General features: G+C 48.2%; 1 protein-coding gene across 1 annotated transcript; it reads right to left on the reverse strand.

Annotated features, from left to right (window-relative positions):
• Nucleotides 1–1,722: 1,722 nt before the first annotated feature.
• Hlcs (holocarboxylase synthetase) lies at nucleotides 1,723–116,494 on the reverse strand. Its single transcript, XM_036203457.1, has 7 exons — nucleotides 116,381–116,494; nucleotides 113,124–113,395; nucleotides 14,751–14,818; nucleotides 12,044–12,204; nucleotides 6,049–6,163; nucleotides 4,402–4,615; nucleotides 1,723–3,422 (listed from the first exon to the last, which is right to left on the reverse strand). The coding sequence occupies exons 1-7, from the start codon at nucleotides 116,492–116,494 to the stop codon at nucleotides 3,251–3,253; spliced, it is 1,116 nt and encodes a 371-aa protein (XP_036059350.1). The 3' UTR covers nucleotides 1,723–3,250.
• Between the last annotated feature and the right edge of the window lie 27,685 nt (nucleotides 116,495–144,179).

Below are 144,179 nucleotides of genomic sequence, written 5' to 3' on the forward strand. Positions count from 1 at the left end.
TGGCAGCCTGTGGGTTATCTACAGCACATGACTCATGTTGATCCCAAACTTAGGCATGGCGTATGATGTTAACTATCTCAGGACAAAAGTATCTTTAATGAAAGTTGAGCAGTTTTCACAAAAGAAAAATCCTAAAAGAACAGTTGAGGAGTGGTGACTTGAAATCTTCCTCTCTTTTGGCTGGAAAGATTTGTCTGTTTTGAGATGCTCTACTTTAGTCAGATTTCCTTCCTGCCAAAAATACACAAAAACTCACAAAGCACCAGGTTCCTAAATTCTTACACAAGATCATGCTTAAATACTAAATAAAAATAGTGTAATCAAAAGCTACTGACTGTTTTAAATAATGACATGAGATTAAAAAAAGAATGAGCCTGAATCATAGTGAAAAATCTTAAAAGTTTATTTTGGTAGACTTGCTTTATAGGCATTGGTTTACAGTAATTCTTTTCAGAGATGATTCTTTGAAAAGCTAAAAAAATAAAAAATAGCAAAGGTTTACATTTTTGTTTATTTCAAAGATGCATAGTGATGAACCAGGAATGAGGATGTCCCATTTCTGCCAGGTCGGGAAAGCAAAGCTCCTAAGATGTCCCTCTTGGCATTCTGGAAGCACCCTGTGAGATAGGCCAGGGGACTACCACACAGTGTGCTAGGTGTAGGGGAACCCCCAGAGTCTGTGGTCCCTCACTGGGTGTGTATCTGACCAAGCTGCAAACAGGACATTGCTTCCACATTGGGTCATGTCATCATGCACAGTGAGATCCACAGGACACACATCTGCCCCTTCCAGCCCTCCCTGCCAGGGCTCCCTCACTGCTCTAGCTGGGTCATATGAAACCCAGTTTTTGCCATGTGTACCTTCCGACACAGGGCTTGGGGGTGTGTGGGATATGTAAGCAGCTTTACATCAGGAGTAACCTGCTCTAAAGCATATGCAGATTCTGAGTTGGGTGAGGAGACAGCAAAGTTTCCCTTAAGACTTTGTAAGGTTCCTTGCATCTCAGGCTGCTAAGTCTGCAGACACCCTTGCCTGGAGCAGGTTCTGCGGCTGCCTCCCCACCTCTATCAACAGAATGTTCTCTACGATGTGGACTTTGAAGTCTTTGGTTCATGTGAGGCAAAACCAGGATAATGGGAAGCATCTGCTTCAAGGCAACTTTCTCTCTCTCAAGAAAAGTGGGTGTCACGTTTGCATACTCTAGAACACCCCGGAACAGTGTAACTACTCAGAGGCCGCCATGGCCAGAACATCTCCGTCTGCTCTGGCATGACCACACTTCATTAGTTTTAACTTAGAGAAAGGAAATTAAATGATAACATTTTTTCCCAAAGTAGAACTACCCAGAATAGGCTTTCAGTTTAAAACAAAACAGCATGTTTTTCATTAAATAATCCCCCAAAGAAATTTAAAATGTAATGATGTCTGTCCTGAGAGATGGCGAGACTTGTATTACAAAGTCTGAGAGACGAAGCTTGCACCATCAGCCTGGAGATCTTCGTTCTCGAAGACATTTCACAGACGCCCTCTCAAGGGTCGGTCCATTTTGTAATTTCGGGGTGGTGTAGGGTTTTACTTAAACTTGCATGAATTAAAAAAAAAAAAAAAGACCTGAACTAAAATTACACACACACACACACACACACACACACACACACACACACACAAATCTTTTTTTGAGAAAATTTTTTAGTTGAAGTCTTATTTGCAAAAAAAAAAAAAAAAAAGTTACTTTTTAAAGTTCTTTTAAAGTTACATGCCCTCAAACATAAGTCAGGTTGGATTTACCATGTTATTTCTTGCTTCAAGTGGGGTTGTCTGTGCTAGGTTGAAGGCGGATGGGTTTTGTACTGAAAACCTCAGGTTTCTGGCCTGACTACATGCGGCCTGGATAAAGATGGTGCTCATTTACGATGAGGGGTCAGGTTCAAAGCTTTCACTCTGCTGCTTCTTCCCACCGACTGCAGTGTGGTGGGCAGGAAGCGGGAGAGCAGGCAGGAACTGGTTCTTTAGGCTGGGTAGTAATGGGTACAGTTCACAAACTCCACAGAGACGGGAGGTACATGGGAAGCACACGTACATCTGGAAACAAACCTAGAAAGGCTTCCTTTCCTTTGTTCTTCCATGGAGACGTTTAGCGCATCACAGTTTGAACATCTATTTTAAAGTCATGTGTGAGCACTTGGGCACATGTGCACACACACACACACACACACACACACACACACACACACACACCCTCCAAACTTCATCAATATCTCTTTCTTTCATGACAATATAAGGAAATGAGGCAGAAAATCTCGACTTGCAATACAGTGCCGCCACCCACTCCATCCCGCAGGAGGACAGCCCTGTGGGAATGCTCCACATTCTAACAGCCGGCAGCTGGTTTAATAGTTCCAAGAATCATCCCTCATGTGGGCAGAACAGTGAGCCTTTATCTCCAACCTGGGCTAAGCATCAGCCCCCAAAGAAGGTGCCATCTTGGCTTAAAAGCCTAAAACTTGGCACACCTGACCCTGGGAAGGAGTGCTCATTGCATAAGAGCAAAGTGAGAAACCTACCTGCCCCCCCAAGGCCACTGCAACCACACGGGGGGTGACTGCAGCCATGCGGTGTCACTGCAGCCACTGTTCAGTCCCGTGTTCCTGGACTACCACAGCACAGAAACTTCAGGTAGCCCGCCTTGATTAAGAAAAACAACAACTCCCCAGAAACAAATCAGAGAACAACCCAAGGTCTAGGCACCGCCGTGTGTTCTGGGAGAACCCCTCTGGAGGCTCACAGGCAGTGACGGTGGACCACTAACTCAGCATTCACCTGAGCTCAGCGCATTTGTTGTAACAGCCTTCACTACCTGGGAAGTACCTGCACTGCCTCTTCGCTATTTCCAGCTCTCTGCCCCTCATGTTCTCCTAGTAAGCGTAAGTGCAAGCCCATGTGGGAAAGATCACTTTGACACTGTGCAAGGCAAACCGAACTCCTAAGCTAAATTGAGTCTTCACCTGTCCGTCCTCACCAGATGCATCTTCAAACACCAAATACAGGCGCAGACATAAAAAGACAAAATAAAAACCCAAACCTGGGGGTGGGGTGGGGTAGGGGGCGGAGGCAGGGAACCAATAACCTGAAGAGCTAGCAAGTGACAGGGAGAAGACGCTGGCCTACAGCTCTGCATTCATTCCTCAGGCCCTAGGCAGGCAACGGCGGCGACAGCCAGGGCAGAGCCAAGCTGACTGGGGACGTGCACTAAGGTCGCTTGGGCAGGATGAGGTTTCTCAGCATGTCAAAGGAGTTGCCGTCTGGATGCACAGTCACAACCTCACCATCCTTCCGATGGACCTGCAGGAATCCGGAATCATCAAGGCCCACAATAGACACCTGTGGCCCCTCAGTGCTGCCCAGGCGGACTTGCTGACCACTGAAAATGGAGCACACCAACACCGGGGTCACAGGAGGCGACAGAAGGCTGGAACACAGGCCGAGTGACTATTCATTACAAGAGACGAGGGTCTCGGGGACAGGCTGTGGCTTATTAGAGCAAGCTCTGACTTTCTCTGTCCCTGTGAAATGTCTTAATACCTACTCAAGCAGCCACAGTGGCGGGGGCTGGGACCTCCACATACCACATCACACTAATTCTGACCCTATTGCTGATGATGTGGGAAAAGGAGGGACAAGAGAGGGCAATGGGGACCCGCGAATACGACCAAATTATATTGTAGGCATGCATGAAAGGTCAAAACAAAAACCCACCTTTTTTCAAATCAATGTATGCTAATTAAAATAAAGAAAGGAAAAGAAAAGAAAAACAGTATATAGGGACAGGCAAGAGCGGCCCAGCAGGTGAGGGACTTGCAGCATAGGCCTGGAGACGTGTGTGGGTTCAATGCTTGGAACCCAGTAAAGGTGGGAGGGGAGAACTACACAGTGCTGCCCACCTTCTCCTAAGTCTGAGGACACTGGCGTTATGGAAGGGTAGAGGCTTGTGTTACACGCTTGTGGCCCCCACACCTGAGCTGCAGGAGGATACCAGGAGCATTTGTTAGCACGTGGGGGCTGGCCTCAGCCCTAGAGCATAGATTCAGAAGATCCTAGGTACAGGCGAAGCTGCCATGGGTGCATGTGGAATCTCATTTTAAGGTCTAGAAGGTTCTACCACTTAGATGTATCTGACCACTCCTCACAGTTCACACTAAACTGCTCCGAGATGTTCTCGGTGCTGTGTCCTTCCCAGTGCCTCCTCCAGGATGCTGGTCCCTCTCACTCCTGACAAGGCTGAGTCAAGGGGCTTTTCCATCACAGAGTTAAAAATTAACCACCCAGGCTGATGCTCAGCCCTTCACGCTGGGAAACTGAAGCACTAACTTCAGGGAATTTAAACGAGAGAGGACACTGACCTGTGCAGCCAGTATTTATAATAGAGAGGAAGGACGCCATTGGGCCCTTGGTCCTGAAACCTGTCAATCAGTTTCTCCAGCACAGTCACCGCCTTGGCTATGAGAAAATCAGCTCGTAAGGGCTTCAGGCCTGTCTCGTGCTCCTTATTGTGCTCTTCGATGAGGTCGTTGATGCATATGGTAGGGTTACTGTTAGTCACATTAAATCCACAGCCTGGGCAGAAACAAACAAACAAAAGCAGCTTGACATTATTAGTGGTCCCCACCCTTCCTGACGCTGCAACCTTTTAATACAGCCCCTCATGGTGTGGTGACCCCCAACCATAAGATTATTCTGTTGCTACTTCATAACTGTAATTTGCTACTGTATGAATCATAATGTAAATATCGGATATGCAGGATGTCTGCTATGTGACCTTCCAAAGGTCATGACCCACAAATTGAGAAACTGCTGCTCTAGATAATGATGCAAATTCTCCCAGCATTCACACAATTAAAAGTCTGAGGGAGAATGAGATCAATTACTATCAACTTGGATTTGTCTGTCTAGAAGACAGACTATTCTGTTGTTCACCCTGAAACTTGCCCCTCTTGACTCTCCAGCCTCCAAAAGCTGTAAGAACGTAACTAAGCTACACATCCTGCCTCAACTTCCCCCTGACACCATCCTTCAGCCACTCGAAGCAATCCTCTGGCCTCAGCACCAGTGGCTGCTGTTTGGAATCTGCATATAGGACAATGGCTCATTTAAATATGGGGTGTGGAGCTTTAGAAGTATGAAGCAGCTTGCCTAGAAAAACACGGCCAGTTGGTAGCAGAGTTGGAAACGTGAGCCTGTGTTCTTTGGCACCCTCGACATGATCACATTTCTGTCTGTTGCTGATTTTTGAGTGGCAAGTGAGCGCTACTGGGAATTAGGAAGGTGGGTGGTGGGATGATCAGGGTCCTCAGACCTCCAGAAACTGCTGTGGAACCACCTCCTGCATGTGCTGGGGTGAAGCAGGCAGGGGCTCTGCCCCATTGCGACTCCCTGATTGTTTTGTTTTTGTTTTTGAAGGTTAAAAGGTAATTTCTCTTCTCGGCTAAGAATGCAAGGCGGCAGCAGGGTGTCTGAGCTTCACTCCTGTAGCTGTAATGAATGCCCCAACAGAAAGCAGAGACTAGGGCTGCCCATACTGGGCTGGGCTTTCCTGCATCGATGAACATCCTCAAGACAATTCCCCACCAACCCGAGACAGACATCCCTCATCCAGACTCTCTCCAGCCGGTTCTACCCTGCATCAGGTTGACAATTAAGCTAACCACCATAGACATCAATCACTGCTTATTATAAAATGTAATCATTGTAAAATATTTGTCTCCAGCGTCTCAAGTCCCGTGTGAAGCAGAACCATGGAAAGCCATCTGTGAGGTGTGATACCAATTTGGCAGTTTCCACGGCCCCAGACCGGGAACTGCTAAGCCCTGGAAGTGTTCTCAACTCGTCTGGTCCTCTCTGCATCCACGTCACACACTCTATAACCTAAGACTGAAAACATCATCTCACAATGACATCTGCTCTCTCAGGTACAGGCATGCATAAGACATTTTAATTTTTGTTGTTTTGTTAATATAACAAATGCTGGAGGAAGAGCTTTAAGAACTCACCGATAAGGATATAAAACGTTTCTCCCATAAGTGTTGAATTAACCAGAACTCCACCAATCTTCATGAGGTCACTGTAATAAATATCATTGGGCCACTTCACACGCAAGTTGACCTCCTAGAAGGAAATCTGCATGTTAATTAAGCAATAAACCACAGGGTAGCAAACAATGGGATGAAAGAGGAACAGAACACTCATGAGGGACCCGGTCCTTTCTCCTGCCTTAGACAGTTGACCACTTTGTGGGCATAATACAGTACTTTTCAAATGTATTTTATGTGCATGGCTGGTTTGCCTGCATGTGTGTCTGTGCACTATGCATGCCATGAAGGCCAGAAGAAGGTGCCAGAGCTCCCCAAGACTGGGGTTACACATAGTTGTGAGCTGCCATGTGGGTGCTGGGAATCAAACCCAGGTCCCTTGGAAGAGCAGCCATTGCTCTTAATCACTGAGCCATCTCTCCACCCCCAGGGAACCCAGTATTCAAGGCCCTGCTGGAGCTAGAATGTAAAATGCTGACAGAGCACACTCCATCCACTCAGCACCCTCCCCTGTTACCATCACTGTCTCTCACTGTCAAAACATCTTTGCACAACCCGAGGCTCAAGTAGAAGGATCGCAAATTTGAGGCCTGGTAGGAAAACATAACTTGTTCAAGGCCGGCCTGGGCAACTTAGGGAGACTCTTTTTCAAAGTGAAACTTGAAAAGGTGAGCTGGTGGTGTTAGCTCAGTGTAGCGCAGTGGCCTGGTAAGGATGCCTGGGCTCAGTCTCCAGTACTATAAACAACCAAAACAAACGCCCCAAACAGAACAACCAAAAGAGGAGAGATGCCTTCTAAATTTAATACATGAATATCTCAGCATCAGGAGGCAGGTGTGGGGGAGGGAGAGAACAATGTCCTCAGAGTTCTTTGCCCTTTAGAAGCCGTGACAGAGAAAGACGGCTCTGAATTGACAGGTAGGAGGTGTGGAGTGGACTGCCATAGAGCAGCAGGGGGTCCAGCTCACTAAGCCCTTAGAGCGGTAGTTCTCAACCTGTGGGTCGGGACCCCTTTGTAGCAGGGCTCACTTAAGATTGTCTTGCATATCAGATGTTTACATTATGATTCATAACAGTAGCAAGATCACAGTTACAGTGAAAACAATGATGGGGGGTTCACCGTGACAGGAGGAACTGTGTTAAAGGGTCACAGCATTAGGAAGAGTGAGAACCACCGGCTTAGAGAGCACCTTGTCAACAGGGGACTTGGGTACAGCAATGGATCTGTCCTATGGCCAGAGACTCCACTGTGAAGGGTATGGTAGGTATGCTGGGATCTGTCTGTGCCCTGGTCAATGCAGAATGGACAACGGTGGGCACCTCCTGGTTCGAGGCCTCCCAGACCTCAACTTGACCCCTGGAAACACAGACTGGACTAGAGCAAGAGCCTGACTCCTAGATCTTGTCCGGTAGCTGCGCTGGGTCATGGGTGGGCAAATGAAATTCTTATGGAGCCGTGAAGCTGGAAGGAGACACAGCTAACTAAAAGCCGGGAACAAGAGACTGGTTGCCCGGTCTGTGGGACTGGCGATACTCCACACACTCTGTGGCCGAGGCACAGTACCAAGCCTTTCCTAGCCCCCTGTGCCCTGTGCTGGTCTGCATCTCTCTCCCATTTAGATTTACAGGGCTCCGGAGCTGACACCTCACGGCGGCGGCGGCGGCGGCTGGGGACTCAGGCCCACAGCTTTCCAGCACCCAGCCTAGGTGCTTAGAGCGATGCCATGTGACCTGCTGTTGCCACCAAATCCCTTCTTCTCCTTCCAGACTCTCGTGGTACTGCGCTTTGGAAGCCCCAACACAAGCGTCCAAATTGAGACTAAAGAGCAGCCACAGAAAAGACCAGAGTGCTGCTGAGGCCGGGGTGCTCACAAGGGTCTTCACTATTCTTGTCTGGAGCCCAGGTCCTCAGTGCTGAGCATCTGGCAACCCCAGGAGACAAGGGGGCAGCCTGGCTGAGCACTGGTGTTCAGACAGTGAGGCTGGGGTGCTGTTCCCCATCTTCTCACACGCAGGACAGCCCCAAATGACCAAGACGGCAGCATCACTAAGGCTGACAGACCAGTCCCCAAAACCTGCAAGATGGATCTTTGCTCTTCATGCTCCCAAGGCCTGCTCTCTCTCCTCTTGTGCTCCCCCTCCTCCCCCTGTGCTCCCCCTCCTCCCCCTGTGCTCACCCTCCTCCCCCTGTGCTCTTATGCTCACCCTCCTCCCCCTGTGCTCTTGTGCTCACCCTCCTCCCCTCTGTGCTCCCCATTATGGCCGTGGCAATGAGATCAAGTCCCCATCACCCACATGGCTTGGGCCAGGATTCTCTCCAGTGGCAGTGGCTTCCTTCTGAGCTGACCCTGTGCTCCAGCCCTGGCCTGACTTTCAGTTTCTGTTTGTGTTCAGGAAGGTTCTCCGTCAGGCAAAGGAGAACATCTGCCCCACTGTGAAGAATGACCCGAGGAACTGCTTTCCTCTTCCCCCATGGCCTGCTGACTGAATGATTTTGAAACAGGGCTTCATGTAGCCCAGGCTGTCCTCCAATTCTGTATGTAGCCAAGGATGACTCTGAAGTTCTGAACCTCCTGCCTGCACCTCCCAAGGGCTGGATCACAGGTGTGAGCAACCACACTCTGTTTATGTGCCAGCGTGGGGAATGGAACCCAGGGTCGCGTGCATGCTGGGCAAGCCTCTACCAACTGAGTTACATTCCATGTTTGGTCATTTATTCCAACAATCCCTGTGACTTCTTATATGTAAAGTTCGACGGCCCACACAGACCCAAGTAAAACAAATTCTGTCTTCAAACTTCTGGGAACTCATGGGTGAGGGAACAGGGTACACAAGACTCTCTCTCAATGAAACCTAAGTCTGTGCTTTTGCCTAGAGGAAGGAATGTTGGGAAAGGAACTTTAGCTCCCAGGGAAGGAGGAAGGACTGTACTACCACACCGAGGGAAGAAGTGGGGGCGGGGGTGAGGAGGGCTCTGGGAGTCTGGCCAAGGGCAGGGAGAGAAGCCACAGAGAGAGGAGGCAGGCAGCCTGGGACTGGGAGGAGGGCACATCCCAGTGACACCGAGTTAGTGTGCAGGAATCGATCCTGGTTTGTATGCTGACAGTGACACCCAACTAAGGACAGGCTGTCACCCCTTCAAAGGCCAGAGAGAGAGGGAACTCAACCATGCAGTAGCTGTTCTATGTAGGTCAACTCAGCTACATCAAACTCCAGTCACGGAGGTCAGGTAAGCCCAGAGAAACAAACAACTTATGTCCTTTCTCGTGTGTGGCCCCAGCTGCGGATCTTCAGTTTTGTGAGTTTAACTTGAAGCACCGTCGGATGCCAGGAACTTATAAAGTGGGGGAGGCGGGAGGGGGTACAGGAAAGGCAAGGACGGCAGAACCAGGAAAATTAGGAGCCACACCATGGGGGAGGTCTAAGCAGTGAGGGAGAAGGGCTTTGGGAGTGCAAAGCACGGGGTGGGGCGGGGTGGAGAATTAACCCAAATAAAGGGACTATGAAAAGACATGTGGCCCCCTCCCTAGGAGTTACTGCTCAGGGAGGCTCCCAAGGCTCCCAAAACAACAGGGGCTATTTGCCACTTACCCTTGGCGGCTAACTGAATAGGAAGACCCTAGTGGTCTTACTAAATGGTCATGTTGTCAGACTGCCACGTAACTATTTATGTTTATACCCATAGATCTGTGCTGTTCTCAACCTTGATCAGAGACATTTCTTTCTGTAGAAGGCAGTGGTTAATGTAATACAGAACTCACAACTGACCAAAACACTAAGAATCAGTGACCCCAAGTGTTTAGCCCTGAATAGACATCTATGAGAAATCCCTACTTCTCTAGGCTCAGGAAACATCAAGTAAGATGGAGCAGGAAGAATCCCAGAGCCAGAGGATGAGGAGGACTTCCGTGAAACGCTGTCTCCTGCGGTCACCTGTGAAAGACCTGTGCAAGGTTGAACCAGAAAAAATTCCAGTATGGATGGGGACAGGAATCACGGAACCCTAACCCTAGTTGGGAAGCTCTTACAGTTACGGATGCTGGAGGAGGGAGACTCACTTTCCTTTGGGGCCGTGGCCACGGGTGGGTTGTCTGTCCTCGAGTGAACTTAGTGTATTATTTTAAAAAGTAAGAAAATGAAGCTGAGAGGAATGTGTTAGGAGAAGGTGGGGCGACTTGGAGGCATGAGGTAGGGGGAATGGACATGATTAAAATACATTGCACAAAGGTAAAATAAAATAACTGCGCTCCAAATAGAACTTGTCTCACACAGGTAAGGGTGAGGCTGACAACCTTGGAATAGTCAGATCACCAGTGGCAACTGTCCCCAACAACCTGTCACCACGGAGTGAGCTTCCTCTCCCCTCCCAGTCTATGGCCCTGCGCCCCGACACCACCTCTGCACACAGCAGGGGCGCCAAGAAGGCACCAAGTGAACCAGTGAGGCAGCAAGGTAGAAGTCAAAGCCGTGACCAAGGGACTCAGTCTCACGTTGTGTTCTAGACTCAGAGTTTGACTTGCTGAAGACGGACTATCTTCCCGCAAGGGTTAAATGTCCTGGGCCTACTACAAAGGGTTACATTCTCGGCACCTCCTATGAGATCAAGGGCACAGCTCAGGTGCCTGGAAGGTCTGTGACGCTCTGATGGGCCCAGAACTCATCACACAGTCATGATGTGGGGTGCCTGGTAATGGACACCCCTGCTGGTCAGTGACCTCACCTTGTGAGGTGAAGGTGGACCTCAGAATCGGCAGCATCAGTGGGACAGCAAAGACACTGGCCACATGGGAGGAAACAGGGAGATGCAGAAGGTTCAGACACACCAAGAGCTGTGTTTCTCAAATCTCACTTAAGGAACCAACATAGCCTTTAAAAACAAACAAAAAATCCTTGATCTAAGAGCTGACGGTGGGAGCGAGGCCAGGAGCATCTCCTCTTCACGGCCACATGAAGCTGTCACAGCCATGCTTCAGGTGCACATGGAAGTGGAGACAGGCATGGAAGAAAGGCTCTGGCGCCGATTTCATCATTCTCTCTCTCGTCTCTTAACAAGACACCACAGCAGTCTGAAGAGGAGTGTCACCCATAGACGGACGGATCTGAAAAACTGGTTCCCAGTTGGTGGTGCTGTCTGTGGAGGCTTTAGGTTGGGCAGGCTTGCTGGAGGGTGTCTGTCGCTAGGAGCTTTGAGGTAAAGAGCCTTGCCTACTTCCTGTTTGCCCTCTCTACTTCCTGCTTGTGGCTGAGGAGATGAGCTCCCAGCTTCCTCTTCCTGCTGCTATGCCAGCCATGGCAGCCATGCCTCCCTGCCACGATGAACTCTCATCTCCCTGAAACCGGAAACCAGAACAAACACTTTCTTCCGGAAGTCACCTTGCTCACAGTGTTCTAACAACAAGGCTGGCACCAGGAGTGGGGTTGGAGTCGGGCAGTGACAGGATGTCAGCACACCTGTCCTTGCAGTGCGGGAAGACAGCACCAAACGAACCTGGCCTTGAACTCCATCAACCACAGACAAAGAGCAGCTCTGCTGAGTGGAGATGAGGAGGGTAGGGGGAGGTGGGAGAAGTAATTTAGGTCCACAAAACAGCCTTTTTCTAAAACAAAAACAAACAAACAAACAAACAAACAAACAAAACAAAACAAAACAAAAAAACCTGATACAACGTTTTCATTAAAAGAAGAAAAGCGTGTTCTTACTGGGACCCTGAGAAACCAGATAAACAGCCGTGAGGGATTCTGGGAAATGTTCTGTGGAAGCAATCACCCACAGCAACACTGGAAATGCAGGCATGTCAGCCAAATGCTCTATCCCCAGACCAGGGCCGGGGCCAGAACTATGCACTCTAAATGGTGACAGGCTTTGTGACAAACCAAACACCCAAGTGCTGCCACAAATGCAAAAGGCCACGCTGGAGGCTTCCCGGGAGGCGGAGGACAAAGAAGCTGCCCTTACCTCATACTCTGGGATGGACCGCACCGCCTCCACGACAGCCAGGGACATCAAATGCTGGACGAATGGAATCCTCTGTCCCAGCTGTGACCTCAGGGGAATGGAGACCAGCAGAGTGAAGAGGGCACACCCCACAGGACTCAGCCAGGCATTCGGGCCCCTTCCTGGAAGATAAACCAAACCCCCTGAGAACACTGTTCACCGTGCGGACAAGCCCAGACAACAGTGTCTCAACGCCACACACCTGACGTCTGTCCTACCTGAGTCTATTCGTCTTAGTGACACACCTTGATATGCTGGGCTTAACTCAACACAAGAAGGATGCTTTGGGGTCTGGGCAGAAAACTCATTTGGTAAATAAAGTTCTTGCCATACAGGAGTGAGGACCTGAGTTTAGTCTCCAGTGTTTGTATAAAAACTTGGGTCTAGGGGCCTGTTGGTTTGGACTTACAATACCAGTGTTGCAGAGATAGATAAGAAGGGGCTCCCTGGCCAGGACAGTCTAGCCGAATCTGCAAGTCCCACCGTCTCAAAAAATAAGGTGCCTAGCCCCCAAGGAACAACACTGAAGGTGGCCCCCTGGTTCTCACATGCACAGACCTGTACACTTATCTGCACCTACATGTGCACCCCTTACCACAAAGCTGCTGCTGAGACACAGCATAACTCCCTGCCTCTGTTTTCTACTCCGGACAGTCAATGTCTTATAGCGTCTGAAGGCTGTGCTAAAGATGGTCATGTGGATGAAAATAGCAAGTAGGGGAACCAGACAAGCTACTGACCCACAGAACCTTCTGGAAATGCCTTCTGAAGAGTGATCCTTCCTGCAGTACTGGCTGTGTGGCCCAAGTACACCCAAGCCCAGAGGTGTGCCTTAGAAACAGTGGTGTTATTTTAGGTTTCAAACTGCCTTAGTTCTAGGGTTGAATCTGGAGCTTTGTGCATGTCAGGCAAGTCCCAGCCTAAGCTACAGGCTCTTACCCAAATATTTAAAGTTGTTTTAAAAATCAGTCCCTGGGCGCTGGAGAGACAGCTCAGTCTGTAAAGTACTTAGGCACAAGCCTGAGAACCAGAGTTCGAATCCACAGCATCCATATAAAAGGCCAGGCATGGGGCAGGGCAGATGGTTTTGTGAATCAAGGGATTGCCACACAAGCAGGAAGCTTGGGATACAGACAAAGGGGAAACCTGGTGCTGGCTAGCTAGACTAGCTAGAAATGGAGAACTCCAGGGTCACTGAGAGACCCCGCTGCAATAAACAAACTGAAGAGTGACCGAGGTTCGTTCACACACACACACACACACACACACACACACACACACACACAGAGAGAGAGAGAGAGAGAGAGAGAGAGAAAGAGAGAGAGACAGAGACAGAGACAGACAGACAGACAGACAGACATGGTGGTCTCCTCGTCTGTAACCCAAGTATTGTAGAGATGCAGGCAGGCAGGTGGATTCTTGGGGACTTGGGAGCCAGCTAGTCTAGCCTATAGGTGAGGTCCAGGTTCGGTGAGAGGAACACACTTGACATTGACCTCTTGTCTGTACACGAGTGCATACATACTTTCATATATGTGCATGCACACACACAAATGCACATGCATGTATCACATAACCCCCCCCACACACACACACACACACACACGATACCTGACAGCAACTCTCTAAGCTGCTACTTGTTTTTTAAAATTGAAGTTAGGAAAAGAATATAATCAAAATGAGAGGTATAGTTTAATCAAAATTCTTTTGAGTATCTTTTTAAGTAATCTATCATCTCTGGTGGGTGTTGAGTGGTGTGTACCTGTAAGCCCTGCACTTGGGAGGCTGCATCAGGAAGTTTGGGAGCTGAAAGTCAGCCTGAACTACATGGCTAGCTATCATGATTATATATATTGTCAAATCTCACAACTATTACACAATATATTTTCTTCATCTTATGTTCAAAGGAGTGGAAAGCAGCAGACTCCCATCTCTTTGCCCTGAGTGAGGAGGGGATGTGGGTGGGCCTGGTGTTGGCCTGAGGAAACATGACCCACGTTCCCGTAAAGCCTCCTCTGTGCCTCCTGCAGACACAGGCAGGCTCTCTGCCCTTGTGGATCCCACCATGGCTCTGGGAGGGCGCTGATTCTTGATCTTCAAGCAGAAGGTGGTAGGAACCCAGACTGGCTCCTTATTCTCGAGCAGCGCTGGGTACCAGCTGGTGGGGGCGGTGAGTGGGAGGCCTCTGGATGCTATGCTTTTTACAGATTCCAACAGACCCTTACTGAGGACCTGGAGGAGACTGAATGTCTCAGAACTCCGTGTCCATCACAGCCTGCAGGATATGCAGGGAACGCAGGTGACCAGGTGTGACAGCCACCAAATGCAAACACTGCATGATTAACAAAGAGTGGACTGGGAGAACACGTGTGTTCTACTAGGGTCCAATCTGTCCTTGTCCATCTCCCTTTCCCCTGCCCCATTTCAGAGGAGGGGGTGGCTATTAAAATGGAAAGACTCTAACTCAAGACAGCTCAGGGTTCATCACACACTGAGCTCTCCAGCACACACTGAGCTCTCCAGCACACACTGAGCTCTCCAGCACACACTGAGCTCTCCTGCACACACTGAGCTCTCCAGCACACACTGAGCTCTCCTGCACACACTGAGCTCTCCAGCACACACTGAGCTCTCCAGCCAGGAGACTCACAGATTTTTGATGACTGACCTTTGCCCTGGGTCTGCCGAACAGCAATGGCGATTAAACCCATTTCCTGTGGCATCTCAAACATCAACCTGCAAATGGTGGGAAAAACTGGTCAGTTAGAACGGACACACAGAGGAGGGTAAACAGCTGGGACAGGAGAGGGAAGCGTGTGCCTGTACATGGTGGCCAGGAAGGGCCAACCGTCGCAGAGCTGTAATTGGGAGGGGTACTGCTTCCCTTCACAGCCTGGTGGGACCGGGGACAGGGGTGAAGAGAATGCCACCGAAGAGCAAGAGAGGGGGGCAGGGTGACCTGCCTGGCAGGTGCTCAGTTTGGCTGCATCAGGGCACAGTTCTTGGATGACTTTATCAAGCTGTTTCCCTTACGTCATATCTACCTTGAAGTGACAACAGCCATTCCTGACATTTGTTTCTACTTACAGTGAGTTTCTGCTCAAACCTGCACCCGTTTCTGATTACTCAGAAAACCAATATGCCAGCAGTAAAGCATTTAAGAGATGCCCCATCCCCCCGAGAACCAATTATGCTTTAATTGTAGTAAATAAATCGACACCTTCTGAGAATTCCCGAGAACCCTGATCTACGTGGGCCTCAGTTCTGCTTTTAAAACAGTTTCATTGAAAAGAATACAAACTTCTCGGGAGTTAAGTACCAAGTGTACTTATGCACACCTCTACCCGACCAGCCAACATTAGGTTCAAAAAAGAAAGAAAGTGGAAAATGCTCACACCCAACCAAGGCCCTCACTCCATCTCCTCCATGTTACTTTCTCTGCATTTTCTTCCCATATTGAGACCTTCCCAGCTGCTGCTGATCTGGCACTGAGCAGACACAGTTCAGAGTGGGGTATTATCGGCCAAAGACACACATCTTCTCCTGTCAGTGCAGTGGGGCAGTCTCTTTCAATTTTGTTGTTGTTGTTGTTTGTTTTTTGAGACAGGGTTTCTCTGTGTAGCTTTGTGCCTTTCCTGGAACTCGCTTTGGAGACCACCAGGCTGGCCTCGAACTCACAGAGATCTGCCTGCCTCTGCCTCCCGAGTGCTGGGATTAAAGGCGTGCACCACCAATGCCCAGCTCTTTCAATTTTATCTATCATCTATGTATCTATCTATTATCATCAATCTATCTCTGTTATCTATAATCTGTCTATCTACCTACCTATCATCTATCTACCTATCTATCAATCATCTACCTACCTATTATCATGAATCTATCTCTATTTTCTATCTATCATCTATCTATTTACCATCCATCCATCCATCCATCCATCCATCCATCCATCCATCCATCCATCCTCCATCATCTGTGGGAGGAGAGAGGCTAAACAAGGCAGAGGGTGTGTCCTGTATTTAAAAATCATATGTCAGTCTGAAGTGTTCCTCTACACTCTTGCAAGACTGAACCCCGTAAAGCAGTGCTTCTCAACCTGTGAATGACCCTTTCACAGGGTCATGTAAGACCACTGGATAACACAGACATTTACATCATGATTCGTGACAGTAAATTATGCCCCATAGAAATAGCAATGAAAATAATTGTATGGTGGGCATCACTGTGAGGACCTGTATTGAAGGACCGCAGTACTAGGAAGGTTGAGAACCTCTGCTGTACAGTAAGTCTGCGTCCTGAGAAGCTCTCCACCCTCTCCTGCAGGCTAAAGGAGCCCCTAGGAGAAGAAAACTGCTTAAAAACCAACACACACCCCCTACCTCCTGCCTCTCCAAGGTGGGCAGTACCCGCCTGGGGGAGAAGCCTAAGGATTCTTTGCTTGTAAAGGGGCCATCAGGTGGGCAGGGTCTGGCCGGTGCGACAGTGGGGTCTTCCTCATAAGCTTCAAGAGCACAACACAGCACTTGGAGGAAAACCAACTTGTGCGTAAGCACATGAACACACCCCCACAGTACTCCTCTGGGACACTATGAACAACCCACGGAGGTAGAATACGCCTCTCCACCCCGGGCACCAGGAATGAACTGTCCTCCGCCTGTGCTGGACAAACGGCAATCCTAAGAAGTGTTCTTTGTCCTGTGGCAAGTTAACATGATCTCGGAGGAATTTCTGCTTTCTAGAAGGTCCCATCCCTGATGCCCAGAATCCTGGGGCGAATAAGGGACAAGGAGGAGGATGCGATTTAGTACTGTGAGCAGACCGCAGAAGCTCCATAGATGGCAGGTAATCTAGAATGTTCTTTAAACATGTGGACAGTAGACATTCAAGGGCTACACACAGCCAGCAATGGAAAGGAGTGGGGACTAGGGCTGCAGGAGTACTAGCAGTTCAGAAGCCAAACGCAGACGTCTAGAACAAAGAGAACGATTAAGGGAACACATGCACTAAACTGCTTGAGGCTTGGCAGCACTTAACAGGACCGATTGATGAGCAGAGCGAGCCTGTGCTGCTGAGGCCAGAGGAAATTCTGTGAGGGAGACAACAGAGGAAGGAGCTAATGCCTGTGTGAGACAACTGGAGGCAGCCAGATTTATTTGTGCTATCCGAGATAACTCTGGGGGCCAAGCCGCACGGCTCATGGTCAACAAAGGAGCTTTTATGAACTTCATCAATGCTGCATTTCTGAAAATGAAGTTGCTGTAGTCTGCTTAGAGAAAAAGAACCATGGATGCATTCCGTTCTTCCTCAATGCCCTTGAAGACAGAAAGACGTCTACAGGAGTGAGGGTTGCATAATCTTTACCTACCAGCCCCACTGCTGTATTTTATTTTGTGGCTGGCAAAGCTGTGGGCTAAAAGCTTTGGGCTATGTGCCCTCACTGCTGTACCAAAGGGGACACCGAGGAAAAGCTCCGTTTGTGTGGAGGTCTGTAAATCCCCACTCTGAATGCCCAGGTCACAGAAGGTGTCACGGTACCCAGGGGTGCCCTGCCAAGACTGTCCCAACTTTCACATGGTCAATATGATAAAGTTTTGATACAAATACAGATCCAGAAGACAGGCCAGGAGGAACCCGTGAAAACAGTGAGTGAGCAAAAATTTAAACTGGGATCTCTGCATCCTCTGCGGAGATCTGAAACAGCCACATTCACCAGTTAGAAGAGCAACAAATCGGAAAAGAGGAAGTTAGCAGAACAGAACAATGGGACAATCGAGCATCGTTAAATGATAGCTCTGACACACAGAACCACGGAAGATGTGCTGGCCATGGAATGCACACTGGACAGCAAGATTTAAAGGTAACATATGCATCTGTATGTGCACTTATTCAACCTGTGGAAAATTCAAAGGAAAGGGGGCGGACTTGGCAACTATAATAGGATGATTTTTTTATCATTCTCTTTTAAATCTCTCCCTTAAGATAATTAGCTTTTAATTTTAAAATTGTTTTAAAATTCGCTTGTGAAAAACATGCTATTTTACATTAGGCCAATTTGCAGTTATTCAAAACAATTTCTAGGATTAAGACATAAAGGTCTGCTTTAAAAGTAAAGATGACCCGGACACAGTGGCACATATTTTTAATCCCAGTGCTTGGGAGGCAGAGGCAGGTGGATCTCTGAGTTTAAGGTTAGCCTGGTCGACAGAGAGAAAGGAGAGACAGACAGATAGAGAGACAGACAGACAGACAGACAGACAGACAGAGACAGAGTGAGTTCCAGGACAGCCAGGGCTACACAGGGAAACCCGGTCTCAATAAACAGACAGACAGACAAGACAGACAAATAAATGTAAAGCCTTCTGTTATTCCAGTGCAGGAGTCTAGCGGACACTAATGACAGTGAGCAGGCACTCCTGCTTTATTTTTTCTCATACCTTCTGACTTAGTAAGTATATTCTGTGCTTCTCAAATCGAACCCTAAGAGGTACTCAGGCAAAAAACATTAGAGTCATAACTATTTTCCTTTGTTTCTATTTATACTTCCTGTTGAGATATAACCTATATCCAATGAAGAACACAAATCTTTTTTTAATTCATAAAATGAACATTTAAGGCTTTCCTTTAAAAAAATCAACTTACTGGTGCGATGCTACGGCACAGAGGGAAGGATTACAGAGTGGTTGGCGATCCTGCTGGGACAAACACGTGAGAGTTCAGTGTCCACTCACATGCAGTTCTTTCCTCTTCAGCATGAGGTACAGGAGCAAAAAGTGTGTCTACAAACTCCTCCGGTTTGTCCTTTATCCCTTCGTCCAGTGTGGCCATTCTGTCTGTCTGATCGTTTAACCTCAATTGTGACTTCACTTCCTTCCAATCATTGCTCCTTTTATATTTTCTTAAAGTTGCTTGCCAGGGTTTTGGCCTGACTTAGTTATTTTTTATTGCTGTGGTAAGACACCGTGACCAAAGTAACTTACAAAAGGAGGGTGTAATCGGGCTCACGGTTTCAGCGGGTCAGTGCCCATGACGGTGGAGAGAAGGAACTGGGACCTCACACCCTGCTCCACAACCACAATCAGGACGCAGTGGGAAGAGTCTTGTGAGATCCCAAAGCCCTCCGCCAGTGACACGTCTCCACTCCTAACCCTTCCCACACTGGAGACCAAGTGTTCAAACAGACGAGCCTATGGGCTGTTCTCATTCCAACCACCCCAGACTGAGACAGGTCACAGGCTACTCTCCATCCCTGCTAGCTAGCCTGTCCCTCAAACTGTAAAAATGCCAAGCCAAACCCTCAGTTGTCTCTGGTTGAGTCTCACGACCTCTTCTGCACACGGCAGGCACATGCCCGCTTCCTCCCTTCTCCCTCTCCCTTAGAGAAAGCTGCCGCTCTGGACCCCCGCCCCCCCCCCCCCCACCTCTCTCTAGTCTACTGGCCGCAGGCTGGGCATACTCAGCACATTCCCAGAGTCTCTCTCCTGTCAGGTGCTGCACTCCACGGCTGCTTCATCCTTAAGGAGTTTTCACGCCTTGACCACAGTGTGGTGAATGGCTGGAGTTGCAACTACTGGGTAAAGTAGGATGCGGTCAGAGAGCAAGCGCTTCTGTGACTGTGAGATATGGCCGAATTCCCTGCCCACTGCTGTACCAACTAGCGAGGACACTCTCTCCTCCACACCCTCACTGGTGGTGAATAACACGAATGTGTGCACAGTTATTACCTGTGCATGTCTTCTGCCCATCTAGAGAGTTCCCTCTAGGCTTGGGAAGTTATCTATGCTATCTACTGTAAATATTTTCTTCTGGTTTATTATTTATCTTTTGATTTAGCTTATAGTCTACCAAAATATTTTATTTTTAAGTGTGTGTGTGTGTGTGTGTGTGTATGTGTGTGTATGTGTGTGTATGTGTGTGTATGTGTGTGTATATGTGTGTGTGTATGTGTGTATGTGTGTGTATGTGTGTGTATGTGTGTGTATGTGTGTATGTGTGTGTGTATGTGTGTATGTGTGTGTGTGTGTGTGTGTGTGTGTGTGTGTAATACATTAATCAGCCTCTTCCCCGTTTTGCCCTCTTATTTTTACGGCGTGGCTACAGAATCTTTTCCCATCCCCAAGTCATGCGGGAATTCATGTGCTCTTGTGCTTGGACACATCCATGTCTAACCAGATTCCTGGCCTGTTTAAAGTTCATTCCTGTGTAGAGTTGAAGTTTGGGTACAGGTCTGGCTTTATAGATTCCCAACGCCTGTCAGTTTGTCTCAGAACCATGTGTAGGCAGCCTGCCATCGACAGACATCCTCCCTTTGCAGGGAGGTCTGAGCCCCTTCTTCCTCTCAGCCTGTCCAATGCGCTTGGTTGTTTGGAAGGGAATCCTTACCCGTTGGAGTCTCCCCCTCCAGTGCTGACATCACACTGTTTTAGTTATCAAGCATGTTTCAAGGTCTGGCAAGCCCAGTCCTCCTCACTGGTCTTTTTTGGGCATTATTTTCCCCATTCCTTTTCAGATATTGAGGGTTTTTGTTTGTTTCGTATAAATGTACTTTCTAAATTAACTTGAGAACTGAATGTTGCCCAAGTTGCCCTGTGAGCAAGGAGTATTTTGCTGTTCAAATACATTTCTTCAGCATTCTATCATGTTCTCTGTTATTGTAAATACATGTCATACTATCAGTTTACTGTTATTATGTATATTAAAATAAGCTGTTTTCTATGGGCTGGTTTGATATCCTGCCCCCTTACTGAATTCCTTCATTGCTTAAGGTAGAGAATTATCACTTCTCTAAGATTTCACATGCAAGCTATCATTTTACCTGCAGACACATAGTTTTACTTATAGGGTCTGTGACCTCAATATGGCAGGTTTCCAACAGCTAACATGCACCAGCAGCAAACACAGTGATGTCATCACACTCGCTGAGATTTCTCTAAGATCTCAGACACAATGAACTACCGAGCCATGGAGAAGGAGCAGCTTCAACTATGACTAAAGAATGGGTTCTGTAGACCTTCAACATAGTCTTCAAGGTTCTGGATGGTGACAGTTCTAGGGAAACTTGTACTGAGCCATCCCTGAAATGTCCCCAAAACTGTCCCAGCAGTCAGTATCACGTGGCCATATTTTATAGCTGAGGAAGTGGAGGTCTGGGGGTCAGAGGCATCACAGGCCAAGGCTGGCCCGGCTCACTGCAGAAGACCTGTTGTTTTGTTTTGGGGGGGTCTTGCTCTGTAGCCCAGGCTGGCCTTGGATTTGAGGTCCCCCTACTTCAGCCTCCCAAGTCCAGTTTCATCAGTAAGACATAAAAACAGAAATATCATTAGTCTCTTAAAATGCATCTGCGTAAGTTTACAGTCTTGGGGAGTTAGAAGTTTTTTTCTGGAAAGTTCTGTACACTTGTTCCTAAACTTGAGAAAAGAATCTTTTATTTAAAAAAAAAAAACTGAAATAAAATCTTAAAATCTCAAAAATTAAATGCTACCGAATTTGCAATGACGTTCACTTTCTTTGTCCTATGTGTCGGGAAGTTATTTTCCTGCTTTGTACAAATTCTGTTTTGTTTTTGGTTTTTGTTTGCTTGTTTGTTTTTCCTTTGTTTCTCCTCCCTCCTCCCTTAACTTTAAAGACAGGGACTCACATGTAGCCCAGGCTGGCTTCAGATCTCCGTGTAGCTGAGGATGACCTTAACTTCCGATCCTCCTGAGTCCCGGGGTTACAGGCAGGTAGGACCACACTTGAGTTATGTTACTGTGAATCAAACCCGGGGCTTCCTGGTGCTAGGCAACCATCTACTGAGCGACTTCCCAGGAAACAAATTCTTTTTCTTTTTTTTTCCCAATTTGTTTTTGGTATTGCTGGGGACTGAATCCATGGCCTTGAGCATAATAGGTAAGGCCTCTCCCATGGAAGCTCTGTTTCAAACATGCCAAATTTTTCCTCACCAAATTTACATAAAAAAATAAAATAATGAGTTTCCTTAGCTACGGAGCCAAGGAGTTTCTGAGGCACCTGGGTGGTCAAAGCAAGTTTCATGGAATGAGTTTCTTCTAGAAAGGGAAGCCCCACCCTCCCACTCAGGCCCCGGTCCAGTCCTTTTTCCACCTCAAGTCCATCTCCGCTTCAGGGTGATCACTGGGAAGGATTTCCGACCCTGCCAGCTGGCCTCAAAAGCCAGAGCATCTTCTACCAGCACTGCCCTCAACATCACCCTTCCTCCTTTCCTCTCAGGCTCCACTCTGCCAGGAGCAAGCGGCACAGAGTGGGTGTGACGGGGAAGCTTAACACCAGCTAGCTTCTAGCTCTGCGGGACAAGGGGCCTCTTTCTTCAAGGCAGGGCTCTGCTCCATGACATGCTGGGTTGGAGGCCCCAGGAACCAAGCCTGGTTCTGAATCCAAGACTGGAACAGATACTCATTCAATGGTTATTTTCCATCCCCTCTGGGCCAATTCCACTTTCTACCCATCTCTCCACCTCTACAAGGCTGACTTCTGCTGGGTTTGACGGTGGTAGGACATTCACTGCATTTCCTCACTGATCTCTTCTGCTGTCAGAGCAGAGCTTAACCGCTGGCCCTGAGAGGTTTCCTAGGTACACCACATCATCTACCCGGTGCACCTTGAGCATCCCATCTCTTTTATTCTTAAGTCTCCAACTGATTTCCTGTGTCCCCAGGATGGTGTCAAGGTGAAGAGGCAAGGACTTCAGAGATGCTCCTGCCCCCTCCATCTTTTAAATATGTATTTTGTGTGTGCATGCATAAGTGTGGAAGTCAGAGGACAACTTCCGAGAGTTGGTTTACTCACCCATAACATGGGTACCAGGGACTGAACCCAGGTCAACAGGCTTTTTTGGCAATCACCTTTACCTACTAGGTGCTCTCATCAGCCCAGGGCTGCTTTCCTCCAGGGTGTCAGAGTTAGGCCTCAGCAATCTTACCAGCTCCCATCCAGCTGGGAAATACTGGCAAATCCCCCCTTGTCTCTTCAGACCCAGGTGTCAGAGTGTCATTCTGGGACATTTCTAGAGGCATCTCCATCCTAGGTCATTCCTATCAGCCTGCTTTTCTGTCTGCAAGGTTTTCCTTCAGGCAAGCTAGGTCCTGGGTCCACCTGTGACTCTGACTGCAGCATTGGGGGTTTGGACAGTCCAGTGTGGGCTGGAGGTACTGAGCACAGCACAGTGTGGGCTGGAGGTACTGAGCACAGCACAGTGTGGGCTGGAGGTACTGAGCACAGTGCAGTGTGGGCTGGAGGTACTGAGCACAGTCCAGTGTGGGCTGGAGGTACTGAGCACACAGTGCAGTGTGGGCTGGAGGTACTGAGCACAGTCCAGTGTGGGCTGGAGGTACTGAGCACAGTCCAGTGTGGGCTGGAGGTACTGAGCACAGTCCAGTGTGGGCTGGAGGTACTGAGCACAGTGCAGTGTGGGCTGGAGGTACTGAGCACAGTGCAGTGTGGGCTGGAGGTACTGAGCACAGTGCAGTGTGGGCTGGAGGTACTGAGCACAGTGCAGTGTGGGCTGGAGGTACTGAGCACAGCCTAGTGTGGGCTGGAGGTACTGAGCACAGTGCAGTGTGGGCTGGAGGTACTGAGCACAGTGCAGTGTGGGCTGGAGGTACTGAGCACAGTGCAGTGTGGGCTGGAGGTACTGAGCACAGTGCAGTGTGGGCTGGAGGTACTGAGCACAGGCAGTGTGGGCTGGAGGTACTGAGCACAGTGCAGTGTGGGCTGGAGGTACTGAGCACAGTGCAGTGTGGGCTGGAGGTACTGAGCACAGGCAGTGTGGGCTGGAGGTACTGAGCACAGTGCAGTGTGGGCTGGAGGTACTGAGCACAGTGCAGTGTGGGCTGGAGGTACTGAGCACAGTGCAGTGTGGGCTGGAGGTACTGAGCACAGCCCACTATAGTCAGACAAGCTGCCTTCTCTACTCTTCAAAAGGGGAGGAGAGTCCACACAGCCGGGTTCCGGAAACAGCTTCCTCCTCTGGTCTTTTCCTGCCCTTAAAAAATAAAGTGTGTCTCCTTGTCCACTTTTGAGACATAACTGCCTTTTTATTTTGCTGGACATCTTAGAATTGACCCTCCATCTGTGTGTTCAAATGCTTTTCTATTTAAAATCACTCTCTCTTTTTTAAAATGTAAAAAACACAGTGCCATACTGCGAAAGGTGTCAGGAAACATACTCAAATAAGGAAGGGCTCCAAAGACGGCCCTGCCAACAAAATGCCAGTAAAATCTGAAACCTGGGTTCAGACACACTGGGAATGTTCCAGAACTTAAGACCTAAAGAGCGTCTGTGTTCCAGTAAATCAGCTTCCCTGTGAATGCCATCAAAACCCAAGTTTTAATGAGAGAGGGAATATCAGAGGAAGGGGCGGAGGGGGAAGGTTTGGACCATTGAAACTTAATTTAAAAACTATTATGAGAAGATTGATTTCCCCTCCCCCAATCAAATGCATAAGTTCTTCCTTACATTTTGCTTCATTTTCTTCCCCACCCCCTAAAAAATGGGGGAAAGGAAGGAAGGTAGGTTTCCTCAACACATGAAACAATGACTCTGTGTGTGTGTGTGTGTGTGTGTGTGCGTGTGTGCGTGTGTGTGCGTGTGTGCGTGTGCGTGTGTGTGTGCGTGTGCGCGTGTGTGTGTGTGTGTGTGCGTGCGTGTGTGTGTGTGTGCGTGCGTGTGTGTGTGTATATGTGTGTGTGTGTGTGTGTGTGTGTGTGTGTGTGTGTGTGTGTGTGTGTGTGCGTGTGTATGCGAACGTGTGCATGTATGTGCCTGCCTGTGTGCAGGCCAAAGACTCTGGGTGTCTTCCCCAATTACTGCCCCATCTTACTCTTTGAGACAGACTTGTCCACTGACCCAGGAGCTCAATATGCAGCTAGGTTGGTCAGCCATGGTGCCTCTGGGAGCTGCCTGGTTTCACCTCCTGAGTATCAGGGTACCAGGCATGTGTGGTCACTTGTGGCTTTCCTACCTAAGTGGTGGGAATCAGAACTCAGGCTCCTCTCTGTGACACAGGAAGTACTCTGCACACTGAGCATCTCCCGGCCCGGAGATGCACATTTTTAAAATTACCAACATTAATTACAGGATTTTTTATGAATTGTAATGACCTGCTAGCCGCATTTAAGAACCCGATGAAACCAGAAACAAAGTGGGTTCTCATTGAATAATCATCACCACCGAATGATGATATAAAGTCACACAGGCCATTTGAAGAGGGACGGTGATGTGTCAGTGTCCAGATGGTGACAGCTCCTTTTAGTGAGAATGGCCAGGGCTCCTGTAGTTAACGGCTTGTGCACAGAGTGCTGTCTGTGGCCCTCTGCAGAGGTAGGGCTGATCAGGGCCAGGCAACACAGGAGAAACTGACAGTGCAGCCTAGGGCTCTTGAATAGGTGTGTACCGTGTTGCTGTGTGGACCCTACCATTCACTTTAGGAGCTTGGGAAGTTTGATTCTGGAAGGTTCCCGAAGCACCAGGAACCTGCAGGGAGGGCCTGGTCTTTTGGCCAGAGATGGGCTCTGAGACACACACTTGTCCCCCACCCCCATAGTGATGGGCTGCTGGCTTGGGCATCCTTGTGGGAATGCTTTACTGAGGGCACCCATGGAGTCTCTTCCTATGGTGTTCTTGTTGATAAAATCCTGAGCAGAGTATGTGGCACACTTAGGTCCCTAGCCACAGCTGCTCTTGCCTCTGGCTTTCCTCTTGTTGACTTGACAAAAGACTCCCACCGTTCCTCTCCTGGAAAAGGAGGCACTCTCACAGAGTCTCACACAGGCCACTAGACTCAAAGCCCTCTTTCTGCATGTCTGAGGAGCTTCCAGTTCAAGGCTGTTCTGGAAAAGAAGCCTTGTATGCCCTTCTCCCTAATGTGGCTCAGAACAGATCAAAGACCCATGGAGACACCCATAAGGCCAGCAAATGTATCAACAGCAAGGCTCAATAAGACTGACTACATGTGGAAAAAGTGCCGCTGACCTGTGCCAATGGCCGGGTTGGAAACAGCCCATGAGGGTCAAGGATTCCTAAGGATTCCTGGGGAAACACTCTCCCTGGGACACATTCTCCAGAGACAGTCTTCTGTAGATACACGCCTAGTGACAAGTTCTTTCATGTGAATGCTCTCCTGTGGGGAGACGCTCTCCTGTGGGGAGACGCTCTCCTGAGAACACACTGAAGCCCAGATTTTATTCCCCCCTCGCCCCTCCCATCCCCGTTTGGCTCAACTTAGAAGTTTATTCCATTCATCTCCCTCAAATTCTAGAACACTCTTGTGCCACTGCTTCCCTCAAAAGAGGCACTTCCTAAGGATGACATTTTTGCCTCCCTGAAACCATGCCATGCTGGATCCTCTTTGTTCCCAGGCAAGGTGCCTGGTGAGACAGTCGTGATGAAAAGCACCCCTGAGGAAGCTACTCATCTGGCAGGGAGGAGTGGGCGCGCCCACCTTCCACACAGGATGGGCTTCTGCTCACACACAGAGGCACAGCACAGAAACACCTTTTGTCAAGGGAGAGGGACTCCCTGGAGGGACTTGGGTGCTGACATACCCAGGGACCTACTGTTCCATGCCAGCCCACCGAATGACCCTCATGAAGCTGGAAACCGTAAACGGAGCTTAGCATTCTAAGGAGACCGAGACCGCAGGGTGTGCTTTTCACAAAATGAAACTGCCTGGAACTTCTCATAAGGCTTTTTACGATAAGCATTAAAACGCAAAGAGGAAGATTAAAAGTTCCTGCCACAGACTAGGCCTGTGGGGAGAGAGAGGAGGGCTGGTGGGCAGGGGTGGGAAGGGGTAGGAAGGGGCGGGCAGGAGGCTGTGCGCAGCATTACAGTTGGATATTATTATATAAAATGAGTGTGTTATTAAAAGGATCCTAAAGTTATAAAAACTCAAAGGAACATTTAGTGACGATGAATAACTTCTTTGGTAAAGATGAATAACTCATATTTCCTACAGGCTGCAGGGGAGGGGGGTGGTTACCTGGCTGAGCTCTTTAATTGCTAATCGCTGAGTTTTGTTGTTTTTGTAAGACACTCTGTTTAGGGGTGGGGAGTCAGAATGCAGTGTTAGCCTAGGAACACTCTGGTAGGCTGGAAAGCAGCCCTCTGCCTAGCAACTGAGTACCTTGATTATCCTAATAAAAAACGGCAACAAAAATACCCATCTCCAGTAGCTCCCTGAGCCATGAGACATAACACGACCCTCCCTGCAGTACAGGGACTGAACCTAGGGAATCACACAGAGGTAAGTGTTTTCCTGATGAGCTACAAACACAGCCCAGTTATCTTAAAAACACACATCACTGCATCCAGGCCACAGTAAGAGTGAACTCAGTATGCCGGACACCATCCCGTGTAGCTCAGGCTAGCCTCGGACTCATTTTGTAGCTGAGGATGACCTTGAATTTCTGATCCTCCTGTTTCCATTCCCCAAGTGCTGGGATTACAGGTATTTACACCACTTTATGTGGTCTGGTGCTAGGGAAGGAACCCAGAGCATCTGCATGCCAGGCAAGCACTGGTCCAGCTGAGCTACATCCTCATCCCTTGCCCGCCTTTCTTCTGTCTGTGCTCACGGAAGACCACAGAAGACAGCCCATAGGCTCCGTTCCGATCTGCTGAGACACCAGCAATGAGGGGCCCTTCTGCTGTACCTCTATTTTAACACAAGGCCCATGGAGAACCTGTGTTCCGACAGCAGGAGACAGAATAATTTTGGAATACTCCACATTGCAAAACCCCATGAAGTCAGCAGTTGTCCGTTCCCCACCGTTGTCTACCCATGTTGAATTAGTACTGACCTGAGTCTTGATTCTTTTCAGAGTGGAGGAGCCAGGTGTTGGTGTCCTTTGTAAACAGAACTAAATGAGAAATGGAGGTGTGCTGCCACTGGGGGCTCGTGCTTACAGGTTAGATGGGACTTATCAAAATCTTCTGGAGCATGAATCATAAACAACAACAACAACAAATTAGCATAAACAGGCTTGCTCCCAAACAAAATGCACAATCCTGTTATGCCTCATGTAACCCCCGCAATACTCTAAAGAATATAAAAAATTCAAACAACACCAAGAGGCAACAGTCACAGAAGGAACTCCACCCACTAACGTCTCGGATCAACAACTGCTGAGCCTCTGGCTGTGTACACGCACTGGAGGCCAGAGACCCTCTCCCCAGCACCTAGGCAGCCTGGCAGCCTCACAGCACATCTAGAATTCCCGGCACCCCCCAACCTGTGACTTCCAGAGCAGTGGCTCTCAGCATTTGTGAGAAGCAGCCTAGCAGACTGCCAAATTCCTGCTGGGTCGGCCAAGAGGTAGGAACCAAAAATGAAAACCACGAAGGGTTTGTTTTTGAAAAGCGATACATCAAACCCAGAAAGGGCTCTGTTGTGTGTCTCTTCCCGTGTGGGGCCAGAGAGAAGAAAATGGCTCAACCCCCTGGGAGGAAGGCGCTTGGCCTCACCTGTGACTTCTCTTCTACGGTGCAGACTTTTCTCACCCCATTAAATGTAACCCGCCCTAGGTGGGATTTTACCATGTGAGAGAAATGGAGAGTGATGGGAAAATGGCCAGCAGGAGAGGCTGGCTGGGCAGCCCTCAGGAGCCACACAATGGGTGCCACAGGGCCATGCGGAGCGTGGCTGTTCCCAGGGGTCCGTTCGTTCGATGGACACACAGGGCTGTTTCTGTGGCTTTGTATATAACTTTGCTGTGTCAACCCACTGTCACCAAGAGCTGAATACAGAAAAGGAAGAACAGGAGAGATTAAGAAAGATAATAAGGCGGGTCAGAATTCACACTGTGCCGTCTGTGCAGAGAGGAAGCAGGAGCCTAAAATAACGTCCAGGTGGATGGCAAGCATGAGACAGGGTAGGGGCACCTGCAAGGGGGAATGCCACTTGCCACCTTGCTTGGAAGAAAAGCAAAGGCAATCTTAGTCCCCAAACCCTCCCAATAACTAGCCACCAACAGCAAAACCCATGAGGGGACCGGGGTAAAAGACACCTGGGGAGCAGGGGTGAGGTGGGGTGGGGTGGGGTGGGGATATTCCACAAGCCCTGGAGTAAGCCCTGGAGTAAGCCCAGGGGACAGGCAGCCTTTTCTTCTGTCACAGCGGGAAATCAGGCTTTGGCTTCTGTGTGAGGACTGACAGCTGCCACCTGCTTATCAACTGTCCACCACAGCAGCAGTGGGGCCACAGGAACCATGGACATTTGACTGTTCGGTCGGGAGACTCGGCCTAATGCGGAGCAGGAGAGGATGGTCATGCACAGATTTCATTTCAGCAGTCCTGTGTGAGGGACTACTGGTGATTTCGCCGAGTAAGTCACTCAGCCAGAGCTGCACAGCTGTAGGAGGCATGCCCACTGACCACAACAAACAACGGCTTCCAAGCAATGAAGCCGCCCCACACCACCTCCTGGTCCAGGGGCTGGGAACAGGACAAGGAAGCTGCAGGGAAAGGCTGGGCAGCCAGGGCTGTTTCTGCCATTTGTCATACCGGGGTTGGGGGTTGGGTCAGGGGACTGGGCGGGACTCAAGAGATCTAGAAGATGCTACCTAGACACGACTCTGCTGGGCCGCCCCTCCTCCACCCCTTAGCCTGGCTCACTCTTAGTGCCTCACTCTTACCAGGAGGGTGCCGCTCCTGCATAGGGCTGCTGTGGGGTTTGCTGGGCATGGCTGCTTTGAAGCCACGGCCATGGTGGTCTGCTCAGGAGAACCAGCTACCCATATGGCACACAGCTCTGCTCTGCTGGCCTTGCTGGAGCAACTGTCCCCAAGGGGCCACCTCTGAGGTCCTTGGAACACATGTGGAGAACTGAAAAGAACATGGGTCATATGCCTGCCCCTCCCGGGCTCTGGGGGTGGTTACAGGGAACAAATGCCCTTTTTGCCCTGGAGGCTGGTATTCTAGTGTGTGTGTTCTGGGGGGTGGGGGCAGATAAACGGGCTAATTAGAGGAAACGAAAGCAGAGTAAGAGGGCTAGCAAAGAACCGGGGGTGGGTGGGAGGGCCCAGAGGTGGCATGAAGGGCCAGGAAGGCTGCTCTGACAGACCTTTCTCTGAGAGCAGGACAAAGTATAAGCAAGTGTCTGAAGGTCTCTAAGAGCAAGGCCAGAGGCCCAGGGTAGGCTTTAGAGAAACACAGTGGCCACAGAGGCTGAAGCCCACCTTTGGAGGCCACAGGAGCAACGGTTAGGGGTGCTTAGGGACAGAGCCAGGGGGTTAAGGGTCACAATTAGGACTTTGGGTTGTATGAAGAATAAAATGAGACACAAAACTGAGCCAGGTGTGGTTTTATGTGTGTTCTTTGCACTTGGGAGGCTAAGGCTGGCAATTTCAAGTTTGAGGCTAGCCTGGGCTATACAGTCCATCTGTAACTCACATTTTAAATGAGTTCACCTGAGTATGATGGACTTGGGTCAACCAGCTAAGAGGTTGTGTAGTGGGGCTGATGAGAGGAGGCTGTGTGGATAGCAGAGCTGGCTGATGAGGGAATGGATGCACGGACATGTTTTGAAAGTGGAACCAGTATAATTTGATGGTGTATTTGGTTCCTGAGAGACAGATGGAGTCACAGATGGGCACAATGGTCCTAGATGAGGTAAATGTAAGACACCCATCACACAGCCCTGGGGATTCCCACAGCAGCCTGGAGGGAAGGGAGGGGCCCAGGTAAAGACCTAATAATCTTTACACAGCGTCCGCCGTAACCTCCACCGAGATGAAAGACAGACAGACACATGTTCTTTTAATACTCCACATGCTCTATGGAACTCAGAGGTGGCCCCACCAGAATGGTTCTCCACAAACTTGAAATGCGCTTCATGTAGATGGTGCTTAGAGCCCCGGGACACGGGACAGGGGTTGAGCAGGGAGTGTAGCGCTTTTGGTGAACCCCACTGTCACTCACGACCACACCCTGTCACCACATATGAGCTGCAAAGACAAGGGTTCAAAGGAGTCTCCTTCCTGCCGAGACTGAGGCCTGGTGCTCGAGCATTTGGGACAGAGGGCAGAAGGACAAGGGGACAGTGAGGACCCTTTTGTCAGACTCAGGCCCAATGGCACACACATCCTCCAAAACACTGAAGACCTTTGACATAAGTGACTTGTTGTTTGGACATGTCTTCCCGAAGTTCATGAGTTAGAAGCTCATGTTGATGGCACTAAGAAGGAGGACCTAAGAAGTAATTAGGATGAGATGAGGATGGGCCTCCATGACGGCATCAGTGCTAGGAGACTCAAACGACGTGCGTGGTGGGTCATGCTGTGTGACACCGTCTACCATGTTAGCATAGCAAGAAGGCCTTATGGAATGCAAGACCGCGACCATGGACTCCTCAGCCTCCAGAACTATAACCAAATATGCCTCTGTTCTCTGTAAGCTGTGGAGTCACAGGCAATCTGCCAGAGCAACAGAAAATGTTCTGAGACCCTAAACAGATCTCTGTTTCTGCGCCACACACTTTGCCTAAAGTAGTATATGGACTTCATGGATACTGGATGAGTAACGTATACTTCCAACTGAAATTTGAGATTTTGGAGCCATGCTTAATCTACAGCTCAGCAAATATGGAAAAGGATTATTCCCTGAACAACAAGTGTCTGAAGGTCTCTCGGAGAAAGCCAGACAGCCCGCCACAGGTGTAAACTGTTACTGCTGGGCCATGTCTGTCTCCCTTCTGGACACACCGCGAGCAGCATTCCGCTGTTCAGTCCTCTCCAGGACCGGGGACGACGCCTCCGTGCAGAGCAATGCCCAATAAATCTACATAAATGTCAAATGAATGAGTGGATAAATACCCATTAAAAATTAACTGGACAGTTAATTTGGATTACTCCCTGGGAAAAAAAGGAAAACAGTAAAACTAGAAAAAACATCCTTTTAATTTAAAAGGTTAATTAAGGACAAGGTTAAAAAAATATTTTGGCGGCTTAAGTAAACCAAACCCAAGTGGGGTTCAAAATAGCCACAGTCTGTAACCCCAAAACCTGCCCATTATTTTCGGTGAGGCAGAGAAATCGGCAAGTTGTTGGGCCGTTCATGATCCCAGCATGATTGCAACTTTAAGACTAGACAGTTGACATTGGGGAGCGGCTCACGTGGCACCAAAACTCAGATATGAGAGTCCTAAATAAAAGGTCAAGTAACTGAACTCAGTAGTGCACTTCTGGCTAACAAGGAATAGTACACCTTCTGTAATGAGCAGTTTATCCTAGAAACGCAAAGAGAGCTTAACATCAGAAAACTATGGCAATGAACTACATCCCGGGCGTGTGACCTGATCTCGGCACAGATACACAAAGCGCCTCTTCACTGGCTCTTGGTCAGTAGTCCAGATCACGATAAAACTCAGTAGAAGAAAGGGTGCTTTGGGGAGCACTCATGTGTCCCATAAAGAATGAAGGGTCTTCTTTTCTTCTTATTTTTTTTCTCACTAAACAAGATCCACTTGACTCATGTATTTCATCTACAGCTCATGTTTTTTAGCTTGTCAGAAACATTTCCTTCTATGATGTTAGCTCTACATTTCAGTTTATGGTTCACTTGAAATTAATTTTTTTTTTTTTTTTACATAGTAACAAGTAAAGTTTCTCATGCCTATACAGTTACTCAGTCATCAGAGCGCCCACTGAAACAGCATTCTTCCCCATCCAACAACACGGCCCCTTTCCTCAAAATTCAACCATGAGTCTATTTTTGCTATTGCTACCCTGTTCCATACTGTCTGACCTACAAGGTCAAGTTAACTTTTAAGATGTCTCTTGGGTAGATAAAGATTAGCTGTCTATGTTGAAATACAGTTTATATATCCAACTAGCAAATATACACCAGACCTGAAGTCAGTGGAGAGACCCGTGACATAGACTTGAAAGCTAGAGATGGGGCTCAAAGCAGGGACTGGGTGTTCCTTGAGGGACACAGGCTCTGAGCGGGACGGGAAGAGGAAGGGCTCTCCTGGGCATGTGCACTGAAGTGGGCGTGGATGCATTTGGTCTATGTGATGGTTTATACTGCCTGCCTGGGCTGAGGTCCTGGAGCGTGGGCTGAGCACTGCGTTCCCTGCTCTGCCCCAGCACCGCATGTACACCATGCTTCCCTGCTCTGCCCTGGCACCACATGCACACCATGCCTCCCTGCTCTGCCCTGGCACCGCATGCACACCATGCCTCCCTGCCTCCCTGCTCTGCCCCGGCATAGCATGCACACCATGCCTCTCTGCTCTGCCCAGGCACCGCATGCACACCATGCCTCCCTGCTCTGCCCAGGCACCGCATGCACACCATGCCTCCCTGCTCTGCCCCGGCACCGCATGCACACCATGCCTCCCTGCTCTGCCCTGGCACCACATGCACACCATGCCTCCCTGCTCTACCCAGGCACCTCATGCACACCATGCCTCCCTGCCTCCCTGCTCTGCCCAGGCACCGCATGCACACCATGCCTCCCTGCTCTACCCAGGCACTGCATGCACACCATGCCTCCCTGCTTCAGGCTCTGGCTGCTGAGAATTCCCTGTCGTGATGGACTAAGTCCCTGAACTGTGAGCCACAGTAAACGCTTCCTCTCTTGAACTGCACAACACAGAGTGATAAACAGTCAGCTTGGTTCCAAGTGGAGTCCCAGCCCAGTGTTGTGGCTACACTTGTGATCCCAACCCTCAGTAGGCTGCCGAAGGAAAATAACAGGTTCAAGGTCATCTAGGGCTCTACAGTGAGATCTGGTCTTAAGAATAAACAGGGACTCAGTATAGTGCTGGCCATGAAAGCACACGGGCATGATTTTAGTATCCTGTACCCACATCAAGAAGCTAGGCATGGAAGCGGGTTTGTGATCTCAGTGTTGGGGACATGGCAACCGGGGGCTTTGATGGGACTTGCTGGGCCAGCCTAGCCTAACTTTGCAAGTTCCAGGCCAGTGAGAGCCCTGTCTCAATAAACAAGGTGGATAGGACTGGAAAAAAGACTCAAGGCCAGCCTCTGGCCACACACACACACACACACACACACACACACACATATACAGTGACAGACTATGTAAAGTGTAGCCCCCAGTGATTTCTCTAGTCTCTGAGCAGCTTGGTTCTGGTCACTAGCCATGCCAACACCATCCAGTACAGCTTTAACCAGGATCTGCCATATTTCCAAAGGCCAAAGATTCCCTCAGATCAGAGTCTCACATTCAGCCTGGAAGTTCAGGAAGCCAATCTAGTTTTCTAAGCCTCAGTTCTCCCTTTTGGGATTGCAGTTACACAGGGCTGTTTATGAACAACTAATATGCAAAAATGCAAAAGAGACCCAGGCTTCCTGAGGAGAGGCCCCGTGTCTCTTCCTCTTGGCTGGAGGGGTCTACCTAATTCACCTCCGCTGATTTCCCCATGAGACACACAGAACATGGGCTAGGTCAATCTGAGCTCAAAAAGCCCGGCAGGCAGGGGTCAGCATGCTCTGTCATCATATCATCATATCATCCTGCAGGATGGCCGCCCCCTGCTGACTGAGGCAGTTCAGTGGGAGCAGATGTGGCCACCTAAAGCAGCCCCTGTGGAAATGGGCACCCTTACAAGACACACCAGGCAGCCCACAGTACACAATCCTCAGTACACAATCCTCAGTACACAGGAGAGCCACAAAGAGAGACAGGCATCTGTACAATAGGCAGACACTCGGGCCAAGTTTTCTAAGACAATGGGAAGACATCAAATCTAGACCTTTCAGAGGCCTCCCTCCCTGCTGGCAACATTCTCAGCATCTGATGAGATGGGGCTGTATTGACCCCTTGCATGCCAAGGAGGGTGCTAGAATTACTTCCTTGCCAGAGATGGAAACTAAGACCCACGGAAGTGGCAGAGTTGGGACCCGACTCCCAATCACCTGACTGGGATTCCCCAGTCCATCTCTCTGTGGACAATCTGCTTCCCCACAAGTGGGAGCCCTTGGCTGCACATTCCCATGCTGCCCCCATTGCCTTGAGACAATTTAACTTGCAGAACTTCAAAGTGCAATCCATTGCGACACCATGCCAGTCTGGGGCAGGAAGTTTCGCATGGACTGCAATTCTTTTCCTTTCAGGTGTGTATTCTACCCACATTCTATCTAGTTTGGTGGTGGAGCCAGCCCTGGGGTGACAAAGCTGTGGCAGATTCGTCATCAAGCGTCATGGCTGCTGCGATGGCCAAGTCTTCAATGACATCCTTTGCTCTAGTGGAAGCTCCGTCACCACCAAACCTATGAGATACGTCCTGCAGATGTCGTGCTACACAGGAAGCTGTGCTTGTCTGGACGGATTTACAGAAGAGAAAGACAGATTGGAAAAGCACCGGCTAACCAGAGGTGCTCTTCCAATAACCCCCTTCTTACACACTCCCACCCCAACACCCAGTGCACAACAGGGTCGGCAGTGACTCTTCAACCCACCACTGTTGACTGAAAATCAACCGTGGCAGCTGTCTGCCCTGGGAAATCAGGTTCACACAGGAAATGAGCTCCCAGCTTAATTCACCTGTGCCACTTTCTGTGCTCCTACAAAGAAGGGTCTATGGTGACCAGGAAGCAGAGAGGAAGAACTTGTCTCATAACTCAGTTTTAATAGAGAGGAAAGTAACTGGAGGGCCAATGAGATGTCTCAGCCAGTGATCAACTTTCACCCCTGGAATGGACCTTAAAGATGGAGGATGCTGGCCAGGCATGACAGCACATAATCCCAGCACTCCCGAGGTAAATGCAGGGGGATGGCAGAGCAAGTTCCAGGACAGCCAGGGCTACGCAGAGAAACCCTGTACTGAGAAAAACAAGAAGATGGAAGAAGAGAATTGACTCTACCTTGTCTTGCAAGGATCACACCACCCTGTGTCACCAGACCAGGGCTAGGTGCTGAGTCAGCATCAGTTAGTCTGCTCATTGTTACTATGGCTCTATGCTGTAGACTATTATTTTAAGGTGTGTTACTTTTGTTTATGTTGCATTTGTTTAACTCTGTGAAGCTGTGTTACTGTGCCTGTGTAAAACACCTGATGGTCTGATAAAGAGCTGAATGGCCAACAGTGACGCAGGAGCGAGAACTAGGCAGGGCTGGCAGGCAGAGAGGGTATATCGAAGGAGAAGTCTGGGAGGAGAGATCTAGTAGCCAGACAAGGAGGATTGCAGAGGCCAACGACCCAGCTACGCAGCAAGCCACAGTAAGAGTAAGACATACAGAAGTAAGGGAACAGAAACCCAGAGGCCAGAGATAGACGGGATAATTCAAGTTAAGGAAAGCTGGCAAGAAACAAGCAAAGTTAAGGCCGGGTGCTCATAAGTAAGAATTCATCTCCATGTGATTTATTTGGGAGCTGGGTGGCAGGTCCCCCCAAAAAGAACAAAAACAAACAACATCTCTAGAGTGAACACACCTCTTTCAATAGGTTTCTTTTATTCCTATCTATTCTTTTAGTGATGTGTAACAATACAGTATGTTTTTAACAAAACTATATTATATAGTATTTATAATAATATATAATGCAGTATGTACAAAGAGCAACAATTTCATATTACCACCAGCAAAACTATGCTTAACCAAGGCAGGCTAACATGAACTGAAGGAACCTGACCATGGTGACCTGAGTTCAAGGCTGTCACACAGCTCAGGGCCTCCCACTTCTTCCACCTGACTACAGAAGGGCAGAGGAAGAGTAAGGGGCTGCAGGGGTGAGATTCCCAGCCCTGATGTTTACCATGGCACCTGGTCCCGGCAGGGCTGGGAATCTCTGAATGTTCTACTGTGCTCAGTACCACGTGGACAATTTGTATCTGGTAAATGTTTTCATTGCACTTTTCACTGCATGCTGTCTCTTCCCTTAAGCACTCAACACAGTTAGAAAAAGCTGAAAGGTTGAAAACTGGAGAAGACAGCAGCCAACCCCTGTTTCACTCACTACTCTGCATTCAACTTCAGGAACACTAGAGCTCCTGGGAAAGACTCACAGTAGATTTAGGGTTACCATCTTGCTGCTGATGGATTTGGCATAGTTATCACCTGATTATAGCGTGGTCCCTGCGTGATTCACAAGGACCAAACCAATGACAGTGTGAGAAGCCAAGGAGCCATCACCAGTCATTTCAGAGAGCATTGCAAAAAGTACAGTAGGGACCCAGGGAGATGGCTCAGTCAATAGAGTGCTTGCCATGCAAGCATGAGGATCTGAGTTCGGATCCCAAGTACCCACATAACAAGCCAGGTACAGAGGCATGCACCAATAATCATCACGTGGGGGCAGTAGACACAGTGGGACCCCTAGGAGCAAAGAGCTAGCTGCTCTAGCTGAATTGGTGAGCTGTGAGTTCAGTGAGAGGCCCTGTTTCAAAAAATGAAGATGGAGAACAATTGAAGAAGTGCAATGTCAGCCTCTGGCCTCCCTCCACACACATGTGCACACACATGTACACTCATTCAAAGAAACAGCAAATCAATGTGGTCACATTTCCCAGGTGAGATCTCTCTTATTTTGGAGGGCAAAACCACAGCAACAGATATGAGTAAGTTATGATTAAGATGAAATGACTGCTGTGATCAAGAACTACAGGCATTAGGAGTTAGGTTACTAACCCTGTCCCTTTAACTAACAGCAAGGCCAGGTATAACACCAGTTACTATGGTGATAGCCGGCCTGACTAGGGGAAGACACACGCGGAACACAAATCCTGTGGTGTTCTGAGATGAACGTGGGAACAGCTGCATAAGTGACACTCTGTCCATCGACAAGGACCCTCCTTGATGGGAAGGAGGCTCACTGCACAACCACAGAGCACTTGGCCCATGCCTGCTGGCAGGGAACAGGCAGACAATGTCCACCATATCCTTCTCTGTCTAACGCAGCAACATTTCTATGACAGGGATGGAGGGGATTTATGTACCATTAAAAGCAATGATTTTCTCTTCTCAAAACGAGTGGAACGTGCAGTATTCAACCTGGAACCAGAAACACTCACACAGGGCGACCTTGTGTCCAGCAGTTTATTGCCAAGGTTCCAGTTTATGCCCACGAGGCACGGCAAGGTTCCTGGATGTGGCTGCACTGCAGCCTTTGGCTTCCCCCAACAGAGCTCCTGGCTCCAGCAGGTTTTGGCTGCAAGATCTATCCTGCGTCTGATTTATTCCCCGGTTCCTTTTTCTCTGAATGAATCATATCCATGTTGCCAAAGCAAGAGTAGAAAGAAAAAAAAACCCCATAGATTTAAAAAAATTACAAAGGTAAGAAAAACAGTCCTCGATGCAGAAATGGATTCTGTGATCAAATGTCCATTTCAGAAAACCGTCAGAATTGGGCAATGTAATGGACACTTTGTTCTCCACTTCTCCGTCATGAGGAAGGCCGTGCACACATGTGCCACCCATGCACTCCCAGCCCATCCACCTCACCAGAGGGCTAATCCCAGCTGGCAGGACAGTTTCCTTTCACTACACTAACACAATGCTTCATTACACCAAGACACAGCGTTCTCATTTGCTGCCAGATAGGTAAATAATGAAGCTTAAACTTCACAGTCACCTTGAAAATGCTACACACGTCTCCCTTATAGGAACGCATGGGCTGTATCCATGCATCACTCAGAACGGGTGCTGTAACTACCACTCATTCCACCCCCACCCTGGTGCCGGATCACTGACCAGCACCCCGGGGACCATTCCCAGTTCTGTTTGATCAGGAAGGGGTTTTAGCTAACTTTTGCAAAGGGAATTAAGGTAGTCATAGACAGGGATCAGGGACAATTCTGGGTTCATTCAAACCCAGGGCTGCTCTACACATCTACAAGGCCATCTACAAGTTACTGACCCACACTGTCTAGGCACAGCCTGCCTGCTGGTCCCAGCTTTTGAACTGGAGACCTCCCCAGGGCTAAGACTCTCTCCTGTGTCCTCCTCTCAAATCCAGCCTTAGATTCTCCAGGCATCAAAGCACATCAGAGCCACTTAGCCAGAAGGTCCAATGCATGCTGTTCACTCTGCTGTGGAGGTGAGCAGCCTTCCTGTAAATCACAGAGCACCGACCAACAACACTGGGTTTCTGGTGTTCTCCATGCACCACAGGAATAAACACTGACCTTGGCAACAAAGGACGAGACAAAAAGATCCCCCAAGTCTGCTATCCACTGTCATGTGACGCTTGTGCAGCTGACATACCACCTCTCTCAGCAACCATCCTCCCAGCTCCGGGAACCTAGGACAGGTACAGTCAGCCTCATTTTGCAGTTGAATCATGTGACTCGGTGGCCCTCAGGCTAGCAAGGGTCTTCCCACGCCGCCAAGCTGTATCAGTGTGTGACAACAGGGTCAGGATGGCATAAGATGTTCCAACAGTGAAGAAAGAGGGCTAGAGTGATGTCCAGCTTCAGAAACATGAAGTTGGCCAAAGGATGCTTCTAGACTTTAAATGATAGCAACACAACTTCCCCGTGAACTCTGGGTACTTAGTTAAGGGCAGAGATATGGCCCAGTGGGTAAAGGGCTTGCTGTGTAAGCATGAGGACCTTAGCTCAGGTGCACCCACACAGAAGCTGGGCAGTGTGGTCCTCGCCTGCCATTGCAGACTGTGGAGCAGAGTCAGGCAGTTCCCAGGGGCTCACTGGCCCACAAGTCTAGCCAAAACATTGAACTCTAGGTTCAGTAAGAGACCCTATTCCAAAATATGAAGGAAGATTCCAGATGTCAACCTCTGGCTTCCACACACATATATATGACATACACACCCATATGCATACACAGGTACACACATATGCACGCGCGTACACACACACACACACACACACCACACACACACACACACACACACACACACACACACACACACACACACCACACACACACACACACACACACACACACACAATGGTTGGGCATGCCCTGAAGCAATGTCAGGCTCAGACCTGTGCTGGCTTCTGCGTTTAGATGTCTCCTCCTCCCAGGCTGCCCGGCTCTGGGCTCTGTGTTTATGGGCAGGGCGGCAGGAAGGACATGACCTCTCTAGCTAGTGGCGGGTTAAGCAGCCTGATTGAACACTGCTGCTAATTAAGGGCCCCTCTCGTCTGGCAGGACCACCGGGGTTCCTTCTGCACTTGTTCATGACCACTGCACCTCTCTCAGAAATTAACTCTTGATGAGTACAGACAGGGGCCCAGCTGGTCCTCGAGTCCTCCCAAGTAGATAAATGAAAAGTAATCAGAACACTCCTGACTGCCAAGGGGAGAGGGGCGCTCCGTGACCTCTTGGTAAAACCCACAGTATACTTTTACTGGGGCTTAATTCTCTACACTGGGGGCACTTAACGCAGCCAGGAATGGTGTGAGGAGAGCGACCGTGACGATGGCGGTATCTGGTGTGAAGCCCACCTTGTAAAGGAGCTGCTGAAGGGACACAGAAGTGACTTAGGGGAAGCTAATTTTCTATCAACAAATTATTTCCAGACGTGCTCCCCCACAACACTTCACAGACCCCAAAGAGCTCCCAGGACAGTTTACAAACTGCAAGACGTTAACCTCTTCGAATGTTAAATCCTTGTAGCTTACAGAAGGCATCTCACCCTCTCCTTAAAGTGAGATCTGTGGCCCCAACTGTCCAGCCCTTCCTTCCAAACACAGAAAGGAGGAGGCTGACATGGCTCAGGGTCTCCCACAATACTGTGATCCTGGTGTGAGCCAGGGCCAAAGCCACCTTCAAGCTTGGCTGGGGAGGCTCCACCTCTAAGCTTATTTCCATGGCTTAGCTCTCCACAGACTATTACTCATGAAGCCTTTGCCACAGGCTCCTACGGTGTGTCAGCTACAGTCTGTCAGCATGCTTCCCCGGGCTTCTCTTAGCTCTCTGGGGTGAGGCGAGAAAGAGGGAGAGGAAGGAGAGGCAGCGGCAGCAAGACAGACAGACGCAGCAAGGAAGACACCACCGTCTCCTTTGTGACCCAGGCCCAGGAGCGACAGCCACACTTGTGCTACAGCTGATCTGATGAATGAGTACTAAGACCAGCACCAAGGGCCGAAGGCAGAGGCCCCTGGACTGTCAACAGCTGCTGACCATAGACGCTGGATGAACCAGGGCCTGTCCTTCCATAGTGAGCCCCTGGAAACCACGTACAACTACACAGCGAGGCCACACGTTAGGGTGCACATTCCCATCATTCCCCAGGTCCCACGGAAGTCAGCATGGCTTCCTATCACAAAGACACACTCATGAGGCCCTCGCCAGGGTAAACCAGTTTTCAGGTGCAGCTGTCTGGAGCTGACGATTCTAAGATACCAACTGCTGGTGGCCTGTCCCTTTCTATCATGTGTCCACAGACTGCCATGGTTGTATCTGGCACTTGGCTCTGCTGAGAAAACTACATGCTCAGAGATAAAAATAAAATAAAATAATTAATTAAAAAAAAATAAACACCACTGGCATTTGTCGGCTGTGTGTGACAAACAAATACTGAATCAATCACGTCTCACATGATCCTACTCCTGGATGAGGAGGGATGTCAGTTGTGGGTATGACTTAGGAACCACAGGTGAGCGAGCACTCCTGGCGATACTGTACTGCACTAAAACGACCGTAACAGATCCTGTGTCTACACCGTTCCATGCTCTTACATCACAGTGCCACAGATTTAGGAAACCTAAAGGAGCCGGGTGTGGTGCTGTAAACCATTAATCCCAGCACCTGGGAGGCACAGCAGGTTCATCCCTGCGAGCTCAAGGCCAGCCTCGTCTACATAGTGAGTTCCAGCCACAGCTACATTCATTGTGAGACCCTGTCTCAAATATAAATAGATAAGCAAATAAGTTAAAAACCACTAGAATAAAAATAAATTTGGTCATTGTACAAAAAGGAGACCACAGAAAAACTCGGCGCCTGGATAGGGCTGTATCCCAGCAGTGGCTAAGAGGTCCATTTTGTTACAATGCATCCGTACCGTGGAAAATCTGAAGAACAGGAAGAAGCAGAACATGGAATGACCCACGATTCTGCCACCAAAAGGTGTTTTGGTAAAACTGCTTAAACTTGTTTTCTATAGGATGTTTATATAATAAAAACAAACAAACAAACAACCGCTGCCAGAGGCCACTGTTCTCACCACAGCGTGGGAGTGCATTCTGCCACTAATAAACATTCTTCAAAACTGCTGACTCAGGCCGGGGAGCCAGCCCAGCCACAGGAAGGTGTCCAAGCCTGATGACCTACCTCAGTGTGATCCCTGGAACCGGGGGAGCAGAGAAGCAACTCCACAAGGTTGTCCGGACCTCCACACATGTACATACACACAATAACAATATAATAAAAGTAACAATACATGAAAGTGTAACAGGGCAGGGTAGCGTGCAGGTGTAAATATACCTGTGTGGGGGCATGCACGCATGGGGATGTGTGTGCATGTGTAGGCACACACGTGTGCACATGTGCATGCATGCGAGTGTGAGCATGTGGAAGCCAGAGGCCGGCATTGGCTGTTTTCTCGCTCACTCTCCAACTCATACACCTGAGGCGGGGTCTCTTTCTTGCACTCAGATTTGAATGCTCTGGCTAGTCTGGTTAGCCAGCTTGCTCTGGGGAATCTTCTGTCCCCACACTGGGATTGCAGGAGGGTCTCTGCACCCACTTGGCATTTATGTGGCACTGGCGGGTCCAAATGCTCTCTTCATACTTGGCGGAAAGCACTTTACACATTTAGTCTCCTCCCAAAACCTGATTTGAAATGGATCTTTGGATCATTCATCATCCTGTTAATTTGTACAAACTGGTTCCTTTTACTTGTTTTAAAAAATTAAAATTGTGTTCCTCTGCCCCTCATTTCCTGCTTCTTAAAAAACCACTGGCATATTCATTTCAATTGGTCGATTAGCTTCTTAGTCATGTTTCTTTACATTTTTGCATTATTGCACCAGGGACCACAGTATGCGCGGTTACATTTTATAAACCCGCCACAGTCAATACTGTACCACTTCCTATACGATGAAGAAACTTTAGAGCCACAGGAGCCCATATTGACCACATCAGGCTGGAGTTGCTAGGTGTATCGCATCTACAGGTGTTATAAGACCCATGAGGAAACGCAGTCATCCTTGTTCTAAATAGTTATGTGGTTAATCAAACAATTAAAGTAGGGAAAAGCATGTAAACCAATACTGTGGACCTATCCAAATAGTTCATTCCCAGTTCTCGTCATCACCCCTGCCAGGACCTGAGTTCCCTGCACCATCGTCTCCCCTCACTTGCAGGGGTCCCTTCAGCCTGCGTCACAGTGATGGTCTGCTGGCAAGTCCTGGGAGTTTGCTTCTACCATGTCCACTCAATTCACCATCCCTACACCCTGGCACACTCACCTGGTATGGGGGTGAGGGTCACAAGGAACTGGCTGCCATCGGTGTCTGGTCCTGCACTAGCCATTGTGAGAATCCCAGACCCAGTGAACTTCAGGTCTGGATGAAATGCATCTTCAAACTGCTTGCCATAGATGGACCACCTGTCAGGTCACTGCCTTGGATCACAAAGTCTTTGATGATCCTGTGGGATCTGGTGTTATTGTAGCAGCACCCCCTCTACCTGCCCCTGGAGCCAGCTCCACAAAGTTCTTGCAGGTCTTTGGAGCATACACCCAGTACAGCCCAAGTGGGAAGATCCCCATGCTAGTCTCCAGGTAGACGTTGGCAGCTTCCAGGTGTCGGGGGGAATTACCCAATAAAAATAAATTTTAAGGGGCTGGAGAGATGGCTCAGCAGTTAAGAGCACTGGCAAGTCTTCAGAGGACCTGGGTTCAATTCCCAGCACTGGCACGGCAGCTCACCCAACTGTAACTCTAGTTCCTGGGGATGTGGCATCCTTACACAGACATACATGCAGCCAAAATACTAATGCACATGAAATAAACAAACAAACAAATAAATTTAAGGATGGTTTGGGTCTGGGGCTGTGGCTCCTTTGGTAGCGTGTTTGCTAGCTTTCAGGAAGCCCTGTAGTCAATTCCCAGCACCACATAGGCTAGGCATGGCGGGGCATATTTATAATCCATGACTGAAGTGTCCTCCTGTACAGACAGGAAGGTCAGGAGTTCAAGGCCATCTTTGACTGCACAGAGAATTAGAGGCCAGACTAAGATCTGCAAGATCTTATCAGAAGGAAGGAAGGAAGGAAGGAAGGAAGGAAGGAAGGAAGGAAGGAAGGAAGGAAGGAAGGAAGGGGGAGGAGGAGGAGGAGGAGGAGGAGGAGGAGGAGGAGGAGAGAGAGAGAGAGAGAGAGAGAGAGAGAGAGAGGGAAGGTAAGCTGGTCAGAAGGTTTAGTTCCAAATTCTCCAGCATGCTTCCAATGGAAAGGTAGGGGCTCTCTTGGGGTCCTCAGCACCCAGGAAAATATCCAGATTCCCTGAGATCACCATGATGGACAAGAGCATGGGGACTGTGGGCCTTTAGAACAAATGACACCTGAGTAAAGATGTCCCATCATGACTAGCACAGCCCAGTGTCCTCAGCCACAGCACATGGAGAATAACTCAGCTGAACGTTACACCGGTCTCCCACCCAGAAAAACCACAAGAAACATAAAATGGTCTTTTTAAGTCAGAAAGTTCTAAGATGGTTTCAGTTCACACCATGGGTACGCATGACAATTTTTAATTAGGAAACCAGTAACTTTGGTTAAACGAATATATTTTTTAAAACCAGTAATGTGGTCACACTGGGACTATGAACTAGACACTGTCACACTGACCTTCTTCTGGTAGCCACGGGGCATACTCTAATTTCTTCAGAAGCACTCTCTGTCATGGGCTTTAAAACAGTGTCCTTCAGAGAGTATGCAATGCAACCAATATTTAACAGTCATTACCGGCATGTCAACAATTTATGGAGCTTTCTAGTAATTACACAACAATTTTTTAAAGATTTGGTTTATCCCCCCCCCCTTTTCTTTTGGAGACAGCATCTCACTGTATCTATGGCTAGCCTGGAACTCTGGCCATGAATTCAGTGACCAACTGCCTCTGCCTCCCAAGTGCTGGGATTAAAGGTGCCATCATGTCCAGGACTACATTTATTTTCATTTTGGTTATGTGTATGTATTAGTCTGTCTGAAGTTATGTGCCCATGACTGCAGGTGCCAACTGAGGTCAGAAGAGGGCACAGGACCCTGGAGCGGGAGGCACAGGCAGTTGTAAACTGCCTGGTGGATGCTGAGAACCACAGTAGCATCCTTTGCAAGGACAGTACCTGCTCTTAACCAAGACCCCCTAAGAAATTTATCTTGCATTATTTATTTGTGTGTACACATTTATGTAGGCAGGCACATATCATCCCATACGTGTGGAGGTGAGGACACCTTGTGAGAGCTGCTTCTCTGCTTCCACCATGTGGGGCCCAGACACGGAGTCAGGTTTGGGAGCAGGCACTCTATCTCCTGGGCCATCCCACCAGCCTCCAGTTGTCTCGCTTTCAGCTGATACACACCAGTGCAGCAGGAATCTTAACAGTTCTTATTAGTAAAATCAAACCTGAGGCCAGGTATTGGGGTGAATGCTGGAAGATCAGAGAAGCAGAACAAGTCACAGCCACCTCACCTTGCCAATTCCTCAGCTGATCCTGTTAACTCAGACTGGAAGCCTCTGAGTCCTCATCCGAATGGGTCTCAGCTGAACTGTGCTGCTAGAAGCCTAAAAGCTTAACCAGCCAAATGCTTCTAGTTTCTAGTCTTCACGCCTTATATACCTTTCTGCTTTTTGCCATCACTCCCTGGGATTAAAGGCGTGTATCACCATGCTTGGCTGTATGCTTGAACACACAGAAATCCAGGTAGATCTCTGCCTCTGGAAAGCTAGGATTAAAGGCACATGCTGCAACTGCCTATCTTCTATGTTTAACATTGTGGCTGTTCTGTCTCTGACCCCAGATAAGTTTATTAGGGTACACAATATTTTGGGGAACACAATACCACCACACACCGGGGCCCTGACTTACGAGATTCTACCCAGAGAGAGCGGTTTGGGCTTCAACAGCACCGTTTCCAGCTCCTTAACAGGGTCTTTTTCTTTTTTCATCCCAGGAGATGCTGATATGGGACAAGATCCCACACGTGAAATGCTGGGAGCAAGAGTCACAGATTTCACTGGCTGAATAAACTTAATCCAAAAGGCTCAGACATCCATAACTCTTTCCTCTTTCCTTCTCTCTCTCTCTCTCTCTCTCTCTCTCTCTCTCTCCCTCTCCCCCTCCCTCTCCCCCTCCCCCTCCCCCTCCCCCTCCCCCTCCCCCTCTCCCTCTCCCTCTCCCTCTCCCTCTCCCTCTCCCTCTCCCTCTCTCTCTCCCTCTCTCTCTCCCTCTCCCTCCCTCCCTCCCTCCCTCCCTTCCTTTCTTTTTTCCCCTTTTTGAGACAAGGCGTCGCTACGCATTCCAGTCTGGCCTCAAATTCATGGTCCTCCTGCTTCAAACGCCTGAGTATTGGGAATTACAGTGTGTGCTGTCATGACTGGCCTGAAACCCAAAACTTTTGAGCATATATCATTGTGTTTTAGATTCCAGATTTTTCAGACTAGAGATCTACAACCTGCTTGTCAATCGGGAGCACAGACAGTAGGCACCTACCTGCTCATGTCTGGAAAATGAGCTCAAAACTGCAAATAGTTCCAGTGCAGGTGATGACAGGGAGGAAAGCTCTGCCCTTCCCTGGCTGGGCCATGCCTGGAGGGGTGGGGAGCCAGGAGCAGCCATGTCCTGCTGTAGAGATAAGCCAACCATCAAGTGTGAAGAGTGAGTCCTAACTCAGTCTGCAGAGCACGTGTGTGTGTGTGTGTGTGTGTGTGTGTGTGTGTGTGTGTGTGTGTGTGTACACAAAAGTCAGGTTCGTTCCTTGGAGAAGACTGGTTCTGAAGTTCAAATAATTTAGAGGCCTCTTTCCCACTCACGGCATCCAGGTGTCATCATTAACATCTGACCCTTCAAAAGGCCTGCTTTCAGAGACCCCACCTGCTGCTGACACCTGAGGAGAGCATGGATGACGTACCAGGAGGTGGACCAGACACTGAGGCTCACAGCTTTTCGCTTACAAAAGACTCTTCAGAAGCCACAAGCTAGCCTCACAGAAACTGGTACCTCACAACTGTGTCACAAGGTGGAGGTAAAAGCCACTGAGGTGTTATGGGGCCGCCAAAGCTCCACAGTCTCTCTGCTTCTCAAAGTCCTATCAAGCCAGGAAATAACAGGTTCCTATTGGATTTCACAAAGAGACAAGAAATACCTACATTCTGTGGTACTAGGCTTAACTACCCTAACAGAGGGTTATGCCAATCCAAGTCCCACAGTTCCATGTCTTTATATCATGCACGATTTACTGTATCCACCTGGTTATTTTATTTATCATTACTGTTTTGAAGTTTCTGAGACAGGATTTTGCCCAGTTTGGCTTAGAGAACTCTCTCTGATCCCGCTGACTGAGCCTCACAAGTTCTGGGATGACGGCTGTGTGTCGCTGTGCACAATTTATCCACTGACTTTTAACTGTAGAGTGGGGTAACCTAAGCCAATACTGAAACCTGGCATAGGGCTTAGAATATTCATGTTTAAAATCAGTTAATTTTTAAAAGATGAGACTTCATAAGCCACCAATACAGCTTTTATTCTTTTGACTTAAATTTTTTGTTTAATTAGCTATGCTAGCTCCTCAAAGGAAAAAAAAAGGCACCACTCACCAATTTTAGTGAGTTTAAAATGGAAAGATCTTGGCCAGTTAAAAAGGCTCAACAGGTAGAAGCAATCACTTCACAACCCACGACCCAGAGGAAACCCGGATGCCTTGGTGTGCACTGCATTCCTGACACACAGAGGAAACAGGACTCCTTGGTGTGCACTGCAATCCTGACACCCAGAGGAAACCGGACGCCTTGGTGTGCGCTGTAATCCTGACACACAGAGAAAACCAATGCCTTGGTGTGCACTGTAATCCCAACACCTCTGCTGGGACACAAGGCAGAGGCAACAGAACTAGCCTGGAACACAGCATGACAGAAACAGGACCCTTAGAAAACTAAGTCCAGGAAACTGTCCTCTGCCCTGTGGGCCATGGCAGGTGCACACCTACACACACACACACACACACAACTCATGAGTATGTATGAAAAAGCATGCCAGCAACAACAGACTAGAACAGAACTGGTAGGATGAATATGTATATTTACATATATACACATCATATATATGTACATGGGATCTATCAGAGTGGCTTACAGAAGAGAGGGAGAAAGGACAAATTAAAAGTTTCATGCTACACACACTTGCAAATATGTAAAGCACAGGGATAACATTTTCTTGTAATTAAGAAGGTCACTTCGGCAGATTATAAATTTAGTGAGCGTTCTTCAGAACAACCCACTTCCCGGTACTAAGCAACGCAAACACAGTGCCGAAACAGCTGGGGTCCTAGCATCCTCACTTCCATTTTTCCACTGCGTCATTTCCTGGATAAGCTCTCTCATGCCTGAGGCCCACAGATGCACATCCTTAGGCACCACAGGTCAGTGTGCCAGCCGCAAGAAGATGCACTGTGAAGGCTGGGCTATTCAACCAAGGTCCTTGACCACCACTGTCCACCTCCTGACCCCGGGGAGGGGGTAGAAGCAGATTCTAAGAAAATGGTTCGATGCCGTTTGCAGTTAGAAGCATGAGGAGGTTTACAACGACCGAGTCACATGCCAGTTTCTTTCAAACGGTGCCAACACTTGGTGCCAATGCAATTATGAGGTTGGAAAAATGTGTAATGAATAAAGCAGCCCATAATTCCTCTCAGAATATGTATGTACAACTTATTAAGTGACATAAAAAGCAAATAGCCATGGCACAGGCTAGAACCTCAATTCCGAGACTCACTGCTTTGGGGCATTTGAGTCAAACCCCATCATCTGGAAGTACCTAACAATAAGAAATATTAGGTCAGGCACTGCTGGAGAAACAGCTGCAAGCCCTCTGCCTAATGAGGTGAGTGGGCCAATGCTTCAGGTGCCTCCGCAAGGAAGAAACTTCATCAGTTAAACGTAATGGACGGCCAGCATCCAACTTCCAGAAAGGAAAACACGGGTGTGGGGATATTTTTCCCTTTCGAAAGTGACTAACTGCCAGCTCTCCCACCTAAAGCCACCTGGTAGAAACTGTGTCCCCAGTGCCCACTAGATTTTCCCAGAGGGCACAGCCCAGTTCAGATGGTGGTCTTCAGAGGCCCCGCAGGAATAAGGTGGCATCTTCCCTCGATGTCTCCAGCCCCAGCCAGGAGGACCTCACTGACACACACACACACCTTTCCCCCCCCTCCCCCCCCCAGAGAGCCAAACCCCATCCCTTTCAAGACTGTTGCCAAAGGGAGGCAAATAGCTCCCCAAGCTCCCCAGGAATTCATAGTCTACAGCTGAGCGTTATTTTCTTCCAGCGATGCCGTCAGATTTCACAAAAAAACAAAACAAACAAACAAACAAAAACCAGAAGGCCCAGTTAGATGCTCTAGGAGTCCCATATTCTCAAAGGTTATGTGGAAGGCTATTGGGAAGTTAGGGCGTCTCAAGGATGGGGAGCTGGTGGATGGCCTTTAATGGGACCCTGGCCCTTTTTTATTTTATTTTATTTATTTATTACGTATACAGTGTTCTGTCTGCATGTATGCCTGCAGGCCAGAAGAGGGCACCAGATCTCATTACAGATGGTTATGAGCCACCATGTTGTTGCTGGGAATTGAACTCGGGACCTCTGGAACAGCAGCCAGTGCTCTTAACCTCTGAGCCATCATCTCCAGCCCTGGCCCTTTCTTATTCTTTCACTTCTTGGTCTCCATGAAGTAAGCAGCTTACTCCATACACTCCTGAGTTACGCTCTGCCTCACCACAGACCCAACTGGGCCAAGTGGCCATGAACTAGAACGCTGGTTCTCAACCTTCCTGACGCTGCAACCCTTTAATACAGTTCCTCGTGTTGTGGTGAACCCCCAACCATACAATTATTTCGCTGCTACTTCATAACTGTAATTTTGCTGCTGTTACGAATAGTAATGTAAATATCTGATAGGCAGGATATCTGATATGTGACCCCCGTGAAAGGGTCATTTGACCCCAAAAGGGGTCAGGACTCATAGGCTGAGAACCACTGAACTAGAAACTTCTAAAGTCACGAGTCCAAATACATTTTCCCTGTCAGAAGCTGATCATTTTTGGCACTTTGCTCCAGTAACAGAAGACTAACACAGACATGAGTTTCCATTAAATCACAGTTGGTATGGGTGGCCCTGAATAATGATGGCGCTGAGGCAGCTGGGGCCCCAGGCAGCCGCAGTCACGATAACCACACCCTATGATGCTAAGCCACAATGTCCTTTCTTTCCTTCCTTCAATGAATTATGTTTTTCGTAGTTTTTTCCCTTGTCACATGTTCTTTTGTGTCTGTCTGTCTGTCGTCTGTGTGTCTTAAGAACACCCGCCTATGTAATTGCCGCAGCACCTGGGTGGAGCAAGATGACAACTTTGTAGGATCCTCTCTCTCTTCCTGCCATCCTCCTTGCTGGGCAGGGTTTGTCTTCTTATTTCTGAGGTAACACATAGACCGGGCTAGGGGGCCTGCAAGCTTCCAGGAGAGTCTCCTGTCTCCAGCTCCCATCTGGAGGTAGAAGTTCTGGGATTACAGATGATAGGCTCCCAGGACCAAACTTCAGGCCTTCAGTCTTGCTTGGTAAGCGCCCAGCACACGGCATCACCTAGCCAGCCTTGAAGTGAATTTTCAACTTAGGATATTTTCAATCTGATGAGCTAACTAAGACATGAACCTCTCATGAGTTAAAAAGTATCTGCCTAATACAGTCTCGTCTGTGTGGGGTGCACTGACAATACAGATCCAGCCTGTGTTTATCATCAAATTCAACAAGATGTCTGCAATTCTATCTGGAAAAATCATGCAAAAATATTAACAGGGAAGAAGAAATAAAATCTTGCCCTCCTTCTTGCAATCAGTCAAGGAAGAGAGAAAATGCAGCCATTGGGGGGGAGGAGTGTGATGAGGGAGGGGAGGAGTGTGATGAAGGAGGGGAGGAGTGGGATGAGGGGGGGAGGAAAAAGTTGGGGAGGAGGAGCGGGAGGATGGGATGGGGGAGGCAGTGGGGATGGAAAGGGGGAGGAGTGGGATTGGGGGGGCGAGGAGCGAGCTGGGATTAAAGGGTGAAGGAGTGGGATGAGGAGGGGCAGGCAGTGGGATAAGGAGAGTGGGAATGAGGGAGGGGAGGAGTGGGATGGGGGGAGGAGTGGGATGAGGGAGGGGAGGAGTGGGATGAGGGAGGGGAGGAGTGGGATGGGGGGGGGGAGGAGTGGGATAAGGGGGAAGGAGTGGGATGAGGGAGGGGAGGAGTGGGATGAGGGAGGGGAGGAGTGGGATGGGGGGAGGAGGAGTGGGATAAGGGGGAAGGAGTGGGATGAGGGAGGGGAGGAGTGGGATAAGGGGGAAGGAGTGGGATGAGGGAGGGGAGGAGTTGGGGATTGGGAGGGGAGGAGTGGGATGAAGGGAGGGAGAGTGGGATTTGGAGGGAGGGGAGGGTGTGATAGGGAGGGGAGGAGTGGGATAAACGGGGAAGGAGTGGAGAGGGAGGGAGGGTGGGATAGGGGGAAGGAGTGGGATGAGGGAGGGGAGGAGTGGGATGAGGGGGATGTGGGGAAAATAAAGGCTCCTCAATTTAGAATTCCCCATGCTGCTTCTCAGCCTTGAGCATCACTCAGGGATCTGGGTGGCTCTGGTTAGTTTAACACATGGGCCCTGAGTGGCAGGGCCAGGGGCTGGCCTCCTTCTCTCCGAGCCCTTCCCAGGAGATGGACACTGCTGGCCCAGACCCATCATTTTCTAAAGCCCATCTAGGCAAGGGGAGCATGGAGGTGATCCTCTGTGGAGGAGGAAGGCAGCCAGTAAGCAACAAAACGTAACCGGTTTTTAATTTACAATTTCCAGAGGAAAAACAGAGTTGGAAGCAATGGCGTTGTCACAGGGTCAGTGTAGCCCAGGGCTCCTCAGCACTCACGAGCAATGCCCAGGGCTCCTTCCCTCCTGCCGGGATGCTCTCAGCATCCATCACTGCTCTTTGACATGTTTTCCGTGCAGAGGATACAGAGCTGCTAGTCACACTGACAGGTGGAGTAGGTCAGCCGAAATCCCACACCACAACCAAAGGTTCTTCATTCAAAAGTGAACGAGAAAACGACTCCCTATCCAGACCGAGTACTGGCTTCATCACTGCGCCCACCATGCCTTCATCCACTTCCTGCCATGGCCTTACTCTGACAGTTTCCCACCTGCAGCTCCAGCCTCCTCACACCCCATCCCACACTCTCACCCTCTTCTGGCCCAGTGTTAGGAGCACTCGCTGCTGTCCTAGAGGAGCTCGGTTTGATTCCCAGCACCCCACATGGCAGCTCACAACTGTCTGTAATTAAATTCCAGGACATACACCACTCTTGCCCCCTCTGACCTTCCCAGGGCACCACGCACAAATGTGGTGCACAGACGTACATGCAGGGAAAATGCTCATATACATAAAAAATAAACAGATCTTAAAAAGAAAGGAAGTTAAGTACAAACATTCCATCTCTGGGTTTCTTTCTAGCTTCCCACTGTGAGAAACCAGCACCCTCGTCAAAAGCGCCAGGACAAGCGTGCTGAGCAGAAGCACACACGTATACACAAAGCAGGTACATCAAGCAACTTTGGTCACATATGCTTGCCGTATTCCTGAGACCAGCAGCACATGCAAAAATTTAGTGCGAAAGCCTCAGCTTGCAGGACTCCCTGAACAGGCAAGCCTCCCTCAGAGGTCCAGAGTTATCTGAAGTACTTGTTGAGGGAAAGTAGAGAGGTAGCATCAGTTGGCATGCACAGGATTTCTGCACTCAATTGTAAATGCAAGCATGTAAATTCATGCTATACACAGCCTGTTTCCCCATCAGTTAGAATAGTCCAGAGGCAACTTCCATGGCTAATTTCAGAAAACTATCATTCTATACAAATTAAAGATAGCTGCTACCTCCCCCCACACACCAGGCACTTCCCAAGGGGGTAAGGAAGGTAGAAAGCCACAATTAAGCTTGTTTACATCACTGGCCACATTAACGGAAAAAGCAGGGAAAGCTGTTGGAGTCCACAGCGAAGGCCCCTTGCTGTGGACGGGGACTCTGCCTGGACTGAGGGATGCGACAGCAGGTCCTGCACTGACCTCAGCAGGGGCGCCACTGCACCTGAGGTCCTGCGCCTCAGCCCTCCCTGCCATGTGCTCTGAGAGAAACTTGCAGCTGACAGTTCCTTCAGTGTGCCAGGAGCCTTCCTTGTAAGGAACGCTTAAGGATGACACTTCACAGAGGGTCTGTGGAGACAGCAGCTTAGATGTCCTAACCCCAGAAAGACTCGTTTTCCTTTCCTATTTATTTGAAGCATGATCTCGAATAGTCCAGGCTGGCTTTGATTCCGTTTATAGTCAAGGACGACTTTGAACTTCTGATCCATCCACCGCTACCTCCTAAGGGCTGATTTTAGGCACATGCACCCCTCATGCCTGGACTGTGTAGTGCCAGGGACCAAATCCAGCGAACTATGAATGCCAGTGAGCACTTTACCAACTGAGCATGCCAGCGAGCACTCTACCAACTGAGCATGCCAGGCACTAGCAACTGAGCATTTTGCCAACTGGCATGAGCGGCACTCTTACCAACTGGAGCATGCCAGGCAGAGCACTCTTACCAACTGAGCATGCCAGGCAAGCACTTGCTACCAACTGGGCCATGCCAGGCAAGCACTCTACCAACTGAGCATGCCAGGCAAGCACTCTACCAACTGAGCATGCCAGGCAAGCACTCTACCAACTGAGCATGCCAGGCAAGCACTCTACCAACTGAGCATGCCAGGCAAGCACTCTACCAACTGAGCATGCCAGGCAAGCACTCTACCAACTGAGCATGCCAGGCGAGCACTCTACCAACTGAGCATGCCAGCGAGCACTCTACCAACTAAGGACCCCCCACAAGATATCCTGTAGCAAAACCTCAGGTCCAGATGGCAGTCCAGTGATCTTGTAGGACAGCTTTGCTTGGCTACAATCGACCATGGCAGTCTGGTGACTTCTCTGAGCAAAGAGTAAGCATCTGATAAAGACAGAGATTAAAGCAGAGGACAAAGGGGCTAACAGGACCTTTGCACAGCATTTTGGTTTCAAAGTGGAAAAAGCTTCTATTAGCAAGGGGGACGTGCACACACTCTGAAGGTAGATTAAAATGTGGATGCTTTTCTTTTTACTCAAATTTGGGATTGCTTTGGATTTACCATTTCGTATCTTTATTCAGTCTGGACTTAACTGGTTTCTCCGCCTTTCCCTACAACTGAGATTTTTTTCACCAAGGGACCCTGCCTTCTCTAATTTGATTTCCTAGATCCAAGACTTTCATCTTCTGAATCGCCGCTTATCTGGTGCATCCGTGAGATCAGCCCAACAATTGTTTGACTGCGGCTCAAGATTTAAATTTCTTTCTCAAAGAAGAATTTAAATCTCTTAATTCTCCAGCACTCACCTACCCTCCATCCACTGGGCACTTTGCTCCCTCACTGGCTCCCTCACCCAGCGCATGGGGTCTTCTTGCCTTTGACTTCATGCAATTCTTTGAATAAAAGGGGCTAGAGTTTTGTTACCAGCGAAACGAACTCTACGTTAGAGACATCCAAATTGTGTGGATTTGGTATAAGCTTCTTTCAAAAACTGCTACTCCGTTATTGGGCATGTTTATACCTAAAAAGAAGATTCTGTGTTCTATTGTGTCCAAAGCTTTCAAAGTACGATTGTTCAATTTGCAAACTGCAATTGGTTAACCAAGCTGAACTTAATTAGCCCGTCCATCCTCCGGCCCACATCAAACCCTACTGTTTGATGTATTCTGCGGCCCTCCAAGCCGCCTCCAGCTGGCCGAGGGTCACGATGAAAAGGCAGCCGGGCTTAGGTCTGGGAACTGAAATGAGCCGTTTTGAGTGCTGTTTTCTGGGGCTGTGCTGCTCTGACCTTCTTCAAATCAATCCTTTGCGGATTAACATGTAAAGCAGCGCCGAATTAATTTCAGAAAAGGAATATGAGATCAGCCCAGGATCATACAAAACATCTAACTCCTAAATACACTAATGCCATTCAATGAGAAGCTGTCAATAAGGGGGGGGGGGTGTCCAGGGAGAGGCAGCGAAGGATTTGAAGGCTGGAGCAATCTCAGGCTGGTTAGCTCTCGGCCTACTTCTGTGGCGTGGCTAATGCATTCCTCTAGAAGCTAATCCTATTTCTAAGGACCCTCCTGCGAGGAGCACACAGGCCGTGATGAATGAGAACTAAAATGCATTAAAATTCTCAACAACTTCACCAAAAGGCACACTATTAGATTCTGAGTGTCTCCGGTAAGACGGTTCATTAAAAGTGTGGGTCTTAAAGAAGCTGCTTTTGTCCCCACACACTGGGGAAAGGGGCCCGGGTGTCACTTGTGATACCTGCAGTCAAAATATTTTTACATTAGGTTGTCTGAGTAATCACATAGGAAATGCTACATGAAGCAGTAGGGGAGGCCTTTTTCATGGGCTGGCTTATCCCTCCTGTGCCTGGATGATGTGTGTCTCCACGGCTTCAGCCGCACAATGGTGTCGTTAAACCCACTTTTAAAAATCGGACATGAAAGAGCTCTTAATTTCCCTCGGAGAAGCAGTGGTGTCCAACACTTCTCTTCCCCTCATTGTATTCTGCTTGTACTCAATTAAGAGATGATTTAGCCATTTATCGAGATAGGTCTGAGCTGAGCAGTCACCGACAGTCCCTGAGGCTGTTTCCGTGGCTGAATCTGCAGACAGAGCACAGTGGAATGGTGGCCTGAGGGTGTTTGCAGTCCACAGTTACAGGAACGGCCACACAACCCCAGACACAACCATGACACACACAACCTCAGAAATACCAAGGACTGAAACTGCAAGACCAGAGGGGACTCAGAAAAACAACACTGCATGTCACCCAGAAGCCGGAAGGGCTCAGCCTTGGTGGCTCAGGACATAAAGGTCCACCCTGGGTGCCAGGCACTGTTTTCTGAGCAGAGGGCTCCCTTGGGTGAAGAGGCAGGAGGGGATGGATATAGGCACACTGAGGGAAGCTCAAGCCAGGTCATACGGTTCCCAGAGATCATGATGTACCTGCGAATGTGGGATCCACCGAGTGAGTCCTGAGCATTGCTCACCTTCTCTTGTGCTAAATATTACACAAGAAAACCTGAACTAACAGTCCTTCTCACCCCTACTTTCACATCAGCCTGTACCCCTTCTTTTGTGACTTACTCAACCTATTATAAATAGCTTGTCAGTCCAAACTCTGGGCCTATGAGCATGGTAACTATGGTAACGACCACAACAGTTTCCCACGTGATCACTCCTGATAGAATGCAGGGCATCCCTTTTGCAGACATCATCCCTAATCCTCACACTCCTTCAGGTGGGAGGCACCTGCGTGACAAATGAAACAGGCTGAGAGAGCAAGGCAGCTGTTAAGGGCCACACAGCTGAGCCACAATGGAAAGACTCCAACACAAGTCTTTGGAGCTCCAAACTACAGGCTGGTCCCATAAAGAAACAGTGTAACAAAACAAGTTATGGCCCTAAATAAAGAAGCAGAGGGGAGGTCTGAATGGGATGGCCCCATAGATCATGCCTTGGAATGCTTGGCCACAGGGAACAGCCCTGTGAGGAGGTGTGGCCTTGCTGGAATGGGTGTGGCCTTGTAGGAGGTGTGTAACTGTAAGAGTGGGCTCTAAGGTCTTACATGCTCAAGCTAGGCTTAGTAGGGCAGTCTTCTGCTGCTTGCAGATCAAGATGTAGAACTCTCAGCTCCAGCATGGTGTCTGCCTGCACGCCACTAAGTTTTCTGCCGTGATGATAATGGACTGAACCTCTGTACTGTAAGCTAGCCTCCATTAAATGTTTTCCTTTGTAAGTGTTGCCGTGGTCATGGTGTTTCTTCACACCAAAGGAAACCCTAACTAAGACACATGGCTACTATGCTAGAAACCCCAAAGGCTATAGGATTTCTCACACCCAAAACAAAGACACTTGTAGACAGTAGGAAGAAGGGTTTTAGGAGTAGATGAAAGAGCCTTGGCCAGACTGGGTGTCCTCATGGGGCAGCAGAAGGAAACAGGAATATTGGGGAGTCCCCGACAGCTAGGCTGTGCCGCTGATGACGGGCACCTGACAGTCCTTCCCTTCAGCAGGGGTGAAGTATGGAAAAGGCAGAGCCTAGAAAGTAGAGGTCTTGAGGATGAGGCCTGAGGAAGGCAGGAGGTATGTGGCTCAGACTACTCCAGTCCAGGCCCTGGACCTGTACAACCGTCTGCTGGACTAAGGGCCCCCACCAACACCACACTCTCAGGTCTCAAGGAAGGTCAATCGTGGGGAGACTGAGGAAAGGGATACCCAGCAGGTTACCTCCCCACCTGCTCCTTTGTCTGTTAGGAGCCGGGACATTCCAGAGTTAGACTGACTGTGGGCATGAAAGCCCTCGAGGAGGATATAACAGGAAAGATTCTATCACCTGGACCCACTGTCTGCACCTCCATCAACAGTGGCATCTGGGCCAGACAAACACAGCTACACTTGACCCTCCACCACAGAAAAACACAGACCACCACAATCTTAAAATTACTAGGAGAGATCAACCCACAAGTATAGCATTTCAATGGAGCAACATTGATTCCCTACCCCCAACTTACCCGCCCTCCACCGTGTCTTAGAGTCTTAAAGTGCAGAAGAACCAGATGTCTGTTCTGCAGGTAGTCACCCAGTGGGCAAGAGACACATAGTAGGACAGCCGGCTGCGCTGCCTGGTCTACAGCAACAGTGAACACAAAGACGGTTACTGAAGACCAGGGGAGGGGAGAGGTTGGGAGGCTGGGGGGTGGTTGGAGGGGCACAGATGGGCTGGAAAAACATCCAGCTTATGGCATGACACTGCTGCTCATCACTGGCTGAGGACTAGGAACTGGGGAGCCTGCGCACAGGAGTGTTTAGGGACTCATCTCACTGTGTCCTTTGCACAGTGTTGGGCAGGGAGCCTGTGAGGGCAGGCAAGCTGTGTGTGCACAAGGGTTTCTCCTCTGCAGACCTGCTCCGTCCTTCCCATGCTTCTACCCTGCTGTCTCCAGGATGAGCACAAGGAACAACCATATCTCAAAGGCCTGCTGAGTCGTGGCCAAGGAGTCTAAGAGGGAGAGGGATTGGACTGTTAGATGTTCACTGGCTCATTGCCTCATTCAGACAGACAGACAGACAGTTAACTACAGTCCCCAATAAGATTATTACCATTCACATTCACCTAAAGATAGCCTGGGACAGCGTGTGTGAGTAATCATTTAGCGGTTAGGAACACCTGTTACTCTAGCAGAGGACTTGGGCTCAGTTCCCAGTGCCCATATGGTGGCTCACAATCATCCATAACTACAGTTCTAGGGGATCCGATTTCCTCCGACCTCGGTGCACACCAGGCACACACATGGTGCAATGAAATATATGTAGGCCAAACACTCATACACATAAAATAAACAAATCTAAGACAAACAAACAAAAATAACCCGGAGGAGATCTGCCCTTTGCCAAGTCTGGAACTTACTCCCCAAACCTCATGTTTAGCCCTTGCTGTAGACCTTAAAACAAGGTTTGCAAAATGCTTACACTAGTACTTCCTGGACACCTCACTCTTGTCTTATATGAGGCAGAAACATCTACTTAAAGACACAAAACAAAAAACCCTTCAAGAGTTCATCTGAATAGACTAAAGAGTTGCTGCTGAGTGTTGAGTACCATGGACATCAGTATTTGCTCAAACTCGATGCATCTGAAGATGCAAAGTCTACATCACATAGAAACAGACAGCAGAGGATCAAAATGTATTGCTTCAAAGAGAGAACTGATCACAAGGAAAGGGAAGAAAGAGGAGGGGTAGGGAGAGGACAGGAAGGAAGGGGAGCCAGGAAGAGAGGAAAAGAAGGAGGAGAAGGGCCCAGGACCCCTCAGGCGCTGGATAAGCAGACACCTCTTCCCACATTCACTCCTGAGCACTTCAGGGTGTAGGTGACATGTGGCTCAAGGCTCAATCCCTGTGATGGATGGCGAGCAGATCTCACAGAGTCATCCAGTCTGAAGGGGATGTTTTACTTGGTAAATAACCTTTTTGTTTTAAAATACCTTTTCACTGACACCACTGTTAACTGAGTTCTTTCTTGAGATGAGCCTTGTAAATGATCAGCAACACAGTAAAGGATATATAAATACAGAGAAGCTGAAGAAGCAGACATGGTAAACAGATGCAGGCATGGATGCAGACACAGATGCCACAGACATGGTAAAGATGCTGGCATGAATGCAGACACGGATGCTGAGGCAGACATGGTGCATGGATGCAGACACGGATGCTGAGGCAGACATGGTTTGTGGATGCAGGGATGGAGACACAGATGCTGAGGCAGACATGGTGTATGGATGCAGACATGGATACCGAGGCAGACATGGTGTGTGGATGCAGGCATGGATACTGAGGCAGACATGGTGTGTGGATGCAGACATAGATACCAAGGCAGACATGGTGTGTGGATGCAGGCATGGATACCAAGGCAGACATGGCATACTGGGGTGGAGACAAATATAAGGATATATACAGATAATCCTTACTGTGGAATGTACTGCTCATGGCACCCTATAAATAAAGTTCTAAAAGTCTGGAAAATGTCCAGAAGATGGAAGAACAAGTCGAGGATAATATCCATGTCTAACTATAGCAGGATAATAACTTCAAAACCAAGGTAGCTAGGCTGATGAGGTGGATAAATGGGATAAGAGAGTTTGACTCCCAACCTGATGACCTGAGTTCCATCCCTGGAGAGAACTGACTCTCACAAATTGTCCTCTGCTCTCCACACATGTGCCATGGCATGTACACACACACACACACACACACACACACACACACACACACACACAAAGTTTAATTAAAATTATAAAAACAGATGGCTATTTTTTAAGTGGCAATAAACACAACACTTAATTCAAAATCTAATCAAAATAAATAAAAACATTAATGCAGAAGTAAGCATATCACATGCTGGAATTACACCACACCGAGTCTGTTGGCCTGTGTGCCAGGTCTTCCTTACATTTCCAAAGCACTGCTATATATGCAAAGACCAACAGCTTTTTAAGAATCTGAGCATCCCCCCACATAGAGTACTCCTCCCAATTTCAGAAGCTTTAAAACTGATGAAACAGAAACAAATCAAGCCAGAGCCAATCAAAACTGCATTTCCTACTGACCTGGATAATATCAGAGTGGAAGCAGCGAAATATTTACTGAATCCCCTCTCTCACCCCTCTAAAATAGGGAATAATCAAATTAATCATGGCAGCTCTTTAAGAAATATTTACTGAATCCCCTCTCTCACCCCTCTAAAATAGGGAATAATCACATTAATCATGGTAGCTCTTTAAGATGCACAAAGGGATTGGTTCCACATGAACTGGAGACACTAACTTGTACCCCCCACTTCAAGGGCTCAAGAGGGTCATGAATCCTCCCATGCTTGTAGGTGCAAGCATGGGTCTAGGCCAGGGGTAGCCTGGAAGCAGCCCTGTTGAATAATTTCACACGCATGGCCTGTGTGTACCAGCTGTCTGCAGCACTCCATTTCTACATGGGCTGGAGGGATGTGAGTGTGAGCAAGCACAAAAGTGCTCAAGGGTCAGGCATGCATGACTCACTTCACCCTGTGAGTCTGCTACCATCTGAGCGAGTCATCTGTGTAAGTTAAACATGGTTTAGCCATGCAGACCAGAACTATTTGTTCCTCCCTCCATTCTAGGAGGAAAGAACTAATTCGTTATGCTCAGAGGTTCTCTTTATATCTAATCATATGACATCAGAACAAAGCAAAAAAAAAGGAGGATCATGGAGGATCACAGTAGGTCCCTCCCCCAACCTGCATTTTCTCAGTCTGTGGTTTTTGTGGGTTGTAGCCATTCATGGTCCAAAAATATTACATTGAAAATTCTGGAGATCAGTATTTCATACATTTTAAATGGCATGCTGTTCTGAGTAGCATGACAGGGATGCTGGGCGACCATTCCACCCCACCTAGGATGCGAACTTTCCCTTCACCCAGTGTATTGACAATGTGTATGCTACCTCCTCTCCCTAGCCAACCACACCCTTGACGTTTCTGTTCAAATGACCCTTATTGTACTTACCGGAGTCCTCCAAACATGAGAATATTGGTGCAGGCAGTCTGAATACGCCAAAAAGAAGCTAGAGAGGGCTTCCTCTACAGTTTGTTCTAGGCACAGATGTATGGGGGAAGTGCATGTGTGTTGGGTTAGTAATCTTCTGGGGGTATGCACACACAATGAAAGCAATGCAAGCCAGACATTTCCCCTGCTTTCCGTATCACTGGAAATAAGGCATCCAGACAGCTGCACACACAACGGACTAGTGCTTCCATTAGCTCCGCCCTTTGGGAAAGTGGTTTGGTGACCACCTATTTTCAGTCATTGGCATGTTTACAGTCACTCACCTGGTGAGTTGTTTATTACACTAGTTTGCTGCTGCTTCTTCACTGTTTTGTTTTGTTTTTTTAAAGGAAGGAAAGACATGGGCATAAACATGGTGAGTGTCACTTCAGAATAACAAGAGACAAGTATAGGATGCTAGCAGTTTATGGGGTGACTCTGGCAGCTGTACAGATCTCAGTAGGCCCCAGCTGGGAGCCTGGACAACGGCTTCCACACAAGTGTTTATTCTAAGAACTTTTAAGCTGGTCACTACACTAGGTGGACAGGAGTGTCATTGTGCTAGGTGGTCATAAAGAGCTATCTAGTCTATGCCTCAGCATCGTATCTCCATTGTCCACAGAAAGGCTTTATCTGTTGCCCCCATCCTTTCAGTCAAGGTGTGACCAATGGGGACTCTTTTCCCAGGTATGTCTATGCAATGCCAGGTACAGCTATGGCAGGGTCTCAGCCTGTTCAAGTTGGAGAAGCAGAAAGACACAAGCCAACACAGGGGGTGCAGCCAGGTGCACCTGCTAGAAGCTGCCACCACAGCCACAGCCAGGTGTGGGGTGGGCACACCACAGCCACGGCCAGGTGTAGGGTGGGCACACCACAGCCACGGCCAGGTGTAGGGTGGGCACACCACAGCCACGGCCAGGTGTGGGGTGGGCACACCACAGCCACGGCCAGGTGTGGGGTGGGCACACCACAGCCACGGCCAGGTGTGAGGGGGCCACACCACAGCCACGGCCAGGTGTGGGGTGGGCACACCACAGCCACGGCCAGGTGTGGGGTGGGCACACCACAGCCACGGCCAGGTGTGGGGTAGGCACACCACAGCCACGGCCAGGTGTGGGGTGGGCACAGGCAGAGTCCAGCATTCCTTCACTGTCATCCTCACGAAGGAAGACTGTGTCAGCACTGAAGCCTGTCTCTAGCATAAAACTCTGAAAACAGAGTGTTTTAGCCCTACTCAGATAATACTGTATTCATTACATTTTCTTATTGCTGAGACAAAATGCCTGACAACAGCCCGTCACACAGTCTGCCATGGTGAGAGGTGTGTAAGGTGGCTGGTCACAGTGTGCACAGGAGGCAGAGAGAATAAATGCCAATGTCCCATTCACTCCATCCTTTTTATTCACTGTAGGATACCAACTACAGCCAGGGTGGGACCTCTCTCCTCAGTTAAGTCTCTCTGGAAACACCCTCACGGTGATCCTGAGTTCTGCCAAGCTGACAAGATTAACCATCACAATTGCTGGAAACTGATCTTTGCTGACAGACTTGGAATGGAAACATTTGAAAAACAGTAAGACAAGGGACACACTACTTTAGTGGGGTGATGGGGTTGTTTTCTGTCATGCTATTTTCATTGTAATACAGCATGTCGCACCTGAAAATGGATCCCCTAGACGGAGGCTTGTCCTCTTCAGTGTGTCTGAAAAGTGTCAGGCAGAGGCAGTCTCCACCACAGGTGAACTGTCAATAGGACGTTACCGTACGGCTGAGGTGGCTCAGCATTAGCCGGAATCAGAAACCCTCAGCCAGTAATGTGAGTCGATGGTTTGATACTAAAAACAGCCGTTACTCAATTCTTGAGCTTGGTTTGGCTCTAGAGTCTGTGTATGTACATGTGAGTTTGAGCGTATACACACACACACACACACACACACACACACACACACACACACACACACACACACACGCACACACGCACACGCACTGTTCTAAGTGATTTGTAAAACATGCTTCACTCATCTCCCATGTAAGCTAGCCTTCCTGTTTCAGTTTCAACACAGGAGGTGGATTTGCTTTTGTCAGCCCCATTCAGGACCTACTGGGGAACTGTCCCAGTCTGAGGACCCCGTCCAGCCAGAGGAGCACCCATTCTGACTGCCCTCTGGTATCTGATGTCACACCTGCGACGCAGTGGCGGCTGTGGCTTCTGGACAGCAGATAACAAGGCAGGAAGTGTCTCAAGGATAAAAGGTGCTGCTGTAAAACCCAGTCAAAACTGAATTCTCACATCTGCCAGCCACTAGCTGAAGGGCAGCGATGCTGGTGGGGTGCGGCAGCAAAGGGAGAGGCACCGCTCTCCAAACACCCAGAGGAGAAACATCTGGAGACCAGGGGTGGGGGTGGGGGGATGTAGGGGGGGTAGGGGGGCGGGACGGGACTTTTCCACCTAGTGCCAGGATAGGAGTCCCACATGGGAGGGAGGGAGGGAGGGAGGGAGGGAGGGAGGGAGGAGGGAATTGCACCAGCTTCACTCTGGACCAATTTTAATGTAAGAAATACAAAGATGAGAAACCTATCAAACCCCACAGTTTTGCACTGACCTGCATGCTCTGTGAGATGGTGCCTCACTAGCCTACACGATTCTTAGTGTTCTTCTCAGGCAGATCTGAAATCGCCTTTCAGGCATTTGGTGAGTGAGCCCTTCACTCTCTTCCTCCTGTTCCCGATCATTCTCTTTCTCATGGGCCTAGTGGAGACCCTCCACAACAGGAGGCCTCTGATGGTCACAAGGCGGCCCTTCCCTAGTACTCTTTAGGATCCGGTGTTGGGCTTTCTTCTCAATTGCTTCCACTACTTTCCACTACACTAAGCTAGTGACTTTTTTCTTTTTCTAAACACACCAAAGATCTATGCCATACATTCATTTTAACTTTTAAGAGACAAATCAATCAATCCTAATGCAAGTTCATTAAAAATCCAGGATAAAAATAGTCCACTAAAATGTAACCAGGAAAAGCCTATGTGTAAGCAAGCCTGTCTCCAAGGAGCGGGGAGTCAGGAGCTGCTGCCTGGAGTCCAATGAGGACTTTGCCTTCAAGGTGGCTGTGATGACATCAGTATGACGAAGATGGAGGCCAAAGCATGAAAGAGGAAGTTGCTGAGCGAGAGATGAAAGGAGGGAGGCTGTGTCTGTGCGCAGGAAGTGATCGATCTCTGGGGCCCATGTGAAAGGCTCTCAAAACACAGCCAGAGCTTGGATGTGGTCCAGCAACCATGGACTATCTCCGTGGCGCCTGGTAGAGAAGCATCTCAGGAGGCAGGCTGAGGATGGAAGTGAGGGTTCTGGGGGTACGGGGAGGCAGGGGGGCCTTTCTGGAGGTGAACTGAGGCAGAGATGAGGAGCTGGAAGAGGCAGGACTTGATAGCCTGGTGATGTGGAGAGAGACAGGCAGGGCTAAATGGAGCCACCCACAATACACCCACTGATCCCATCTGTCTTCTAAGACTCAGCCAAAGCCGTCTCCTTCTGCTTTTGCTGACCCTTAGGACAGATCTGGAGACTGGTACCCCAAGGCCTCCTGCCCTCCTTGTGGGGGTACTTTCCTGTCTTTCAGAGACTGCACAAACACACAGTGGCATTTCCAGATGTCTGCAGGTTCTGGAAGTGCATTCTTGTGTATCTGAAGTTTTCTTCAGTCCCACCCAGGCCCGCAGCCACTCAGACCCAAATAAATACACAGAGGCTTATATTAATTATGAACTGTATGGCCTAATGGCTCAGGTTCTTGGTAGCTAACTCTTACATCTTAAATTAACCCATTTCTATAAATCTATACCTTGCCACGTGGCTCATGGCTTACCAGTATCTTTGCATCTTGCTTCTCATGGCGGTGGCTGGCAGCATTTCCTGACTCAGCCTTCCTGTTCCCACAATTCTCCTCTCTGCTTGTCCCACCTGTACTATACTTCCTGCCTGACTACTGGCCAATCAGCGTTTTATTTATCAACCAAATCATAGCAACACATTCACAGCATACAGAGCAATATCCACAGCATTCCTGTGAGGTTTGACGATCCTCTTCAGCTGCTTTCTGTCTAGTTCCCAGTATGGCGGGAGAACTAGAGCTTCCTATGAGTAGGTGCAGTGGGGACCTGTCTCGGGGTCTCGGCTGCAAGGGAGCTGCTGAGATCAGCAGTTCCCTTGCGGACATCACCTTCCTCAGCAGTGGCCACTTCCAAGGGTGTGATCCAGGAGTTCTTCCTGAAGCCAGCACAAGGTCAGTGCCTCATGGCCTGTCACTGACCTCCCAAGACCCCGAACACCTGCACTAAATTGAATTCTGCTGGGACTGTCCAACGCCTGGGCCCATGAGGCGGTCTGTCTGAGCTGACCTTGAACTCACAACGAACAGTAATGTTCCGTAACACAGCATTTTCTGGAATGGCCATGTCAACGGCCGATTCATGTCCTGCGCTAGCTCACTCACCATGACTGAACCATATAGCAGCATTGCCCCCATTTTGCCAGAGAGAGAGCGTGCCTGTACTTAACAGGTCTGTTAGCCATAGAAGCAGGCTTGCCACACGGCCTCCTGGGAAGCTTGGAGAAAGTACTCAGGAAAGACCAAGGGGAGAATGAGACAGTGGGATCCCAGGGTTGGAATTCGAAGTCCAAGGTTGGACCTGAGCACAGACAAACAGAATAAAAGAGAAAAGGAAGGTTCAAATGTGGGATACAAGACGCTAATAACAGACAGGCATGAGGCAGGTCACAGACAGGAATGCAGGATCAAGGGGACCTCTGAGGCACGAGAGAGTGAATGAAGATGTTTGCTGATTGGAAGGGAAGGTCCAGAGCCTTGAAGAGCCCACGGGAGTTCTGTCTGTTTAGAGAGGAAAAAGAACTCAGCACGCACACCCAACTGGTAAGTTAGGGCTGAGTGGGAGGGAGGTAGCACAGCAGAAACTGCCCTCCTGGGACGCTCCTGCTGATCTTATTCTGCCCCTACATGGTTCTCATCCTATTTTAAAAACCTCAGTCTGTGGCATCCCCTATCTGCATTCCACGTCCTAAGAACCAGAGAAAGGATATTCAGCTTTTTCAGTGTGTGTGTATGGGGTGTGTGTGTGTGTGTGTGTCTAGATCCTGGTTCAGGAGGAACCGAGGAGAAGGCTGGATCAGCACAGGGTACAGAGACAACAGGTGGGGCTAGACAGCAGGACTCGACTCCTAAAGATTATCCACATTCGTGTCTCTGATGTTCAGAATCTTCACACAAAAGTTTAAGCGGTGAGTGACCTGCCAACCCTCTGGAAATGTTCAAGAAAGTGCCAGCACAACTCTGCTTTCCCCGCCAGACTTCCCTTTTGCCCAAAAGGTTAACAGCAGACTCAGCAGTTTTCTTGTAATGATAACATAATGCCATATTTTCACTAACAGCAAAAACAATTCACATTAGAAGAGGCCCTTCTATCCACAAGGCTAATTTTTTAAGTGGATAAGCAATTAAAGATGCCAAGTAGATTAAAATTGATCCCCAGCATAAAAGTTGTGATCAATAAAGAAGAGCATCTGCAAATTTGATTGCATAAATCCCTTTTACTTAAGCCCACCATAAGCATAATCTCTAGGATCACATCTTTCATCTCCCTGAGAAAGAAAAGGCAATAAAGGTCGTAGCCTTCAGAAAATGGCAGAATATCTGTTCAAAAACTTGGAACCACCCTCAGGAGACAAATGTGCCATGATCAGCTCATGCTGTTAATCAAGGAAAACTGGGATGTTTAAAAAAAAAAAAGAAAGAAAGAAAAGAAGCTATGTTTCTAAACAGGAAACACAAGGGGGGGGGGTGCTCTAAAAATGTAGATTGTTTCACTTAACTGGTTCCAACTGCCCCTCACTGGTTTTCATGGCCTGGGAACTTTACACAGCATCCTTCAGCTTCTTCATGAGGGCACAGCTCAGGTATCCTTCATCTCCTCTTCCTCTCCTCTTCCTCCTCCTCCTCTTCCTCCTCGCTCAGTGAGGCATCTTGCCATACCTCCCGGCCCTCTGAAACTCCCCGTGGCACAACACTGTTTTATTTCCAGACAAGTCTCGCTGCTTTGGTCCTGAGAGACACACACCCAGGCTCAGCTCTGGGCATCTTCATGCTGGTCAGTCGTAGCTGCTACACTGTTGGCGATCTGTCTGTACACCTATTCTAACAGCCACCTCATGACAGATGAGCACGCCTACGGTATTAACTAACCAGATAGTTATTATATAGAATACAAATACTATAGACACAGGACACAGCTTTGACTTGGCACCACAGAGGGAAGGAACTCCCCTGCAGCTCCTTGAAGGGCATGCCCCTGTACCTACCTTGGCTTTTAGGCTCCATCAGATCCCCGAGGCCTAATGCTGAAAGAATATGAAAGAAAACCCTGCTAGGCAGGCCACTGATGATGGACACACGCCGTGATCTGAGGGCCTGGGGAGGACTCGGCCAGAGTCCTTCTGCCTTTTATGCTTTTATGTACGCAAAGTTACGGTTCAGGGAAAAGGCCAGAAGATGACTGACATGCCCGGTCAGGAGGATGGGGACAGAAAGGAAGTATAACTCAAGGCCTGAGTTAACTGGCCTGAATGCTAGCTAGGAGAATATCACACTCGAGAACCTTGATAAAAATATCAAATGCAGAACCCATGGCTGTGAGGATTCTCTCTCTAAACACGTGTCATTCAATGGATTGAGTGAGTGTGTAATGAGACATGAAAGTCTACCATGGTCCCAGCTCCCTCCCCTCCATCATAGCCAGTGAGGATCCTCACGGCCACACAAGATCCCGCACACCACACAGCCATTGCTCGTTGGCTACGACAGTGTACCCCCTGCTTTACAGAAAATAAGGCATGGGGAGGCTGGCTGACTTGCCCACAAGGCTGGTCACATGGCAGCCACAGATCTGCAGCAGAAGGCCATCCCCAGCTCACTGTTCACTGTCTCCTTTAAGGTGTGATTGTTAAATTTCTTTCTTTAACAAATGAGCGTGACAGCGCTCTGGAAGTCCCCAAAATGTACCCTTGAGGGTAGGGACGGAGGCAGTCCCTCTGCATCATGACCTTGAGGGCTGAGGAGGGGCTTTCGACTCTTAGCCCCTCTGGGACCACATTTCCAGGTCCACTGTGTGGCTGATTGAGGGGGTCTAAGGGAGACTGCTCCCTATTTCCCATTTTCTAGAAGGGACTAAAGAAGCAGAGAACCTAAAAGTAGGAAACCATGACAACAAGCCTTTTGTATCAGCTATTTTTCTCATGGTTGTGACAAGACACTAGAACTCAAGGTCAAGCTGATGCAGCCCATGGAGGCAGGAAAGCATGGAGGCAGGGGGCTGGCTGCTCACACATGTCAACAGCCAAGAAACAGCATGTGACTAGGAAGCAGGACCAGGCTGTGATCTCAAGATCGGACCTCGGTGGACCACTTTCTTCAGAGAGCTGCCCCCTCATACAGGCTTCCCAACCTTCCCAAACAGCGCCACTGGCGGGAGACCGAGTTCCAGCGGGGGCCAGCGGGGGACACGTCATGCCCAAACCACAACTCCACCTTAGAAGCAAATGTCCGCGCGGACGCTTGGACACTGACTCTATTTGGAGATTCCAGTATGTGGTTGCGCATTAGGCACTTTTCTGTTGCTGTGACAGACACCCTGAGCAAAAGCAGCTTAGGGGAGAGAGTTTCCTGGGCTCCAGAGGATGAGCATGCGCACGACGGGAAGCATGGCGGTGGGGCAGGAGGCTGACAGGGAAAATCTTCCACCACAGAGACAGTGAACTGGGAATGGGGTGAGGTGCAAACTCCCCAAAGCCCACCTCCAGTGATGGTCTTCTTTCAGCAAGCTCACACACACACACACACACACACACACACACGCACACGCGCACACGCACACGCACGCGCACGCGCACGCACACGCACACGCACACGCACACGCACACGCACGCACACACCCCATGGGGACATTTCTCTTGAAGCCACCATCAAAGGAAGAGTAAAGAGGAACAGAAGAGCCCATGGCAGCTGCTAAGCCTGGAGGGGTGGGGACAAAGTCAATGTGGAGTATGTGATTTGGAGAGCCCCATACCAAATACTTCCAGTCACCAAAGATCCTCTTCCACTGATCTCCCGGGCAGAAGAGACTTATGGGAGTGCTCAGGACAGTCACCACAGGCCATGTCTAAAGTCACAGACTTCTAAAGGCCAAGTGGATCTTCATCTCTCATTGTAGGGTATGTGACCATGTCTGAGAGAAAGTAATGGAACCTCAGAGTGTCCTAGCCAAGAGACTGAGAGCACCGACCTCCAACCACATGAGTGCCTTGTTGAAAGATACTAAGTAGGAGTGTGACCAGACATCCAAGACAGCAATTGTGGGAGGTATTGGCCCTGTGGGTGGGGATGGGCAAACGTCAGGAGTGACCAGGCACCAGAAGGAGCGAGCTCCAGAGCCACCACCTTCAAGTGTCTCCTGGTGTGGATGCTCCAGCCCACCGAGGCTGCATGGCAGGACCCTTCCCACAAATGCTTCTAAAGCTTCACTCTGAGTTCAAAACAAAGGTTTGGGTTGAGAAAGGAGAACGACATCTGAGGAAAGAATAATTATCACTCAGGAACCAGGCTGAATGTCACTAGTCTTTTCCAGAAGGCCGCCCCCCTGAGGAGTACAGACAAAGGTCTTCTACCTCATCACAACCATTCCCAGCAGAGCCAGGTAACTGCCTCCAAGAAACAAACACAAAGGGAAGCCGGAATGTCAGATCCAGTCCGCCCTGAGTGGGACGACAGAGATCTGAATCCACATTACATCAAGAGTTTTATGGGCCCAAGAAGCCTTTCAAGACTGAATACCCTTTCTTGAGTCCCATGGAAATCAGAAAATCATAACCATCGCCTTTCAGGTTAAAAATCTGACTAAATCTAACTAACAACTAAAGAGTACTTTATGGGTGGTCAGATTAAACGCAGAGCAGGCGTTGATGCTGGTATGAAGTCACAATTTCTCCAGATTATGGCCAAATAGTAATTTCATCACTCTGCCCCTCCCTAGCCCATAAATTCAGACATAGTTCAGAAGCCATCCTGATTGCTGGCCCATGCCCGGCCTGGTGAAGAATCCTGGGGACATGTTCCCCTCCTCCCCGACAAGGCCTCCCTGCCAGGGGCAGGCCACACCCAGGGCTCCCTAGTCCCAGTGCTAATGAACTGGGCCTCTCTCCTAGTCCAGGGCTGGGATCAGGTGTCACGGTTCTAACACGCCCTGGATCAGCCGTCCTGGGTAGGCATGCCAGGGAGGGGTCTAATTAGCCACTTGAAGATGTCATGTTCTATGAGTAATGATCAGTGCCAGTACAATTTTAGACACGAAAACATTCCCTTAGGCATATCGGAGGCGGTGTGCCCTTCTTGTTGTCCACCCCACCCCCACCCCTGTGTGCACTTCAGCCACGGCCACAGGGCGTGGATTCACAGTGACCCACCACCCTGCTCACATCTGGTACACTGTCTTACTCAACACTGACATCTATAAATCTGCCCATGGCCATTCATGTGTCTGAATACCCATCCACAGTTTGCCTGGCACGGGGAGTTTCCAGAACATCCCTGAGTGGATGCCCTCGGGTGCAAGGCTGTTCTGGCAGGCAGCCCCACTTCTGCAGCCCCCCTCCCCACCCCCACCCCGTCAGGGCAGCCTGCTCCCCCACTGTAAGACAGTAGCTGGGAAGATGATACCTCGAGGCGGCTGCACCACGTTCTCACCTTGCCCACAGGTTCAGGGAAATCCTGGTGTGATTTTTTTTTTAACAAGGCGGCAGGTGTCGAGGCAGGATCTGAGCTTCTTTCTCACGTAGCTGAACTGGACCAGAAACGTGTGGTGAATGACAATGAGCAGGATGTTCATGTCCTTAGTGCCGCCACCTGACCTGCCTGTTATAGAAGGCTATTTATAAAGTGGGGGCATCTGAAGCCTTGGAGCCGGCTCGATGCTAGTCTTTATAGCCGGACATCTTTAAGAAATCTTGCCAAAGGGACAGCTCAAAATCCCAAGGACACAATGTCTCAAGTTCAGACGTTTAAAAATGCAATACAAAAAAAAAAAAAAATTACATCTTGACCATATCCGTGCCAAGAACTACTAATAAAATAAGTCTGCTTAAGTTAGAAATCCCTGCCCCAAAAATCAAGCAAGAAGGAACAGATGTCTAACTAGTGGGTGCCACTGGTACAACTCACAAAATTATTGGCAAGAATATGAAGATTACACACACACACACACACACACACACACACACACCCCGCCCCACCAGTAAGGCTGGACAATATCAGAAAAACAAACAAACAAACAAACATGATACACAGTGGTCCAAGGCAAAGAGAGAGTGATAATTTTTACATGTTAGAAGGGTATGATTCTGGAGATGTGGACAGGAGACTACAATCACAAATGTCAACTCTAACAATGGAGGCCACTCTCAGCTTGGTGGGCTTGGGGCAGCCGGGAACGACAACACTGGGTGGCGGGGTGGCAGGGTGACGGGGTAGTGGGGTGGCGGGGTGGCAGGGTGACGGGGTAGTGGGATGGCAGGGTGGCGGGGTGACGGGGTAGTGGGGTGGCAGGGTGGGGTGGCGGGGTGATGGGGTGACGGTGGGGAGTGGTGTGTGGAGGGAGGCCCCCTGAGCTGAGACCTACAGCCTCCTAAGTGGCTGCTGCCTCCAGCTTCTTTTTCCCCTTTTCCAAACAACAAGAATCAGGGCTAATTTTAAAGTTAGCGACCATTTAGGAAGTACCACTCAATCATGTTGTTCAGTTTTGGTGACCCTGGGGAGCAGTCTGACTTTGAAAAGGTAAAGCAAGAACGAAGAGGCTGGATCCCCACTTAGAGCCACACCCAGAGCTTTGGATGTGGCCTCCAAAGTGGTTAGGGAACTGTGGTGACTATATAGGGCAGCCCCAAGAAACACCAGGTAACAGCTGTACCCTCCTCAACTCCTGCAGCTTCAGGAACCACACAGAGCCTCTGAAACACTGGGTTCCATGACTATGCCAATGGGGCTCAGCAGGATGCCAGCGCCTTCTGCATGAGACTCAAGAGCCACCAACAGCATAGTCCTGCCTGCTTCTTACAGTACAAGCTGGATCAGCCCCCCGTGGAGGCAGGTTTCAGAACTGCATCTGGGGATCTTTATGTTCCCCTGACAGAAGGCTGGAGGACACTTCACTCCAAAATCCATTATTTGGAGAAAACCACTTTCTATGTACAAACATAAATATTTTGGCTTTGTTACGGGGTGTGAACCTGAGAAGAAGATGGAACACATAGGTAGTAGCCCAGAAAGTCAGACGGCAGCAGGAGCCCCAAGAGAGGGCTGGATGAACACAGCCATCAAACACCAACGCCAGTGCTGGAACACAGGCCAAGGAAACCAACAGGCGCACTAGGGACAGAGCTGAACATCAACGAACCCCCATTAAGACAATGCCAGGTCACAGGCTGAACCCTATGTGCATGTTTATGTCTTCAGGTAGATGGACACCCCGAAGCCACCTGTGGTCTGCAGTAGCTTACATGTGCGTTTCCTGCCCCAGTGACATTAATAAGTAGAGCTCAAGAGAACTGCACAGCATGGCCTGTTATTTCAGAGGGCCAATTCTAAAGTAAACACTTACTTCTCTGGGTGTCAGACTGCCAGACCAGGAGGTACACTAGTAACTTGTCACCACAATTCTGGAAGCGCTTTCCAACAGGCGGGAGGCATACAGACACAAATTTCAATTTTTAATAAGACTCCATGACTCACAGGAAAGGGTGAGGCTGCATCTTAACTAGTTCATCATCAGAATGAGTAGGCGTGGCTTTATCTAAGAAATTCATAACAGCTCATAAAGTTATTTATCTTAGAATCTCATTGCTAACTTTTACAAACTCATAGACCAGAAATCTCTACATTAGCTAACGTTTATGTTTAAACGCAAAACATTTAGCCCCGAGTGTTAAAACAACTTCTTTATAGAAAAGTGAGTAGAATTATATAATTATAGAAAAAGAATTAATATACTTTACAGGAATACTGCCTCCATAAACTGTGGTGGGGATTTTAGAATATCCTCTAAGAAAAACTACAGAAGTATCTAAGATTCATTTGATGAAATTCTGTGCTCTTACCTTTCAAGTACTTAAACTGCTTATACAGAAATTATGAGGCTCAAATAATAACTATCTCTGCTGTGTCCTGAATGTGTGATGCCCCGCACAGGCTCGTGTGCAGACATTCGGTCCCCTGCTGGGGGTGCTGTTTGGGGGTGTAGAAAGGCCTTTGCTGGACAAGTGTTGCTGGGGTGAATCCAGCCTCCTTTCTGTCCCCTTACACTAAGACTGCCTTTAGGATAAATTTGAAATCTTCATTAGAAAAAATATTGGGAATCTTTTTTGACAGAAGGAGAGAAACAAAAAGGAATTTGGATGAATGAATTTTACAAAACACAAATGACATCCCAAATCACAACTTTAAATAATATTTACTTACATTTTAAGATGACAGGGCCTCACTATCTAACCCTGGCAGGCCTAGAACTCGCTCTGTAGACTGGGCAGGCCTCAGACCCAAAGACATACACCCTCCTCTGCCTCATGAGTGCTGGGGTTAAAGGTGTGCATCACCACGCCGGGCCTTGAAGTTTCTTTAAGTAAACATATCCTATAGAGATCTCCTGGGAAGACTAGGAGCAGGTGGGGGTGGGAACATGAGGGATTGGGGGGGAGGGTGGTGGTGGATGGAGGGGGGGAGTAATGAAAGAGCTATCTTGATGGGGAGGGGTACTTGGGGGCCAAGTAGAAACCTGGTGCAAGGGAAGCGCCCAGGAATCTACAGGAAGACCCCAGCTAGGACTCCTAGCAATAGTGAGTAGGTAGCCTGAACCGGCCGCCTCCTGGGACCAGACTGGTGACTACTCTCAGTGTCACCAGGGCCTTCATCCAGTGACTGATGGAAACAGAGGCAGAGATCCACAGCCGAGCACTGGGGCAAACTTCGGGAGTCCTGATGAAGGGAGGAGGATCGCTGGAGCCAGAGGGCTCAAGGTTATCACAAGGGTACTGTGGATATCGCTCTGGATGCTGTGAATGTGTTGCTCTGATTAGTTAATAAAGTGCTAACTGGCCAGTAGCCAGGCAGGAAGTACAGATGGGACAAAGAGAGAGAAGAATTCTGGGAAGAGGAAGGCTAAGTCAGGAGTCTCCAGCCAGACACAGAGAAAGCAAGATGTGAAGGCAGAACTGAGAAAAGGTACCAAGCCACATGGCTAAACATAGATAAGAATTATGGGTTAATTTAAGTGTAAGAGCTAGTCAGTGGTAGGCCTGAGCTAATGGCCAAGCAGATTGAATTAATATAAGCCTCTGTGTGTTTACTTGGGTCTGAGCGGCTGCAGGACTGGTGGGTGAGAGAGATTTGTCCTGACCGTGGGCCAGGTGGGACACAGGGAAACTTCACAAGGGAGCCACAGAAACAACTAACCTGGGCTCATAGGAACTCAGAGACTCTGGACCGACGGCTAGGGAGCCTGCATGGGACTGACCTGGGCCCTCTATATATGTGTGGCAGTTGTGTAGTTTGATCTATTGTGAGGCTCCTAATGGTAGAAGGGCCTGTCCCCAACACTTTGCCTTCCAGGAACCCACTCCTCACACTGGGTTGCCTTGCCCAGCCTTAATACAAGGGGAGGAGCTTAGTCTGACCTCTACTTAATATGCCAACCTGTGTTTACACCCATGGAGGCCTGCCCCTTTCTGACCAGAAACAGAGGAGGAGTGGAAGGGGGTTGAGGGGGGGGGGTAGGAGGCAGGTGGAGGGAACAGGAGGGAGAGGAAACTGCGGTCGGGTAAAATAAAAGAATAAATTTAATTAATGATAAAAAACAAAACTGTCAGTCAATATTGCTCCTGTGACACTGATGGCATGGTGGCATGCCCAGACGCTCCCTCTGATGCTTAACATGGCTAAGACGGTGAAACCATCCTAGAAGGGGATGTCGGGTAGATACACGCCAGCATGTAACTGGTAACATCTACAGAGTGCAGAACTCAAGGGATGGACGCTAAGGTAAATGATGACAGATTTACTAGCAATGTGCCAATGGAGCCGTAAAAGCCCATCCACAGTGAACGCTACTAGTAACAGGGAAATGGGGACGGGGTGGTGGGAGTTCAGGGGGAATGGAAGGAGCCCACGAAAGCCCCCTACTTCCTGTACACGCGAAGCTCCTCTAGGAGGCTGGACATGGCTCTGCGGTTCAGAGCGCCAGCTGCTCCCGCAGAAGAGCACGTCTGGTTTACAGCACCCCCATCAGGAAGCTCACAATCGTCCTCAGCCCCAGTTCCTCCTGCAGGGACCTGTGCTCACAGAGAGACGCGTGGTTTAAAAATCAAAAACAAACCTAAAAAGACTCCTCGAAGGGATGAACTGAGAAACAAACCGTCCCTCCATTTTGACGATTTCATTGTTCACCGTTTGCGAACAACGCTGTGAGGCAGCGCAAAGAGGAAGCCTGTGCCCAAGGCTCTGCCTCTGCACACCACAGCCGGGGTTCCAGACGCTATTTTAGAAGTGCGTGATGAAGAATAACTAGTATGGGCGTTTTTCTTTTGGTGCTGGCTGGCAGGCTGTTCTGCCTAAGAAAACATAATGCAAGATGTATTCAAATAAAAGCAAGAATGAAGGTGAACTTTAATCCCTCAGAGAGAAACCCAATCGATTGGACCCATAAGGAAAGATGAAGTCGCTAAGGTGCTCCCTAATTGCAGCTGCTTTGGTGGGCAGTGTGCTGGCGAAGCAGATGTGGGAGACCATTAAAGCCAGGCTCCAACATCTGTTTACAATTCCAAGGCAATTGTAAATACAGCAGAGAAGGTCAATTGGGCCAATTAAGGCCGATGTGCAAACCCACCACTGTGGATTTCTTTCCAAGCTTAGATAGACTTGACTCTTTCTGTTTCAATTTTCTACAACCACATGCCAAAAAAAAAAAAAAAAAAAATTAACACAGGAAATGATCTTAATAACAACTTTTGTCCATTTTGATGGCGACATAAAAAAAAAAAAAAAAAAAAACAGCAGCAAAGTCTGTGTTCACAGCACAGCCCTAAATGTGTACCCTGGGCTTCACGAAACCCACGTTCCCTCTCTCTCTGCTCCATTCCAGGGGAGCCAGACCAGAGAGGCAAGGAATGACGGCAATAAAAGCCAGCGCCACGATACAACTCCACCATGCTCTCAGACATCCTTGGAACATTCCTGCTTCTTCTCTCAGGGTCTTCAAGACAAAAATGGAACAGGCTTCCAGAACATTCTAAGCCAGTGTGGCAAAGACCTACACTGTTAAACCACTTGCTCCTGGTAGAGTGAGGCCTGGACAGTAAGTGTGGAGGAGGACACGGTGTCCATGGCATGACAAGGTCATCTTTGGGGAAGTGGCAGCTCAGGTGAAGTTACCAGTCAGTCGAGGGGCGTTTGTGAAGGGTAAGGAACAAGCATGGCAAATCTACTTTCTTTTGAGGTCACAATGATGGCCACTAAGGGACACTCAGTACTGTTTTTGTTAGCCCGGGTCTCTAAATTCCTCTCCTTATGGAGAAGGGGAAAGGATGGCTGGGCAGACTTGGATTCACACTCTGCATCTTCTGATCAAGGGACCACAGAATCTGTTTGCTCATCTGTGAAATGGGGGTGCTACCACAGGGTAAGCACTCAATAAATGCTGGCTTCTCAGGGTGGAAATACATTAGACACTTAATAAACGCTGGGTTCCTCTGTCCTCTTCTGAGATCCTCAGGCCTTCATCAAAACACCACTCCAGGGGCTGGACCTGAGGTCCCAATCAGGGTGGCTGGTACTCATGAAGGCTGCTGCCTTAGTTACTTCTGGGGAAGGCCTGACCAGGCTGCGGAGATGTTGCTGCTGTTTACTATTACCTGCTTTGGTTTGGGTTAAGCCAAAAATGTAGCTAATGAGAGCATGAGGTCAGTCTTAAGAGGGACCTCTAGGCCGCAGAACTGGGAGACACCGTACTAAGGGTAGGACAAATGGTTTCGGAAAGTCAATGCAGCCGAGGAACCTACGCTAAGAAAGACCTTTTTTTTTTTTTTTTTAATGTCTTCTTTTTCTCCTCAACCTTGAGGCTCATTCCCTCAGGTCTGAGCTCAGAGAGTCCCCTATCTAAACAACTGCTAAATCTGAGAGCAAACAGCTCAACGCCTTGTGGTCTTTGGCGACACTCATGTCAATAAACCGGTCTCAGCTTGATTGGCCCAACAATGCCAGACTGAGCGCCAGCGTTCATCCTTCTAGCGTGTACGGGGATTTCCAAAGGGCCGTGCCAAGAACAGCTCCTGCGAGGTTTGCAGCCTTTTCAGAAACACAAAAATCTAATTCACTTTGCTGGTTGTTCCAGCCATTCAGCTTATACTAATTTAAAAACCTCCTGTTTTATACATAATGGTGTTTGGAACGCCACCACTGTCACAGTATAAAAATGTATAAAGATCACAAAAGAGAAGAGGTCTTCCGTCCTTCCACACCCCCCTCCCAATAGGCCTGGTAAACTTTCATCTTATTTAAATGCAAATTTAAAAGCTTTTTAAATACAAAAATTGGGTAATGCTGTATTATTATTTTTGGATGTGTTTCATGATCTGTAAGAGCTATGTAACAGATCAAATGAACATATAATTATTGTACATGGATGGTGCTTTCTGTATTATAAATCACAGAGCAACAAAGATCCACATATACACATCTCTGCGCTTACTCCATTTTCCTCAGGTTAAATTCCTAAGAACTGAATTGTTGGGCTCAACTTCACACATTTCAGGGTGTTTGATACACAAGGTACATCAAGGAGGCCATATTAAATCTGCATCTACAAGTACAAGAGCATCCTTAGCCTTATACTTCTGCCCAAATAATTTGTGTGCAATGGAGCATGGGGTGTGTACTTGCCTGTGTTAGTACATGTAGAGGCCAGAGGTTGATCTCGGGGTGCCTTTTGCTATTGCTCCCCACCCTGTTCTCTCTTCAGACAGGGTTTCTCACTGAAACTGGGGCTTGCGATTTCACTTTGGCCAGGCTGGTGGGCCAGCAAGTCCTGGGGTCCTCCCTTACCCTGTAATTGCTGGGGCTGCAGATGCACACCGCCATGACCAGCTTCTTATGTGGATGTCTGAGATCTGAACTCAAGTCCTTATCCTCATATAGCAAGTTCTTCACCTGCTGGGCCATCCCTCCAACCTCCAAATAACTCTCTAATCTCTGCTAGCTTAGCATGCAAAAATTACATCATTTCCATTTCTATGAATAATGACATTTAGGTCTTTGCCACATTTGTTCTGGTCACCTGATGTCTTTGAGAAACTGACTGTTGGTTTCCTGACTAATGGTAAGATTATTTAGTAGAATGAGAACATGAACTTTGATACCAGTGTCCTTTCTCCCGCACTTGGATGTTGGGCAGCATGAGTTGATCCTCAGGCCCCACCGTCCGGCACAGCCCATCAGCGTCTTCACCCATGCTCTTCTTGGACCTTTAAGCTTTAAAGATCTTTCCTTTCTACGAGAAGACAATCTTAGACACTGTGCTGACGGTACTGTCCTGACTTGGTTTCCTATGGATAGATCTCTTTTTATTGAAAACTTCATGCACGTATATAAAGTGTTTTGATCAAGCCCACCCCCCCCCCCGTTTGCCCCCACACCCCTTTCCCCTCCCCACCTTTCTACCCACCTCTTTTCCGCCCAACTTCGTGTATGGCACTCATTTTAATTGCAGTGATCGAGAGGGCAAAACAGAGTTGAGGAAAGAAAACAGAAACCCCAGAGGAGGGAGAAAAGGTGGGAAGGTTTCTAAAGATAACATTTGGCAGACTCAGGCTAAATGCAGGTCTAATTTGCTTCTTAGTTAATGAAGGAGAAAATGGAGATTCTGAAGAAGAAAAGGTTCATTCTAGAGCAGCAATAATGAAATCCCACTGAAGACAATAACAACATTCTTGTTATACATGGAAATCTAATCCTAAAATAATAAGGGATATATTGATACAACAGTGCTGTGAATAAATTTCATTTAAGTGATGTTATTCTAACAATGACCCAGAAAGTGTTGAACTAAAGTCATCTGTTACCTGTCCCAGGTGTGGGACAAATAAAACCCACTTAGAGAACCCCAGGCATCCGGGAGCATATATACAGAGCAGAGTGTTTAGTGTGCAGCCGATTAATCAACTATGGTGTACTACAGGATGTGTAAGTTTATAAAGCGCTTAGGCACAAATATATATGCATATACACATAACTTTTGCTTCTGTCAAAACGTAAAAAAGAAAAACTATCAAACTCGGTGCATGCTGTCTGGCCATTAAATGTAATCATAATCTCATTAGAGACGAATGGCTGGCCACCGCTGTGCCAACCCACGTTCCTCTCAAATGGGGTAGGAAGGAGCCTCTGGAGTGTCTGGCTGGAAGAAGGCCGAGGAGGTGCGGGGTTGGGGCGTGGGGTGAGTGGGGGGGGGGAACTGGACCCTATTCAGTGTGGTAAGGCTGTCCGGACCAGTCCAGACACCCTGCTAGGGACAGGAGTGGAGGTGGCCAGGGCAGAACCGTGTCCAGCACCATGCTCCTGCCTTCCTGGGTGTGTGTGGAAGTCTGGCTCTGACCTTCCCAGATGGCTGGGGGCACTGCAAGCTTCCCTACATCATCCTTTCCCTTAAAATGTGTGTGTGTCTCTGTGTGCCTGGGTATGTGTAAGTGCACATCTGAGTGTGTGCATGTCTGCAAGTGCTGTGCAGTCTTTGTGTGTGTACATCAGTATGTGGGTGTGCAACTATGTGTGGTGCATGTGTGCACATGTCTGTGGGGGTGTGTGCAGGTCTGTGTACAGATGTACATGTGTGTGACGGTAGGGTTATCTTAGGAGACCCCTGTGCTAGGCCAATCTCCAGTCCACACAGCAACACAACATGGACCGTACATGGTCCAGAGAAGGAACAGTGCCTGTTTTTAACACCCAGAGTCTTGAGACAGCCCCTTGCTCCACCCCCACCCCACAAAGCTCCCTTCCTCACTACAAGAGTAAAGGCAGACAGGACCTCAAAGGGTAGGGCACTGTAGCCACCTCATGCCTGACTTCCTTACACCAGCTGTCAGTAAATTCACACCAATGAGAACTGTGTGCATTCCCCCGGGGTTCCTGACAAGGTGCACAGGGCCCAGGGATCCTTCTTCTTCTTGGCACCACAGGAGACCAGAGGTTCCTTCTCCTGCCAGAGGCCTATCACCAGCTCCCAGCAGGCCCTCAACACCAGGCAGCTGATTTACCAGATAACCACTGTCCACAGTCACAACCTGGGTCCTGCTGCCTAGCGTCAGCCATTTTCTGTTCCATCAGTGACAAAGGTCATATTTGTGCTGTATGAAGTGACCCCTTCCTCAAACTGATTCCCATGTCCTGCCCACACAGTGCCCGCACACTTCCTCCCAGAGTTTCAGAGCAACCAGAGTCCTTGGTCTTTCTCTGGGGAGGAGGTTTCCCTCAAAGCCTGTTTCTTAACCCACACTCTGAGATCTTGAAGACCCCACCTCAAATCCTGGTGTAGAACAGTCTCCTGTTCAGAGACAGCAAAGCTGCCTGAAAAATGGCCCTCAGGCACAGGCAAGTGCACACACACACACACACACACACACACACACACGCGCACACACACACACACACACACGCACACGCACACGCACACGCACACACACACACTCCCCTCTCTGTGCCTACATCACAGCTTCTCCTCCATCCATTTCAATTCAAACTCAAAATCTGATAAAAATGAACAAACAAAAACAATCCTTTAACAAGACACCATAAGCCCAGGTGGCTCCTGAGTATAGATATTTGTGTGTGTGTGTGTGTGTGTGTGTGTGTGTGTGTGTGTGTGTGTGTGCAAGTACATGATGGCATACAAGTGCACGCCTGTACACAAAACATGTGCACATGAACGTAGATGACAAAGGACCACCTTGGCTGTTGTCCGTCAGGCCGTCTTCTTTGTTTTGTTTCTGAGACAGGGTCTCTCACTGACCAGGAACTGGCTAAGCAGGCTCTGACCCGAGGACATGCCTATTTTTACCTCACTGCCTGTTACATGCACGCTACCACGACAGCCTTTTCACACAGGTTCTGAGAACTGAACACAGATCCTCAGCCCTGTGAGGCAAGCTCTTTACTGACTGAACCATCTCCCTGGCCTGCATCTCAGGCACATTACCGAGAGGAGACCGTGGCTTCAGAAGCAAGACGTTCTGATTAGGGGGCCTCTTCCTCCATGGAGATGTGTCACGGGGTGAGGCAGATGGAGTGTAGACAGCTTTTGTTTAACCATCTGGAACCTTCCAAGAATGCTTGACTTCCAAAATCAGTACAGAGGACTACAATACAGGTACCTCACTTCCTCCGGGGACAAACTCCGTGCCACAGTTACCCATCTAAGGCTCCAGGAGAGGGAGTGGACCTCATCATGGGAACATGAACACCAACAGGCTTGTCCGAGAGGTGAATGTGGACTTTGACGGAGAGCCTGGTGTGGCTAACTAGCATGCTGTGAGGGTTGGCTTTGCTAGCTAGAGGACAGAGTGGATACTTTCTATAAACAGTAGACACCCAATCCCAAGGTCCGCTGCTTTTTACGCAAACATACTTAAAGGGCAGAAAAAATAAAGCCGTTTTAAGAAGCAGATTGTATTAATGACGGTGTTCTAACATGAAACATGTCAACTTCTTAGCTGGTTTTAGGTATCTTAGATACTTAGTTAACTTAGACAAGTTACAGTAAAGCCTCCAGAATCCTCCAGGGATTAACAAAGTGACCGACCCTAACGACTACCAACAAATCCTCTCACAAATCAGGTGGTTTCCAGCATTTCACCAAAACTGAAGGAGGTCCTGGCTACTTCATAGCTGACAAGCTGGCAAAAATAATTACTGATGGGAGAGCAATGTAATTTTTGACATTTTACTTGTAAACATTTCAAAAGAGTGATTGGAGCTGCTTAAAAAAAAAAAAATCAATTCCTTCCATCCTGATGGAGCTGACGTGTGTTTTTGCTACAGAGGAACCACCGGAGTGACCAATAACAGACTTTTCAAGCGTGAAACTGGATCACAAAAATATAATCTATGGAGGAGCAGAATGGAAACGTGACTTCAAGGAGATACAACCCCAGTGTGAAATTATAACCACTACAGAGCACTTCCAGGAACCGCCAGCGGTAACAGGCCGCCAGCAGGTGACAGGCTCGGGTGAACGCCTACTTTAGAATTTGTGCTGCTACCGCTGAACATCAGTATTTATCACACCGAGAGCTGCACTCTGAAGATACTTCAACTTTGGATAAAACGCTAAGTGTTGGTTTAAACCCATGTAAGGGATTTAAGGATTTTTCAGAACTGTTTGGGGGCACACAAAAACAAAGCTGAGGAACCACAGCAGTCAGGGCACCCCGTTACTTGCCTGAACCAAATGCCCACTGGCTGGGGGAGGGGAGTAGTTCCAGGGAGGCTGCATGTGAGAGGATGGATGGATGGTAACGAGACCTGAAGGCAGGCTCTGAGCACCAGCAGTGGCGCCTCAGCCGCCACCTGAAGAGGCCCTCAGTTTCACTCATGTTTGAGCAACCTGTGAGCAGGCCAGGCCCGGGAACTCAAGAAACCAGAGTGTCTGAGTCACAGAAGTTGCACAGAGGGCCTCACCCAGCACTCAGGTCCCAGTCCTGCCCCAGGGCCACCGGAGTGTTCTTCCCTTTGCTTTCTGGTTGTTACTACGGTGACTAGATTTGTGCTCAGAGGGCCAAGGAATCCCGCTGCCTTGCCTTATCCAATGAAACAAAACTTGAATTCCATTGGACAATACAGAAGATGGACCATCTACCCACAACTGTCCAATGCAGGAACTTCGTTTCTTTGTTCTGTTTTTTGTTTTTTGAGACAGGGTTTCTCTGTGTAGTGCTGGCTGCCCTCTGCCTCCCAAGGGCTGGGATTAAAGGCGTACACCACCACTGCCTGGATTGATTTCATTCTTGTATGTGAACAGAAAGTATCTTTTGTACAGTTTTATTACACACTAAGTGTTCCAAAGATGTTACCACCATGAAAACCATGGTGAGAAAGGCAGAGTCCGCATAAGGCACAGGGTCAAATTCTTACCATGTGAAATGGTGATGTCTGGGCTGCCAAACAACCTGGGACAAGCCTGTTGGTGTTCATGTTCCCATGATGAGGTCCACTCCCTCCCACTTTGAGCAGAGGCAGGGGTGCCTAACTACCAATCTACCCCCATGAGTACCCAGAAATGAGCATATGCATAGTATTTTACTTTAATAAAGAACCTTATTTCTTATTTCTTTTGAAGTTTAAACATTATACTGGTCTTTAAAACGATGTATGCAGACAAGTCATAAAACCTACAAATTTAACTGCAGAATGTTAAAGACTGTGATGCAAAATATTTATTATCAAAAGAGAAGCAGACATGCTACAACATGGATGAACCTATAAAGAATTTCCACTGCAGGCTAAGTGCACAGCACAGTGGCAATGCACCGGCTTACAGGCACAGTGCTCTGGTTCTGATCTCCAGCACCACATGCACACACACATACATAAATATGCACGTGCACAGTACACACACACACTCGCTCACACACACACACACACACTTCAGGAAGTAAAAGATAACTGTCACAAGAAGCCAGAGGTTATGTAACTCTACATGTCTCCAAGGCCAGGACAGGCAAATTGGTAGCAGCAGACAGTGGCCGCTGAGGCTGGAGAGGAATCAGAGGGGATGCCCAGGGTGACTGCTTATGGGCACAGGGATTCCTTGGGGAGGACAATGAAAATGTTCTAAGGTTGACTGTGGGGAGAATACACTAAAAGCCACTGGATTGATTGCACACATACTATAAATGCCCAAATGTTACAGGATGCGAATTATGTCTCACTTAGGCTGTTTCTAAAATGCAGTAGGCCTAACTTGTTTGAGAAGCAGGGGGAAGGTCGTGGGACACACTGGTGGGGTGCCTGCTGCATTAAAGCTGCTGTGCAGTCACAGATGACTCCACTGTGCAGGGAGGGAAGGCTACGTTCTGAAACGGCATACAAGCGCAATAAATACAGGTAAGACTTTCCAAAAGGTGGTCTCAGATTTCAAATGAAAAACAGGGCTTTTATGGGTCAGAGAGATAGAACACATACCGTACCAAGAGCAGTCCCTTGAAAGTCCCCGCACACCCAGTCAGCACGCTGAACAGCCTTTCCAGGCAGCGCAGCATCAGGCAATGTAACACAGCCCACGAAGCAATGAAAAGAAAACAGCAGGAAGAAAACCCCACAGCCCTACAGCCCCCACCCCACAGCCCCAACACCAATAATCACCTAGTTAAGGGAAAACCACATCTAGGGACTGTGTTCTCTCACCTCTGGTTATGAGGTGGGCACAAGCCAGTGTATAAAATAGCTAATGTATTCCAAAGTCAGAGACAGTGCAAGAGAACAAAGATTTATAAGCAGGGAAAATCTAACACATGTATACACACATACACACACACACACACACACACACACACACACACACACACTCTCTCTCCAGACATGGACACACACACATGCATACATCATATATATATATATATATATATATATATATATATATATACATATATGTATATATATACATATATGTATATATACACATACATGCAAACACACGAACATATACCCACATGCACACACATACATGCATGCACACACATACATATGTATATATACATATATATATACACATGAACACATACCCACATGCACACACATGCACGCACGCACACATACATATATATACATATATGTACACATGAACACATACCCACATGCACACACATGCACACACATGCATGCACACATACATACATATGTATATATACATATATGTACACATGAACACATACCCACATGCACACACATGCAGGCAGTGTCATCCTTTGATTGCCTTAAAGTTATTAATACATTAACAAAAGCAGGGACCACTTCCAATGGTACCACACACATATTACAGGGGTCGTTCCTCAGGTGTTGCCCACCCTGTTTCTTGAGACAGTCTCCACTGACCTGGAACTCACTGATGGCTGGATGGATGGCCATCAGGCCACAGGCATCTGCCCTCTCTACCTCCCTAGCCCTGGATTACAAACATGTGTCCCCACATCTGACTGACTACATGAGTTCTGGAGAGTGAACTGGAGTCCTCATGGAAGTACCTAGTCAGCTGAGTCATCACCACAGCCCACAGTGAGGATGTCTAACGAGATAGGGAAGTAGTGTCAAGGTGGGTGCTATGGCCAGGGGAGAGTGACCCTGGGAACGCATCCACCAGCCATGCTGCTCAAGCTAGCCAGTGGGCACAGGGGAGGGAAGGGGGCAAGAATCCAGCAATTATGCACAGAGACCAGTGGCTGCTGAGGTCAGGTGTAGCCTTGACCTCTGACCTAGAATAGTTCCTGCTGTGAGATGTCTTTCTGTATGCTGTGAATATGTGTTGCTCCCACTGGTTAATAAATAAAGCTGTATTGGCCTATGGCAGGGTAGGATGGAGCCAGGCAGGAAATCCAGGAGAGATGGAGAGAGAAGAAAGGCAAGTCAGAGGAGAAGCAAGATGTGAGAGAACAGGTAACGCCACGAAGCCGCGGCAAAACACAGATTAATAGAAGTGGTTAAGTTGTAAGAGCTAGTTAATAAAGAGCCTGAGCCATAGGCCATACAGTTTGTAATTAATATAAGCCTCTGGGTTTACTTGGGACCAGGCGGGACACAGGAAAACTTCCAACTAGGAGTCCTTTACAGGTCACTTGCTCACACTGCTGACCTTCACAGAGCACCAACTCAAGGGCAGGTCATGTATTAGATGAGACAGGACAGCATGTGTGTGCACATGCACCCTGTACACAGGACACACAGGCCAACCTTAACTGACCACTTGACCCATTCCTGAGGAGTCACACGCAGTGCTGGAGCTCATCCCTTCCTTCTCTGAGTGCCTGAATTATTATTCCTGAATTTTATCGGGTGGGGAAGCTAAGCAGAGAGACCATGCTGCTTCTCCAAGGTCACCTAGTTTCCCCAAGATCATCCAGTCAGTCAGCGATGGCTAGGACTCCAGCCACGCCCTCTGGGAGGCCACACCCACCAGGAGGCCATGCCCTCCATGAAGCCATACTAATTCCCCAAACTGGCCACACAGGTGTAGCATGAATCTTAAAAGGTCTTATTAATTAATTCAAACCTGAGACCAGTTATTGGGGTGAATGCTGGAAGGTCAGAGACACAGAACAAGCCACAGCTTCCTCACCTCGCCACTTCCTCAGCTGGTTTTGTTTCCTCAGGCTGCAAGCTTGAGTCCTTATCCAAATGAATCTCAGCTGAACTGTGCTGCTCCAAAGCCTAAAAGCTTAACCAGCCAAATGCTGAACCAGCCAAATGCTTCTAGTTTCTGGTCTTCACGCCTTATATAATCTTTCTCTTTCTTCCCCCACTCCCTGGAATTAAAGGTGTGAGTCACCACGCCTAGCTGTTTCCAAAGTGGCCTTGAACTCACAGAGATCCACCGGGTTCTGCCTCCCCGAGTGCTGGGATTAAAGGCGTGTGCTACCACTGCCTATCCTCATGTTTAATATTGTGGCCGTTCTGTTCTCTGATCCCAGATAAGTTTATTAGCCTGCACAATATTTTTGGGAACACAATACCACACACAGGACAAAGCTTGAATGAATGGGTGGCACGGACTGGGCAGACCAAAGCGAGGGCTTTGTGGACGTAAGGTGCAAGCCCAAGTCTTACACTGAGAGATTCACATGTTAACTCTAAGCCACTGCTGGCAGAGATACACTGTGATGCTCATACGGATTCTGTGTGAGCCCAATGAACCAACGATACCTTTAGCTTCTTGTTGGGATGAGGAGAGGAGCCTGAAGGCGGGAAAAGCAATAAATAAAAAGGCAAAACAATTATTTCTCTGTGAAACTCACGGGGAATGCCGAATCTCCTAAAGCAGTCCAGTTTAGACACAGCACGTCTGAAGAGCGCTAAAGGTTTCCCAGAGTTAACACAAACGCAGCAGCGGTGGCTCAGGCTGACCGGGTAATTTCTCCCCAGTAGGAGCCACTTACCTACTTTAACTTGCTGCTACTTAGAAATTATCACTCAATCAATTACCGTCCACCTGGGTTTGTTTTCACAGAGAGCTCCAATAAAATGAGTGTGAAAACAAGTTAAAGGCATTCTAGTCATTTTCCTGATTTTTCACCTCTCCCGACGGTGGGTATGTTGACAGAAAAATTGCTTGATTTGATTTCCACAGACACTTACGGAATGCTGACCAGGTTCTGTGCTCAGGGCTGGAGTCGTTTCACAACAAATGGGAGAAACCCAGTCCCCATCCTTGAGGGGTACACACACGTCTCCAGATCAAAACACCCGGAGGAACGCCCGTGATCTGCCAGCCACGCCCTCCTTCCCTCCACACCACCTTCACTGCCCAGACACATAGCAGAGAAACCTCAGCTCCTGTCGTCGGCTGCTCCAGCTGTGGGAACACACTTTCGCCAAGAGATGGTTGATATATTTTGTTGTTGCTGCTGCTGTTTTTATTATCATGGTCTCCAGCCTCAAACTCACCGTTAGCTCCAGTGCAAACCTGAATTCCTGACCCTCCTGCCTCCGCTTTCCAGGCGCTGTGATCATGGGCACGCACTGCCACACCTGGCCCTCATTTTAATTTTAAAGACTATCTCTTGTTGTAAGGCGGGGAGGTGGGTAACAGCCATGTGCTCTGCAAACGGGAGGACCTGAGTTCGATTCTCTGGCATTCGTGTAAAATTGTAATCCCAATCAGACAAGCATGAGCATGCGCCTGTGCCTGTAACCTCAGTGCCTCAGGGTGCACACAGGTGGATCCTGAGAGTCCCCTGGCTGGAGAGCTTCTGGTTTAACAACAGACCACAGAAAAGAGAGGTAAGAGGTCTCAAGGCAACAAGGCTGAGGTGGGAAACAGAGGAAGACACACTGTGTCCAGCTCTGGTGTCTCCATCACATGCATAGGAGTATGTCCACACACGTGTGTACAGTACACGTACACACACACACACGCACGCACGCACGCACGCACGCACGCACACGCACGCACGCACGCACACACACACAGTATCTCCCTTTTAATCATTTCTGATGCAAGCTTCTATATTTCTATCATCAGCTTTTTAAAAGGTACAACTTTTTGAGGTGTGAAAGCCCACGTGTTCACCCTCTTAAAGTCCAAGGTTCAGCAGACCCAGCCTCCGGTCGGGCTGCACAGCCTTCCACACCATGTAACTAAAACATCCCTGCCGCCCACAGAGGAGAGTCTAGTCAGACTGTGGCATCTGCCCCTCCCAGCCTGGCAACAGTAACAAACTTTTTTTTTTTAGTTTATTTATTTATACATGTAGGAGTGGTTTGCCTGCATGTATATCTGCGACTACATGTACCTGGTGCCCACAGAGGAGAGGGCATCAGATGCCCTGGAACTGGAGTTACAGATGGTTGAGTCAACCCGTGGATGCTGGGAATTGAACCCATTTCCTCTGCAAGAGCAACAACTGCTCTTCACCACTACATCTCTCCAGTGCGTCCCCATTAATCCACTCTGTATCTCTATGATGTTTTCTATCCTGGGCATTTCACAAAGATGGAATCATACGACGTGGGCCCTTTTGCCGCCAGCCTCTCTGTGTGTAATCTCTTGAAGGTTCACCCATGTAGTACACATCCGCACTTCACGCCTTTTTACAGCTGAGTGAGAGTCGATGGTGTGGACACATTTTATGGATCCATTTATCTACCCATGGAGGCGGTTGTTTCCACTTTGGGGCTACTGTAAATAGTGGCACTATACACAGGCATGTACAGGTTTTGTGTGGCTGCTCAATGCTAGAAATCAAAGCCCATATCAATGCAGGGCTGTTTGCTGAAGAGACTGCATCATTTTCCATTCTAATTAATGGTGTGTAAAGGGTTAAAATTGCCTGCCTCCTTGTCAACACTTGTTATTGCCTTTTTATCCCCATCCCCCAAGTCCTCTTGCTTCAACATCTTCAGTGCTGGGATGAGCCCAGCTTCAGACTCCTCCACAGCCATTTTAGTGAGTGTGAGTTGTGATTTGAACTTCTCTAATGGCTAAAAAGGTTGAATAGCTTTTCATGTATTTATTAAACAGATCTGTTTCCCTTCACAACATCTTCCAGTGTATCGTACTATTTTTCCAAATTTCAGACTAAGGCCCGGCAGTTCATTATTGCTCAGCATCTTCCTGCCGCCCTGCTTAGATGAGCTGTGCCTGCCTACCACAGTACCAGCTGCTAATCGGGGGCTAGGGAGCTGTATGGAGGCTATTTTCCCAGCTTCTGAGCTTGTAAAGCTGCCGTCATCTGGTGGTGCTGGTGGTGGTTGTTGTTGTTAGTAAAACAAAATACCCGAGGCTGAGTTTTGGTTTTGTTGATGATGATTTTTAAAGAGTTGTGTTTGGTTTGCAGTTCTGACGTTCAAGGACATGCCACCAGCTTCCATTCTGGTCTGGTGATGGCCTCACAGTGAACAGAATATGGTGGGGACTTGTGTCTCACACACAAAGACCACAGGGAGCCAAACACCCATTCAGAGGAGCTGGTAACCTCTCATTCATCATGCTTTCTTTTAAAGGTTCCACCACCTCTTAACATCCCACAATGAGGCCCAGGCTCCCTCAGCTCCTGAGTCCTTGGAAAACAGACTGAAATCATATCCAAACCAAGACAGAGGGGCTGGAATGGGAAGGAAATAGAGGGCAGCCTGGTATCTTGTTAAACGGAAGGCAGTTAGGCACTGATTCTGATAAAGACCCACTCTTCCCACCACATTATGCCCCATTTCTTAACTGTCATGAATTCCTCAGTTCCCATCAATGGGAAGTGAACATTACTTGAGTCCCAACATCCTCCCAGGCCTGATGTGGGCCCTGCCTTCCAGGCTGGCCTGCAGAGAGAACATGAAAACCACACAGGGTAACATGCAGACCTGCGAGCAGCACCATAAAGCATCGAGGAAGGAGTGTTGCCTGGACCATGGCTTCAGGAACAGAGAGGACTCACTGACTGCCCAGTGAGATGAGGGAGATGGGAACAGTGCGCTGGGGAGGCCGAGTGGGGACCAGGGTTTGAAATAGCAGGTATGAAGCAAAATTGAAACAGTAAGTATGAAGATCACAGGTAAGCTCATAGACTCAAAGGTGGAAGGCTGGCCAGGGCCAGGAGCTGGCCAGTCTTCTCCAAGGCTCATGACTTTGTAGGCTGGGGGTGTTGAGTCCTGTAAGCTTTTCAGAGATGGGAAGATGTGATCTGATTTTTATTTACACTCTAGTGTCACCCAAATTGTCAAATGAATAAATGTTTTTAGTATGGTAACAAAACCCTAAAAAACAACATCGAAGCTTTTTAAGATTCTCCCTCTCCCCCTGCCTCTTTCCCTCTCAGGTAGCCCAGACTGTCCTTGAACTCACTAAGTAGCCAAAGATGACCTTGAACTTCTGATCTTCCCACTCCCACCTTCTAAGGTTCAGGATGTGTACTACCACATCTACTTACAGACTGTTGGGAATTGAACCCAGGGCCTCACACAAGCCAGGCAAGTACTCTACCACCTGAGCCACATCCCCAACTGCCCTTGCACACTTTCTTCTTGAACAATATTTGTTGCTGAAGACCAGCCATCAACCCCAATCACCAAATGCTGCAAGCTCCTGTGTGCCCTGGGACAGCACACATCCAGTCTGCAGCTTGCACACCTCCTGAATGAACTGTAAAAGACCATGAAAATGCTGTATACTTTTAAGTTGACATATAAAAATTTTCCAGTCTATGGGTAATTGTAAAGGATGGTATTTTGGGCTTACAGTCTGTATTGACATTGTAAAATAAAGCCATCACCTGACTTTTAAATGTATTTAGAGGACTATAAACACAGTAGAGATGATGTGCTACTCCATATCTACTGTTAAAATACACGAGCAAACCCCAGCAGCTAGAAATGTGCACTTTTTCTACTTCACCCCGAATCGCATCCTACCTCTGCTTCAGAATCTTAAGTCCCCTCTTCCATTTGCCTATGTTAAAAATATTTGTATGAAAACTAAGTGTATTAAATTATCTTATTTCCAGTGACCATTAAGTCCTATTTGTCAATTTTTTAACTAGGCAATGATTCAGTTCTAATCACTAATAGCAGAGAACAGCTTAAAACTATAAATGTTTCCAATTTTGATTAAAATATTGCCTAAAAATTTTGAAGGCTATTGGAAATAATATTTTTAAGTTTTTAAAACTCTGAGAATCTATTATTGGTGTGTGTGTGTGTGTGTGTGTGTGTGTGTGTGTGTGTGTGTGTGTATGTGTGTATAGACACACACACAGAAGTCAGAGGACAACTCTGTGGTACATGGGTTCTGGCTGTGGAACTCATATTGCCAGGCAAGTACATTTACGTGCCCAGTCATCTTTCCAGCCTGGAAATATATTTCTTAATTAGACAAAAAAAAGGCCTTTAAAAAATTACAGCCAGGAAGGAATGTTATTTGTTGCCAGAAAGAGACAGGCATCAACTGACATCAGTTCCATTCCTGTTTCACATTTTGTTAGATGCAAATCACTTGGAAAGCTTGCCTATGCAGGGAAACGGGGGGGGGGGGGGGGGGGGGGGGGGGGGTGGTGGGTGGGGTGGGGTGTAATGATAGCAATGCCTCTCAATTCTTTTAACTCCTTCCAACTCATCTACCTAAATCATAGCCACATCTGTCACCCGAGTCTTTTTAAATGATCTGTCAAGTGACAGATTGTCTAAATCCTCCTCCAACTTGTCCTAAGAAGTAAAAAAGACCCTATCTGATGAGCAAAAGGAATTGCCCCTTAGTGTCACTTGCTTTCTTGGGCCAGTACTTCCCATGGCCTTTTTGTGTGACACCTGGACGTTGCTCCACTCAGAGAAACAAGTACAGCAAGATTACAGATGGGTAAAAAGGCACTGATGCAGGGGTGAACGGGGAGTGGGTGGGGGGATCGAGCAGGCTGCTGTGCACACAAACGTTTCAGGAAGGAGTCCACATGGAGGCTGAGGGCATGAAAACGTCAACGTTTCCCACTCACGTACTCCAGGATGCTCCTAGTTCAAAGGTTCTACACCAAGGCAGGCTGCAGACTTCTAGTCTACCACAGTGGGCTGACCCTGAAACCAAAGCTTTGTTACTAAAGGGCTGAGCAAGGCCAACGAAGCGAGAAGGAAGAGGTGAGAAGAGATGGTGAACAATGTTAGGACGGGAATGAACGGGAGAGCCTGAAGAGTGAACTCCACGGCAGCTCACCCCATGCGGAGTCCATCAAATCAGAGATCTGACTCTTTGTACACGATCTTACTCCCAGCTAAACGCACTCACGGCACCTCTGCAGTCTCTGACTCCGTCTTCACGGCTGTTGGGTCTTTCTCCCTCATTTTTAGCGAAGGGTCATCATTCCAACCATGGTTTTTCCAAACAAATAGTAAAATGTGATAGAAAATCCTGAACATTCCACCAGCAGTGACCCTTAATATTCTGATACGGTCTAATAACTCAAAATTATTCCCCATCATACACACTTCATATGACATCAGCTACCACACAAGTTTTTAATACACAGTTAAGCAGGTGGCCCCGGCAATCCCCCCATGCCTCACATCTGGTATTGTACTCCATATAAGGTGCTGAGTCCGATTTTTTAATAAAAACATGTCCTGAGCTTGTAAAAGTTCAAGTAAAAATATACCTTTAAAACTGCCGTGTTTAATTTCAGTCATGAAAGTCTAAAATTATTGTAAAATAATACTCAATTTTTTTTCATAGCTCCATCCAATGAAGCTTCAAACTGTTCTCCTTTTGGGAGGGAGACCCTCACGGCTCACAGCTTCCTGAATCTGCATGTGCTATCCCGCTTTGGGGAGCTTGAGTTGTATAAACTTTATAACCTTTCAATCTGGGCAAAACTGGTTGGTTAGGAGTGTGAAGTACTAATCCTTTTCAGTTTCGGAGTGCAGGCAGGGGAGAAGTTCTGAAGACGACTTTGATACCATAGGATTGAAGGGATTTTATTTTCAAAAATTAAATTTTAGACCTAGAAGGGAAGATACAGTGAGAGGAAACAGAATGTAATAATACATGCATGTGATTACAAATCCTTTTTAGATTTATGTGTGTGTGTGTGTGTGTGTATGTTTCTGTCTCTGTCTCTCTGTCTCTGTCTCTGTGTGTGTGTGTGTTTCTGTCTCTGTCTCTCTGTGTGTGTGTGTGTGTGTGTGTGTGTGTGTGTGTGTGTGTGTGACTATTTGCCCACTTGTGTATGTGGATGCCCAGAGAGACCAGAATAAGGCACCAGGTCCCTTGGAGCAGTCTGTGAGCTGCCTAATGTGCTGGAATCTGAACCCCCGGTTTTCCACGATTGAGCAACAAGTGTCTTAGCAGCCGAGCCATCTCTCTAGCCCCGCTATGTGACTATAAACACTGCCTTGAAACCAGAGAGAAGACTGCTCTGTTGTTACGCTTCCTAGGATGTTGCTGTAAAGTGTGTCTACAAGATGCCAAGGATGTCTGCTGAGTCCACACTCACGACTGTGCATAGTCAGAAGTTCAGACGTAAGTTACTGCACTCCCTCTCCCAACCCACTACAGAAGGCGGGTCCGTCTCACAGATAGCTTCCTACACTGAGCAGATCCCTGGCACAAACACCCGGATCACATTCCTTCCATCATAAAGTCCTTAAAGCGATCAGGCCCCAGGCCCGCGGCTTCTAAATCAAAGGTAACTTTCATTTCCTTCAAATAATTCAGTTTCATCTTTATCATCTTCAACTACAAACTGGAAATTGATACTAAATAAGGGCTAAGTAGAAATAAATTAGTCGTCGAAGCTGGCTATAAAACAAGTCATTCTAAAAAAGTCTTCTGCTCTAATGAATCTATTCAATAATAACTGTTTCCCGAGGGACTCTATACTAGTTTTCATTTGTAGAGAGCTGAGGAAGGGGATGGTTACCCTCCCTGTCGTCATCATTAAAACAAAACCAGCCACAGACCTTTGCAGAGTAAAGGGGCCTCTCCACCACAAGGGCTGAAGGCAAACCTGGAACACTCCTCAGTTTAGGAGCAGTTCAACAACAGCTGTCAGCCATGCAAGCACACCCCCCTGCCAGCCCAGATCCTACCAGAGAAGAACACACACCTGCCTGAGGGTGGAGCCGTGGGCATCAGATCACGTCTCCCACAGCAAAAGGACGGAAACTCCTTACAAAAGACAGAGTGTACCTGCGGTTCAGCTTGCAATGGCTACAAGGATGAGCTATGTTGATGTACTGCAGCATGGCTGCATCTCCAGAAGACACAGCTAGCTGACCTGCAGACAGTGCAGCAGCAGAGACAGCCCACTCAAGCCTGTGTCGCCATCGACACTGCAGGTAACAGAATCCCATCAGGACAGTGGATCTCACCTCTCCTTTAAACCCGGCTGGCTGGGACCAGACACTGCCAGTGAAAGTGCTACTGGCTAAAACACACTTGGTCTCTATTTCCACTCTTGGTCTGCGTGCTGGCTGGAATTATGACGACCAGCAGGGCCACTCGCAGCCTGGGGCCACAGATGGCTACATGGAACACCACGGCCATGAGGGCAGGGCTGTCACACGGAACAAAACTGTGACACTGGGGATTGGACATAAGCTTACACGTGCAAGGTAATGGAGGGCTCTGCCTGAGTTACTTCCTCAGACTCCTAATTTTAAGACAAACTGTTAGCTGAGTGTGGTGGCACACACTTGGGATACCAGCTACTTCTGAGGCTGAGGCAAAGGGACAGAGAACTTTGAGGCCAGCCTGGGCAACTTAGCAAGACCCTGTCCAAAACAATTAAAAGAGGCCAAGAGTGTAGCTCAGTAATAAACTTTCCTAGCATGTGCAAGGCCCTGGGTTCAATCCCTAACAAAACCTAATTAAATGACTAAATAAATTCGGACAAATTGCTGATGGGTATGTGGCTATGGCAATTTAGTATTTTTCCTAATATAGGGACATACAGGACCACACAGTTTACATGTAGTAGTAGACAGAAAAGTCCTAAGAAAGGTAGATACATTTCCCAGTAGTGGCTGTGGAGGCAAGAACGATAAACAGGAAGGGTAGAGAAAAAGGAGAGAAAGGAACAGGGGTGTACTTCAACATTAACTGTAGTCTTCAGTTTTATGAAAAGAAAACAACATTCCTGTTTTAAACAACAAACCTATAACATAGAGGTCTTCATGATTTGAGTATTAGTTTCACAGTCCCTCTAAGGGTTTCATTAACCTTCTATTTTGGCTCTACTATATAATTCCAGACAATTCCTAAAGTGTAAAGAAAATAATGCCCCAAATAAAAGCTGTTATGGGAAAGACTTCCTGCCGATCACTCACACTCTTTGAAGAGTACAAAATAATTGGCTGGAACACCCAAGGAACTTTGTCTCTGCTTGGCAGTGCACCTCCACTTCTGGGTTTCCAGAACCCAGGGTAGGACACACACTGAAGTCTCGGAGAGAGCCCTGGGTTGGAACAGGACGTGGGGTAGAGGACCAAGTGTGCCTGGTTTCACCCTGAGAATGGGAAGCACAGGGCAGCCAAACTCACTAAGCTTCAGCAGCGTCCAGTGAAGTCACAACACCAGTGGGCGGAGCCAGCCTCCCTGGTCTTAGCTAAGAGATTCAGTGGGAACAATTATACAGTTATAACTGTTTTAGTTTTTAATGAATCAACTCATTTAATTTAATCAAGATGCATAATTTCAGATAAATATTCTTTCAACCGTGTCATGACAGAAAGATTTCTGGGCTATGCTGAGGCTCTGTGGGTAAAGCTTGATTCCTGGAACCCATGTAAAGCTGGAAGGAGAGAACCAGTTTACAAAGCTGTTCTGTCACCAACACTGGTACCATGGCATGCACCACCACCCCCAACCCACACAATAAATGATAATTCTAAAGAAGAGGTTTTCACTTTCAAATCTAATTCCATTCGGAAAACGATCCTATACCCTGCACTTTGCATTTTCAAAATGTCTTTGAGTTTCAGAAAGTCCCACAAGAACACAGAGCATGATGCAAAGGTCTTGTGGCATGGAATGCTCTCATCAGCACCCCTGACGATTCTAGCCTTTACAAGACTTGGCCTGTTACAGCATCTACCTCCATATTCTTGCTCCATTAGTCCTTCATTTAAAATGCACTAGCATCCTTAATCTTGTGCTTCTAACAAGTGGGTTAACCTGGACTCTCCTCAGACATTTGTCCCACCTGAGGGTCCAGCCAGAGCCTTGACCTTAAAGAGCGGGGACTGAGGCCTTCTATGGAGAATCAATTTCATTTTTTTAAATTCTGCAGTGTGGGGGTGGGGCTTTCAACAGAAAGGGGAGTGCAGCAGGGCCGGGAACCTGAGAAAACCACACTGAGAACAGCACCCAGGGGCCCTAGTTACAGTACCCCCGGACTGCAAAGAATCCGAAAAGTTGTTTTCTCCACACCAGAGCATGTGTGTTTCTACTTAAGAGACTGCAGAAATTGATACTGAAGGACTGTCAGCAGGAGGCCAGGCTGCTTTTGCTTCTGGCCCCAGCAATACTGGTAGAAGGGGGGGGGGGGGTCTGCTGCTACAGGGCTCCTTGAGGAGGATCACCTCCCTCACCCACATTGCTACCATAGGAAGTTTCAGGGAGGAAGTAAGGACACACCCAGCACACTGAAAGGTGCATTCTTGTCACCTCCTGGCTGTTTCTGGCTTATTCATGATTCTTCACTCATGTGCATTCTCACCGTGTGTGTGTGTGTGTGTGTGTGTGTGTGTGTGTGTGTGTGTGTGTGTGTGAGAGAGAGAGAGAGAGAGAGAGAGAGAGAGAGAGAGAGAGAGAGAGAGAGACTGTAACTGCCAGGTGTCTTTCTCCATGGCTCTCTGTCATGTCGTGTTCTATTTTAATTTTTACCAGGAGCTCACAGATTTGGCTAGCCAGGCTGGCCGGCAAGTTCCAGGGATCCCCCTGTCTCCACCTCCCCGGGACACCTGGCTTTTTACATGAGATCTGGGGATCTGAACTCAGGGCCTCACGCTTGCCCAAGAAGGGCTTTACCCACTGAACCATCCCTCCCGACTCCTTTCTCACATCTTAAAGGCTACCAGCTTAATTTAAAAACTAGGTAAACAAGAAGAATTGGCTTCATTCATGTTGGAGTGTTGAAGATTTACTCAGGCCTAAGGAATTCCATTCACAAGAGCCGCTGGAGGCCAACAGTATGACCTTTAACACACAAGCATCACCAGAGGAAAACCACCTCAAGGACCAGCTCCCAGGAGAAACTTCCACCCAACTGTTGGGAGACACCAAGGCTCAGAGAGTGCACCCGCCTCCTGGGTGGAAGGGCCGAGGAAAAGCTTGGCACCAACCCCTGCTTGGGCCCAAACCCCACTTCCCTCCAGAGGCTCTTTTGAGGGATTATGGAATAAAATTACATCAGAATATACATTAATGAGAGGATTTTCAATAATGAGAACACTGCTAATTGTATCTTTTCTTTTTTAATGCGGGGTAGAATGTTTTATGGCAACCCCAGGAGCAGCCAGGTGCCCAGTGGGGAGCCTCATATTCTGCACACACTTGGAAGGGCCATGACAGGGGGCTGCGTGATATGAGGTGTGAGAAATGAAAACTTTATGTGCATACAAATTTAGATTTTTAAAATATTTTCACTAGGGGCATAAATAAAGAGAAATTAGACCCCTGGGTTTTCAGAAAGCGAGAATACAGACTGGGGTTTTTGTTTTAAACTTGAGTACTTAGAGCCCCTAAGACCTAAGGAAGTCACCAGAAGCAACACTTCAGCTCGGCTTTATGCTTTTCATAGAACTTACACAGTTTTCTTCATGGAAGGGGAGAACACGTTTGAGTGAGAGGGAGCGCCACATGTATATACGAGTAACCATGCATCTCTCTCCATGAAGCAGCTTACACAATGAGGATGGCCAAAAGTTTACTTAAATTCATGTTCTAATTTTAATCTACTTTAAATATACTATCGCTGCTCCTACAAAAAAATAAATAAATAAAAATAAAACCCTCTGTGGTGATTTGCTCATTACAAAAATACTGACACATTACAAGAAGGTTGAATTTTGGCATGAGCAACCCTGTGCGGGCCACCTAGAGTCTGCCACCTGTATTCTAAATACTGACTTTAGTGCACATCCATCCATCCATCCATCCATCCATCCATCCATCCATCCATCATCATTTCAGCACAATCACAGACAAGCCCCTCTATGTCAGTCTCCATGTCATTAACTGTGGTCCAGTATTAGTTTTGGTGTGACACTGGCCCGCTGTGGTGTGCCCGGTCTGCTGGACTTGGGCAGATGGGCACACTGGTGTTAGCAGAACCTCTGAGGAGCCTCAGGAGGCAGCTCATGTCCTTTCCTGCTGATGACCACTCCACAGCCGACCAGCCGTGACTTCTTCCAGCCTGTCCCAGAACTTTCTTCATCGGAAACACACCACGTGGTCTTATGGAGGTTTCTTTCACTCTGAAGTTCACGGATCCACACAAACCCAGGTATGAATCAGTTTGAACCTTGATTGCTGAGTAACATCCTTTTCATCACATGTATCAATCTGTGTGAGTGTGTGTAACATGTATGGGTGTGTGCATGCTGTAGCATGAATGTGGACACCAGACAGAACTTGCAGGAGTCGGTTCTCCCCTTCCACCATGTAGCCCCTAGGATTGGACTCGCATTGTTGGCAGTAAGGAAGACCTGGAAGCCACTGTGCCTATGGCTGACCCAACTGGTTTTCTATGCTATACTTTATCCACTGTATCTGGGATATCTGGATACAGACTCTATGTAGGAAAGTAACTGAGTTTTGGCCGCCAACCTAGGGATAAGAGCTTCCAAAGGAAGCCAGACCACATACAAGCCTGGGGGCCCCATATGTCAGAAAAGGGCATTTGATTCCCTGGAACTGGAGTTAGAGATGGTTGTGAGTCAGCATGTGGGTGCTGGAAACTGAACCTGGGTCCTCAGCAGGAGCCCTCTCCCCAATGCCTCCACTTAAGTTTTTAACTGCATCTCTTCTCTTAGGGTTTCAAGCTACCCTAGGGATCACAGCATTCCTTGCCAGCTCACCCCTCCTCCGAGTGTGGGGACTGGGCCATGCAGCCATGGTGGATTTCCTGGAGGCTGGGGCTGCCACAGGCACTGCATCTCCACGCACACTGCCCAAGATGACAGAAGGAACTTTGATTCCAGCAGATCCCCAAAGCATGTTTAAGAAATTAGGTGGAGAGGGGCTTTTTTATTCACTCAGATGGCCTTCTGGATTAGTTACTCCCCGCCCCCCTTGACAAAAGTCAAAATTACAATAGCAACTCAAGGAGGAAGGGTTTATTTGGCCACAGTTTTGGGGGGTGGGGTGGCTGCAGGAGCGTGGCCAGCTGATCACATTGTGTCAGTAGTCAGCAAGCACAGAGCAGAACTGAGTGGGTCCAAGTTATCAAACCTTAAGGCCCATCCCTGGCTGCCCACTCCTTCCGAGTAGCCCCTACACCTCCTGAGGGTTCTCAACACCCAAAACAGTGCCACCAGCTGCGCAGCAAGCGTCCCCTCCACACGCAACCCATCACCTCCTCTCCCTCTGGTGTGCATCTTCTGTGCTCACAGGAACTGACTATCACATGTGCTTCCAGGGCACCTGCACTGGGGCAAGTCCCTTGCTGTAGAAGCAAGTTTTGTCCTGTGTAACGTCTGGATTAGCAGCTATATTTTCTTTGAGCTCTTTAAAAATACTGTTCTGCCTCTGTAAATATGGTCTTCTGGACTCTGCGGTTTCTGAGGAGAAGGCCACCCCATTCTTCTGTACATGAAGTGCATGTTTCTGGTTTCCCTCGACTGACTGACATATTTCTTTGTGATTTGGGGCTCTGGCAGTGTGTGTGGTGTGCCTAGGTGTGTTTCATCATATTTATCTTGCTTCGGTTAGCTGAACTTCTTGAACTTGTAAATTTATGTCTTTTGCTAAACTGAGGGAACATCTGGCTGTTATTTCTTCAAATATTTTCTCTCTCTCCCGTCCTCCTGGACCTCTGATTCTACAAGTATTAGACGTTTTCATATAGCCCCACAGATCCCTGGCACACTGTTTATTTTTTAAAATCTGATCTTTTTTTTTCAGTTCTGTTTTCAAGTTCACAAACCAAGAGAACAAGACCTACATAATTAGATTCACAGTGGCTGGCCTTTGAAGGGTTACTGTGAACACAACAGAGGCTAAAAGAAAGGCAGCCCCAACTCTCACAGGAAGTTGCATTAACCAGCAGTGTCCCACCCTAGCTGCCCCTCAAGGAAACCCAAGAGTGCTGTGGGTCAGGCACGGGGCTGGGACTGCACACAAGCCTCGGTGTGGCTGCTCATCCTATGTAGGTCTTAGCAATAGCCTGTCAGGGACTGGAGAGATGGCTCAGAGGTTAAGAGCACTGACTGCTCTTCCAGAGGTCCTGAGTTCAATTCCCAGCAACCACATGGTGGCTCACAACCATCTGTAATGAGATCTGGTGCCCTCTTCTGGCTTACAGGAATACATACAGGCAGAACACTGTAAACTTAATAAATAAATCTAAGAAAGAAAGAAAGAAAGAAAGAAAGAAAGAAAGAAAGAAAGAAAGAAGAGAAGTAACCTGTCGATGTCAGTATCCACACTGACAGATAACGGCACAGAGGAACAAACAGCCTGTCCCACTAAAGCAGAAACACTTAGAAAACAGACTGTATGAGATAAGGAAGTCCTTAGTGGCAATCAACATATTTTTAAACTAGTCAAGACTTCACAATCACTTAGGACACGGTTAGGTTTTGTTTTTTGTTTTTTTTTTCCTATTTGGCGTCATGGTCAGATTTCTACTGTGGAATGGGATGGGTCTATGAAGACCCATTCAGAGGTATGGAGCTGGCATGAGCTCCGTATTTGTTACCCAAATCTGTGACGGGAGAGACTTGCTGTGGCACTCCCAGAGCACTGAGGGGCATCCTCTGACTGCTGCGGGTGGCTGGCCTTTCAGATCTAAGTGAGGATGGGTGGGCTCTGGTAAACCCTGCCTGCCTGATGTGGGACACAAGAGTTGACAAGTCCCACCACACAGTCCCAATCATGACAAGGCCATGCTGGAGAGGACTTGTTTCACAACTATGTTCTGGGCAGCAGCAACATGAGGTAGACACTATTGTGATCTTCCAAAGGTCTTGATTCCACAAAGGCCCTGCAGACAGTAAGCAGTCAGCAGGCACTGGGAAAGGAACAGGAAGGCAAGGGAAGAGGAGGCGAAAGCCAGGGCCTTGAGAGCCCTTTACCGAGCTTCTGGACAAGGGCAAATTCTCGCCTGAGGTTCATCATCATAGCTCCTAATACCTACGCTTCATGTACCCCTCCGCGGACATCACTGAGTGCTAAAAGTCAAATCACATTTTATCTTGTGTTCCTTTTCAAAGGACAAAGCACCAGTGATTAGTTTCAGAAGCAGGAAGGACCCAGAAAATGAAGAGAAAGGACTGATGCCGGGCAGAAACTGGATGATACATGCCAACCAGCCAAGCAAGCTTTGAAGGCACTCCAAGATCTAAAATGTTAGTGAGAGCTCACCTGAGAGCACTCCCCGCCCTGATCCTTCCCTCCCTCCACTCTCCTGGTCCTCCTAAGCAAGCCTCCATGTGTTTCTGTGCGTCCTTACCACAACCTTACCCACTCCTGCGGTTTGCATAGCTGGTGGGTTGTTCTTTTAGACAGGGTCTCACATATTCAAAGCTGGTCTCAAAAAACCTGCTCTGGAGCTGAACGTGACCTTGAACTCCTAATCTTCCTGCCTCTCCCTCCCAAAGTCTGGGATTACAGGTGTGTACCACCATGCTAGGCTCCCCCAGCTCCCTACCCCTCCCCTCCACAGTCTGGCCGTTTGGCTCGGAAGGCAACCCAGGAACACGGAGCTCCTTCTTGGATGTCACTGAACTCCAAGGGGAAGCATTTAAATACTCACCTAGACAATCGCTCCCCACTCCCACCCATGATGGTGGCACTCAGCATGACAGGGACAGGGAACCCACTTCCCTGGACTCCAAAAGGGAATTCTAGTTCTCGATCGATATTGCAACTCTGGAGAAGTTAAGAACCAAGGGCTGGAAATGAGGCAAGCACACGTGGCTTTCCTGGGACATCCACAAGGCAGAGCATGCTCCACGTTGACTGGACAGCATCTTCAGGAGGTATAAAGGACTTAAAAGGGAGAACTCCGGATCCCTGTTGCCTTAAATTATTTCTAGAGCAGAGCACTGAATAAAAGGAGTCAGTCAACAAGTGAGCACCCAGCCTGACGGACTTCAGGCACCTTCTGGTCCAGCCTCCTCACTCAAGCCCTAAGGCTGAGAAAGCCCCTGAGGCCATTTGTATGGTAGGCTCCTGTAAACTACTCCATCTGATAAGGAGTTTATTGCTAAAAAAAAAAATGGGCCATATACTCAACACAACCTTAGTATTTTACAAACAAAGAACTGGCCCAGAGAGGCTAGGGGAGTCACCTTGCATCCTAGACTGTCAAAGGACGAGACAGAGGTTGTAGCCCAAATCCCCAGGCTGTTAACACGCCACCCACAATGCATTTTCAATTTTAGATCAATGCTGCACACACATTATCCGACTTCAACTGTGAGAACGCTGTTAGCATTCAGGTGACCTCTGGAACCCACAGGCAGAGAGGCAGGACAAGACCTTTCCTTTCCGAGCGCCCCCAGCCCCCCTGCCCTTCCCATGTCCTAAGAAAAGCCCCTCTGCCAGCCAATGACCTCACCGTCCTCCTTCTCACTAATGTGAATACTCTTTGGGGAGAGCCAAACAAAAAACGAAAATGATGACTGACTTCTTGTGCAATGCAGAAAAAACGTGCCTTTGGGCTCTCCAAGTGAGGGAATACCCTTCCCGCAGAAACAGACCTTTGTGCCCAAGGTGTGCCAGTGTGTAAAAAAGCTTTTAAAGGGGGAGGTGAGAGCCACTCACTTTGCCTCCAAAGCAGGTAAGTGTTTTACTTGAAAGAAAAACAAAAGTTCTAAATAAGCCACAAAGCAAAGTCAACGAAGAAGGGGAAGCCAGGAAAGGAGGGTTAACAAGCAGGAGGGAAAATAACCTGCTTGCTTACCCAACACGGTATTAGGGCTATTTTTTTCTTTACACATTTACAGAGTTTTAATACAACGCCTTTGTCAACCCCAGCTCAGCCTCTGTCGCCACACCACGTGTGCACAGGTGAGTGGTCACGCCTCTGTGAACATGCCATTCTAAACCTGTCTAAAGTTAGGACCCGTGTTAACCCATAAACTGACTTTTGAAAAGTTTGTCTTAGCACATGTGTCTCACTGCATCAGGCCTACAGACCTATTCACAGCCTTGACTAGATGATAAACTTAGGATCTGTAGGTAGGCTTGACAGTAATGTTTCCACCTAGGACCAGAAATATGATCAGATCCCAGTCTGGTCAAAATCCATATAAACATTAAAGAAGAACTCAAAACAAATGTACATAGACTCTAAGTCTTGCTTTTTGTTTTTTTTTTTTCCCCCAGTTTCTAAATAAGTGGCTGTTGGTATTCTCCAAGGGAGGAACGCGCTTGTCTCAGTTATTGACAAACAGGTTAAACCACTACTCACCAACCTTCCCCTGCAAGCCAGAGACCCTGCAAAGGACCTTGCATGAGCTACCCACTTGCACTTCCAAGTGGCATGAACAGGCACCAATGAACCTGACATTTTCACAATGGAAAGTCATGAGATTTAGCCCAGAGCCAGTAGCCAAAGATGTGCACTCAGCATCCCTGGCTGACTTGCTGGGCAACAGCCATATGTCTAGTAAACCCTGGGTTGGCCCAGGTTAGACCATGGCCCTCTTGCTATGCACTAACACCTCTGTACCCTATTGACTCCAGTGAGAACATTTCCAGAGACCAAAGGGGTTCAGGTCACTTCTAAATTACAGTCAGCTCCTCTCCTTTTTTCTCTAAGGTGAATCTGAGCTACAAAGAATTAGATTTTAGAGAGATCCTTGAGGTTATCTTTACTGATTGCTTCTCTCTTTTTTTCTTTCCTCTTCTTTCTTTCTTTAGTTGTGAAACAGGGTCTCATGTAGCCCAGGCTACCCTTAAACTCTCTATGAAACTGTGATCTTGAAATCTCTCCACCTTCAAAGTGCTGTGTTTACAAGTGTGTAAGACTACATCAGGTTTATACAGTCCTGGCGATAGAGTACAAGGACCTAACCCACCAACTGGAACCTGGATAGAGCTGGTGCTCATGCGCGATTGGTTGAGCGACTGAACTTTAAACAGACAAATGATTACCAAGTACACAATGCAGATAAGGAAATATCGTAAAGTCACCCATTTGCTCAGGGCTACTGGTCTAACACACAGCTCTTCGACTGTGTCTGGACAGATGGAAACAATACAAAATTTGGCAACAATAACAGGTTTCTGAACACGTGGCAAACCGGGATGAACTCAAAATCCAACGTCTCCTGGCCGACATGTTTCTGTCAGGACTCACCTTGCTGTGTCCTGCAGTGTGACTGCGGCCATGGTTTTGAACACACACATCCACTTCGCAACGCACATGCCACCACACCAGACAATGCCAGGGACTGCTGCCTGAGACACCGTGGCTGGGATCTGAGACTAGCACATGTTATGTGAATTGCAGTGGTCCATACAGACTTTCCTGCCCTTATGTAAACAGAACGGTTTAATTATGAAAAACAGGTCTTCTCCTATTTGTCTGCTCTCCTAATATCTCAGCAAGTACCAAATCAGTATGGTTTTTAAAAGTATTACATTTACCTACTTATTACATATGGATGTGCAGTAAGTGTGTGGGCACACATACCTGATGGCATGTACACACAATGGCACGCACATGTGATGGCATGCACACTCAAACTGAAGGGGTCAGTTCTCTCCTCCTAGGGCGTGGGCTGCAGGGACCAAGTTCAGTCCTCAGGCTTGGAAGTGATGGCTTCGACCCACCGGACCACCTTGCCAGGCCCTGAGTTAGCCTGTCTTCTGACTGGGTTAGAATGTCTGGTTTAAACTTTCTATTTGAGTTGAGTGGCCTTTAAAAACATCATTCTATAAATGTTGACTTGGAATTAGGCCAGAACTCCCAGCAGTTTCTGAACTGGCCCTGAACATACCTCTGTCTCTTTGTATTTAAACAAAACAATGTTCTCAGCATTAACGATGATAAAATCAAAGTATCAATCACTGTGAAAAATACGGAAGAGGCTGTTTCCTAAGTATCAAATATTCGGACAAAATTTGTCTTTATGTAAAAATAAACAAGACCATGCATCTCATTAATATGCAAATTTTCTTTTGTATTAAATAAATGGTATGTATCTACTGAAGAAATGCTTTTAAATAAATTACTTTAGGATTTATTTTTAGTAAACACTTGATTTGCATACCTATTTTATATACTTAAACATATATATTTAGGTGACATTTCATTGGAATGGACTTTGTAGGGTTCTCTCAAAATTTTGGTGTCTCAATAAGAGGTTGTGTTAAAAATTCCCTGGGGGAATGGGGCTCTGAGTGGAAAAGGTTGAGGCAACCACTATCCCAAGACAACAGGACCCATCACAATATCTACCCTAAGAGCAAATGAAGAGACCTGAGCGCTGGAGAGAGGGACCCAGGACAACTGCAGGGTGTCTGCACACACTTCCACAGCGCTTGCCCGAAGGTCTCAGGCTACCTCGGGATTCAGACCGCCACCCTGCTGCGACTGAAAAGCTTCAACAGGCCTTTGGCTGAGCGGCTTGCCTCCTCTGAGGCTTGCCTCCTCGGAAGCATCAGCGTTTGCCGAGTTCCTGGTTACACTCACCTGTACTCTTGGTACAGTAAAGGTCTGTATGCTTCGGGTTAAACAGTGCAATAGACTGACTGTCTGCACTTTCTCTACCCCAGCTCACCCCCAGAGCGGTGGTGTGAGAAGGTGGGGCCTGGGAGAGGATGAGGTGGCAAAAGCTGTCTTCAGGATGGGTTGGTGCCTTTATTCAAAAGGCTCTCAAGGGCCTGCTCACCCATTTCCACCGTCCGAACAAGCTGCAGTGGAAGGCAGCTATGTGCACCCAAAGGGGTCCTCAGCAGAACCCAGGGCACCCTAGTCTTCCACTTACAGCCTCCAGCAGGGGAGAAACAAAGCCCCCCACCATTCTCAACCGGTCGCGGAGTCTTCTTTGTTACTGCGATGCAAACTCACCAAGACAACAAAATTCGGAGAGAAACCTAGAAGGTCCTTTCAGTGAAACTTCACTTAAGCAGAACACTGCCACCATCATAATCATAAAACTGTCTCAGTAACAAGTGGGCCCTGCCTCGCAGATTCTTAGTAGGCTCCATGCTTGCCACCCAAACTTGAGGACCTGAGTTTGGCTCCCACCCATTCACATAAAAGCAGCATATGTTGGAAATCCCAGGGCTAGGAAGGTGGAGACAGGTGGATCCTTGCAGATCACCTTAGCCTAGCTGATCCCACAAGCTCCAGGCTCAGTGAGACACCCTGTCCAAAAATTTAAAAAAAAAAAAAAAAAAAGGGTGGAAAGCTGTTGAAGAAAATACTCTGGCTTTTACATGTACACACACATGCACTCACATGAACACATTCACACAAAACACACACGCACATGCAGCAACAACAAACCTCGAACACTAAAACCTAGTGCGAAGGCATCTCTAAAGTAAAGACAGGCCACTAACATCGCTCAACTGCAGTAGCCCAGCATGTGATGGGTTAACTTATTCAGGTGTCGAACTGGATCGACCAAATAAAATTCCTGGAAAACTTGCCAGAATAACCCTTCAGTCATGACCGCTGTAGAAGTCAAACTCTGGAATTATATCCTAAACTTTAATTTAGAAGTAAACATTCAAATAAGGGGAAACTCACCATTTTCACTTTTAAAGTACTAAATTGGCCCACTTTTTAAAAAAAAAATCTCACATTAATTATTCCAAAGCAATCAACTTCTTAAAACCCTTTTATTTCACAATTACACTAATACCCCATTAATTTGGGACACTTACCAACAAGTTTATTCTCTGCCTATTACCTGTGTGCACATTAAGAGTACGTGGCTAGCACAATACAAGCATTAATATGTAAAACACCAACAAAAGCCATCTGGAAAGCTAATGAATAATCAAGGGATTTCAAATTAAACTGCAGGATTTTCCCTTAGAATCTTTAGGACAACACTGTCAACTCCAATCTATTCGCTCGGCCTCCAGAATCAATTTTTCAAACTTTCTGACAGCTCTAATTGCTTCCACCTGTGTCTCCCGCCTGACTCTTGACTGGCATGCTACCAGCCAGGGTGGGAATGGAGACAAAGCCCCCTATTAGGATCCGGCTGTTTCTCCACTGTGAGGTCACTCAGCCATTAAATTAGTTCCAGCCCAATTTTTGTCCTCTCAGGCTTGGACTTCATGGGAGGAGGGCGCGGAAAGGAGCTAGTTCCTGGAGGGGAGAAAAGGGAAGAGAGCGTCGGACTGGCTGGATGGGCAAGCCCATGGCTGAGTCGCTGGGCTAGCCCAAAACTTTGAAGATCAAAATACTCTTTCCAAAATGACCGTGGCCATTCTCATCAATGTGACACACGAACACACACACACACACACACACACACACACACACACACACAAATTCATAAAAATTTTAGAAACAGGGTCTCACTCTGTAGCCCAGGCTGACCTGGAACCCATGTAACCCAGGCTAGCATTCAATCATAGCAATCCTCCTTCCTCAACCTCCTCAGTGCTGCGATTACAGACATGAGTTTCTATACACGACATCCAAAAGCAGTTTCCAAGGCTCTCTTATGGAATTTGGTTTTTTCTTCCCCTCTTGCTAGGAAAGCCAACTGTCTCTTAATTATTCCTTCCACCTAAACAGGACCCACAACATGTCTACCCTCTGAAAGCACTGGTGGTCATGTGGAAACAGCAAGGGGGGGTTGGTGGCAGCTCTGACCTGGGGACAAGGTGCCAGGGTAGCATCTACTGTTCAGCTTCCCTGTCCTCACAGCCAAGGGAGAGTGGAGCTGAGGAGGGGTGCTGCCAATGTCCCAGAGCTAACTGGAGGACATACTACCACGGTCCCATCATCCCCCACTGACTACGAGCCTTACACCGGCAGCAGCCACACTCAGTAAGCAGCGACCACACAAGAAAGGCCCACTGACCTGCTGATGAGTCTGCCTCTCACCCTGCAATGTCTCTACTGTGCCCTCCTCCAGACCAAAAACAGGAGCACATCTCCGGACCTGCACCGTCACCAGAATGCAACTGGGGGACATGCCCTGAGGCGAGAGGGGTGTCGGCGTGTGGGCACAGTGCCTGACTTATCCCATATAGTGCTAAAGGCAAACATGCCTGAAAAATCCAGGGATTTAAACAGTGGTAATTAAACATTAAATAGGAGAATCAGAATTGTTATTTACAAATAAAAACCAGGCAACCCTTGATGAGTCCACCCAGCATGCACACGTGTACACAGTTTGTGGCAGCTGGCTCCCCACACGATGGCTTCACATATATTCATTTCAGTATCTGACTGAGACTTGGCAGAGGTCAATCAAGAAAGATACTGTGACTCAAGGAAAAGACAATTCCAAAAATAACAATGATTCATGATTCAGTTACCCCATGATCAAGTGCTCGGTGGCCTCAGCTGTCCTCCCAAGCAGGCTGGCCCTCGTCTTACCAGTGAACAGAACGTACAGGCTCCCTCCACACCCCACAAAGCAAGCACACGGAGGGGCTGCTCCATGATGGTGACGGTCTTGTGCCTAACCGTGCCACACCACACCACATATGCGGACGGCTCCCTGGGCCAGCTGTAGGATGTGACATGGGACCCTCGGAGGTTCTCTGGGCTGGCCAGACAAAGCCTGGAGCCCATTTCTTGGGACTCTACCCAACAGCTGAGCTAACTCAACATGGAGAGAGCACGGAAGAAAAATAATGTCTCCTGGCCTCCCACAGAGTCAGCAACGCAGACCGAGGCATCCAGAACACCCTCCTCTTACAACAAATTGGAGGAGTCTGCCAGAGAAATGACTGGGCTGGAGAATAAAGGCCGAAGGGCCTGTCCAACCCAGGGACTGGATGGCATGTCCAAATCCAACGACTATGGGAACATCACTCACTGATCAGGCTTTTACTTTTTGCTTTTGGAGGGAGAACCACATGCCCTTTGATTGACTTTAGTTTTATTTTATTTATTTGTTTGTTTGTTTGGTTGGTTGGTTGGTTGGTTTTCGAGACAGGGTTTCTCTGTGTAGCTTTGCGCCTTTCCTGGATCTCACTTGGTAGACCAGGCTGGCCTCGAACTCAGAACTCTCACAGAGATCCGCCTGCCTCTGCCTCCCGAGTGCTGGGATTAAAGATGTGTGCCACCACTGCCCGGCCTGATTGCCTTTAGTAATGAGCAAGTAATTCTCAGCTTTCTATGGCTCCTGCTCCTAGAATCACAGGGTTGGGAGAGAAGGCGAAGGGGCTCCACAACTTCCAGATGAAGCCAGTGTCATACCAGAGAACAAATGAAACCTTCCAGCATGTCCTGCTGCCGCACGGTGGGCGAGGCGGGCGAGGCGGGCGAGGCGGGCGGGCTTTGCAGTGAAAGCCAAAAGTAGGATGAGTGCTAAAGCCTTCGTCAGATGAGAAACCTCCAATCTCCCTGATTCACACTAACGGAAGGATGCCTTTAAAGACGTTGAGAAGGCAACAGAACAAAGCTAGCGTTTCCTGAAGGGTAACTGCCTCCACTCTCCACGGTGACTTTGAATCCTATGGGCTTCGGGGCTATGACATAGTCACAGCACAGGTCCCCAGCTGCTGTTCTTGATAGACTGAAACACTTCCATGAAGACTTCCAGTCACCCCACGCATCTTTCCACCACTTAAGAAGTGAAGCCTTGTAGCTCCAGTGGCGCAATCATCGGTTCGCGTGCGGTACTTACAAGAAGCAAAGTCTGGACTTCAGTCGGAGCCACAGACACCTCATGGGGAGACAGCTTGGTTGGTGAAGTGTGTGCCACACAAACAGAAGGACCTGAGTTTGGCTCTACAACAGTGACATAAAGAAGCTGGGTGTGGCATTGCACACCTGTGATACAGTGCTGGGGAGGAGTGCAGACAGGCATGTGCCTGAGATCCACTGGCCAGTCAATCTAGTCAAATTAGTAAGTTCCACATCCGGTAAGACCCTGTATCTCAAAACAATGAGGTGAGGAAGAGCAGCTGAGGCTTCGACCTCTGACCTCCACACATGTGCACGCGAGCACACGCGCGCACACACACGCACACACACACACACACACACCAACTACACATGCATGAAGACCACATTTGTTCCCTTGCTTTCTTTTTTTACATGTGACCAGGCCTACCCATGAGATATGAACACAACGGCCCAGTGTAACTTCTGCTAAGAGTCCGTATGGATTGCAACCCAGCCTGCTTTGTTCCATCTTCCTATCATCTAGCTGTGCACCATGACAGGAAGACATGACTGGCCACCAAATGGCCACCAAGTACCAAGAGATGACAAACAGTACGGCTGGAGTCACAGCTGCACCACCGGAGCCCATGCGGTGCATGGTCTGCCTCTGTGGTGGTTCCGATGACCGACTCCCACAGGTCTGGCCTTTGAACTTGGTCCCCAGTGGTAGCTTTGTCTGGGAAGGCCTAGGAGGTGTGGCCTTGATGGAAGCCGTATGTCACTGGGGGGTAGGATCTGAGGTTTCACAGCCTCTTGTCACCCCCAGTTTACACTCTGCTTCAGCTGTTCCGGCCTGCCGCCATGCTCCCTGCGGTGATGGTGACAGACTCCGGGTCCCAGTACACCCTTCCTTCTACAAGCTGTCTTGGATGGATGTTCTACCATGCTACAGAGAAGCACCCACCACGCCAGCACCGGAAATGCTTCTGGCTGCACACCTGGAACACAGCAACCTGTGGCTTTCCCACTCTGTAACTTGAACCCTGTGAGCGGCTCTGGGTCCTGCTGGCTCTAAGGAGACCTGTTCGGACACCTCTTCCTAAAACAGCCACAGCCTCTGGGAACTGACTCCATAGGCTGTTGTGAGCCGCCTTCCCTGGGAGTGCTGGGAAGGAGCCCACGGGGACCGTGCTGAAGGAGAGCTGCCCATCGGGAACCTGCCCAGCAGAGGGACCAACAATAATTAAAGCCGCCATCCTGCTGCCTGTGCTTGGCACAGAGGAGACCAGAAGAGAGAGAGGGATTCCTCACTGCCAGAGAAAAGCAGAAACACTTTTCTCTTCAGGGAAAATAAACTGAAAAAATAAGTACCTACAGCGACACAATTAACTCGTTAAACAAAACCCACTGATTAGCACGGCTCATGTGGCAGCTCGTTCACAGCAGCAGCACCCCTGCTCTCGCCATCATCCGCAGATGCTCCTAGATACTCCACCCACTGTAACTGCCCCTCTGCCAACTGTGTGAGAGTCGGGAACACACCAGCTACTTCATTATTTTGTACCAACATACAACCAATTAACTCCATTCCAGACACTGTTAGGACAAAGTCAACGACATTTCTGTATGCTGAGTTACAGGTCCATCTAATAATCCCGAGGGGTAAAGCCTAGGACCTGGGAATCAGTGATTTCTGGAGGTTATAGTTTTCAGTTTGGTTTCATGCACAGGGAAGACACTTCTTTGAGTTTCTCCTTCTACGCAGCATCTTCAACTAAAATCATAGTAATTAGTACAGACGATATGTGGCATTTGGAAAAACCCCTTTCTTCTGTTTTCCAGGTTTTAACTTCAAACTGAGGCTACAGGACAGAAGTAAAACGGAAGCTTACACTAAGAATACATTTCAAACATGCAAACGGGATTAGAGAGAGCTCGGGAAATGACTGGGAATGAACCACAAAGTCCAGGTGTTTCCCTCTAACCCAGCTACAAGTCACTCCAACTGTACTCTTATAACACCCTGCAGAACATCCTAGATTAAACGTTTACCACTGATTACCACAGCACAAAGAGAAAGGGTCACCTGACCGCTGCCACCTGTTACACTGCTTTTCAAAATTTCCCTCAAGGACATTTTGAAACGGCTGATTAAAGGAAGCGCAATTCCAGCCACCAAAGCCACGTCTAAAGCATGGACTCCACTGAAGCCTTCCTTTAATTCCTCCTTCTCTGCCTCAGGCTCTCAGGGGTGGGACAGAGTCCGTCTACCGTGCTCAGAAGATGGCGGATATGTCCCTCTCCCCGGCACTGAGGACAGAGACCCGACACCAGTGGACACCGTGGCCAGGCAGAGCACCTGACTGGAACTCACCCGTCCAGGAGACTCATGGTCGTAGGGGTCACTTCAGCAAACAGAATTACTTTTCCCAGCTGCGTGGTCTGCAGATTTCGTCGATATGTGTCTAAGTTAAAGTGCTTTGAGGAGAAGGCTTCGGGATTGGTAACCACAGGTATAGAAGATGGGCTGATTTCCACTTCAGATGTGTAAGAGGACATGAACTTGAGGGAGAGCTTGCTGGATTTTATGATCCCTTCAGGATCCACATGCCTCCCAAGCCACTGCATCAACGGATCCTGGATTTCCTACGTCATAAAAAGGGGGAAAGAGGTTGTCATCTGAGGCTTAATCCAACAACAGCAGTGTTTATTGAAGATAAACTGAAGATATTATCTGGGTAACTTAGGTACTGCCTAGTTCATAAACTAAGCCTTATTGGCTTCTGCCATGTTGGATATATATATTGTGACATATCTCTAAATGTTAAGGACATTTTCCTATATTGCCACAGTGTCTTCCCACACCTATTTGAATGGACTTGTTACTTGCTATACATACTGCCCATGTTCACATTCCCACTCTGAAGACAGAGAGGAAGGAGGATGAGAGGCAGGGTGGGAGGTGGGCTTTACAGTGTGATCTGTTCACAGTCAGGCTCAGCTGTCTAGTTTGTGTCAGAGCTCTATGATGTTCCCTCGGTGAAGAAAGCACCACATTTCTCAGAACACATTCCCGCCATTACGCAATGCTTGACTGCAATGACGTCATTTGTATTTATTATGCAGGAAGGAGTCCAGAGGAGCAGGGCAGATGGTCCAAGCAGGGAAGCGTGATGGAGACAGCGTGGGAGGGGAAGGGGTCTGGAAGAACGGAGAGGCCAAGGAGACGAAGGAGCAGAGAGATGGTGGAGCCCACATGGGAAGCAATGGGGAGCTCCTAAGAGCTTTTGGCAGTAGGAGGAGCCAACTCCAGCAGCACTGGGTCCCGCCCTTCCTGCTGGGATGAGCTGACTGCAGGGGAAGAAGCAAACGGAAGTGAAGTGAGGTCACCATGCTTCCACCAGCGTGACAGCACACACAGTGAGAACATGCTCTCAACAGAGACTACATGATTTGCTAACAGGTCATACTTGGGATGTTATCAAACATGAGGAGATCAGGCTCAGCAAGAGTGCTCGGTAGAAAAAGGCACTTCCAAGCAAGGGTGACAGCCTGAGTTTAATTAATTCCTGGAACTCACATAAAGTAGAAAAAGAGCCTCTAACTCCACAAAGTTGTACTCTGACCTCCACACACTTGCTGCATACACACACACACACACACACACACACACACACACACACACACACCATCATTCTTATGTACACACACAGAGAATAGTAATAATAAATAAAATTTTAAGGGGGTGAAATTAAATATGAGCTTTTCTAACCCAAAGTCTACATTCTTCCAAATAAAAGCATGGTCAGGCCTATTACAGCAGTAACCCACTTCTGGTACCAACTTCTGTCTTACTTAGGGTTTCTATTGCTGTGAAGAGACACCATGACCACGGCAACTCCCTGCCCCCAAGACAGGGTTTCTCTATGTAATAGCCGTGGCTGTCCTGGAACTCACTCTAGAAGACTTCCTTCCGGTCTAGACACCTTGAAGCACAGCTGTTACCAGCAGACTTGCAGAGAAAGCCAGTGTGGGAAGAGAAGCTGGGGGTCAGCATGGGTATGCTGAATTTGACAGAACTACTGGAAATACAGAGAGTATGGTGGTTTGAATGGGTATGACCCCATAGACTCGTGTGTTTGAATGCTCAGCCTATAGGGAGTGGCCCTATTAGGAGATGTGGCCTTGTTAGAGGAAGTGTGTCATTGTGGGGGTGGGCTTTAAGGTTTCATATGCACAAGCTATACCCAGTATGGTATACAGTCCACTTCCTGTTACCTGTATATTAAGATGTAGAACTCTCAGCCACCTCTCCACCATCATGTCTACCTGCATGCTACCATACTTCCCATGATGACAATGGACTAAACCTCTGAACTGTAAGCCAGCCCTAATTAAATGTTTTCCTTTATAAGAGTTGGTCACCAGGCAGTGGTAACATATGCCTTTAATCCCAGCACTCGGGAGGTGGAGGCAGGTGGATCTCTATGAGTTTGAGGTCAGCCTGATCTACAGAATGAGTTCCAGGACAACCACGGCTATTACATAGAGAAACCCTGTCTTGGGGGGCGGGGGGAGGTTGCCATGGTCATGGTGTCTCTTCACAGCAATAGAAACCCTAAGTAAGACATAAGTTGGTACCAGAAGTGGGGTACTGTTGGGATAGACCTGACTGTGCTTTTATTTGGGAGAATGTAGACTTTGGATTAGAAAAGCAGTTGAACTCTAAATGGGGTTTAATGGGCCATCCTAGAAGGAACAGGGAAGACAGTGGTGCTGAAACAAGGTTTCAGAGGAGAAGAATTGTAGTATGCTGCCTAGAGATCGGTCTTGTGATAATTTGGTGAAGAATGTACTTGCTATTTGCCCTTGTCTGAAAAGTCCGCCTGAGGCTAAAGTGAAGAATTTTGGATTAATTCCATTGGCAGAGGAAATCTCAAAACAGCCTAGTATGACTCTGTCATAGATACAGTTATTAGCATTCACTCTTATGAAGATCTATAATGAAAAGGAACAAGCCAAGTGAGTAAAAATACAAAATGTACAATTTGAGAAGAAAAGAGGCACCAGGACATTGAATGGAGCAAAATCCTGTGTTCAAGGAGATGAACAGATTAAGAAATGGAAAAAAGAGAATGGTGACCTCAGGGTAATATCCCACCCAGCTAAACTCTCAACTTGTGAAAAGGAATTAAGGAACAGCTTAGGTCCAAGGGTGGTGGTGCACATCTTTAATCCCAGTACTCTGGAGACAGAGGCAAGTGAATCTCTAAGTTTGAGGCCAGTGTGATCTACATAGTGAGTTCCAGGACAGCCAAGCTTAGGCAGTGAAGGAGACCACTGAAAACCGAAATCTGGTGAAGATGCAACTGAACGAGGGGCCATATTCCAGCCTCAGCATGAAATAGAACTTGACAGCTTCAGCCATGTGGTTCTGGCTTTATAGCCAAGGATAGAAGAAAGGGTTTATGGAATCTCCCTCCAAGACTATGGAAAACAGTTGAGTCCAGATGTGTGGCAAGGGTGTCCCTGTGTGGAGACCCAGAGAAGCTATTGCATGAATCTGTGAAGATGAAGCCTGGATAGCCTTGTAGACCCCAAGATGTTGGTGATGCCAGAGCCATGAGCTACCTGCAGAGGAGAGCTGCTAGCAGGGAGTGCAACCAGCTCAAGAGAAAGCAGTGTGCTGCAGTCAGCAATGATGAAAGGAGCTGAAGAGCTGAAGAGCACTTGGACATGAGCCATGGAGTCGGGAGAGTTGCGAGTTTGCCCAGCTGGTTTTTGGTCTTGCTTTGGTCCAGGATTTCCTCCCTTTTCTCCATTTTGGAAAAGTAATGTATATCCTGTGCCAATATATGTTGGAAATATATAATCTAGTGGGTTTTTTTTTTTTAATTTTAAGAGATTGCATGAATCTCAGAAGAGACTTTGAACTTTGGATTTTAAAACACTATTGACACTATGATAGACTATGGAGATTTTTGAAGTTGGACTAAATGCATTTTGCATGACGTTATGACTACAAGCTTTTGGGGGCCAGGGAGTGGAATGTGGTATGGTCCCCATGTGTTTGAATGCTCAGCACATAGGGAGTTACACTATTAGGAGGTATGGCCTTGCTGTAGGAAGTGTGTCACTGTGGGGGTGGGTTTTGAAGTCTCATATGCTCAAGCTACACCCAGTGTGGCACACAGTTCACTTCTTGTTGCCTGCGGATCAAGATGTTGAACTCTCAGCTACTTCTCCACCACGTTTGCCTGCATGCTACCATGTCCTGCTATGATGATGATGGACTGAACCTCTGAACTATAAGCCAGCCCCAATTAAATGTTTTCCTTTATAAGAGTTGCTGTAGTCATGGTGTCTCTTCATGGCTATAGAAACCCTGACTAAGAAGTGGAGCAAAATGAGATGGGGAGGATCTGCAAGCCAGGAGCCCAGGGGAGAGCCAACTAAGATTCAAATTTGGGGATCATCAGATGTAGATAATCACTAAGGCCAGAAGAAAGTAGAAGATAACGAAGAAGTCATGTATAAATGGGCTGAATTCATGGCCTGGGGTTTGGTAACCAGGACCATACAACAGGGGGCTTTAAATGACAAAAATGGGTCACAGCCACCAAGGCCAGAGGTCAAATCGAGGTGTCAGCAGAACCAACCAGGCTCCCTCTTCAGGCTTGCTATGGTTTGACTCTGCCCACCCCCAAAGATATGTGGGAAACAGGGTTCTCAGTGAGACCATGTTGAGAGGTGAGGCCTTACAGGGGTGATCTGATTATGGCTTTGGGGGCTCCCCCCCTCTACTCTACCATAACCCCTGAACAGCAAAATATAAGTGTGTTTGCAAGAAGTATAAAAAGTGCAAGCTGTCTGGTGCACACATGCCAGCTGTGTCCTTCAGACACATTCGAACGACAATGATGACTTGGGGGCTGTCACTCACACATGCAAGGGGCTAAGGTTGAGTGTGTCCCCTCAAGTCCATGTGTTGGTGACCTAACTTCTGATGGAACAGTGTTAAGAAGTGAGGGGGGGGACCCTTAGGAGCTGACTAGGTCATGAGGGCTCTGCATCCATGAACAGGTCAACATAGTTAGCTCAGTGGTCAACCAGTTGTCTTAGGAGTATATGCCTAACTAAGTAAGTACCAAAAATGCAGGGACATCTCTCTCTCCCTCCCTCCTGCTCGTCTTCCTGCCATTGGATAGTACAACAAGAAGGCTCTCACCAGCATTCTGATGCAGCATTCTGCAGCCTCCATAATCATGAGACATAATTTATTTTTCCTGTGGTGTTTTGTTAATAAATTAACTAAATCAACTTAGCTAGCAAAATTAACTACAGCACAGGATAAAAGAATTAATTCATAATTCTTAGATAATTTTATCAGTAACCATTAAGGCAGTATAAAAAGGGTTGCTGAATTTTAAAAGTTTTGGGTTTTACATAAATAAACATACATACATACATACATTTATACGCACATATATGTATATATGCACATGTATTTATACACATGTGTGTATGTTGTCAAATGGGCTGCAACATAAATAGTATGACCCACCCTCAGCCTCCACAGCCATGTGGTTCTGAGCTGAGCCACCAGAGCAGAGCTAGTGTCTCTTCTTTAGGAAAGCATCCTCACCCCTCACAATCTTGGTCAGACTCATAAACCTGACCTTATAGCACTCACCATAACTGTAATCTGGAGGTCACATATTGAGTGTCCTACTGTCCTGTTAGAATAGGAACTGCATGAAGACTACACATGGATACTGCTCTCTTGTGCCCACAGCATCCAAGCCTGATCTGGCAAATACCTAACAATGATTCGTAGTAGTATTTGCTGTGCCCCTTACCTTGGGCTATACAGCCCGAAGGGTTGTATGTGACCTCTTAAAAGGAGAGGAGAGAGGGGTCATTAGGTCCCTTCTTCCTATTTATTTATTTATTTTTATCCTGGCATGACTGGACTTGGGATGACTTGGGAATTGAACCCCGTTCCTCTGGAACATCAGTCAGTGCAGCCACCTCTCTCCTCTCTTTTTAAGAGGTTACGTACGTACAATAGCAAGAAGCACCGCCTCCTCAGGCTATACAGCCCAAGGTCATGGACAGAGCAAATACCACTACAATCATTCATGGTGGAAATCCACAAAAGGAAACTGTACAAAGAACAGACACATGTGCACATCTACTGGTTACAGGCAAACCCCTCAAAGGACAATGAGGACATGTCATCTTCTGTTAGGAGAGAGAGAGAGGGAGAGAGAGGGAGAGAGAGAGGGAGAGGAGGTTAGAGAACAACTTGCAAGAGGGAGTTGGTCCTTCCATCATGTGAGTTCTTGATCTACAGGTTCAATTAATTACAATCAACTCACAGCAAGCTTTTTTTTTTGCAGAAATCGACTTAAAATGCATACAGAAATGGAAAATACTTAAAATGGTCAAAGGAATCTTGGGAAGGAAGAAGTTCAACTTTATTACCTGTCTCAGGGTTTACTATAAAGCTGCAATAGTGGAGACACAGCAGCACAGACAGACACACAGACTGAAGCAGGACAAAGTCTGGAGAAGCAGGACCACACATGACTGATTATTTTACAAAGGTACTAAGAATACAATTAAATCAATAAAATAGGGCAATGCCTTTCTGATTGGAAGATACATGATTTCTCAACATACATGAACTCTAAAAGGGGGAAAATGTCACACTACACTGCCAAAGCTGGCAATCCAAAAGGAAGAATAAACAGTCCCAGCAAGTCTCCAAGAATTAACATGAAGGGCTGGGACCCGGCTCCGTGCAGAGCATGGCCCTGGGTTTGATCCTCAGCACTGAAGTGTGGAGATATATTGTGTACCCTAATAACCTTGCCTGAGGATCAGAGGACAGAGTCAGCCACTAGATTAGACATAGACGTCAGGCAGTGGTGGCACATGCCTTTAATCCTATCACTTGGGAGGCAGAGATCCTCTGGATCTCTGTAAGTTCAAGGCCACACTGGAAACAGCCAGGCAGTGGTGGCACACACCTTTAGTCCCAGTACTGGGAAGCACACATGCCTTTAATCCCAGGAAGTGATGGCAGGGCAGAGAAAGGTATACAAAGCGTGAGGAGACAGGAACAAAGGCAGTTCAGCTCAGACCCTTTCGGGTAAAGACTCATCTTCCCTGATGTTTCGACTTTATCCCAGTATCTGGCCCCGGGTATTTTATTACAAGACCATTAGAAATCCTAACTACCCGAAGGGAAGACAGGGTGGAAGACTAGTAAAGAAAAAAGACGCAAATGGGGTTCCGTTCAATACCCTGTCAAAGAAGTTTCATCTAGACTGTATATTGTAAACTCTTAAGATTACAAGAAAATAACTTAAAACATGGGCAGAATTTCTGAATGAACATTGTCCACCACAAGGAAATAAGAGACAACCAAGAGACACACAGCGTACACTCAAACCCCAAACCTCAGCACTCAAGAGGGAACAATTCCTGGGGCTCACTGGCCAGCTGGCCACATCGATCAGGCAAGTTCCAGGGAGTAAGAACCCTGCCTCAAAAGAAGAGGAGAACGGAAGAAAAGGGAAGAAAAAGGTGAGTCACACCAGTGGCCTCCTCATGCACACATACTTACCTCACTCCCAAACATGCGTACACATAGCGAGATCAGTACGTCCAACACAATCCCATTTAGACATTTCAGAAGAGACCAAGCTAGCAATCCATGGTGTCAGAGGGCAAAAAATGGTTGTCTGTGGCCAAGCATGGCGGTGAGAGAGTACATGAGAGGATCCCCAGAGATGGGAACAGGAAATGTGTGTGTCTTGACTGGAAAGTGGATTGCACAACATACTTTCATCAAACTGTACACCATAGCAGGTACATTTTCTTGAATACAAATCACACCTAAACAAAATTGATTAAAAAAAAAGCAAGCAAGCTGGGTGGCAATGGTGGCATACGCCTTTAATCCCAGCACTCGGGAGGCAGAGGCAGGTGGATCTCTGTGAGTTCAAGGCCAGCCTGGGCTACAGAGCGAGATCCAGGACAGACACCAAAGCTACACAGAGAAACCCTGTTTGGAAAAAAAAAAAAAAAGCCAATGGGAGCAAGCTTGAGCCACACAGACATTGCACCCAAAGGATTCTCCACTCACTAGCGTTCAAAGAAACATCACGGGCACGCTCATTTGCACCGGTGTGAGCACACAGAAGTGCAGCTAGAATCAGAGACCGGATGCTTACCGCCCCACCCGCCGTTCATCTAACAAACCAACGCTGGGTTAAAAGTCTTTACTACAGTCTGCATTTGTGTTCTGGAGTCCAGTTTCCCAATCTGCAAAGTTTTTATCTCAAAGACATTTGGCTCCTGATAAATAATTAGATTAGTCCCGCTTCAGTAATAACACTGTCAGCTGCTGGACAACCAGAAGCGGGTAAATCAGAAAACAATCATCAAAGACAGTCACACAAGCCCTTTTTATGGGTGTCTGGTTCTTAAATACTTCAGGGGACAGGAACAAATGTATGTCTACTCTCATGGAATTTATATGAAACAACGCAATCTTTTTTTAAATCTACTCAACAACAACAACGAAAAATTAAAATGTTTAAGGCTTGGGTCAATCTCACTAGGACCCAGCCCCAGGAAAACATGTACTGAGCACCTCCACAGTACTGTCATATGGACACTTGGAAGAGATGACCCTGCCCTGGAGGAAGTTCTGACCTATGGAGGAGGGCAAGCACACAGTGTGCTGTTCCCAGAACACTCGATGGCTGTGCCTGGTGAAGAGCCACGTCCCCCAGGACAGCAGCACTTTGATAACTGCCTCCTGAAGTGGGGTACCCCAAGACTCAAAGGAATGGATCCCTGATGGGGCACAGCTGATCTCGGGACAGGCAGGGTCCCTGATTAGATGTCTCTTAATTCACAAACTATCATCCTTCTGTGCCTCCAACACGGGCTTTCCTGCTCAGAGATCTCCTCTCCTCTCACTGTGGGAGTGGAAGGTGTGGAGATGCAGAGAGAGCCCAAAGGCCACGTGCTAAGAGCGGTTGTTTAAGTCATTGGGGGGAAATCAAGAGCCCAGCAAATTCTTCTTAAGAAACCCCCTATAGGGGCTGAAGAGATGGCTCAGTGGTTAAGGACATTGGCTGGTCTTCCAGAGGACCTGGGTTCAATTCCCAGCACCCACATGGCAGCTCACACCTGTCTGTAACTATAGTTCCAGAGGATCCAGTATCCTCACACAAACATACATGCAGACAAAACACCAATGCTCACAAAATAAAAATAAACAAACAACAAAAAAATACACTATATCTCAGTGTAGACAAAACTGTTTACAGTTTTGTTTGGATTTTTGGAAGACAGTGTCTTACTATGTAGTTCTGGCTGTCGGAGAACTCTCATGGCTGGCCTTGAACTCAAGAGCTCCACCTGCCTCTTCCTCCTGAGTGATGGGGTTAAAGGTGGATGCCACTATATCCGGCTATACAGTTCTTGAAAAGAAAATGTGATTTAATTTTTATTCCTTACTCCAAGACCACGCACACAAACTTCACTCTTGCCAAGAGTGACGGTGCCCCCTTTAATCCCAGCACTAGGGAGGCAGAGGCAGGTGGATCCCTGTGAGTTCAAGGCCAGCCACTGCTACACAGTAAGACTCTGTCTCCATGCCACCCCTGAAAAGTCCCAAACAATAACAAACTTCACTCTTACACTTAAGTACTGCCCCTCCCCCCCCCCCTCCAACTAGATTTAAAGTTGTAGGATTTGAACCAGGTTCTTTCCCCTCCCCCTCCCCTTCCCCCTCCCCCTCCCCCCCCCCAGAGCTGAGGACCAAACCCAGGGCCTTGTGCTTGCTAGGCAAGTGCTCTACCACTGAGCTAAATCCCCAACCCCCTGAACCGGGTTCTGTTCTTAACTACAGGACAGAAATTACCAAGCTCCTCCCTAAGTAGTCTTGCAGGACAAACCAATACTTCTAAGGCCATCACCGCCCCGAAGGAACCCCTAAGGTAATGAATGAAAAGGCAGACAAGAACAGACGTGAACACAGGGCTAAAGTATCCTGGAGGGGATATGCACGGGCTCTCAGAGAATGAGCGGCAGGAAGATGTGGCCCCCGGTCAATCAGGAGAGAGAAGAGGAGTCTCCTAGGTACAGGTCAAGATTTCACTTTGTCCCTTCCCTGTCCCTTTGTGGAGCATCCCAAATCCAGGAAAAGTAGAGAATGTTTCCATGACAACTCGAGGTGATGGCTGAGCTAGGCATTCCTGTGGCATGGTCCCACTCCAGAAAGCAGACCAGCAAGGGCATCTTGGTAGCAGGAAAGACTCATTACTCACTTTCAGACAACATGGGTAGGACAGCTCCTACCCATCACTGACTGGGAAAGAATTGGGATGGAAATAAATGACGGGCAGGACCCAGAGGGAGGGTCCAGAGTACCAGGGACAGGGTGGCTCAAAAGGCTGAGACGGAGGAGTTCCTCCTTGCTGAGCTGTGGTGGGTTCCATGTAAACTGGAAGTAGCAAGTCGAGTCCGTTCCAGGGGAGGAGACAGCCGTGTTCTTCCCACTACTGTCTTAAACACTGCACAGTCCCGGGTGAAGACACACAGCCCGGTGTCAAACGGGATGCATGCACACGGCACAGTGCTGTCAAGGCAGCATTGAGATGGCCTGCCTAAGTCTGGTCTCACTTCACTTAAGGCTGGGGTTATCCACAGAGCACTCGCCAGGTGAACTTTGACCGCAAGCACCAATCTAAGAGTGAGGCTCAGCAACATGTAGAGACACCTCACCTGACTGTCCCCACCACACAGGCCCTGTGCAGCCTGCTGTCCATGTCTGGCTTGTGTAGACTCCTTAGAGGGCACAGTTTCCCGGGTCAGTTTCCCAAGATGCCTGTCCTCCTGATGTGCTCAGCCACCAAACCAACCATGACACAGCAAACTGAACAGACCCAGGAGCTCGGGCTTCAGTGCCAGGCTACATCAACACCCATCTAGTCTATCACATGAACACAGGGTGCAACCACGTCACCAAGGGTCAATCAAAGCGACCGTGGCAATGTTTGATTGACCCACCCGCGTTTGAATGAAGTGGTAACACTTAAGAATTGGTTAAGTCAGCCGGGTGGTGGTGGCGCACGCCTGTAATCCCAGCACTCAGGAGGCAGAGGAAGGTGGATCTCTGTGAGTTCCAGGCCAGCCTGGTCTACAAAGCAAGTTCCAGGACAGCCTCCAAAGCTACAGAGAAACCCTGTCTTAAAAAACCAAAAAAAAAGAATTGGATAAGTCAGCTGGGCACGGTGGCGCACGCCTGTAATCCCAGCACTCAAGAAGCAGAAGCAAGCAGATCTCTGAGTTCAAGGCCAGCCTGGTTGACAAAGTTAAGTTTCAGGATGGCCAGAACTACATGGCAAGAACTTGTCTCTGCAAACCAAACAAGGAAGAAAGAATGGGGTATATCACAGCAGACTTCTTGCTTCTTTTGAAAGTGGAATATAAGACTAAAGTAGTATACAGAGATATGCATATAAAGATGGCAAGATCAAACCCTTTATTTTTATGTTGGCCTAAAAAATTAGTTTAAAATAATCTCTTAAACATTTGAAACAATTTACATTTATCCATTGCGTGTGTGTGTGTGTGTGTGTGTGTGTGTGTGTGTGTGTACTCATACATGTGTGCATACACCTGTGTCCATGTGGCACAGGGAATGCATGGTGATCAGAAACAACTTTTGGAAACTGGTTCTCTCCTTCCACCATGTGGTGGATTTGGGGGTTGAACTCAGGTCATCAGGCTTGGCAGAAAGTGTCTTTACTCAGGGAGTCATCTCAGCCCCTCCCCCTTTAAAGAATAGTGACTTATATTTAAAGGAGGTCTCTAGCTGGAGCCAAGCCTGTGCCCTCATTCCATGAGACCGTCCCCTCCAGCTGTGCCATGTGCTCTTCCCCATGAGCATCTGACTGAAGCCCCTCCTCTGACCAACCCAGAAGGCTCTCCCTCAACCATAGTGGGCTATCCGTCCATGGCTATCAGAGTGAATCCAGCAACCAGAACTCTCAGATAGAAGAGGTCAGTGCTGAGTACAAAATGAGCATTCTCAACCCAGAGAGTTGAGAACTGAACAGTTGGTCCCCAGCTGGTGGCGGTTTGGGAAGGTGGCGCAGGCTTGTTGAAGGAAGTGCATCACTGGAGGCAGACTTAAAGTTCAGCCCACTTCCTGTCAGCTCTTTCGGCTTCCTGCTGCTGCCAGGCCTTCCCTCCGTGATGGACTCTTTTCCCTCTGGAACCCTGAGTTAAAACAAGCTCTTCTATAAGTTACTCTTGGTCATGATGCTTTATCACGGCAATAAGGAGAGGTAATTCGTGAAGTCTGTTCATGTAGTTCCTCAAAATTTAAACATGGAATTAACCTGTACGCCAGCAAGCCCACCCTCAGGTCCACAACCAAGAGCGGAGGGCCAAATGGAGACTCCTGGGCCAATGCTCAAACCAACACTTCACACAGCCTAACTCTGTGAGAAAGGATAAGTAAGACATAATATACACATTTGACTTAATACGAACCAGTATAGAAACAGGAAGAGTTTTGATATATGAGTGATCTTGAAGAGATACTGTGCTAAATGAAAAGGGCCAGACATCTGCCGGCTGTCACACACACCCCCTCCCTCCCCGTGTAACAGAGATAGACTCTTCTTACCCTCCTCCAAACCATAAGCCAAAATGAACTTTTCTTCCTATCAGTGGCCGCCTCGGGCATGGTGTCGGACCACAGCAACAGAAAAGTAAATACTACAGCCACCGTGTGCTGTGCACCCAACCCACGCCCTGACAAGGTTGCTCTGGGTGCCTGGGACCTCCCACTGGAGAGGAAAGAACACCCTAGAAAGCAGTGGTGGCCCCACCATCACTGGAAGCAGCCTGAGAAGTTTTTCTTAAGAGACCTCCACTCACCAGGTGGCGGTAGCGCACACCTTTAACCCCAGCACTCGGGAGGCAGAGCCAGGCGGATCTCTGTGAGTTCGAAGACAGCCTGGTCTACACAGTGAGTTCCAGGACAGCAAAGACTACAGAGAGAGGCCTTGTCTCAAAAGAGGAAAAGAATGAGAAAGACCTCCAGTCATGTAAAACTGGATCTATGGCTTTGCCACTGAAAAATTCAGGACAAGTCAGTACTGAACAGTTTACTAAAACATCAATTGTGTCTCTGTGTGTGTATGATATGCATGTATTAAAATGTGTGTGCGAATGTGGACACTTGCTTGCCATAGCAGGCATGTGAAGAAAACCTGCTAGCTCATTTGAGAGGGGATCTTGCGTTGTTGAATCTCTGGTTGACACACACCAGGCTATCTGGCCCTGCAAACCTTCAGGGACTCTCCTGGCTCCGCTCTCCAGTCTCACTGTAGGAAGGCTAGAATTAAATTACATGGATTCTGGGGATTTGAACCATCACGTTTGGCAGCAAGCCCCTTTACTCACTGAGCCATCTTGTCAGCCCCCAGCTGTGTGGTTCTCAGCTTGCTAGACTCCAGAGGGGAGGGGCCTCCTCCCTCACCATACCACCATAATTTCCCCTGTGTCTATCCTGCCTCACAGTGGCACAGATAACAAGTGACAGAGCTGGAATTCAATGCCATAAACCCAAATCCATTGCCCCCAAATCCTTCCTCTAATTCCTCTGCCGTAGCCTAACCAGGAGCCCCGCCTTACCCACATCCCAGCAACACAGAATGTCTGCCGACTGTCACAGACTGCTGACAGTACCGCACAGCCAGGAAGGCAGTGGGTCGGGAAGAGACTTGAATTTGAAGCTCGGACTCACCATCTCCCTGCGGCGTGTATTCTAATAAACCTGAGAGGACATTTTTCGCACAGAGCATAGATTTTATCATGTAGCTGAGTTACTGCTGACCTCACAGCAATCTGGTGCTGGCAGGAGGTGGTACGTTCCAAACTGTCTGATTAACGTCTCTTCACAGGACTGTGGGCAGAGTTAAAAGAACCGGAGAGGGAGGGGAGTAGAGGGGAGGCACCGGGGCCACAGGACTGAAGGAGCAAGAGGGGAGAGCCGCAAGAGGGTCCTGAGCACACTCCATCTGGTCATCCACCCTCTGGTCTTCGGCTCCTACCAGGACAAACTCATGGTAGAACCAAGCAGAGGTGCAGAGAGGAGGGCCAAGGCCTGCTGCTGATGGTACAGAGCGGGAGGGGGGGCTGTGGGGTGGCCAGCACACCCCTACTGCTGGGAGCTGCCTGGGAAGGTTCCTAGGCAAATAGCTCCTACTCACGCACCAGGCCTGGGGCGCAATTCTGACTTTTCTGCTGCAATACTCATTTCTACACACCCTGATGCTTTGCTAATACCTCGGCCAAACTAGAATGGGCAGTCTGTGATTCTTAAAGATCTATACGTTAGCTACTTTCCTGTTGTGATCAAATACAATGAGATAAAATACAAGGCTGCTTCTGGAGCAATGAGCTTATGTTGTTCATGGCAGGGAGGCACAGCAGGGAGCGTGGTAGCCAGAGCAAGAAGCTGAGGCGCACACCTTCAGCTGCAAGCACAGGACACAGAGAGGGAACTGGAAGAGAAGTTAGGCTTCGAACACTCTAAGTTCACTCCAGTGACGATCTTCCTCCAGTCAGATCACATACCTCCTGAGGCCAACCCCAGCCACCAATTGGGACAAGTGTCCTGAAGCGTGAGACTATGGGGACACATGTCATTTAAACTACCACATGTCAGTTTCCATCCACACCAATGCCCACACACAGTAGGCATCAATATGTATCCATTAAGTTGTCTTCCATTTATTATGTAAAGTGATAGCCTGGCTCAGTTGCTGTAAAAGGCCCCAGATTTGCTGCTCCTTTTTTTTTTTTTTTAACGTGCCAACTAGTGAAGACCACAAAGAGCTTGGGGGGAACCGTAATAGGAGAAATGAATAGTCGTTCCTAACAAGCCTGGTTTTATGGGCCTCACACCTCTTCCAGGCCAAGCAGGCTTGTTTCAGAGGCAAGATCTACTCTGGAAGCCCAGGGACAGGGAAGGCTCTAAGACAAAGGAGTCTAGGCAGGGGTCGGCCGCTGCCCTGCACAAGGGGCCAACTTCCACTCACGGGGCTCTTGGGTGTGGGCTGACATCCTCAGGAGTCTCCAAGGCCTTCATTAACCATGCTTGTGTGAAACACCGGCCATCTGTCAGAATCCAACAGTGTCGGGAACATGAGGGGCAAAGCCAGCGGTTCCAGCGGAAAAGGCTGCTCAGCTCTCCCGGAAGGGGACTGGCCTGGCCTCCTTGTACTCAGAAGTGACAGTTAATACTTCCTGCTACGGTCTAGGTGTATCCCAAAAGTTCATGGGTCATGACCCTAATTCCGTAATGGGGCAGTGTTGGGAAGTAGGGCCTCGTGCATGGTGCGTGGGCTGCTGGGGACTGAGAAGTCCGGGTGTGGATTAGTTAGTCCCCCTCCACCAGAACCGTCACAGAGCAAGTCCATCCCTCATGTCTCACCTCGTCCACAGATATTGGTTACGTGTTACAGTCTGACAGTGACAGGTCCCCTCACAGGCTCACGTTTGGACATTCGCCCTCTGATGGAGGTGCTGTACTGAGGAGGTAGCCTCTTTAGGAGTTGGGACCTCGATAGCAGATGGAGACCTCTGGGACAGGCCTTTCAGCTCAGACCTACCTTGGCTGCTGGTCCAGCCATGCTAAGAAAGGCTCATGCACACAAACACTCCCAACTACCACTGAGAAACTCTGCCATGACGACCAAAGTCCTCTGAATCCGCAACCCAAAATGAATCCTTTTTCCTTAAGTTCTTTCTGTCAGCTACTTTGTCCAGCAATAACTATGTAACCAACACCTGAGACTTCTGCCCTCCACCATGAGCTAAGACACCTCCTCTGCAACCCAAGTCTTGTGACACAGTCAGGGTCCACCATTTTCCATGCACCTGTCTTCTGCCTCCTGGCTTGGACTTCTCTGGAGCATTGCCCATAGGGCAGGGGACATCAGGGTCAGGCAAGCTGCCTCCAACCAACTATAAAGTCTCGTGAAACAGGGTGTGCTAGGCCTCTGTGTCTCCATTATCATTAGGTGGTCGTTGTTATCTATGGTTTTTGTTTGCTTGTTTGGTTGGATGGTAGGATTTGGGGACAAGGTCTCTCTATGTAGCCCTGGCTGTCCTAGAACCTACTATGTAGCCTAGGCTGGTCCACAACTCAGAGAGAGAGAGTACACCCAGTGCCAAGTAGAAGCTAATGCCACTCACTCTCTGACAGCCCTAGAACTAAGTGCTAAGGGCCACTTCAGGCCTGTCAGGAGCCCTGGGGCCCTGAGCACTGCTTCCCTTTCAAGTAATAACACAAACATCTTTAAAGATCAAGAGTGGGCTCGGAGATGACTCCATCAGTAAGATGCTTGCCATGGAAGAATAAGGACTTGAGTTTAACCCTCAGGGACCAGAATAAAAGGCTGATGTGGCAGACCAGCCCGTAATCCCAGGAGGGGAGTGGGGGGACAGGGCAGGTGCTCTCTGGAGCTCATGGGTTGACCTGGCGGGGTGAATCAAGCTCCAGAGTCCGTGAGATCCTGTCTCAAAAACAAAGACAGAGAGAACTGAGGAAGCCACTCGTGTCTACCCCGGGCTCCCGGGCACACACATGCACACCACAAGTCCTTTTTATTAGCAAAATATTTGGCTAAGTGGGGCCTAGAAGCTGTCCTTTTATTTTTCCAGAACAAAAGTCTGGATTTAGCACACTGGGTCTAGGAGCACGCCTGGTCTAGAAGGACCCTGAGTCTAGAAGCACACTGGGTCTAGAAGCAGGCTGGGTCTAGAAGCATACTGGGTCTAAAAGCACGCCTGGTCTAGAAGGACCCTGGGTCTAGAAGCACACTGGGTCTAGAAGCACGCTGGGTCTAGAAGCATACTGGGTCTAAAAGCACGCCTGGTCTAGAAGGACACTGGGTCTAGAAGCACACTGGGTCTAGAAGCACGCTGGGTCTAGAAGGACACTGGGTCTAGAAGCACACTGGGTCTAGAAGCACACTGGGTCTAGAAGGACACTGGGTCTAGAAGGACACTGGGTCTAGAAGGACACTGGGTCTAGAAGCACACTGGGTCTAGAAGCATACTGGGTCTAGAAGCATACTGGGTCTAGAAGCATGCCTGGTCTAGAAGGACACTGGATCTAGAAGGACACTGGGTCTAGAAGCACGCCTGGTCTAGAAGGACACTGGGTCTAGAAGCACACAGGGTCTAGAAGCACTAGCCTGATGCTTTTGTTCTACTCTTAATCCTGGAGTTGCCAAAGATGTGGCCATCTTAAAAAAAACAAAAGCAGCTGAATGCAGTGGCCCACACCTACAATCCCATTTGAAGGCTGAGGCCGGAGAATTGCTGCTGTTAAGCCAGCCTGGTGGACAGAATGAGACCATGGCTGGGGGAAAAAAAAAAAACAAAAATAAAACTTCCCATCCTCCAACTCAACACAGTGCATTCAGGCATTTCCATTTAAGCTGGATCTGAAGGTGCCCCTCACCCCACCCCCTTGCTGTCTGTATCAGCCCAGGGCTACTGAGGCCATGCCAGAGCAAGAAGCATTCGAGAGACTGAGAGACAGAGAGATGGCAGAATTCCACTGCCATGGAGACGTTCCTCTGGAGTCTGGACCTGGAACAGTCCAGAGACAGGCAGGACGCACAAGCTCCAGTGTGTTCCATAAAGCTCTCGCTCTGAGGCATCAGAGAATTAATAACATCTTACTGGCAGGGAACAAGAAGCACACAGGCTTGATCTTGGGACTTGAACCCTGTCCAGATTCTATGCAATAGTTGGCTGACAGGGCTGCGCCTGAGCGTGCTTGGTGGCTGCAGAACGCTTACTGAGACCTGAGTTTTGAAACCAGGGTTGGTAGCTTAACAAAATTTACTGGTTGTAGAAAAAGTTGCCCGGCCTCCGGGGAGGAGAGTTCAGTCTCACCTTTCTGACAGCGGCCCCTGGTGGCCGGCTTAGTAAAAAGTGTCGGCTCTCATGCTGACAGCTTTGACCTCCCCTTAATAAAGGTCGCTACGTGCAGCCGGCCATCCCAGGTAACAACTAGGGGTGACCAGGGAAGCAAAAAAAAAACCTCAAACTGAGCCCAGGCTTTGAGCCACATTTAGTGATCACCCTCTGTGTTTAAAAATAAAAAGAGTAGGGCTGGAGAGATGGCTCAGAGGTTAAGAGCACCGACTGTTCTCCCAGAGGTTCTGAGTTCAATTCCCAGCACCCACATGGTGGCTCACAACCATCTGTAATGAGATCTGGCACCCTCTTATGTGTACATAATAAATAAATAAATCTTTTTAAAAAATAAAATAAAAAGAGTAAAGGTCCTATTTTCCAAAAGTCGCAAGACCACCATGTGCGAGGCTCTGGTCCCCATCCCCAGCATCACAAGTGTGCACCCAGGTTGTGTAAGGTTCTGGGCTCCATCCCCAGTGCCACACGTGTTCATGAGCCACGCATGTACCAAAAATAAATAGATCTGTGTGTGTTCACGTTAAGTGTGCGCACTTGTGTGTGTGAGTGTGTGTGTGTGTGTGTGTGTGTGTGTGTGTGTGTGTGTGTGTGTGTGTGTGTCATGGGTCTGTGGAGACCAGAGTGCAACATCTGCTATTCTCTTCTATGGCTCTTCCCCTTGTTGTTTGGGAAAGGGTCTCTCCAGTGAACCTGGAGTCAAGCAACTGCATAGACTGTCTAGCCAGAGCCAACAGGGATCCCCCTGCCTCTGCACCCCAGCACTGTCTGGCTTTTTACGTGGGTGCTGGGTATCCGCCTCACATTTATACACTTTACCCACTGAGCCATTTTCCCTGTCCTGAGGATCTATATATTTAAAGGGCCGAAGCCAGAGGGCAGAGAAGACTTATTTATCCCATTCCTCTGCATAGAACTGTACAGTCTCCCAACTCTTGCATTCTGAATTTGGGGAAATTCCACAGCAGCATAAGGAATTGCTCCTCAAGGCAGAAACTTCTGGAAGATGCTGATAACAGAGAACAGAAGCACACTCCGCACTGTAAGCCCATGTCTCTGGTGCCACAGAGTCACGACACACAAGGACACAAAGAAGAGAATGGCCAGAGGCTGACAGCTTCCAAGGCAGGGAGCCTAAGAAACAGAGGCCATCGGCTTCTCTTCTTCCTACGGCATACTCTGTCCGCTGCCACGAGAGAACAATCTGGAAACGATCGGCTGGGCAGCTGCTCTCATCAACAAACTGTTTATTGTGAGAGAGTGGCTGGGTCAAAGGCTAACCGTCAACCTGAAACTGAAAGCATACAGATTAAATTCAATACCGTCCTTGCTGAGGAAACTGGGGACCGGCACGGTGGGGGGAAAATCGAGGCGAGAAACTCACACTCGGGAGTTCTTTCTGAAAGGGCCAGAGTGGGGACAAACCCCGTGTCCGTCAGCTTGCGGGCTGTTCCATGCCGTCACAGCTAGATATTTACCGCTGCCTTCTGAGGGGCCTTCGAAAAGAGGAAACAATTCCTCAGACATCAACTTCCATGTCCTCCACCAACCCCCAGTGTTACAACGGCCTCTCTGACCAGGCTCGGCTTATGCACAACGCACGGGCAAGCAAGACAGCCTGCTTTTAAATGTGTCTGAACGGAAGCTCAGGAGACAACTGGGAAGAAATGTTCTATGATGTCGCTGTGGCCTCATATCTGGGATTTGGTTTGAAATCGTACCACAGAAGGCATGGGTGGGAACAGATGAAATAAAACTGGCTGGAAGTGGGCAGCTGTGAAGGGGCGTGATGACTACAGAGGAGTTCGCTGTGGTCTACATTTACTTCTGCATACTTGACGTTTTCTATGAGACGTTTTCTTCACTTATGTGCATAACTCAGCAGTTACTCAGAAAGAAGAAAAAACATTTCCTTGACTATAAGAAAGTATTGACCTATCAAAACAAATACATGAGCTCCCCACAAGTACGGATGGACATGTACCATGGTGCCGCCCAAGTGATCACTGAGCGATGTCTGAGGCAGAGCTGTGGGAGTCTCGCCGAGCACTGGAAAAGCAGAAGGGATGCTCCATGTCCCCAAGTCAGCCAGAACCAGACGCAGAACCAGATACAGAACCAGAATCAGCAGATGGTATCCAACAAGATCTGGAAGTGCGGCTCAGAAATAGAGCAGGTGCCCAGCATGGGTGAGACTCTGGGGTCGCTTGCTACCAACAGACACAGACACACGCACCCGTACACACGATTATTTTATGGCAAACATGAACTTGCATCAGAGAACACCTCCCCAGGGCTTCACTGCACTATGGAACAAGGGGACGTGCAGGAAGAAAACCTAGTAGTTGGAGTGACAGGGACCAAGTTTTACAACAGAACACACACAGACTTTGAAAACATAATTTTGTTATAAATTTGAGACTAGTATAGACCACACTGATAATTCTTACAGTATGGATAAATTAATTTGAGAAGTTAATGCTCAACATTAAAAAAAAAAACAGAAAGCAAAATATTCTTTAATTATGTTTAAATTAACTATGGATTGGTCTCCACTCAGGATTTGTTCCAGTATCAAAATGAAAGTGGTAATAATTACAGAGTTTAGGAAAAGATGCATTTAAGGGAACTGCTTCAGAAGTTTTTATTTTGCTTTGTTTCTTTGTTTTGTTTTTTTGTTTGTTGTTTTGTTTTGTTTTGAAGTCTGGAGTGTTACTCAGTAGCAGGATGCTTGCTTAGCAATTGTAACGCTGAGTTGGATTCCCAGAAACACAGACACACATGTAAATCTGTGCATACATGTGTACACACATGTGACTTTCAGTCTAACTACTTTGCCAATTCCAACGTGAACACCTCAAGGTACCAGAAAGGATACACAGGCCATCTCGCCTCTCATCCCTCCTGACAGAAAGACGAGGCTTCGGAGTTTTGGGTGGCTGTCTTTTACACAGACAGCCATCTTCTGAGAAAAACTCGGTGTGGACAATCTGCATGGCTATACCAACACCTCGGAAAGAAAATATTCCAACGAGAAGAATCTTCAAAATTATAGACTTCTGACCTTTAGATATTTTACAGACTAAAAGGCTGCAGGGAAAATAAACATTATCGACCAGTAGGTTAAGGTTGTCAACAGAATACTCTAGTTAACTTATCTGGGCAGTTTTAGGCAAATGAGATTAAATAATCCCCACACCCTCTCCAAAAAATAACCACCATTTTAAAAATATGAAACCACTGTTTGATGCTTCTTTTAAAAGTTATATTTGCTTATTTGGAGAAATTAAAAATGGGAAGTGGTAGCTGATTTAAACATTACACAATATACACAATTGTGTCCAAACATGTTTTTACTTATTAATTAGATTTTTTTTTACTTTTAAAAAACTGAGAAGGGAATCCATGATGCCAATATTTCACCTCTCTCTGATAAACATCGTTCTGAGACACAGAAAAATGAATCTTCTCAAGTTGTCTTTTTAATTACTATAGCTTCTAATTTTAATTTTCTAAACTCTCATTTGAATGTGGGAGGTAAGTTGATTTCACATTTTTAAAGTTCGAGGTGCAAAGAAACCTTTCAGTTTGCAATGCTGACACTCGGCGGCACAGCCTTCTCCCGTCCTGACTGGCAATGCGTCCGGCTTCACTCACATCTAGAGCTGAAATGTCAGCCTCGGAAACGCAATGGTCCTGGGCTAAAGCAAGCCTCCCCTTCACCATTGCCTCTCTACCCTGGCAAACAGGCGCCAGAGACGACACACACACACACACACACACACACACACCACTCCCGTGTGCCGCAGGGACACGTGCGGCTTCCCTCTGTAGCAGAGATCCTCAGATATTCTAACCTATATCTCCTCATCCTCGGCGTCAAGGGAGTAAATAGCGCTTCCCAAGAGCAGGCTCGACTTCAGCAATCTTACATTCTCTACGGTTTTCGCTAAAGGAGACGTATATTTAAAGTCTAAATGTACATACATATGGCTGACATAAAAAAAAAATTAAAGACTACCAACATACCAATTAGAACAAATCTTCTACAGGCTGGGCTGTTCTCACTTATTAAAGCCATGTTTCTCGGGTGAGAAAACAGGGCTTCAACTCTAGAACTATCTCATGCGGGATACTGCCTATCATGATCAATAAGAGATGGCATTGTAGTCTCTAACTCCAGTATTTCCCTCTCTTTTATTCATTTTCCTTGACATAGTAAAATTGCATATATTTAAAGTGGATGGGAGTCCTAACACTTCTTCCCCTGATGACAGTACTAACCCAGAGCCTGGAAACCTTTTAAGACAGGAAACGACTTCTAAGAAACTTTCAAGAAAGGTGCTCCCTCCAGCAGGAGGCTGGAGAATGGCCCTAGAAACAGCTGTAAACACTGCGTGCCCAGCACACGCCGGTCCCAGCAGAGGGCAGAAACTGAAGGCTGTGCAGAGATGTGTGCTCTCAGCACAGTAAAGTACCTGGGGACAGACAAGACAGACAGACAGACCATCTAACCCTGGTAGAGTTCCCTCCTGATGGAGCCAGAGAAAGGTACCCTGAGAACGAGTCAAACTGTAGCATCCTGACCCTCCCTGCTCTAATGAAACTGTGGAGACTTGTCCACCATCCAGACACAGCTCCAATGCTGGCCTGCCCACTCTGAAATTCCTACACTACCATCCATGTTTGTCCAAGACACTAATCACCACGCTCAGAGCGACGTCCCTCAATTATTAGCATTAACGGAAAGAACATGTGACTCACCCCCTACCCCACACCCCCACCCCGCTCTGATGCACACATTTGTCAAGTGGCTATCAGGCCCCAGACCCTCACATTCCTGCGCTGACATGGATGCCACAGAGCCAGGCCAGGAGAAGCAGGTTTGGAGGCCTTGCCATTTCCCACAGGTGCCCACCACCAGCCACCTTGAATCCAGGTCTCTCCTGCACCTGATCACAAGGCCCTCTGACGGTACCCCCAACCCAGAACCAGTGGCCTGATTCCCAGGGATGGATTTGTTGGACCTGGGAGACGAATTCACTGGAGACAGCTTCAGTCGGCTCCCCAGGAGGTGAGGCCATAATCCATACCCGCTCACACATGGCAGCTATTAGGGAGCTGGTGTAGGAGACAGAAAGCATTTGCTCTTGGAGGATTTTCTATTCCAAATGAGTCTGCTTCCCATCCACAAATCTGTGGCTGCATAAACAGTGGTTATAAATAGTCGAAGGAAACAGAGCAGTCCTTCCTAGCCACAGTGCAACCCTGAGCAGGGCAACTCCAGAGCAGGGTGGAGGCCCTACCACCCCCTCCAGATCCCCAAAAACACAGCTCAGAAAAAACTGAAACCACACCAAAACTCAGGAAGGCTGGAAAGCGACGGGAGCTGTGTGTGTGTCCGTCTCCATAAGCATTTTCTCCCCTGCCCGGATGTTTGCCCTGAAGTGTGGACCCCACAGGCAGCTTCGGAAGATGCTTGTAAGAACAAGATTCACACACAAAGACAGGTCACCTGGTAGCTAGCTCAAAGGCCCCTCACAAAAATAACCTGTAAAAAGGAGGCTGAGGACAATACCCCATGCGTTATGCCTTTGCATTTTCGTGTCAAAAGGAATCATGTCACTTTTACATGCGCATTGTATTTGATAACAGGAAGTCAGTCAAAACGAACAAAAAGAGAGAGAGAGAGAGATTCCCAGTTTTGGTGCAGGGAGAAAGAAGAAAGGAGAGAAAGAGGTATATGAAAGACCCTTGCAAACATTCAGAGCTGTAAAAGCTTTGAAACGTTTGGCTTTAATCTGCCAGCTGCTCCGGGCTGCGCGTTCTGTAAAGTAGCCGCCACAAGCCCTCTGCAGACACGCACATCACAAGCCATCCGCTGCACCTGGGGCCCTGACTTCTCTCCAATTTGGATCTCCCAAATTTCTTTAACTGCATTTCAGAGAAATACTGTAAGTTTGTCTCTTATTAAGGATTCAGAACTAGGCCGAAGGCAGAAGGCGGGGAGGAGTCCATGTCAAAACTATGCTAAAATAATGGCAGGCAGAGTTGGTTTTCGTTTTGTTTTGTTTTGAATGAAGAATTAGAATTTAAAAAGCAACAACACTAGGCACTTTAAGTTCCAAACACCTAGCTTACGGGCTGGGGAGTGGCTCGGAGTGTACGGAGCTGTACAACACGAGGGCAGTTTGCATCCCCGGCACCCACATAAAAGGTGGGTGCAGTGATGAGCCAGTTCTCTAATGCTGGGAGAGGACCTTGCCAGGCAGCTGTCTAGCTGACGCGGTGATCGCCAGGTCCTGAGGGACTGTCTCTAGCAGGAACAACAACGACATTATTATTACGTAGAGAGATGACTGCAGTAAGATGTCACTATCCGTCTCTGGCCTCCCCACGGCCACCAGGTCAGTGCGCCCGCACTTGCCCACACTCCCCACAACACACACACAATTTTGGTTTTAAACGTTAAATAGAAAGAACCCAACTTTCAGGCTGAGGACACAGTTCAGCAGCACAGAAGACAGGCCCTGCGTTTGACTCCCACCTAAGTAAATGAAAGCTCAGGTTCCTCATGCCAAGGTAAAGACACAGACCAATACAGACACACACACACACACACACACACACACACACACACACACACAGAGGCAAACACTTCATCCTGCCTATTGGGGATCCAGATGAGATCACGAAGCATGGAAGAAGTCTCAATGAACCAAAAAGCGTGAGATACGAAGTTATCGACTCTCCCAAACTGCCGCAGCCCCAGCTCAACCTCACTAGCTTTCGAACATTTGCTGAGTAAGTGGCGGTGGGGGAGAGGTGAGGGCCATGTGGAGTGACTTAGTCTACGTTCCCTCATAAAGAAACAAGACCAGAAAAGAAACTTCCACTTCAGGATGGCTATGTATCAAAACACCATGTTAAACACCTTAACTGAGAACAATCCAAAATGAATTTACAAGAAAGGATGCCCTGGCAGAGAGGCCACATTAGGGGCTTTCTGACACATCTACAAACATAAAAACTATTATGACCAACAGCAGCTAATCACCAACAACAGCTGGACTCTGAGGAAGGAAATAAACTTTCTTGGTACATAATTTCAGGATGAATCAAAATGAACCCATTTTTATTATATTAAATATTATATATTTGATTATATAAATATAAATATTAAATATTATAACCCATTTTTGTCTTGAAACATGTACTGTTCACACCACAACTCCCGTACCATCGGCATCACACATACACAACTCCCACACTGTCGGCACCACACACACACACACACACACACACACACACACACACACACACACACACGCTGCTGTGACTTCGCCCAGTTACTTTTAACAACAAACTCAGTTGTCGCTTCTTGTTGTGGTTACCTCTTGATCCCAAGGGCCGAGTAACCAGACACCCCCTCAAAGGTCCCGCTGACAGTCTAGCTGGAGTCTATTTCCCAGGTTGCCTACACATCACTACCTCCAGCCCCAATGCACACTTGAAATCAGATCCCAAGATTCTTCATTTGGGGGAAAATGTGCGTGTGCTCCCCAGATCTGAGCAGGAAGCCGGGCTGGGGCAGACCTGCAAGCAGCCTGGGTTCCTCAGAGCACGGCAGCTCCCCTTGGGAGAAGTGGGGGCGTTGCGCCTCTGCACCCTCCACTGACAGGTGACTGTGTGGGGTGGGAGGCGGGGGCTGGCCCTGCAGACTACAGTGTACCTCTTCCTCATCACCTTCCTCAGACAGAGGTATTTGGGAAATGGAAATAAACAGCTTTTCACTGGAAAGGAACTGTGGGTTTGGCTTTTTTCTTTTAGATAATATTACATTTTTACCCAAATTAAATATTTACTTTTTATACAACATCACAGAAATGGGTTCCTTCTCTGTCTTTTGTTTATAAAATCTGTGCCTCCCGTAATCATACCCCACAGTGACACTGAATTCCTGCCAACCCTGTCCTCTGCTGGATGGGAGACTCCCATGGAGGCCACCATGTAATGCTAGCCCATAATATACCCTACATCAACCATGCAGCCCGTCTGCCTGGTCCTTCACTGGCCCCCTTAGTGGGCACCACATATGAGCTTATTCACAGAGAAACAGTCCAGAGGGTTCTGGACCACCCCCAGCAGGGGCAGGGTACCAATTCTGACTATCCCAGCAACACCTTCCACTCCCACGGGTGAAAGTGCCTGAAAGGCCCCCACTCCCCGTCGCTGGAGCTCACCGGCAAGCCTGCCAGTCACGTGACAGTCCACTCACAGGAGTCAGACGGTGTACTGGCAGAGCTACATCTTCTAACGCAGTGGTTCTCAACCTTCCTGACGCTGCAACCCTTTAATCCAGTTCCTGGAGCTGTGGTGACCCCTCAATCGTAACATTATTTCGCTGCTACTTCATGGCTGTAATTTTGTTACTGCTACGCATCATGATGTAAATGTCTGTGTTTTCCGATGGTCTTAGGTGGCCCCTCTGAAAGGGTCACTCGACCTCCAAATGAGTCACAAGCCCTGCTCTAAATAATTAAGAAACTAATTATCTAGAGGTTGAGACCCTCTAAAGGCTCAGAACACTGCTCTAAATAATTAAGGAAGATGTCCAAGTGTCAGTGTCTACAGGAGATCCAAACACTCAAGTCCTAATTACACATGGGTGCTTCCAAAGTCTTACCACACACACTAACTTATTTTTTCTTTAGTTTTTAATAGCCTATTTGGCTCATTATAAAAGTAACATACATCCATCGGAGACCATTTGAAAACTAGAAAGAAAACTTTAAAGCATTATTAAAATTACCTTAAGCCTACTACCAGAATGTGTATGTATATATGTATGTATGTATGTATGCATATATGTAGTATATATGTATGTGCATGTATGTATGTTTATACAGGTGTGTGTGTTTGCATGTGTGTTATATATAAGTGTATGTGGCATGCAGTGTCGATGGTTTTCAACATACTAGACTCCAGTGAGGGCTCTGCAGAAGCCCTTCCTTGGGAGGACAGCGCAACTGTAAAAGACGCTCATCAGAAAGAAAGGCCAGCGTGGCCACTGGCGCCTGCCCCTCAGCAGAGCCTTGCTTCCTTTCCCCTTACACTCATGGGTCATTGTGGTGGGTTTCTGTGGGGGAGTCCCATGCTGGTTGCAGGAAGTCTCAGAGCACACTCGTCATGAACGCCAAGGGTCCACACTGTTCTTAGACATCTCTATGATAGAACGGGGGTCGGGGGGGGGGGGGGAGGTGTTACGGAGACCATAAATCTTCCATGCTTCTTGCCGTCAAGAGCAGCGTCAGGGCTCCAAACTAAGTAAACACAGCTGCTTCACAGTGAAGGTATTTAGATAATTTCTCTATTTATTTTGTTCGTTCACGTCCTGTGCTAGAACAGGACTCAGTACTGAATAAATGTTGAATGAACGGATGAATTTTATGAACTGCAGCACTGAAATAATTTCTACAGACCCGAAAGAAAGTGCCACCAATATAACAGAAAATATAGAAATTACACTATGTGGCACTGAGATGGGGAGAATACATTAGATTTCCGAACTGCCTTATACAGTTAGAGGGGCCGTAGAGGAGGCAGCCTAGCTCAGCAGCGACACCATGTGGTGGGATTTCTGTGAGCAGGGCGCTTCACAGGAAGCAGTAAACTGGAACTCTGCACAAACAACTCAGGTCCCACAGGCCACAGGTCCAAAAGATGGGAAACGCCTCTCGGTAGAGATGCAGGAAGAAAAACAAAACACATCTCAATCCCCTCGCTAGCCTCTCCAGTCTCTATGTCGAGCCAACCGCACAGGAGTGAGATGTTTTAAAATGTCTCGGCCTCAGCATGGGGATGAAGAATCTTCTGGCTGCCCTAGAAAGGCTGTCTAATCCTGTTTCTGTTTTCAAATGCATTTTCCTTATAATTGTTTGGAGAACTTTTGATCCAAGAAAACACAATACTTGATCCATATTGGGAGAGAAAACCCTGACCTCTGACCACAACCTCTATAGCATGCTCAGGGCACTCCAGAGTGCTGAGAAGCAGCAACGGAGACACACTGCAGTCACACGTGTGTGTTCGCTTAACATAAAACAGAACTCAGCCAGAATCCAGCAACTGGGAGGCAGAATCGGTCCAGAGAGCTGACTCCAAGTCTGTCGCGAAGACCAGACCGGGGACGGGGTGAGAGGGGAGCGCTTCTCCACACTGTTCTTTGCAAGGCCGTAGGGTCGGGTCCTCAGTGGGAGAGGTCTTGTAGACAGAGCAAACACTGGCTTTTGCTCATTTCAAGCATTTCCCCCCGTGGATTCTGAGTGGTAAATTAATGTTTCTCCAGCCAGTTTCCAAAGTGGGAAACATGCCACCCCCACTGCCACTGGCTGCCATGGGGCACTTCAAAGAGCCAAATGCACTGTGTGTGCATGCAACGTGTGAACGAGAACATGCATGTGTGTGCGCACATGCAGAGGCCAGAGGTTGACCTCAGAGGTCCTCTTCATTTGTTGGCCGCCTTATATACTGAAGCAGGGTCTCTTGCTGAGCCCGGAGCTGGACAGTTTGGCCTGTCTAGCTGTCAGCTTGCCTGGGGAGGTACTGTCTCCACTCCCCTCCCCACAGGCTGCCATCACCGCCTGGGCTGCTATACCCGCCCAGCTTTTTATGTGGGCTGGGGGTGCCAACTCTGGAGCACCTCGTGCTTGTGTATCAAGAGTTTGTCCAGGCTGGAGAGATGGCTCAGCAGTTACGAGCACTGGCTGCTCTTCCAGGGAACCTGGGTTCAATTCCCAGCCACCACATGGTGGCTCACAACCATCTCTAGTGAGGTCTGATGCCCTCTTCTGGCATAAAGGCATACATATAGATAGAGCACTCTTATCCATAAATAAACAAACAAATAAATAAATCTTTAAAAAAAAACAAAACAAAACAAAGTTTGTCCACTGTTCAAGTTTGTCCCAGTCCAACTGCCATGTTTGTCCCCAGTCCAAGAACTGAAAAACTAAAGGCCAATCTCTCCTGACACAAGCCTCAGCTTAGACATTTCAGCTGTTCTAAAGAACAGGCCTGAACCACAGTGCTCCAGAACCAGAGGCCAACACTTTTCCTCTTCGTTTCTCTGCCAGAACCAATAGGCCTGAGTCCTAAGACCCCACAGTCAGGACTAGGAAAAGGACAAGGAGGCCACTCAACACTGCCCTCTGACCCCGGGCTGGAAGCCTCGAACACTCAAGCACTCGATCTCATCTCCAGCTACAACCCTCAATGTTCTGGAAAGGAAGGACAGAAATGGCCCAGGAGGCTCAGTCACACTCCACTAGAGACAGAACAACCCCGGCCCACGCAGCCCTGGCCGCCTCCTCCACCGTGTGTGTCCTAAGGGCCTGCAGCTCCGAGGACTGGCGGTATTGGTACTTTTACGTCCTAAGTCAGTGATGAGCTCTGCCCGATGAGCTGAAGAGAAAAGAGTGGGAGGAGTTAGCCGGCTGTGGGAATTCCTCAGGTGAAGGCACAAACAGAATCACATGACTAACGCCCAGGAATGCACATCAGAAGCAGTGCAAACTGCAGAGCTCGGCTTGGTGGCACCTATCTGTAATCCTAGCACTCTGGATGCTGAGGCAGGGGGATCATGGCAAGTTTAAGGATGGCCTCTGTTGCACAGTGTGTTCCAGGCCAGTGTGGGATAGTGAAAACTTGTCTGAAATAAATAAATAAACTAGCTAGAAATTAGGTAATGAAAATGTAATAAAAGAATGTTTTTAATGAGAAAGATCACCCTGTGTTGATGTTCATTTTTTAATTAAAAGCATTACCTTCAGTCTTCTTAGAGGAGGTACCAGGAACGTGTTAAGCACACCTGTTTTCCAACCCATTCACCTCTCAACCACCCAATCATCACTGCATTATTACTTAAACTGTACAATGTTCACACAACTCTCCCCAAAACTTTCTCCTCCAGCCCTTACACAATCCTCTGGGCTCTTCGGCTGTTCCTGTGAGTCGGTATGCAGCAGCCACACCATGTACCACTCTACTCTCCTCCACAAACTGAGCGTGCCCAGGGACAGAGGCCACCAGGAGAGGCAGCCCCTCCCCTTCCCACAGTGCAGGCGGGCGTGCAGGGTGTGTTTTGTTCTTTTCAAGTGGAACAGGTGCGTTTGGTGCATGGAGCCCCCTGACCACCACAGCTTTCCTATGTGTTGACATCACTAACGCCACAGACTGGCCTGATAGTGGCTGACAACAGGAAGAGCTCCACAAAATCACGTGTCACAGTGAATAAGAAACTGACAGCACGTCACCATGAAGGGATTAGTAAGAGCACACACCTGGAGAGCCTGGCAGCCTGCCCAAAATCCGCTTTCCTTCATGGTCCAGTAGTGAGTGCAGGCATGAGGCAGACTCCCAAACACATTCCCAACATTTCCATTTTACTTTTACACATGAATGACAGACACGAAACCCAAAGCCTTCTTGCCACAAGACAGCAGACATGGCACACAGCAAACAGAGGCTGTGATCTTCCCACTCCAAGGCTTGCTGAGAAAACCCCTGATCAGAACAACTGGTTTTGATCCCAGCTGACTGCAGATTCCAAAACAGTTACAGGCACAGGGGGCTGATTCCTGCACTCCCTCCCACAAACACCAAACTCCAGAGTCTCCATCATACAGGGCAGCACAGCATTTGCATGAGGCCTATGCACAGCCTCCAGAAGACTTGAAACACCTAAGACATTGCCAACGATGTGAACAGTTGTTACGCTGTACTGCATGTTCAGGTAATGACAGGAAAAAGTCTGCAGATGGGCAGGACTGGTGTTAGCCATATACATGTGTGTGACGTGTTTGTGCGGCTGTTTGTGTATAGGTGTGTTGTGTATGTATGAGGTGCTATGCATGAATATGTCTGTGTGTGTTCATACAAGAAAGGGTGAGCATGCGCCACAGCACACGTGGAAGTCAGAGGACAGCCTTGGCTGTTACTCTTCACCCGTCCCCCTTCCAACATGTTGGAGACAGGGTCTCTTCCATTTACCACCATGCAGGCCAGGCTCACATCACACACAGGAGCACACTGCTGCACACAGAGAAAGCGAAAAAAGGGCAATAATATGTAATATCAGAGCTTTCACAATCAGAGTCAGGCGTGAATTAAGATATGTCATTTATGGAGTTCTAAATATGACAATTCCAGATCTCTCTGTGATTGGCAGGATCACTGTAAATTGCCTTACTCTTCCCCCAACTGCTGTCCAACGTCACTGGAACGCAACCAAGTAGAGTGAATACCTTCACAGGGCTGACATGCTCGGCAGTCTCCTCACCTCGCTCTCTGTTTCGCGTTTCATAGCATCATCTCC

Source organism: Onychomys torridus, chromosome 12 (genome assembly GCF_903995425.1).
Source record: "Onychomys torridus chromosome 12, mOncTor1.1, whole genome shotgun sequence".
Classification (NCBI taxonomy): domain Eukaryota; kingdom Metazoa; phylum Chordata; class Mammalia; order Rodentia; family Cricetidae; genus Onychomys; species Onychomys torridus.

What these genes read in the sequence shown, in the direction of transcription:
- Hlcs (XM_036203457.1), bottom strand. Translation starts at nt 116,494, where the DNA reads ATGGCTCATGTCCAAGTGCTCTTCAGCTCTTCAGCTCCTTTCATCATT. An exon ending in ACCATGAGTCTCCTGGACGG is followed by an intron (nt 14,819 to 113,123) that starts GTGAGTTCCAGT and finishes CACCATTTGCAG; the next exon opens with GTTGATGTTTGAGATGCCAC. An exon ending in GGTCCATCCCAGAGTATGAG is followed by an intron (nt 6,164 to 12,043) that starts GTAAGGGCAGCT and finishes ATTTCCTTCTAG; the next exon opens with GAGGTCAACTTGCGTGTGAA.